The 110,248-nt window shown below is 54.0% G+C and overlaps 1 protein-coding gene across 4 annotated transcripts; it reads left to right on the forward strand.

The window, feature by feature from the left end:
• Positions 1-38,383: 38,383 nt before the first annotated feature.
• FOXP4 (forkhead box P4) lies at positions 38,384-89,361 on the forward strand. Of its 4 annotated transcripts, none has more exons than XR_009542948.1 (17): positions 38,384-38,853; positions 57,023-57,257; positions 68,860-68,955; positions 74,936-75,058; positions 75,557-75,643; positions 77,198-77,315; positions 77,443-77,641; positions 77,917-78,021; positions 78,779-78,866; positions 79,901-79,984; positions 80,087-80,294; positions 80,375-80,451; positions 81,233-81,334; positions 84,781-84,902; positions 86,314-86,495; positions 86,776-86,945; positions 87,403-87,539. XR_009542948.1 is itself a non-coding variant. In XM_060162847.1 (17 exons), exons 2-17 carry the CDS (start codon positions 57,039-57,041, stop codon positions 87,548-87,550), a joined length of 2,013 nt encoding a protein of 670 aa, XP_060018830.1. In that variant the 5' UTR covers positions 38,391-38,853; positions 57,023-57,038; the 3' UTR covers positions 87,551-89,361. The 4 variants fall into 4 exon arrangements, 3 of the variants coding, with proteins under 3 accessions (XP_060018830.1, XP_060018831.1, XP_060018832.1); XM_060162847.1 differs by having other exon boundaries at positions 38,391-38,853; positions 86,314-86,380; positions 87,403-89,361; XM_060162848.1 differs by having other exon boundaries at positions 38,393-38,853; positions 80,123-80,294; positions 86,314-86,380; positions 87,403-89,361.
• Positions 89,362-110,248: the final 20,887 nt, after the last annotated feature.

A 110,248-nucleotide genomic window follows, 5' to 3' on the forward strand; every position in this document is an offset into this window, starting at 1 on the left:
CATTGTCAGAGTTCCTTCCCATCCTTAAGAACGTGCTTTGCTACTTCCATTCATTCATTTAACAAATATCTGTTGCACGCTGTGTGCCAGGCTTGGGGAATACAACTGTAAACAAGACAGGCATGTCCTTATGCTGCGGAGTTTACATTTGAGTGGAGAAGACGTGGGGGAGACAGAGACAGAGACTTAGTAGTGAACAAAGAAACTATGCAAAGTTGCTAACTGTCAAAGAACAGGAACAAAATAGCAAATGTTTATTGAGCACTTATTAAGTGCCAGTCACGGTTACAGGTATTTTCATTTACATTTTCATTTACACTGACTCATCAAATCCTCATAATGTCCCCATCAGATAGATGTGTGTCTCCACTTTGCAGATGGACAATCTGAGACCCAAAGAGGCTGAGTGATTTGTCCAAGGTAACACTCATTCACAGGAGATGGAACTGGGGTGCAGATTCAGGTTTGACTCTGAAACCAGGGCTCTTGCTCTGACATCAGGCTGCAAGGGCCTGCAGGAGAATTTCAGAGTTGTCCAGAATTGGGTCATTCAGGTGGTATACAATTTCCTCCCAGCAGCAAAACAGGTGCTCACGAGACCTCTGCTGTGAGAATTGTTACTAGTGTTTGTGTACAGCTTGCCTTTTTGTAAGCCGTTTCCACTCTCTTGGTCTCTTTTACTCTTTACCACAACTTAGAGAGGAAGGACTATCATTTCCATTTCCACCTCTGGAAACTGAGGCCCGCCAATATACCCAAGCTTCTCAGTAATAGGGGGCTCCTTTTCTTTCCATTTTTGGTTGGTTTTCTCTTGTTCTGTTTTCCATGGAAACAGACCTCAGCACCCACCCTCATCGCCAGGGAATAGTGATGACATCATGCCTTTGAGTTGTGTCCCCAGGCTCAAGGAGAGACTGCGCTATGCCATGGGCTCTAGCACAGCCTCCCGGGAAGCCAGGCCCGCATTTCTGGTTGTGCAGACCTAACCGATCCACACAGCCCCATGGGGTTAGGGACCTTGGGCTTCTTCGGCTCCCCATGTGTCACCTGGCAGTTCACGTCCCCTGTCTTGGCCTCAGTGTCTTCCCCCTTTGACATGGGAGATCTGGGGTAGAGCAAATCTCCTCTCCTTGGGTCAGACTCCTTTGAGAAGTTACTGGAAGTTCCAGATCACCGACGTAGAGCAGTTCATGTGCGCACATATACTCACACACTCCATTTTACAAGTGTTTTCAAGAGATTTAGCAACTCCTAAAACTTATCCATGGGCGTCTTAGGGATTCCAAGACCCCCCAAGTGAAGAACTTCTGCCCTAAATGGTTTCTACATTCACCAGCCATTGGTAAACCCACCTGGTGACCTAGAAATGAGGAACCACAGAGCATCCCTTTGGACCCCCTTGGCTCCCTTTGGGGGTTTTCTGTTTTTTTGTTTTCTGATTTTTTTGCAGTACGCGGGCCTCTCACTGTTGTGGCCTCTCCCGTTGCAGAGCGCAGGCTCTGGACGTGCAGGCTCAGCGGCCATGGCTCACGGGCCCAGCCGCTCCGCGGCACGTGGGATCCTCCCAGACCGGGGCACGAACCTGTGTCCCCTGCATCGGCAGGCGGACTCTCAACCACTGCGCCACCAGGGAAGCCCCTTTGGGTTGTTTTTTTTTTTTTTTTTCCCACAGAGGAGTCATGAATTCAAAGCCCTTTGGTCTTTTCTTTCTTGATCCTTTATATCTGGAGTTGTCACAGGCTAGGAAGAGACAGGAGGCATCCCAGTAGGGCCAGGGGAACACACCTGTGTGTTTTGACCATAGAGTATGTGTGAATAACATGCCACTGGACACCTCTGACTTGGATTGGGGAACCTCCCCTTTCCCACATCATCATCATCGTCATCATCATCATCATAAGAATCATAAGCCACACCTTTCCTGCTCTGAGCAGCCCCCAGAGACCATTCCAACTCATCACAGCAGGAGTGTAGGATAAGTGGAGAATGTGGCCACGTCACAGAAGGAGCAGATTGGGGCCCAGAGTGGTCCTGTGCCTTGCTCAGCATCACACACTGAGTAAAAAACTGAAAAGTGGGGCGATTCCAGGTTCTCCCATCCCTTAGCCCAAACCTCCTTTTGGTCCATAAATAATTATGTTGTGCCTACTGTGTGCAAAATACTGTGCTGGAGGCTGTAGGGATAGAAAAGTGGAGAGTTCAGCAGAGGATGCCTTTGGTACCTCACCCCGTATCCCCTAGGCCTGCCTCTTAGTTCATCTGAAGCTGTGGTGGCAAGGGGACAGTGAGCCTGGAATTGTCCAACCCAGGGAAGCTTTCTGCTTCTCACCTGCACAGTTTCTGCTTTGCAGGGCCCACTCGAGGTTTACTCAGCCCACAGGACAGCTGGGAAATGCCAGGGACAACTTTCACTAATGAGGGGCACGAGTAGATGGAAAAATACCCCAGCTGCCCCGACCTCTGTAGGACAATTCTGTGAGGTATCGTCACCGTGCTTTAGCAAGCCCCCACTCTTCCTTAACCACCCTGCCCTTCATTGGCTCTTCCCCCTCCCCAGCCTGTCTCACCTCCCCTTTCTCCACCTCCAGCCTCCAGGGACCACCTTCCAAATCAACCACCTGCACTCAAGTTTTTGTCTCAGAGTCTGTTTTCAGGGGACCCAAACTAAGACAGACATACACACACAAACACACATGCCTACACGCACATGCACATATGCACATCTCTGTGAAAAGACAGGGCACAGGGAAGTGTGCTGTCCAGTGTGGGTGGCACCAGTAATAAACGCTGACACGGAGCTCTTGGACTGTGCCCCTCATGCCCCTCACTTTATAAGCACATACTATACTCACTTCACTTACTCCTTACAACTGTGCCATAATTATACCTATTTTACAGAGTAAGAAACTGAGGCTGGCACATTAACCTGCCCCAGGTCCCTCTGCTCAGCGGTAAAGCCCAGCTGTACTGTACACCCAGACCTGTCCACCTCCGGTAATGACCGCGCTGGGCAGCTCCCGGTGGGCAAGGCTGTAGGAATGAGCCCGGAGAGGTCCAGGAGGACTAGGGCTGGGGAGACTTCCTGGAGGAGGTGGGGCTTGGCTTGGGCTTGAAAGATAGGGTAGGCTTCAAACTGACCGGATGGAAAGGAAGGAAAGTTCTGGGCAGGGGGTGAAGAACTTTGGAAACAACAGAGAGGAGCTGGGTCTGGTTGCCCCGGGATGTGTGTCTGGGGATTGGAGCAGGTTGAGGCCGGGCTGTGAAGGCAGCCTCTTCCTCCCCACTCCCCACAGCTGGCCTGTGTCAAAGGGAGCTCACCCCGAGCTCTCTCCAGGAGCAGGGGCAGAGGAGGTAGGGGACTGGCCAGAGGAGGCCTGCTCAGGTGTGGGGCACAGAGGGTTCCCACCTGGCCCAGCCCTGTTTCGTGGCCAAGCACTCCTGGACTCAGGCATCCCCCCGCCCCGTTTCCAAGTAGTAAATAGATGTAAGAGCAACCATTTCCATTTAAAGCTCTAAAGACGGTGGGGAGGAGGGCCTGCAGGCCATCTGGGCCCTTGTTTGGCAATGTTTGTGCTCACAACAAACCTGATGGACAGAGATTTATCACCGTTTTCATTAGCTGGGGGTGGTTTGGTTTGCTGCCTTTCCACCACGGCCCCCACCCCACCCCATACACGCACCCTCCAGAGTTACAGATTTATGGTGAGTGACGGGCCAGGGGCTCCAGGAGAGGGGAGGGAAGAGGCTGGGAGCGAGGTGTGGGCTTGGGGCAAGGGTGGGAAGGAAATCGGGGGCACTGGAGGGTGGGATGGCCAGGAGCAAACCAGCAACAGAGAAAGGAATGAGGAAGGGAACGTGTGTGCGTGTGTGTCAGGGAGTGGCCAGACACCTGCGGCTACACACCCTACCCTACGCGTGCACACGTGCGTGCGCACACATGTCGCAGAAACACCATCATGGGCGAGCACTGAAGCTGGAGAAATTCTAAGCCATCACTACTCTAAGCCATCACTACCAATGCTAGGTCAGAGGCCAGAAAAGATGCACAACTTTGGCGACCTCAGGGTCCTCCCCGGTCTGACCATATTTAACAAAGGCTTACGCAACATTCCCCACATGCCAGACACAGCTCCGTACACTAACTCATTTCACCCTCTGAACGACGCTCTGAAGTAGATACCATTGTTATTACTACTTCCTGGATGCTGGTTCTTACCCTTCCCCTGGCAGCAGGGTATACCCCACCCTTCCGTAGGAAGGAACCTGGACGTGTGTTCCCAGTTGTGGAGGAAATCATCTTTACCCCTTGATGCACCTGTGAAGTTCCCATGGCTGCCACCTGGGAACCTCTTTCTTAGGCGGCGCTTTTCACCTCCTTTCATGTATATCTCCTCCATTCCAGCCAGGCTGGTCGCACCTGTGTCAACCTTGCCCTTCCCTGTCTCTGCATCTTTTCTCACATCCTGCCTCCTGCCTGGTGTGCCCTTCGCACACCTCCACCCATCAGAATCCTTCTAGCCTTCAAGTCCACCTGACTTCCTTCATGAGGCTGTTCCTGAGGTTTCTCAATGTGGTTCAGGCCTTACCATCAGAGACACTTAGAGCTGCCCTGGAAAAGAAGAGCAAGAAGATAGAGTGTGGGTTCTCTACCTCTCAGAAGCAGAGGAGCTCTGCTGTTCGCACCAGAGTCCAGTGCTGAATGGCATTAGAACTCCAGGTCCCATGGTTAAAAGGAAAAAAAAGGTTTCACCCAGTGATCAATACTAACTTTCTCATTTTATGGATGAGAAACCAAGATCAGAGAGGGCAAGTGACTTGCCCAAGGTCACACAGTAGGCTCACATCAGGGCCAGATGGCAGGCCTCAGCTGGTGCTCTTTCCATGTGAAGCTCCCGCAGTGTGTGTATCCATCGTCCTATGAGATTGTAAGCTCTTGAGGGCAGGGGCCAGAATCAAATGTCTCTGTCTCCACTTGACAAGCAAGTGATGGCTGAGTATCTCTTCATGGGCTTTTGCTCCCCAAATTGGGCAACTTTCCAAGGAGCCCAAGTCACCAGGGTTGCAGAGGAGAAGGAGCAGCTCCTTGTCCCTGTAGAATCCCCTCCAACTAGAAACCGTACTGCCCCAAAAAACCTCTGTCTCAGAATTTCCAAAACACAAAGTACCTTCCTTTCCAGACCCACCCATAGCCCTTGTCCCTTGAAAAGAGAGGGTTATTTTGTTTGCTTGTTTTTTGCCTGGAAGGTCCTCAACTATAATCTGAAGGAAAACAAAAGAACTTCCTCTCCCTGACAAATCAGATCTTCAGCCCGCCATCAGCCTGCTAAGTGCCTGCAATCCTCCCATCTTCAAAGTGTCTCTATTGGGACAGGGCCTTGTCTCCAGAGGGTCTAAACTCTATTCCGCAGGAGTATCACAGGAGCTCCAAATAAGGCTGGATTCCTCCTGGGAAAGAGTGGACTCCAGCCGCTCGTTCTTAGTTGCTGGTCCTGGCTCTGTAACTTATTTGCTGAGAAATCCTGACCCAGTTACTTAACCTCTCTCTGCCCCAGTCTCCCCATGTACAAAATAGGGATCCTAACATCTGGAACAGAGTTTCTAGGATTATCTAAAAGGATTAAATGAGATGGTGAGTTTAGGGCACTCAGCACAGTGCTGGGCCCATTCTCACCCACTGACATCTTCCTGTGAACTACAGCCTCAAGGATTTGCAAGTGCGGTGTTCCCTGGTGGCCTAATGGTTAGGATTCCGGGGTTCCACTGAGATCCCGCAAGATGTGTGCAAGTGAATTTCTTGGCCAGGCTTCCAGGGAATGGGAGGATGGAGAAGGTGGCTTGAAGAAATAGCAGATAGCTTTTGTGGGGGGTCGCTAGAGGGGGTTAGGGGGAGGCACAGCCCGATCACTGAGTGACTCCGCATGGGGAACTTCGAAAGTGGGAAGAAAAAGATCGGGCACGAAAACCAACTTTGACTCCTTCCTTGATGTGCCAGGAGCTGCCCCTTAGCTTGGCTTAAAAGTTCCCTCAAAGGGACCATTTAATGTGATAGTAATAACAAATGTTTGACAGCACTAACTACACGCCAGATGCTCACTGCATCTTCCCCGAATACCCTGTGAGGTGGGGGTAATTAGGGATCATCTTCATTATCCTGTCCTACACAAACCACGCAATCCTAAAGAGCAGAGGTGGGCTGTGAACGGGGCCATCTGTGCCTGGAGTCCCTTCTCCTAACCCCTGGGCCCCAGTCCGTGTCCTCCCCAATCCCTGCCCAGGCCACACCATCCAAAGGCCTCTGCAGTTGCCTGACCAACCTTTCCCCCCTGGGGCCACAGCAAGCCCACATATCTCACTATCAGGCCGGGATCTGATTCTCTTTCCAGTTGGATGGAAATTACCAAGGCCCAGGGGCCCGGGGACGGGGGACGGAGGAGGAAGGGTGAACAAGGCAAATAAGACATAATCCTGGCCCTGGGGAGTTTTCCACTCACCCCTCCTGGACCAGGCAAAAGTACAAGTAGAGGCCCACATTCCATATGTCTAAATATTTAAAAGTTATAAATCAAGTTAACAAACTGTTAAATAAAATATGTTCTATTCTCCCAGGCTGACACATATACTTTCTAAAGATCTGGAAGGCCAGGTTGAAATTTAGAGTTCCCAGGCTTCTTGGAGTTCTGTTCAGGACAGTGCAGGGAGATTGGGCTTCTGTGCTCCCCCAGCCCCCGCCCCCAGCCAGCCTCCCCTCCCTTCCCATCCTCAGCTTCACCTTCAGCTGGGAAGGGCTTTGGGAGCACCACTCGGCCACCCCAGTCTGCAGGTCCAAGCTCTGCGTAATCCCCCATGCAGCCTGCAGCCCCGGCACCTTCACCCTGGAGGGTGGACCTGGGGAGGCAGCCTGCACAGACCCTGCACGTGAGAATTTAGGGGGCCTGGGTATCTGGAGAGTGATCTGGAAGGAGGGCGGTCCCGGTGGGCTCTATAGACTTCTTGCCCTGTGAGGAGGGCCCTAAGTGAGGGGGCCCTCATCCCAGTCTAAGGGCACGGGAGCTGATCAAGGATCACTCTTTGTTCTTCGTTTTCTATGCCTTTTTATCCAATCAGCCATCGCCTGAACATCCTGGCAACTTTCCATCCGGGCTCCTGTGGTCCAGGCCACTCCCATCCGTCACCAGGTCAGCCTCCTAACTGGCCTCCCAGCCCCCAGTCCTGCCCCTCCCCGCCCTCCATATTCAGAATGACCTTTGTCCAGCACAAATTGGATGGGGAAGCGGTCAGGCTTGACACACTTGGTGGCTTCCTGCCGCCCGCTGAAGGAAACCCAAACTTTTCAACTAGGCTCTCACCCTTGGTATCCAGCTCTTCATCCTCTCCAGCTCTCCAGCCCCAGGCTACACCACTCCCTGACTCTAAATGATGCTCTGGCCTGTCTACCTGCTCCCAGCTCCTCACAACGTGTGAAGCTAGCACCTCAGCACTTCCTGTCCCCTCTAGCCTATCTCCCATCTCTTGTCTGGACCAATTCCTCCTCATTTAAGATTCAGCTCTGTGATCAAACCTCTAGCGATCCTTGACTTGTGCTCTCATAACAGAGTGTCTACACTGTATTATAATGATCTCTAATCTGACTACTTCCCAGTACCCCAACCATCACCAGCTCTTGCTGGACTATTGCAGTAGCCTCCTAACTAGTCTCCCTACTTCTCCTACTGCCTCCACTCCAGGCTGCTCTCCATCAGCAGCCAAAGTGAGCCTTTTAAAACATATATTTGGGCTTCCCTGGTGGCGCAGTGGTTGAGAGTCCGCCTGCCGATGCAGGGGACGCGGGTTCGTGCCCCGGTCCGGGAAGATCCCACATGCCGCGGAGTGGCTGGGCCCGTGAGCCATGGCTGCTGAGCCCGCACGTCCGGAGCCTGCGCTCTGCAACGGGAGAGGCCACAACAGTGAGAGGCCCGCGTACCGCAAAAAACAAAAAAAAAACATATTTGTTCATATTACTCCCCGCTCAATATCCCCAATGGTCCCATCTCATTCTAGAATCCAAAGTCCTTGCTGAATCTACAGCCCCTGTCATGATCCGGCCCCTGTTCCCTCTGATTCATCTCATCTCTTTCCCTCACTCATTCTTTTTTTTTTTTTTAATTTTTATTGGAGTATAGTTGATTTACAATGTTGTGTTCATTTCAGGTATACAGCAAAGTGAATCAGTTACACATATACATACACCCACTCTGTTTTTACATTCTTTCCCATTTAGGCTATTACAGAGTATTGAGTAGAGTTCCCTGTGCTATACAGTAGGGCCTTATTTGCTATCTATTTTATATATGGTATTGTGTGTATGTCAATCCCAATCTCCCAGTTTATCTCTCCCTGCCATCCCTCACTCATTCTTCTCCAGTTACACTGGCCTCTTGCTCCTCCTTGAACACACGGACAGCAGCCCTGCCTCAGGAACTTTGCACAAGCTGCTCCCTCCCTCCACTCAGGTCTCTGCTCAAATGGCCCCACCTCCAAGATCCTTCTCTTCCCCCTGTTTTGTTTCCCTTCACTCAGGAATCTCCATCCCGCAGTTTACATATCTCTCTGCTTACACGTTGCTGCTGTTTCTTCTTCCACCGTATAAGGTCTGTGAGAATGGGAACTTTATCTGTTTTGTTTGTGTCCCTAGAGCCTAGGGCAGCATCTGGCACATAGTAGGACCTCAACAAATTTTTGGCAAAGAAATTCATCTGTTCGTATTTCTATGTTCTACCTAGAATGTGTCATCCTGAAAGCGGGGCCCATGACTTACTCGTCCCAGCGTCCCCACTGCTGAGCCTGATGATGGGCACGTAAATAGATGTCTCCGTTGGATGGCGGAGGAGTGCAGGGCAAGAGCACAGCATGTGAAAAGGCACAGGGGTGGGATGGCATTAAGGTGATGTGGGCCAAATTATGCGGGCGCAAAGGCTGCAGGGAATATTTGACCCTATCTGATATGGAGCATTGTGGGATCTTGAGCCAGAGAGAAGAATTTTGTATAAAAACCAGAATCTGGGGGAAGAGTAATCAGAAAAGCGTGGAGAAGTGGAACTGACTTAGAGGTTGCAAAAGCCCCTCGTGCCCCTATAGCAGAAGATCCCAGAGGAACAGCATCAGCTTTGAGTCAGATACCCCCAGAGTTGTTGTCTGACCCTTCTGGGCCTCCTTACCTTGGGTTAGTCTGAACTCTGAAAATTGGTCATAAACACACCTGCCCTGCTGGGATTTGCATGAGAAGGTGTGTGAGAGAAGGATTAGATGTGAGGAGTTCCCTGGAGGCAAGGGCTGGGGAAAGGACAGGGAAATTTCAGTTGCTCTGCTACCTGGGGACAATCGAAGGTCCCTTTTCGGCCTCACCCCTGCTGCAGACCTTGGTCGCCAAGAAAGGCCTGGGAAGCAAGGCGACAGAGTGTCTCGGGTCTCCCCTCCCCCCTGCCCACTCCTCAGGCTTTACTCTGGGTCAGTTGGAGCCTGAAGTGGCTTTTAAGCAATTAGACTGAGTGCTGGGCACTTGCAAATCTAATTGTTTCAAAAGCCCTTGAAGGGTTTGAGTCTGAGCTCTTAAAATGCCAGAGAAGAGGGAAACCAGTGATGGCGGGAGGTGTAGGGGCCCTGGCTTCTCTTCCCCTACCCGGTTTTCTGCTCCCCATCTTCTGGGGGGTGGGGAAGGGTCCAGTTCAGGACAGTAAGGACCCTCCCCACAAGCTCTAAAGGCTGTCCCTCCCCCACCCTAATTCAGTTCTCCATGTAACCGTCTAATCAAACTCAAGGCCTTCCCCAGCTGAGTTGATGAGAACTAGGGCTGTCCAGTAGGCAGACCCTCCCACAACCATGGGCAAAGCATCTCACCTTCACCCCAGAAAACATGTCAACAGCTTCAGTGTGACTGCACACCTACTCACGGGCTGGATGCTTGAAATGAAAAAGACGCCCTGACCTCAGAGAGCTCAACGGTCTGGTGAAGGAGAAAAGACCTGCTTCATGAGCAGAAATGCAAGGGAAGTTGACCCTAAGAGAGGTACAAAAGCAGCCAGCTCTGGGAACACCGACGGGGTTGGGCGTGGAGCCAGAACTGCAGGAGAGAATTGGGGACTGCCCCGTGAGGAGGTGGCCTTTGAGCTGAGGCTGACGGCAGGTAGGATTTTGCAGGCCAAGTTGGAAAGGAAAACACATCATGATTTAGGGAATGAACGTGAACCCAAAGCAGACCATGGAGGTGGAGGACCCTCATTAGGGGCCACCATCTTCTCCGTCATGCTCTGACTCAGTTTACTTGTCTGTAACATGGATCACTGAACTAGCTCAGTGGATTCTATTGGGTTGGCCAAAAAGTTCAGATGAGTTTTTCCATAACATCTTATGGAAAAACGCCGAATGAATTTTTGGCCAACACAATATATGTGTACTTCAAGCTTTGAGATTCCACGGGGGAGCTTTGGACCACTGAAAAGGTAATTGGGGAAACAGAGTATGTAGGATCCAGCTTCCCACTTCAACTAGAGCTACAACTCCTAGTTGTTTTATATTTGGGGTTTCAGCGTAAATTAAGTTTATTAAAAGGCTGTACTACTTTTAAGCCACTCTAGCTTCTATAAACTAGACTAGAGGATTCTTTGGGTCCCTTCCAGCTCTGAGCTCAGAGTCTTCTCCTAATAGCTCACAGTCAACTCTTTCTCTCCTGAGGACAGAGAGAGAAAAACGAATCCAGAGCCCTGATCGACAGTGGCCCCCTTTGGAAATTCCATCCAGGGTCTGATGTCCTGGATGGGCTCCTGCCCAACTGCCCTAAGAAACTCAGCGCAACGACCAAACTAAATAGACTGATTGGTTGATACCTGGAAATGTCCTATTAAAGCACCATCCTTTTTCTTTTTAATTGAAGAATAGTTGATTTACAATGTTTTGTTAGTTTCAGGTATACAGCAAAGTGATTCATTTATATAGATAGACAGATAGATAGATAGATAGATAGATAGAGATAGAGATATATGTTCTTTTTCAGACTCTTTTCCCTTACAGGTTATTACAAAATATTGAGTATAATTCCCTGTGCTATATGTCCTTGTTGGTTATCTATTTTTTATACGGTAATGTGTATATGTTAATTCCAAACCCCTAATTTACCCCTCCCCCTCTTTCCTGTTTGGTAACTATAAGTTTGTTTTCTATGTCTATGAGTCTATTTCTATTTTGTAAATAAGTTCATTTGCATCTTTTTTTTTAGTTTCCACATACAAGCAATATCATATGATATTTCTCTGTCTGGCTTACTTCACTTAGTATGATAATCTCTAGTTCCATCCACGTTACTGCAAATGGCATTATTTCATTCCTTTTTATGGCTGAGTAATATTCCATTTTATATATATATATATATATATATATATATATATATATATCACATCTTCTTTATCTATTCATCTGTCAATGGACATTAACTTTGCTTCCATGTCTTGGCTATTGTAAATAGTGCTGCAATGAACGTTGGGGTAAAGCACCACCTTGTTTATTTAAAGCAAAGTCCCCCAAACTTTTTTCCGTGAGAGTGAATTACCTTTACTTTCACTGTATTGTGAAAAAGAGAGCTTGGGTTTCTGCCAATATACCTAGATGTTGTATAAGAGGGTAGGGGTGTCATTACTGGCAAAGCCCAAACTTGGACAGTAGCCCACCAAACAGCTCAGAGATGGCCCAGATAAGGCTTTCAGATGGGATGGAGGGTCCCCAGGAATGTCCAAGGAAATTGTTGAGTAAATCAGAGAATGAATGGACAAAGAAGCCGTTGCCCAAATGCACTTCTCTCTCGAAAGGGTGGCTTTGGAAGTTGCTCTCGATCACGTTTACCTTGTTGTGAATGACGTATCTTAAGAGCAAGAATTGCTAGGTGGGGAGGGAAGGTTTTAGAGACTGGGTGTCCCAATATAAAAAAATAATACAAAAAGAAAGGTGATGAGTGCAAGACAATCACATAACTTTGTCCTAGCTTGGACCACCCCCTACCTCCTCATCTTACCTCACCCCACCTCTAACCTCCCCATCACATTCTCCCCCTTTCTTCCCTGGAAGCCCAGGCCAGGACAAGGCTCAGGTGCTGAAAAGTACTTTCAGGGTGCTGGGAAAGGCTTTTGGCTCAGAGCAGGCGGATGAGGGAAGGGGTGTCAGTGTGTGCCATCCTGAGGGGTGTGGCCTGCCAAGTGTAAACACGGAGGAGGGGCAGTGGCTTCCGGCCTGAGCGCAGGCCCGGGAAGGAGTGGAAATTCCTACCTGCGTTCCCGTCCCCACCTGCCGCAATAGCCCCTTCACTTCACAAACAAAGCACAGACGGAAGTCAGCCGAGTCTTTGCAATGACATCCGCCCCTGCCCAGGGCCTCTGCCCTGGCCCACTTCCCTGGCCCCATTCTCCTCTTAGGAGCAGCTTCTATCTACAAAAGCCCAGGTAGGTTTAAAAACAAAAACAAAAACAAGAAAACCTCCCATGGGTCTTTCACATTTACAGGCTGAGAAGTCAGGTGTGTAACTTACAAGGCCACTCAGTCTTTCTTCTTCAGTGGACAAAATAAATGTGAAGACAGCTTGAAAAGTATAAAGCACCCTTCAAGGGTCAGGAATAAATATTAGGTCATTTAATTGTGGATTCAAATCCACAGTTTGAATTTGGTCTTAGGCAAGTTAGTAAATTCCTGGTGCCTCTGTTTTCTCATCAGAGGTGCTCACAAGATGTGTCTCAAAGCTTTGGGAAGTAGAGTAATGAGAAAATGTATGCAACCCAACCAGCCCGTGCCCACAGGTGGTAGAGATTCATTCTCTATTTCTATACTTTCTCAAACCTAAGATTGTAAGATGCACCATTACTTTATGTTCCACTAAAAAATATTGCTGTCAGTGGATTGTGAGACATATCTCAGACATCAAAGATGTGTGTACCTTAGAATTGATGAAATGCTATGCTACTGGGAAGACGAGGAGGGGCAAGGAGTACGTCCATCTCTATAACAGTAGCTCTCTGCTCGGGATATATTTTAGAATATGTTGCCCCGACTGCACCCCTATTAAACCAAAACCTCTGGGGTGTGGCTCAGTAATCTCTCTGTGCCTTGGTTTCCCCATCTGCAAAACTAGGATAATTACAGGATCTACTTCTAGGCCTGCTGTAGTTAATGAGTTAATTCAGCTAAGCAATTTAGAACAGCGCCAGGCCGACAGAAATGCTGAGGTAGAGGTTAACGATTACTCAGCTCTGTAAGCCCAGGTCCCAGCACACACTAGGTGCTTCCTAAATGTTGGTCGAATACAAGATTAAATATTGTCATGTGACTGCTGCCCTGCGTCCCTGCCCTCACCTCCTCCAACTAGGGGAGGCCCTGTCCTCTGTCCGGGGCTGGGGGCCCCAGAAGAGGCTCACCTGCCCAAGGGCCTTCCGTCCAAAGTTCAAGGGAGCCCCACCCTGCCAGGCGCCGCACCCCGCCCCCTCGGGCTGCAGTGTGATGGGTGCTGCGGTACTAGATCTGCCACGGCCTCCTGGAGTCAAAGACAAGGACCAAACTTCTCCCTCAGTCTCCACCCCTCCCCTTTCCTGCTTTTCCTATTTTCTTTTCCATAAAGATTAGTCTGTGTTGCTCGTCTATCAAGGCCTGGAGGATAAACACGTGGTCCGGAGGATATACCACGTGCCTCCACCCCAGTAGCATAAACCCAGAGCTTTTAAGCAAGGAATGGTTTTCAGTAAATCTCTCCTATCAGCAGAAACCTCTGAAAGAGTTTGTTTAAAGGCCGGGGAGATAAACAGCAAGGAGAAGTGTTTGTTTAAGATGTATGTTCTGTGTGGCCACTCTGGGGCCCGGATTCACATCCCAGGGAGAGGAGCCACTCAGAGACCAGAATGGGGGCCTCCCAGGGGCGCCCAGGGGCGCCCAGGGCCCCTGGGTGTGGACTCCAGGCCAGGCAGGGACCAGTCCTCAGGGGAGGGAATCCAGTCAGACTGCACCTGCAAACCCCTCCCCGGCTGGGGCTTGGGAGAGGTGCTGAAAGGAGCCGCAGGAAGAGGAAGGAGGGAAGGGGGACCCAGAAGGACCCGCTGGTGGGCGTGCAGGCAGAAATCCCCCAGGAAACCAGCTGCTCTCCCCCCTGCCCACCAGGCCCGACTTAGAGTCCCATACTCAGCAGTCCCAAATGAATGAGGGCTTGGATCTAGGTACCACCAGCTCTGTGACCTTGGACAAGCCACGTAACCCATAATTAGAGCCCTAGTTCCTCTTTGTTGTAAAACTAACATGCCTGGGTTTTAAGTATTCCTCCCACCCATTTGACAAATACGCATCAGTCACCTGCTTTTTACCAGGCAGGGTTCTAATGCTTGGGACACAACAGTAAACAAAATAAACAAAGTTGCTGCCCTTTGGGAGGTGAAAGTGGAGGAAAATAGGCAACGAGCCTAATGATGAACAAATTATATACTATGTTAAAAGGTGATAGGAACTGTGGGAAGAGACGGAGCCGGGTACAAGGAACTGGGAAAGGATGGTTAGGGCTGGCATCACTGAGAAGGTGGTCTTGAAGGAGACACAGATCTCAGAGGGGAGAGGGGTCCAGGTAGAACCCTCAGTCACGGAGAATGCCTGGGGAATTGAATGAAGTGCCCTCCTTTAGAACATTACAAGCTCTGGAGCGTGGTCCTGCGGTCGTAAATAATTGCTGGTGCTGTCATTAAAGCAGCTACTGAGGGCAGGGGAGCTTTCAGGGAGGAAGCAGGACTCGAGATGGATTTCCCCTGGAATTCCTTCTCCCTGCCAAGGAGAGAGGAGAGAAGGCATCCCTGGAGCAAAGCATCTTGGAGGTGGGGAGACAGGCAGAGCAATGACAGAGTTCAGGGTGCTTGCTGGGCCTGGGGGCAAAGGCAGCTGGATGCTCAAAGAAAGCCTCACCAGGATCAGGAGTTTGGGTTCCCATCGTGGCTCTGCCCCTCTGCCACTGGGTTCCCATCGTGGCTCTGCCCCTCTGCCACTGGGTCATCTGGGGCGAGTGACTTGCAGCTTCCTGGGTCTTTTTTTTCTTCTACAGTAAAATGGGAATAACATATCCACTCCTCACTAGACAGGATGAAAGGAAGTGCGGTGGGTGTTTGTGCCTGGAAAGTAGTGGATGCTCAGTAAACGCTGGACTAGTGTTTCAGGTCTTCCTTCGTCCTTTGAGATTCCTTTTCGGCTCTTCCATGGGAGGGTGAGCTGGATGGTGATGGGCCCACTGGGTCCCAGAAGTGAAGGAGAAGATGTTGGACATTGTGTCCATGTAGCTAAAGGCTGTCCCACTGGAGAAAGTTTAGATTCGTCCCTCCGCTCCAAAGGGAAGATAGGAAACAGATTTTCACTCTACTCAGGAGGAATTTTCCAGGAGTCGGTGGTGTTTAGTGCAGAATGGACCTCTTTAGAGTTGGAGAGAAGTGGAGCAGAGGGGACCCCTGCACTGAGAGGAGTTTGGATCTGCTGGTTTGGGGGTCCCTCCCAGCTAGGAGATTTGGGGATCTATTTCCATTCCTTCCCTGGCTTTACAGTCTATAGCGATCTGCCCACAAAGCGGACTTTCTCTATTATCTTGTGAAAACTTGCCTGACCTGCGTCCTTAGGGTTTAGGGTTCTACCATGTGACAGGCCAGCATGTGTGACAAATAAATCCATGCTAAATTTGGAGTGGTCACAGATTAGCATGTTAGTCCTGCCAAGTAAATAACCCAGGGGCAGTTTAACAGGATCTAGGATGTATTAACTCAAAGATAGGAGGAATAGTGGAAATTCAGGCCCCAGGAGAGAGACCAAGGGACAGATAGATGTGTTTGGGGAAACATGTGTGGGTGGTTTAGTGAATAAATTCTAGTATCCTCTAAACCCTAACCTACAATAAGATTAACTTTAGCGAAGATCACAGACCACGCACGGCTCAGAGATTTAAAGGGCCGAAATGTCCACTCTAACACCCCCTCAGGACCAGCGGAAGTAAAGGGGGAATCTCTGGACATCTCTCCCTGCCCCACAATGCCTTGCCTAGGAGAACCCGCTCTCCTGGCAGCTGGAAGCCAGCACTTTTCTTTTCAAAGCCTCTGTATCTCCTTCCCCTCCTCCTCCTTCCTTCCCGCCTCCGCCCCCCAAAAAAGAGGATGCCCCTTCTGTTGAGTACACAGCCTGTAATTTTACTGTCAGATCTCAGCCAGGAGGTCAGTGTTGTGACTGACTGTGTAAGGATCGCTCCCTTAAGGGTAATTACACTCAATTCCCCTCTGAAGGACAGCTCTCTCTGGATAGAATACAAGAAAACCCCGCATCCCCCATTCACAGAAATTCATGATTTCTGTTGCTGTCACTGGCACCCTGGCAGCGAGGCACTTCCAGGCACTGTAGCTACTTAGAGCTGAGTCTGCAAGGAGGCAGGACCCAGGCGAGGGGAGGGCATGGTAATGGATGGCCCAGCAGCAAGGGGAGGGGCATCCAGAGGGGCCCCACTGGGACCTGGGGCCCTGAGTGGCCAGTGGGAACTGGACCAGAGCCAGGAGCATCTCCACACTGAGCTGGGAAATTCACAGCCTGAACTGGGGAAGCAGGAAGGGCCCCCGCTGACATCTACCCCAGGAAAGGAGACCCCTCGACCTTCACTTTGTTTTCACAGGCTGGCTTTGAGCACACATCACCTGCCCTGCGCCGCACTAGGCACTGAAAGGGGATGCCAAGATGGGCAGCAGCCCCCTCCGGAAAGAGCTAGAGGGCCCTCGGGCAAACCAAATCACTCACACGTGGGAGGCAAATCACTATCCAAGTTCCCCACCCGAGACCCAGATCCCACCAGAGGGGTGATGCCCTGAGCCTTGCCCCCATCCACCCCAAGGGAGGATGGCAGAAATGACCAAGACCTTCAGATCCAGCATCCGTACCTCGGTAGCCCCTGCGCTGGAACTTCTCCGCACCCCAGGGAGACCCTGAGAGAGTTGGGGAGTCACTCACCCACGACAAACAGTTAAAAGGAAGAAAGCGGGTCTGGCGATATCAATGCACTTTGATAACAATAAACTCTGCTTTTAATTTATGCTAATGTGTAGGGCTGTGGTGACAGTAAGAACTAAATTACAGAGTGGCTTTCGAGCTGGTAATTATCCCTCCATTTTTCGCTGCTCTGGAAGATGGACACACAATTATGCTCTCTTGCTGTATATTAATACAGATTCTTGACATCTTCAGCAGACCTGGAGCTGTCATCGAGCTTTTTGTCTCCTTTAATTGAAAATTAATGGTTACTGGGTTGCCACGGAAACAGAGGCCACAGACGCCAATGGCGCTCACGTCTCACCAAGGGACTGGCGGCGTCAGGAGTCCGGAATGACCTTGAAAGTTAAAAGAAAAAAAAACTTAAAAAAGAAGGGGAGAGGAGGGGAAATGAGGACAGGAGGGTGGGAGAGAGTGTCGGAGCTGAAAGAGAGAAGAGAGAAACGGGGAAGAGGGAGAAAAAGAAGAGGGAGGGAAAGAGAAAATAAAAAAGAGAAAACTGCAGGAGGTTGGGGGCATGGATGCTTGAGGGGGGAAATTAAATTAGTAAGTTTTATCTCTCCATTTTTGTCTCTTACCTCTCATTCATTTTAAAGACCCATTGAGAAATGGGGAGCTGGGTGTCAGCTCCAAAATCCATAATTCTACAAATCTGTACTAGGAAGAATGATAGCATCTGCCCAGAGCCAGCGGGGTGGAAGAGACAAAGGCTCTTTGGTGCCTCGGGAGGTGGCGGGCAGAGCAGGGAGCAGGGCTGAGGTGTGCCCTGTGGGCACTTCCCAGGGGCCAAGGGGCTGTGCTGTGAGAAATGGGGGCCAGAGAGGGGGCTGCTTCATGGGGAGCCCAGCAAGTTACCACAACATTACTCCAGCAGTAATGAGCAGGTGAAAGGGCTCTGTCGGCTAGGCCTTCAGCTTGAAGACACAACAAAAGGACTCAAATGAGTCAGATGTAGGGGGGTGTGCAGGGGGAGGCAAGTTAGGTTTGCCCAGGAAGATAAAGGGAGGCAGTTCAGCGAGGCTCCGGGATGGACAGTGGCTCTGGGCTCAGAAATGATTTTTTTCCTAGAAGTTGGCGGACCCAACATAGGGCGCTGGGGAGCCCTGAGTGTTCTAGCAGGGAAGGTGGGCTCCCTCTTGATCAGCCCACCATCCCAGTCCCTCAGTCCAGAGCACAAGCTCCAGAAATGCAATGCAATTCAACAATTACTGGATGTCTACGAGGAACCAGGAGTGAGGTTTGCGAATAGGATGCAGAGCCGGCCCTGGAAAGTCTCACACTCTGGCCTGCGGGGAGACAGACCGATAAACAATTGCAGAGTTAGCCACCCCCTCAAGAATTTCTCTACAATGATGTTTGTTGCAGTGTTGCTTATAATAGCAAACATCTAGAAACATTCTGGATGACCAAAATTTGAGGATGGATGGAAGTATATGCCTTACAACACACTCAGGAGATGGAGCACTGTGCGGTCATTTTATTTTTTAAATAAATTTATTTATTTTATTTATTTGTTTTTTGGCTGTGTTGGGTCTTCGTTGCTGCGTGCAGGCTTCCTCTAGTTGCGGCGAGAGGGGGCTACTCTTCATTGCCATGTGCAGGCTTCTCATTGCTGTAGCTTCTCTTGTTGCGGAGCACGGGCTCTAGGCTCACAGGCTTCAGTAGTTGCAGCGCATGGGTTCAGTAGTTGTGGCGGGCAGGCTTCACTAGTTGTGGCTCGCGGGATCTTAGAGCGCAGGCTCAGTAGTTGTGGTGCAAGGGCTTAGTGGCTCCAAGGCATGTGGGATCTTCCTGGACCAGGGCTCGAACCCATGTCCCCTGCGTTGGCAGGCAGATACTTAACCTCTGTGCCACCAGGGAAGTCCTGTGCAGTCATTTTATTTATTTTATTTAATTTATTTATTTATTATTTATTTATTTATTTGCAGTACACGGGCCTCTCACTGTTGTGGCCCCTCCCGTTGCGGAGCACAGGCTCCGGACGCGCAGGCTCGGCGGCCACGGCTCACGGGCCCAGCCGCTCCACGGCATGTGGGATCCTCCCAGACCGGGGCACGAACCCGTGTCCCCTGCATCGGCAGGCGGGCTCTCAACCACTGCGCCACCAGGGAAGCCCTATGTGCAGTCATTTTAAAGGATGCTGCAGGAGAATATTCAATGACATGGGGGAAAGTTTCTCAATAATTTATTTAATGAAGAAACCAGTTTTACGAAACTGTATTTCGCAAATGTATTCATGATTCCCCGATGCATTTCTACATTTTTTGAGATATAGGTACATCAAGTGCATTATGCTATAATAAATACACACGTGTGTAAACGTGTGAGTGTGTGAATGCGTGTGTGAGTATACGAGTGTGAATAGATGTGTAAATGTTCATGAGTGTGTGTGATTCTGAGTGTGTGAAAGTGTGTGTGTGTACTTTAAAAAACTAGGAGATACCGGAAAATCTTACCACGGTTATTTCTGAGTGGTGGGATTATGGTTGAACTTTATCTCCTGTTTTATGCTTTTCTGTATTTTCCAAATTTTCTACAATAAATATACATAAATTTTATTGACAGGTTGTTTTTTTTAAAAAAAGAAGTTTTTGAAATTACATTCTCCAGAAACCAGTCCCCTAGAGATAAAATCCCCAACCTGGAGCTCCCCACCCAGCCCTGCAGAGAACAGGCCCCCTGGCCCAGTGCTTTCCCCCAGAGCTCAGACTCAGCAGACCCTTTCCTCAATTACTGGTACCCATCCCAAGCTCTCACTCCTACCCAGACCCTTCTCTACACCCAGCCTGCAGCCAGGGTGCCCAGAGATGGGGAGAGGGGCTGAGGAACCCCAAGAGGAACTGCAGTGTGGGCCAGCGTGGGCCCTGTAGTTGAAGCCCTGGAGGAGGCCAGGAACGAGCCCTCCTCTCTTCCTGTGTGAATCTTTATCCCGTGTCACAGACCAGCCCAGAGAGGCTAATTGACTTGCTCCAAGTCACACAGTTGGTCAGTGGCAGAGCTGGAACCCAACCCACTGGGACCATCTGCCACCAGGTTTGTAGTCTCTGCATGTTTCTCTATTTGTCTTGTCCCTCACCAGGTCCAGAGAACACAGGTACAACTGGAAACTTCTCTGAATGGCTTGGATTTCTGAAATATGCCCCATTCTGGAAAGGTCACGATGATCAACAGCGTCTTTTCATGGTCTTTGCACCCCAGGTTCGCCCTTGGCAGGACTGGGAGAGAGTAGTCATGTTACCCCTAGTTAGAGCAAGAACTTTGGAGAAAGACTGGCCAGGAGTGGGTCTCCCGGAAAACAAACCCTTTCTACCTCTCTCCAGACACATCCTTAAATCCCCGCCCCCCTCAGGCCCCATACTCGCCAGGCAAACAGGGGCTCTGTCCCTCACCCCCAATTCACTCGTCCGTTCACTCCTTGTCAAGCCTCAGCCTCCGAAATCAGATTACACAGTCCCTTCCTCCAGGAAGCTTTTGGGTGATTGACTTTGGATTATCACTATTATTCCTGTCCTCTGCCCCCAAAATAAATGCGACTGCCCTTACCACATCCATCCCCTGTGGCAGGCCCTACCCCAAGCGCTGCTCGTGTGTTCACTCCCTTCATCTTAACAGCCTTAGGAGGGGGCGCTACCATTTTCTGCCACTGAGGCGTAGAGAGTTTAGCTGATGGTCACACAGCAAATCAGTGGCAGAGCCACAATTCAAACCCATGCCATCTGAGACCAGAGGCCACGCTCTTAACCCCGCCAGTGACAAGGCAAGGGTCTGAGGCTTCACTAGAATTCTGTTGCAGTGGCTGATTCGGAACTCAGTAGCCCATTTGTCCAGGCTCTCATGACATTTCAGTGACGAGGCAGGTCGGAGTGAAGGCCTTTCCGTAGAACAGAGAGCTTGCATTTGTAGGCAGGTGAAAACAGGCCTGTCCCCTTTCTGGAGGCTGTATCACATCTGCCATGTTGGCCTGGGAGCCTCTCTCAGAGTAAGAACAATTCTGTCCTCACGGGTCCTGCCACCAACACTCAGGACAGGCTCTGCACACGGGGGAGGGTTAACAGGGCAGCTGCTGGCTGTCCCAGGACCAACTGGGGACAATCGGCAGGGAAGGGTCCCAGGCGAGGACCACCCTGTCTCTGCCCAGCCCTTCACTGAGTCCTGACGACCAGAGAATAGTCGCCTCCTGTCCCCTGCCTACCCGTCTCCACCTCTCCCCTGTCCTCCCCCCCACCTCCCTGCCTCACCCCTGCCCACTTCCCTCTCCACCCACTTTCCCAGAGAACAAGCAAGAAGACAAACCCAGCAGCGGAGGAGGCCGCAGTGGCAGCAGGAAGGGGAGCGGGGAACTTGCCTTCCTTTCCCTGGCTTCCCTGATCCCGACCTTAATCCCCGCTCAGCATCCTGTCAGCCAGGTTGTTCTCAAGCTGACGTTGCTGCAGGCGCCTTCTTGGCAGGCTTTCCTCAGATCTGCCTCCTCCGGGGACTCCTAAAGAGAAGCCCGAGGTTTCTCTGTTACAGCCGGCTTCTCTCGCTGCCCCCAAGCAAAGCCCGGGCTCCCGGGGGGCCGTGGGAAGAGGGGGCTGCAGGGGGGCAGTGCCAGGCCTGACGCTTCCGAGGAAGAGGGGAGGGTGGAGGTGGCCGGAGGCTTCCAGAGTGAGGGTCAGACCTGGGGCAGGGCTGTCGGTCTCCTCAAAGCAGGGGGAGCCTTGCTCAGGATTGTGGACCTGAGAGGCAGAGGGGAAACTGAGTCTGGAACCCAGGGAATTCAGGCTGGTGCTAGTTCTGGCTGTAGCAGAAGCAGAGGGGTCTGCGATTTTCTGAGTTTGCCATGAGGTCACAGCTCAGGGTGGGTTTGGAGAAAGGGGCAGCTGGGGCCTGTGCTGACTGTGTATGAAAGAAAACCCACGTACGCACATGAATGGGTTGACTTCCTGAATGCGAACTGGGTGCCAGGTGCTGGGAGAGAAACAGGAATGGCAGCCCGGCAATAGGGAGGAAGCATCCGAATCCCAGTCCTGCTCTGTCACATACTGGCTGTGTGGCCTCAGGCCAGTCACTTGGCTTTTCTGAGCCCCGTTTTTCTCATGTCTAAGGTTAGGGGGTGGTTATAATAAAAGCTTCCTTGCAGGATCAATGTGAAGTTTAGAGACAAGGTGTGCAGAGCCTGTGGGGTTTAGGTTGATTTTTACTATTTATGTCACTGTCCACAGGGGACGTCAGAGGCCAGAGTTTTGTCTGGGTCTTCATGAAAAGGGGCCCTGAGTGCAGTGGAATCACCTGAGAGCATGTGTGTGTGCAGGTGAATGTTTGTGGGGGGCGGTCTGGGCAGGACCCCTGGGAAACTGCCATGAGTCCCTAAGTTTGAAATCAAGCTTCGCCTGCAGCCTGAACACACGCCCAGGGCAGGGGCTCTGGCCAGCCCTGCCCCTACCCGACACTCCCCCTCTCTAGCTTGTGACACACCCATCCTGCCAGGGGGACAGGGATGCAGCGGGCTCCTGGAAACCTAGGCAGGGGTGCTCCTTGAGCCCCCCTCACATGGCCCCTCTCTCCTGGGACCCCCTCAGAACCTCAAGTGCTCCCAGGACTAAATACCAGAGACCCCGGGGGCCTTAGCTTCCTGTCCTGGGCATTTGCCTGCAGGCAGAAAGCTCTGAGGCTGGGATGCAGGCTGAGTGGGCTTTGTGAGGGTCCATAGGGCCCCAAAGGCAAGGGCCTGCAGGAGTAGCAGAGAGGTCACCTCCCCATTCCTCAGGGGGGAGGGGAGAGGGAGAGGGGGGAGGGAGGGAGTCTTGGAGAGAGGGCTGCAAAGCAGGTTCTGGATTAAGTTACTCTAGCTCCCCAACAGGAGTCCTCCCCGGAGCAGTGAAAAGACCACTAACTCTTCCTATGGCCAGGATTTGCATAGCTGGGTGGCCTTAGATAAGTCTCTGAGCCTTGATGTCCTCCTCAGTAAAATGGGAACATTATTGCCTGTCAGGGCTGTGATGCCGTAAATATCAAACTACCTATATAAAGCATTTAAAACTGCCTGCTATGTAGTGTGTGCTCAAAGGGGTGCAAACTGCTTGGCTGATACAAAAAGTTTTGACTCAGGGTAAGGTGTGTGTTTCTGTGTCAGCATTACCTGGTAATAAGAATAAAATGTTGACAGTGTTTTAGGTTTCAGACATGGGTATAGATGTCAAAAAGTCAAAGCAGACAGATCCAATTGTCATATAACTGTGTTTGGTACCTAACTGGTGTGGGTAAATGCTCATTTCCCTTCTTCCTTCCTTCCTCCCTCCCTCCCTCCCTTCCTCTCTCCCTTTTTCCAACCAAACCAATTTTATCATTCTTCTGACCAGTTTATTCCCACTCTTTGGGGAAAGTCAGATTTCCTCCTGACCATAATGCTTCCTTCTCATTTTGGGGGGCAGGGGGTGCCTCCGGAGCCCACTGAGGGCTCTACTGTCTCCAAGCCTTTGGGAAACCACCCATCTCAGAATCCCCAAGACCTTGTCAGCCATGCCGATTCCTGGATGCTCTCCACCTGTTGAATTAACACCCAAGGGCAAGCCTAGGCATCAGCATTTAATAAGCTCCCTTGTGACCCTGACACCCATTAAATCTGAAAACCACCTCCTTCGTGCTTTTCCTCTTTTTCACTGAGTCTTCACTGTGTCTTTTTTTTTCCACACACACACACACACACACACTGTATTTTATTTTTGCAAGAGATAAACTGACACCAGGCATTGTAAATGGATGACCACGACAAAAGCAGCAATGATTGTAATTACCAAACATGAAACACACTCATACTATGTCATAATATTGACATTCAGTCCAGGAATCCTCCACTGTTCACTGTGTCTTCTTATGCTTGTCAGACAGTGTTCAAAAGTCCTTGTCTTAGGAATGTGTCCGCTTCTCCCACCAGCCAGGAGATCCCTGTGGGACAGTCCCCGAAAGAATCCCTGAGGCCACCAGGCAGGACTGATCCCATGTCACCTGTACACACACACAGGCAGAGTCTGCTGGAGTTGGGGGCTTCCCAGTCCATCCTCCACAGTAGACTCTGCCTTCCTTAGAGGTAGGTGCCTCGGGGGTTTCCTCAGCAGGTGACCTGGGACCCTACTGAGGCTCCGTGTCAAACAAGGCATGGGCTCCCTGCCCCGGCAAAAGACAGGCTCCAAGGGGACAGGTTGTCTTTAAACTTCCCAAGGCCCTCCTTGCACTGGGGGTTGAGAAGCAGGACCACTTCCTGCTGCTTCTTCCCCGCCTGGAGCATCCCTCAAAGGATGGCCACCTTAGTGTTGGGGGAAGGACAGGAGGAGGGCCCTCTCACTTCTCTGACAACTCATATCCCCTGCATTCCGAGTCCCCACACCCTTGTAACTACTCCCACCTGCCTTAGTGTATGTTAAGTTGACCAGAACTCTTCTGAGGGAGGCGCCCTGGGAGAGGAGGGACAGTGGGATGGGTGAGTTTGAAGTCCTGGCTCTTCACAACCAGCTGAGCAGACCAAAGCCAGTCCCCCCTGATCCCTGTTCCTCAATCTCACACCTGGGAAGGAACAGCTGAGACCACGGACGCGAAAGTGCTACGTGGACACAAGGCGTGGATCTATTATTCATATTTTATAGAAGGAATCCCTTTGCTCCCTCCCGCCTTACAGGTGCAGGCTACCTGGGAAGCCCCTTGTTGCACCTACTCCTTTCAGGGAGTCCTGGCCTCGAGCTGTGAGGCTCTTAAAACAAGCCCCTCTGTTTGAGGGGTTTCACAGGCAGCTGGGAGGGGGCCCCAACCACCCCGACTCCTTCCAAATCGGTGGAGTCAGAAAACCCGGTTCTAAGGCAGCCTTGAACTGTGATGTCTGCCCCAGAGCTGTCGCTGTCGGGGGGAGCCAGGGAGGGGAGGCACCAGAGGAAGAGGACTCTGGGAACCAGATCCCGAAACTCCCATGGGCGTGAGATCAGAAACCCAAACCCCGGCCCCCCACCCCGCCTCCCAAGCCACTGTCCGGAAAAAATAAACTGTTTCCTGCAACCAGCTTCGAAACAAAGTCTGTGAGTGAGCTGTGACACATGTTACATAAATAGAAGCCACAGAGGGGAAAAGCCTGTTTTCTCTTTCATTATTTATCACTCTCTAACCATATCCAGCTGGGTGAGTAAACAGGCGCATTGGCCCATAATGAGGAACAGACTGCTGCCGTGGGGCTGCCAGAGGGGCGCGGGGGTGAGCGTGAGAGCGCGTGTGCATGTGTCCATCTGTCTGTCCGCCGCAGGGAAGGAAGAGTGGGAGTCTACGATGGAGAAGGCTTGTGGGAGGAGCCTGATCCCAGCCATCAAGGGGCTCTTCACCTGGTGCCCCGGCTGGGGTGGGGCAGGGTGCCCTCCAGGCTGGCTGCTGCCTCCCTGCCCTGAGGGTAGCTGGATGGAGAAGGAGTCAGAAGGGGAGGGACTGTGGGTGGAGAGGGTGTGAGAGGTACAAGCCAAGTGTGGGCCTCGAGCATGACCCTCACGGGTGGGCTCTGAGCGTGGCAGGGGTGAGGGGGACGATGTGTGGAAGACAGGCTGGGGCACGCGGGCATGTGAAGGAGTCACTGTGACGGGTGCGGTGCCGTGTGTAAGACGGGGAGACTGAAGGAGAGGGAGTGTCTGTGAGTGTACGTGTGGGTGTGGGTGTGTGATCCTGGTGGCATATGTCGGTATGGGCGATTTTGTGACTACAAGAATGTGTGAACATGTGTCTGTGTGACTTTGAGTGTATACATCTGCGTGTCACTGTGGGAGTATGATAGGTACATGTGAGATTTTTATGCCCATAAGGTGTTGTCAAGGGTCAAATGTGTCCCTGCCCAAAAAGATACACTGAAGTCCTAACTCCCAGTACCACAGAATATGACCTTACTTGGACATAGGGTCATTGCACGTGTAATCAGTTCAGATGAGGCTGTACTGGAGTAAGCTGGCCCCTCACGCAATGACTAGTGTCCTGATAAAAAGATGTCCGTATGGAAGACACAGACGTGGAGAATGGACTTGAGGACGTGGGGAGGGGGAAGGGCAAGCTGGGATGAAGTGAGAGAGTGGCATGGACATATATACACCACCAAATGTAAAATAGATAGCTAGTGGGAAGCAGCCACATAGCACAGGGGGATGAGCTCGGTGCTTTGTGACCACCTAGAGGGGTGGGATAGGGAGGGTGGGAGGGAGACGCAAGAGGGAGGAGTTATGGGGATGTATGTATATGTATAGCTGATTCACTTTGTTATACGGCAGAAACTAATACACCATTGTAAAGCAATTATACCCCAATAAAGAGGTTTCAAAAAAAAAGAAAAAAAAAGATGTCCATGTGGAAACACAGAAACACATGTCCACGTGAAGATGGAGGCAGAGATTGGAGCGAGGCAGAGATTGGAGCGAGGCGTCTCCCAGCCAAGGAATGCCTGAGGCTGTCAGAAGTTAGCACGTAGCAAGGAAGGATCCACCCCTACAGGTCTCAGACAGAACCTTGGTTTTGGACCTCTAGACTCCAAAACAGTGAGACAATAACCAAGTTCTGTTGTTTTCAACCATCCAGTGTGTGGTACTTTGTTACAGCAGCCCTAGGAAACTAATACTGGTGTGTATGAACATGGGGTGTGAGCTTGGGTGTGTGTAAATAAGTGTAGGAAACCATTGGAGTGTGTGTGAGATCCTGGTAGTGAAGATAGGCGTAGGTGTGACCATCTGCCTATGGGAGTGTATAAATACGTCTGTGAGACCAGTAAGTGTGTGTGTGTTTGTACCTGCGCTCACACACTTGGTATCCCTATATCATCATCCTGGAAAGGACCCCAGCAACCATCCTTCACCTCTGGCTGCCTCTGCCCACCCCCAGACCCTTCTGTGACCTTGGGCAGCCCTGCCTGAGGCCAGGTCAGCCCTGGAGGAGGGCTGAGACAGTCCTGCTGAGGGCTGCCCACAACCCGCCCCCACCCTGGGGTCATCCCAACATCAAAGTTTAAACTCCACCCTAGGGACTTCCTGGGATGTCCAGTGGTTAAGACTGTGCTTCCAATGCAGGGGGCGCAGGTTCGATCCCTGGTCAGGGAACTAAGATCCCACATCCTCTGTAGTACGGCCAAAACCAAAATCTATAAACCCCACCCTGGCCCGCAGGATGAGAGCGCTCATCAGGGAGTGAGATGAGGCCAGACCTGGAGGCTGGAGGCCATAAGGTGAGGGGTCAAATTCGTTGTTTGTGTCCCGGGCATTCTTACCTGAAGCCTAGCTCAGGGGTACTGAGCTGGTACCACCTGTCCTGCTTGGGAGACAGACCTAAGCCCAGATGTTCTTGAAACAGAGCTGGGTTCTTGAGCACCTGTGTTGACCACGCCCATCCCAGTGGACCACTGGATATCACAGAGCCTGCCGCAGACCTAGCCTCCTAGGACATGTCCAGACCAGCCTTTACTCCTGCTGGCCCAGTCGCTGCCCTCCAACCAGGGGATGCTAAAACTGTTCAATTACTCACTCAGCAAAGCACACGTCCCAAAGCCCATGCCTTAGAATATCCTCAAACATATCCCAGAGAGGCCTTGCTGGGAAACCAGACAAGTCACTTTTCTCTGAGCCTCTTTTCCCCTCTGTAAAAAGGGTACAACCACCCTTGCCCTGCCTATGTTATAGGGATGGTGTCAGGATTAGGAGGCCTAATGGACGTGAATTTGTCTTATAAAGACATGTCTGATAAAATGCCCCCACAGCCTGACTCTGAATGGTGTGTCACAAAGGCAGTTCCACATCCAAGGCCCTCTGGAACTGATATCATCTCCACCATCAGGGTGGTTTGCCTTCTCCTTCTCCAGCTTCCCACAGTCTCTTCCCTTAGCTTGATAATGGTTTGATATAATTCAGGGGAGGAGTCTGCAAACTACGGCCCCCGGACCAAATCCTGCCTGTTATTGTACAGTCTGTGAACTAAGAATAATTTTTAAAAGATATTTATTTATTTATTTTGGCTGTACCAAGACGCAGGATCTTCATTGCGGCATGGGGGTCATTAGTTGCGGCATGCGGACTTCTGAGTTGCAGCATGAGGACTCTCAGTTGGGCTTCTTAATTGCAGCATGCATGAGGGATCTCGTTCCCCGACCAGGGATCAAACCCAGGCCCCCTGCATTGGGAATGCAGAGTCTTAACCACTGGACCACCAGGAAGTGCCAAAAATAATTTTATCTTTTTTAAGAATAATTTTTATAGATGAACATTTGTCATCGATCTGATGGCAAGGAGCATTAACTTTGAACTCCAATTAAGCAAAATGTTATCCCTCCCACCCTTACCAAAAAAATCCCATTCTTCTCATTAGTAGACCTTTTATTACCAAAAAAAAAAAATGTACTCAATTATTATTGTAATTCCATCAATAAAAACTTTGTGGAAATGTGTTTTCTGTCTTGTTATGCATAATATCTCTTGTCGCTACATAATATCCTTGATCTTGCCTCAGCCCACAAAGCCTAAAACATGTACTATCTATCCCTTTACAAAACAAGTTTGCTGGTCTTTTGCCTCCACTACTGAACTCTGCCATTACAGAAATAAGTTGGCCAGAGTTTGCCAACTGCTGAAGTAAAACGTCCTAAGCCCTTGGACATTCTGATTGGTCTGGAGAGGGGCAAGCAAATCCCTAGACAGGTCCCAACAAGCCAGCATTTGCTTGAACAGTTCATTGGACTGAACTGGGCAGAATGTGAGTCTGAAGCTATAGGACTGCCTCCAAGGACTCTGAAGCCCACCCAGGGTAAGGCAGAGTGAGCAATGCAGAGACCGCAACGGCATCATTTTTTTAAGCCCCTAGATCACACATCACCTGTAGCAAGCCCTACCCCTTGATGTTTCAGTTATACAAGTCAATCTATTACTATTGTTATTTAAGTCCATTTGCAGTGAATTTTTTGATGCTTGCACCAATACAAGAGCACAAAAGAAGAGTGCCTAACCCAGCTCGGAGCATTCAAGGAAAACGTCTGAGGAGAGGTGTCATCTAAGCTGGGTCTTCGAGTCAACTGTGAAAGCAAGTGGAAGAACAGGTATTCCAAGCAGAGGACACGGCATGAGAGGAAAGAGCACAGCACACGCCACAAGACGGAAGCGGCAGAGCTGGGAGTGGCCAGGGATGGAATCGAAGGTTCAAGAAAGGATACCTTGTGCTCTGTGTACCAGACCGGCATACTTGAAATTGGCCCTGTGGGAATGGGTCTTGAACAAAGCATGACAAGTTCAAGTTGGCACTGTAGGCGGAACTCTTTGACCACTGTGGAGGATGGACTGGAAGGAGGTACGGGGAGGGGATCAGGTTGGAAATGGGAGTCAGTTAGGAGGCTACTGGAATAACCCGGGTAGAAGATGATGCGGGTCCAGCCAACGGCAGTAGGAATGGGGATGGAGAGGAGGGAATAACTGAGAAATATTTTAGAAACCACATCCAAGGGACTTGGTGACTGATTGGATGTGAAAGAAAGGGCTAGGGAGAGTCAAGGGCGACTTCCAGTAGTTTCTACATGACTGGGTGGATCGTGATGCCACACTGAGGAGAAAGGGCAGAGGTGGGGCACGTCTTTGGATACAGATGACATTGAACGATTTGGGTCTGGGACATGTTGGCTATGCCATCACTGGAGGGTCACAGACATGGGGGTGGGAGCGAGGTCCAAGAAAGTGATGGTACTTGGACCAACTCACAGACGGTAGTTAAACCCATGAGAGTACATGGGATTGTCCAAGAGGACATGTAGCTTGAGGAGAGCCATGGGTCAAGGCTGAAGGCTTGGGAACCCGAAGCGTTTAAGAGGGAGATGACACAAGCTCACGAGGGCACGTGGAAAGGAGAAGTCAAGGAGGACGGCAGAGTGTGGCAGGTGCTGGCGTTCTGCCTATGCCTCTCGGCACTTACCTCCAAACGGAGAAGGCTGCTTACTGCCAACACCTGCCCTTTGCCTGAGGGTTCTTTTTTTTTCCTTTTTTTTTTTTTTTTTCCTCTGGCCATGGAGATGCCCTTGGCTAGACTCAGGACAAGCTGGAAGCGCTGGAGAGTTAATGTGTCTGAAAGCAGCCCTCCACCAATGGCAAAGAGGGAGTTGGTGGATAAATACCCCAGCTTCCTTGCCCCTATCATACGGACAACTTGAGGCATGCCTCAAACGTATTCCGGGGTTCCCCAGCCGGCCTGTGCCCCTCTCACTCACAGTACATGCTAACACTCCCTATGTGGGCCTCCCGACCACCCACACCCCCGCCCAGCCCCCCACTTTCCCACTCCCAACTCATGCTTGAATCCTTGCGTCAGAGTCTGCTTCTGGGAGAACATAAACTAAGTCAAAGATGTCGTGAAAACCAACCAAGTAGAAAATGGCAAGATGTTCTCTCCGTGTAACTTTTGTCTTTGAGGGGGTCAGGTCATCCCCACGCTGTGCCCACCTCCACACTCATAGAAGATGCTGGCCGATTTCTCCCCTGGGCCTGAGGTTCCCAGAAGGGGACTTTCCAGAGCCCAAGTCTGAGCAAACTCCACTATCAAGAAATCCTCTCCTAGCTCTCGCCCTGGCTGCATGCGGGGAAGTCTGATCACAGGCCCTCGTATAACGCAAAGGCTTGGAGAGCTTCCTCAGCCCCGAGTCCATCCCTCCGTGTACCCCTGACTCTGTCCTCTCCTTCTCCAGCACTCCGAGTAGCATTCACTTTTTTCTGTTCATCCTATGTCCAGTCCTGTGGGTGGTCATTGCTTCTCTTTCTGTCTGAGATCCAGGAACTGGCTCTGACTCCTGGCCTGGGACCCACGGGGAGGCGGGGAGAGCTGGGTGACCTGCAAACGCTCCCCACTTCCGGCCAGTGTACGCCCGACCCACCCTGCTCTTCATCTCTCACCTCTCAAGGCAGGAAACCAGGGGCAATGGCCTTGAATAAGACTCTGGGGGCAGAGGGGGAAGGGCCTTCAAGAAGGCGTCCAGGAGAGCGATGAAGTGGACATTCTGCCGTCTAACAAGCCAGGGTGTGAATGCAGGTACTTCGCTTACATAATTGTGGAACTGTGTGTGAGTTTCAATGTCTCGGAGCTTTGGTCTTGTCATCTGTAAAATGAGGATGAGAACGGTACCCACCTGACTTAGGCTGGGTTCCTCCAGAAGCAGGCCCTGAGACAACTATTCCAGTACCCATGGTTGATGTAGGAGGTAAAGGAAACACCAGGAGAGAAGTGGGGAAATAAGATAAGGGAAGGAAGGAAAGTGATCGAGTTGGTTATCAAGGTGGCTCCTGGGGTGGCTCAGTCCTGCTGGGGAAACCCTGTGAGCGCATGGAGAGCACACACCTCAATTATTTACACACCAATGCTCATCAGTCATGGGTGCGGGGCTCTCCTGGATGGTGTTAATTCCCCAGCACTTCTGGTCTCCCAATAGTGACAAAGCAGAGTCCAATGCCCAGAGGAAGCCCCCAGGCAAAGATAGGCAGGTAGGTGATTGGAAGCCTTAGGGGTATAAGTGGTCAGGTTGAGGGCACACAGACAGGGCACTCACAGCATCTGCTATATCATCTCAGAGGGCTGGTGGGAGGTGAAATGATGTCATGAAATGACATCATGAATGAAGAGTGCTTAACACGGGGACGGGCGCACAGTTGGTTCTTCTCTAATCAAGATCCAGCCTCACTCCAGCCTTCAGATGCCTGGTTCCAGGGACTTCCTGCTACCCAGCAACCATGAGAGAGGTCTTTGGGGCTGGAGGGCCAGGGGTCAAGAGCAGAGGGATCTGGAAGAGAGAAGGCCAGAAAGAAGAGAGGGTGCAGGAGAACTGGGAAGGAGGTGGGCGCTGGAGTCCAGGCCCAGCACGGAACGGACTCAAACCAGTGTGAAGGAGCCCAGGAAATGTGTGAGCCCCACTCCACAGGCCTTGCCAGACACCACACACAATCAGAGACACATAAAGACTCTCTCTTCTCTCCCCTTATATCCACCCTACATCGATTGCCTCTGCCATTTCGGGCACTGCCTTCTCTTTAAAAATAAACAAACAAAAGAATCAAACATTAGGACTACTGTGGAGATCAGAGATACATATGAAAAGTGCCTGGTATACAGTAGGTGCTCAATAGGTGGTAGCTATTTCCAGTGTGAGGCCACCTTGGCTTTGATTTTCCTCCTTCACATCCCACCTCACCCTCCAGTGCCACTGGCCGAGACCCCAAAACGCAGGCCTTCCAGGTTCCCTGAGGAAGGAATGCTTCCCTTGCTGAGCGCAGAGCTCTGAAGGTATCCCCCGTGGACAAGCAGAAAACGTGCAGGGAGCAGTCATGAGAAGAATGGGGGGCACAGCCCTCTGGCAGGAGGCGGCAGCCCCGAGGGAGTGAGGGTGCTGCCTTGTCCCATTTTCCATCCAAGTCCCCACCTTGACCCCCAGCTCTTTCCCTCCAATCACTGAAGACACAGTTTTACTGCATAGCTCCTAAAACTCCGCACTCCCTGCCCCCAGCCCCCCTCACTGTTACCTGCAGGGCACCAACTTGCCCTGAGGTGTCAGGCTATTTTTTTTAACTAAGCATCAAATTACAATCAAACCAACTGAACGTGCATTTACTGTGCAAATCACACTGGGCTGCAAGAGGAAATCCCAAAATGACTAAAATCATGGGCCCCGACTTCAGTTTATTATCTAGTTAGAGAGATGAGGCATACGTGGTTAAACAGTGAACAAACAATACAATGTATTAAAAGTGACTTGGCGCTTATGAAATAAAAGTTAGCCAACAACACATTGTAAAATCAACACCAGCCAGCTAAGAAGGAGCCGGAAAGAGGTGGAAGTGGGCTGGAGCATCAGGAGATAATGGTCATGGCTCTGAGCTAGGAGATGCCTGGCCAGTGGAGAACCCTACAGGTGTTACACTCACTCACTCACTGCCTCTGCTGGACCCTTATCTTTCTCCCTCTTCTGCCATTGAAGAAACTGAGATTAAGCCCTCCTGCTTCAGGGTTTCAAGCTAGAAAGCAACAGAACTGGGATTTAAATCCAAGCGTTTTTCTGAGGAAGGATGAGTTCGGGTAGCTCTTGAAGGCTGAACCGCATGAAGGGAGAAGGGGCTCTCCTCTCTGTGCCCCTGCTTGGCCTGTCCTTGTCCCTGGGCACGGCCTCCCCCTGCCCCCTTGGTGAATGGCTGGGTGTGATGCACGGGATGGGGAAAGGGTGCTGAGTCTGCTCTCTTGGCCCATCCCTGCCTGCGTCCTGCTCTCTCCTTGCTCGGAAATCCCTCCACGGAGGGGGTCTCATTTTACCCAAAGACACTGTGTTCTAATTGATGGAAAATTGTTCACTGCTTGTCAGGTTAGTGTTCATTTCCCGATCCTTAATGAATGATTTTCCACCAATCAGCCTGGAGTCCCATGCCCACCACCCCGTGGACAAGGCCTGAGTCTCTGAGGCCCTAAAAGTGAGGTCTGTAAACATCTCCCAGGGCCCAGCCCCTGCCACCAAGAGGGGTAACCAGACCCCACCCCCAGGCCTGGGTGCCCTCCCCTCATCCACAGCCCCCAGGGACAGCTCTCCACACTGCATGGTCCTCTACTCAGGGCAATATGGTAAACTGATAAGCCTCCCCTCAAGAGTAGGAGCCCCCCTTAAAAAGGGGGAGAGTCTGGAGAGTGCCTTAGAGGTTCCTGGCACAGTTCATTAAGATACCAACCCTTAATGAAATATTTCTTTGTTAAAATCGTCATTTATCTTGGAGAACAGGGGCCTTTGTGGCAAAGAAAGAGGCTACCCCCTTCCATCCCTCCCCCACCTCCACCCAGCACAGATCCTCAGTCTTTCTGAGTCAGAAAGGTTGGGAAGCAGGGTGGGGAGGGGCAGCTGGGAGATGAGGAGGAGAGAAGATGCCAGAGTGGAGGAACCACAAAAGGAAAGGGGGTCAGCTTGAGTGGTCAGGAGGCAAAGGAGGAGAGAGAAGCAGAAGGCCCTGGGTGGCTGGGTGGAGAGACGCTGCTCAGAAGGAAGCCCACTGCTGTGTGACCACAATAGCCAAATGTTGGAAACAACCCAACCGTCCATCACTGGAAGGCTGGGTCAAGAAATGGCAGTGAACTGATGTGACAGAATGCAAGCCTTTTCAATGAATGACCTAGAGATGCACATAGCAAACCTGATTAATGTCAGCAACATGAAATTTAGTAAATGACACCACCAATAAATAGTGAAAGCAAGGAGCAGGAGGATAGTTGTTATTTAAAATTTCGAGACACCCGAGCCACACTAAATGTTTAAGAGCGTAAAACTTACTTGGGAAGGCTACCTCCCAGCTTCTGGAAACTGGCTACCTCTGGCAAAGGAAGGATGGAGAAAGGGAGGGAAGGATATGGAAGGTTCTTGACTTTATCAGCAACAATTTGTAGGCTTTTTTTTTGAAAGCACAAAGAAAGGTGCACAGATCGTAAGTGTACGCCAGCTCAATTGTCACAAAGTGAACACACCCACGTAACCAAATCCCCAATTCAAAAACTACAGAACATCCCCAGTCCCCCAGGAACCCCTGCTTACTCGCCTGCCTAGAGTAGCCACTCTCCGGAGTTCTAACACCTCGATTTTGTTCGACCGATTTTTGAATTTCAGGTAGGTGGAATTTCTCTCTCACGACTGGCTTTTATGCTCAACATTCTGTTTGTGAGACTTCTCTCTGTTGCTGTGTGGCAATGGCCTGTTCATTCTCATTACCAAGCACTAGCCCATGCATGAGAATACCAGCATTTATTCACCCATTCCACTGTTGATGGTTATTTGTGGAATGGTCGCTAAGACCATTCTAGTGTCTGTCTTTTGGTGAACACATTATGCATTTCTGTTAGTATATACTTAGGTGTTGAGACACTACATCATGCTGGAAAAGTTTTATTCCTTAATTAACTAAAAAATGGTTTGGTTTTTTTGACTTTTTTTTTTTTTTTGGCCACGCCACGTGGCTTGTGGAATCTTAGTTTCCCGACCAGGGATGGAACCAGGCCCATGGCAGTGAAAGCACTGAGTCTTAACCACTGGACCACCAGGGAATTCCCTTAAAAAATGGTTTTGAAGAGGGAAAAGAAGGAAAATTCAAGCAATCGGATGACTGGAAACATAAAATACCTGGGTCTAGATGTGTTGGGACTGTGGGAATAAAAGGACTGACTAATGTTTCTGGACATACACACACACCCAGTGCCAGGCCTGGTACTAAGAACAAGCTCACCCACTAACCCACTGCATCCCCACAACAGCAGCTGACCCTGGGAAAGGGCAACTCTTCAGAGCAGGAAGACCTGTGAGTTAGTCCTTGCTGTACCATCTTCTAGCTGTGTGACCTGGGGCAAGTTGCCTCACCTCTCTGAGCTTGAGTACCTCACTGTAAAATGAGAAAAGCCTCTATGCCAGGGGCGATGCAGCCAAATAGCACGTGAATCAAGTACCTGACACACCGCAGGCGCTTACTAAGTATCAGCTGCAGATGTATGTATGCTTTGCAGTTTTGTGAAGTCGGTATTCTCATTTTTAGGTGAGGAAACTGGAGCTCACAAAACGGAAAATGAGTGTTTATGGAAAGTATCTGATGAACAGGTCACAGAGCTAGATGCTTTGCCCAGGCTCTTTCATGTCACCCTCCCAACCCCCCAGGAGGCATTCTCCCAATGTCGTGGATGAGGGAACTGGCTCCATCCTGTGACTTGCCCGGATCACACAGTTGGTAAGTGACAGACACTGAAGTTCAACCCTAGGCTGTCTCACTCCAGTCTCTGTGCTCTTAACCATGGCCTCCATAGTAGGACAGGCCATGGGCCCCGGTTCTTGCCACACCACAGCCTAGACCTTTTGAAGGAACAAGGGCAGAAAGAGGACCCTCCTGCCTGTTCCCAGGCACTCTGGTTCAGGAGCCAAGGGCCACTTTTTTGAACCTTTTCCTAGAGGTCCTGCATCAGAAGGAAGGGCTTTGGACTGGCTGCTTTAATTTTGGGGTGTGTGCTCTGTATCTTTCTTTGGTTTTATGCTCAACATTCTGTTTGTGAGACTTCTCCCCGTTGAGGCTTTGCTTCCTCATTAAAATGCCCTTTGGGTGAGGCCCAGACAGGATCCTTTGCCTCCCTTGGGCCCCCCCACTGTGACTCACAGGGTGCTGGGAACTGAACTGGCCTGGAGATGAGGGTAAACTGAAATGAAAGCCAAAGCATTTCCTAGGGAAATCCCTTTGGGCACGTGAATCCACGTGTGAGGTATAGAGGGCTGCCGCAGGAAGGTGATGGTAAAGGATGCGGTGGGCATGACAGCCAGCCAGAGAAGCCCACTGGAGGTCACCTCATTCCTTCTTTTGTATGGAAAGTCCCTAGTTCTCACCTGACCTGAAGCCTCTGTAGGATGGATGGAAAGGAGACCTGAGGGGCATGGCGTGGTCATAATCCAACTGGGCTTACACAAGAACCTGCCAACTCCAGGCCATGCCCAGGCCTGTCCACACACCCTGACTCCCACCAGCGCTGACTCTCCATAGAAAATAAATAGAGTCACACCACCAAAGGCTTCCTTTCTCCCAAACTATACTCCTCAGGTCACCCACAAGCAGGCAGTACTGCTTTAAAGGCCTCACAGAAGTAGCTCTGGTTGAAATCCTGCTTCATCACTTACCAGCCGGGTGAGCCTGGACAGTGACTTAACCTTTTTGTAAAATGGAGGTAATAGTACTATCTACTTATAGGGTTATGGTGAAGATGAAATGAGTCCTATGCCTGGCATGTGGTACGACTCAAAGGTTAGCTGTGGTTATTTTATTCTTATTGCTTCTGCTCTGGCTACACTGGAAAGGACCCTGTGGTATCCACATAAATAGTGCTTAGGGTCCTCCTCCCAACAATTTCACACTAGCTATTTGAAATACTCCAGCAGAAGCTGAATATGCCCGTCACACCTGCCCTGTGTAGGGCAATACATAGAATCTAGACCTGGACAGATAGCACTGACATTACAGCTCCTTCTGGCTATTTGTACCCACAGAAAAGGGATGGAATAAGGGATGGAGAACCCGAGGGGGAGCCTCCTCTCTTTTTCTTCCAAGCCCCATTGGAGAGGCTTCTCCTCCAAGAAATCCTCTCTCCCCAGGCCACAGCCCCGGCATACCCTAAGCTCCAAACCCTAAAGCACCCCCAGCTCACATTCCACAGGATCATCCTGTGTCTGCCCGTCTCCACCTGCCTCGGGTGATTTGGGGCAGGAGAGCCTTTTAGAGCCACGGCCTTCCTGCCCTCCCCCCACAGCTGGGTCCTCCCTTGGTCATGGGCACTCCTTGACAACCCCTGAGGTGTCCCTCACCCCTCCCCACTGCAACAGACCGGAGATGTTTTGGGGGTGGAAGGCGGGGGAAGGATTTATTCAGGTTTCCACGGGTCTCTGAGTGGGGCGCCTGCTACCAGCACAGCCCTCCCCCTTGGATCTGGGGCCTTTCCTCATCCAGACTTCCCCCTCCCAACCCAAATACACACCTTGGCTACCGCCACAATCCCTCCGATTCCTCCCCGCACCCTACCCCGCCCTCAGGCAAAAGACGTTGAGTTTTGTTTACAATCTAATTTGTCCGGATAATTGCTTCTACTTTGCACTCCGCTCTGCCCGCGTGGGTCCAGCTTTGGGCCCTTTCTTCACCGGTTCGCAGAGCACTTTATGGGAAATTCCCCTTCCGGAGAGGGAGGCGACGCGCGCCCGGGGTGACCGTTCACAAAGCCCAGAAGGAGCCTTCCCACCTCCCCCACCCCCCGGTTCAAGAGCCCACCCCCAGCCCCACGCAGTGGGGCGCAGAAGGGAGAGGAGGAAGGACACCGGCTCCGGGCTCTGGGCCCCCCGGCCACTCCCTGCATAGGGCGCAGCCCGCCGGGAACCAATGAACCGTGTGGGAGCAGGGCTTGGCCGTACCTCCAGACTCCAGGGAAAAGCTGGAGTTTGCAAAGCGCGCCAAGGGATTCGCAAGGCCAGTGTGAATCCCTGGGGTCTCTCCACCTCCCCCCCCTTTTTACAGGATCGCAGCCCTACGTCTTCTCCCCAGATCCCCATCTTTTCTTCCCCTAAAGTTTGGTCCACGTGGTCTCCTCTCGCTCACGACTTGGCTGCCGGGCAGGGTGAAAGTTGCTGCACCTGCTTTAGGTGAATTATGGTAGCGCTAGAAGTTGGTCTCCCTCCCTCCGCTGCTCGCTCGCTCGCTCCCTCCTCCTTCGCTCTCCGCGCGCTCCCTCCGTCCCCCTCCTCCCCGCCCCCTCCCGCCCCGCCCGCGCGCCGCCCGCTCGCAGCCACTCGCTGCCCGGGCTCAGTCGCAGCCCCTCGGAGTCCGGAGCCGGCCGCCCCTGCGGACCGGACTGTGCGGCCGGCGGCCGGGACGTAGCCCCCAGCCCGCGAGGAGGGCGCGGCGCAGGCGGCGGCGGCGCAGCGGGGAGGAGCCCGGGCCGGAACCAGGGCTGGGCCGGGGGCGGGGACGCCGGGGTCCTGGAGCCCCGGCGCCCGAGCGAGCGAACAAGCGTCGCGGGAGGATCGGGAAGGAGGAGCACAGCCGGAGCAAGCCGAGCTGCCCCCAAAGTGCGATGCCCCGGCGAGGGTAGGGCGCGCGGCGGCCGGCCGGCGCGGCGCGGAGGGAGGACGCCCGGGAGCTGCGCGGCGCCGAGCGGCGCGGAGGGGCAGTCCCAGCGGGCGGCGGCGGGCCCGGGCGGCGACCGGAGCGAGCCCCATGCCCCGCGCGGGTTGACGGGCCGGAGCCCGCACGGAGCGGCCGGGCCGGACAGGTAGGTGGCTGGCCGAGCTCGGGGACGCGGGTGGGGGCTGGGCCGGCGACCAGACCAACTCCCTCGCTCGCGCACTCTCTCGCCCGCTCACTGGCTCACTTTGTGTTTGCAAACTGCCCGCGGGAGACGCGCCGGGAGGAGCCGGGCCCAGGCCGGCGCACTTTGTTCCAGCCGGGGCCGGCTGCGGCGCCCTGACCCAGCGCAGCCGCGACACCCACCCCGCCCCGGCTCAGGCCCCCGTGGGCCGGAGCTGCCTGGGGAACAGGTGGGGGCTACGGCGCGGCGCCGGGGGGGCGGGCAGAGGAGGTCGGCAGGGGTTGGGGGGACTGGAAAGGCTACTAAGGCCCGCCCTTCCCCCCAAGAATCTAGGACCGGCCTCCTCCTGGCCTGGCCGCGAGGAATGGGGTGTCTGGGGGCGCGACCACCCCCCCGCCCCGAGTCAGACAAAGAGTACTTCCCAGCCCGGACTTTCCTGAGCCGGGGAGGGAAGTGGTGAAGTGGGCTCCCCCAACCCCAGTCTGTCCAGGACTCCCCAAGACGCGCCGGAGGCAGATAGATGGGGGGGGCACCGCGGTCCTATCCAACGCGTCGCCTTAGGTGAGGAGGGGACTTGGTTTGCTGGGGTCGCACCTCGGAGGTTCCGGGGCCAGTCAGCGCCTTTCCGCCATACCTGGGTCGGCTGGGACATAGAGCGGAAAACTTCTTGGGGACTTGAGAGCGTCTGGAAACGGCCCCTTGTGATTTTGTGCGCCGGTGCTGGCGGGTGGGGGGTTGACCCGGCCGATATCTTCATTCACCCCATTTGGGGAGAGCCCCGCCTCACCATGTAGTGGGGAGAGAAGGCGGCAGCAGGGTTCGGAGGCCGCCAGGGACGAGTGCCCCGGGATAACCAAGCCAGACCCCCCTCAGATCCAGGACTGTGGCCTCTCCCCTGGACAGCCTCCTGGCAGACACCTCTCTTTGAGAGGCGGTCATCTCGGCAGCTCTCGAGTCTTGCGCTCCCCATCAACGCCAAACTAACTAACTTGAGCTGAGCCCAGCTACAGCTCGAGGCGCTAGAATGCGGGGCGCCCTGAGCGACCTGGGGTCCCGGCGTCCCCGGCAAAGGACTCTGCGATTTCGCGGGAGGCGGATTCTGAGTCAGAGGCCCTGACGGCTGCGGATTCCTTCTTTCCAACTGGGGCGACCTCGTGAACACATCGGTGTCTCACCCGGACTGTCTAGGTTAGGGGAAGAGGATACGGGAGCGCAGAGACCCTGAGCCCTTAGAACACCCGGCTCGTCCCTTTGCACCGCGGGCCTCTCTTGCCATCCCCCGCCTGACTGATTTCCTCGCTCACTCCGTGCCTGGGGTTTAAGGCGTCTGGAGATCACCGCGTGTCTCGCACCCCAGCGCCGGGTCTCCCTGCTGATTGACCTCGGAGCCTGGAGCAGGGGTTGGAGGTGGGGTACCCGGAGGAGAAAACCCAAGTCTGAAGCTGTCATCCCCGTGGTGGCTGAGAAAGCCCAGGAGCATTTTGGCCAATGCGGGTTTTCACTTGAACTTCAGCATGTTCATCCCGTGTTAAAGCGGACGCCTGGATTGTCCCAGGGCGAACTGTGCTGGGTCTGGGATTGAGGGCCTTGGGAGCGCAGTTTGAGAGGCAGCTAGGGTCGGAGCTGGAGGCTCACCTGGGTGCCCCCTTCTCCCACCCAGAAGGAAGGAGCTGTGGGATCATCTGTACCGCCAGTAGCCATGGGAGGGTCTGACCGGTCCCATTGTGGAGCACAGTGGGTAATGGAGACCTCGACACCAAGAATTTGAACCCAATAGCTCACTTCTGGGACGGAGCGCTGCTGGCGCTGGGCATTTCAAGCCGATGACCCTCCTGGTGAGCTCGCGGGTGGGTGCAGGGGCCGAAGGCCCAACAAGCGGGCCAGGCCCCAGCTGCCCTAAGGAGAGCCCCCCACCTCAGACAGCCCCTGCCCCAGACAACCCCTGCCCAACCGGGCAGAAAAGCGCTGCAGGGGTTGGGAGATCCACAGGCTTATTTTGTTTTTATTTTTGTTTTAACTTCGTCTTGCCTGGGGTCTGGGGCTCTTTGTCACCTGGCAGGAGGGAGGGAGGGCCCTGAGACTGCGCTGTGGGCACCTGGCCGGCTTGCTCAGTCTGGCACCCTTAGATCTGAGGCTCTCAAAAGCAGGGCTGTGTCTCGTGGGGCTCCCCATTTGGCGTCACTCCCCCCTCTCATCAGTGGGGCAACGTGGCAGGGGAGGAGGTGGCTCTAGAGAGTGTTCCCCGCCACCTCAGGACCGCTGTACGATGTGAATCTCTCCTGGATCCCCCCCACTACCTTAGCCCCATCGCAGTCTTGACACTAAACTGGGGGGAACCATGGGAACCTTCTCTCCTGGCACTAAGTGCTGGGCCCCTGTCCTTCTCCCAGTCCTGGGCAGGTTTTGCAGGAGTTATGGAGTTGGTGAACCCGTGAGCCCTGCGGGGAGAAAGGCCTGACACCAGTGCTGGGGGGTGGGGGGAGGGCAGGTTGGGCCTAACTTGAAAAAGGACCTGTCCCTGTCCCTTTCTGTGTAGGTACACTTCTCACACCTAGACATCCCTACCCCAACCTCCTTCCCTGTGCCTTTAGCCAGAAACTTCCTTTCTGGCTGCTGGCAGGTAGATCCCTTCTTGCCAGGAATGTGCATATCCTGCTGGGCCCCTACTCCAAACACACCTCTTCCTTAGGGGCAGGAAAGGAGGGGGGAATCCTTTAATCCATTAATTCCCCAAAGGTTTGCTGAGCCCCTATTCTGTCTGGGCAGGTCCCAGGCTGGGCACTGTTGTGCCCAAGCAGTGAAGGCTGGGGTCTGCACATTGTCAGGGTAGGAGAGGCAGATAAGATATCACATTAGAGAGAGGAGGGTGGAAGCAGCGTGTCTGTTTCAGAGGAAAGGTATGAGGTGCAAGGGGGGAAGGGCCATCTCCCCAAGAAAGCTTCCCTGATCTTCCACACCTGGAGTAGCTGCACCCTCCTTCCCTACATCCTAATCCTTTGCTGCCCCACTGCCTTGGTGGCTTTCCTGTCTCTCCAGCTGAAATGCAGACCCCTCCGTGCCCATCCCAAGCAGGCACAATGTCTTTACTTTTCTAATAACCCAAACTGTGCAAAGTAATAATTTCTTCCATCCAAGGAGCTCCGCACAGTTTCCTTTCAAAATCTCCCAGCTTCCCAGACCAAGGCAGGGCAGGCACTGTTTCTGACAGGATTCTGAGGCTCCGACGGCTGAAATGACTTCCTATGACTTGGTTCCAGAACCCTGGAACCCAGGGCAAGGAACTCAGGCCTCCCCAGGGCAGAACATGGGTCACAGGGGAAAAGCCTTTGGAACTTGCCAGTGGTGGTGGGTCTCTGGAGAACTTAGTTAAGCTATTGGAACCTCAGTTTTCTTATGTGTAAGGTAGGTCAATGATAACCGTTTAGAGCCTGGTTGGGAGCAGGACGGAAGAGCAGACGTAAAGTACCTAGCATAGTGCCTGGCGCAGGGTAGTACTGACCAAGGGGTGGCTTTTATTATTAGATTCCCAGCACCGCCAGGCCACATGCTGGACTGAATACTGGAAATTAATCTCCATTTTAGGGGTTTGGAAAATGAAGCCCAGAGAGCAGAAGCAACTTGTCTGAGGTCACACAGTTAGTTAGTGGTAGGGCTGGGACTAACATGTGGGGCTCCTAGGACTCCCAGTGTAACCGGTAGGGCTTGAGCCTCTGCTGTGGGGAAGGGAGAAAGGAGGGGATGGGAGGGCCTGCCACTCCCCATACCTTCTTCAAAAGCTCAGGCCTGCGTCCCCCTCAGCCCTCCAACGAGAGGGCTGGGTTTCCTCCTCCTGTCTTCCCTTTAAGGAAAGGTCTGGGCTCAGAACTTGACATTTCCCACCTGCACATGACCCTGGAAGGTCCAGTCATCCCCCCTCCCCACAACATCCTAAGGTGCTCATGGAAGCAAAAATGGGAGGGATAGTTCCCTAGAACACAGAGGAGGAAACATGGCCAGCACCACCTTTCTCCAAACAGGGAGACTTTATGGTTTGGAACCCTGGCTTATGCAGCGTAATGGAAGACAAGCTTGGCAGGCAGTCTCAGATCAATCTGGGACCTACTCCTGGATGGATCATCTTAAAGAAGCAAAAAGAAACTTCCCTTGAGTGTGAAGTTTCCGCCTCTTTCAACATTGCCTCCCTGGATTCTCCATGGAAATGCACACCTTCACCCACGGCCAGTTCTGCCCTGCCGGGGTTACAGCAGGAACCCTCTACTCCAAACCCTGAGGCTTGCAGACGCAGTGGTCTTGTGAGACGGCGTTTCGTGGGCCCTGTGCAGAGCCTGGACTCGGGGCATGCCTGCCTGAGCTGGAAATGAAGAGCTCCTAGCACAGAAGGTGCCCAAAGCATCTGGTCCCTCAAAGGAGTGAGCCACTCAAGCCTGGGCCGGGCTGATGCCCTTCCTTCCTTTGTGCCTTGTCCCAGGATGACTCCTCCCAGGATCTTTACCTGGCTATCCCTTGCTCCAGTGCAGCCCGGTGCCTTTCTTCTCCCCAGCCCTGGTCATAGCCGTGCAGCCTGTTCCCCAAATCCCAGCAGCTCTGCCCACCTCCCCAGGCCCCATCCTCTGCCCAGCTGAAGCCTCCCAAGCTGGGGGGACCTGAGGGTGCGTGGAGTCGTTGGTGGTGCAGCGCATGGGGAACGTCCTCTCTCCTACTTGGAGTTTTCTCATGGCACCTGACCTGGGCTACGGTGCAAATGGGAGGGAGGGGAGGGGAGATGGTTTTTCCTCAGACAGTAACAAAGTGAGGTGTGTAGACCAGTGACCCTCTGCATGTGTTCAAGGTAGGCAGGGTCAGCGGGTGGAAATTACCCAGAATTCCCCCCGGCAACGAGGGAGGGACAAATGGTGGTGACAGGAGGGCAGGGTGGATCCGGGCATGGAGACCGGGACTCCTGCTCTCCATTCCACAAACATGGTGGAGCCATCGCTGTGTGCAGTGGCCCGCAGGAGTCTAGGTGAAGAGGTTTAATAAGAGGGGGCTCGATTACAACTTGGAAAATCAGAAATGGAGCAAGTGCCCCAGCGAGGATCTTTCCCACAGGTTCTGGCGACTGGAGGCAGGCTCCGGTCCTCACACTCCACAGCCGGCACAGGATGCAGGTGCTGGCCCCGAGAGCCTTCAGGAGGGCTGAGCTGTGTGAAGGGAAACTGGCTCGTGGGCTGGTGAAGGGGCTTCTGTTCTTGTTTCTTCAACCGGGCGTGCTGGAGGGCGGGCTCCCTGGGATTCATTTTCCCAGCTCTGGAGCTCAGGCTTCCAGGAGACCCAGGCCGAAAGAACTTGGTCCAAAAGAGGGTAGCATATACTTCCTCCTTTCACTCCTTCAGGGGGTTCTTTGGGCAGATGTGTATCACACCCTGAAAGAAAAGGGCGGGCGCAGCTGAGGAGAATTTGGGGGAGAGATGGGAGCTCAGGATTTGCAGGAGACCGAGGGAGCGGCGGCTACTGTAAGTGCTCAGGCGCAGAGCTCTGGAGGCGTCCACATCTCTGGGTTGGAGCCGGAGGCACAGAGGCACTTGTGAAGGTCGGATGCTGAGGGTGCACAGTTGGTCCACTTGGGAGAATCCTTCCTTTAGGAAGCCTCCGGGGTTCTCAGGAGAGCCAGGGCTCCCGGTCCTTGCCCCCCACCTGCGGGCACTCACTCTGGGTTACTAGCCCGGCCAGTGTTACCCTGAGCGTCCACGAGCACATCTTTGCGAGGTGCGGGGAAGCGCACGCGTCGGGTGTCTTCGGCCCTAAGATGCTGGGGTTTGGGGGTCCAGGGAACTCTGGAAGAGGGGGCGGGTGGCCTCTATCTTTTAGCTACAGGGAGGGTCTCCCACGCTGTGTGCTGACCTCCTTGAGCTTGGGGATGACTTCACCCATCTGGGTCGCATGGGTCTGGGACTCACCCTTGAAGGGCACCAGTAAGCGCACTGCTACCTGCTTCCTCATTCCCTCTGTGGCCTTAGGCATGACAGTCTTCTCTCTGGGCTCTGGTTTTCATAACTGTGCAGTTGGTGAGGGAGCACCCACACTCAACTCTCCCTGCCCCCGCCCTTCCCTGCAGCTGTGGGCTGGTGGCGGGGAGGAGGGAGTTGGGCGTTGGGTGAGAGGAGACTGGCCCGCTTTGTTCCACGCATCCGGAGCTCACTGCCTCCGCGTGTCCTGCCCGAAAGGGGCGCTGTGGAGCGTGGGGCAGACGACCAAGCGGCCCAGGCAAGTCTCCTCCCCAATTAGGCAGCGGAGCCTGATTAGAGGGGGCGCTGCCCGCCGCCTCCCACCCGATCCCCATCTACGAGATTTCCCTTCATCAGAATCTCACATCCTCGAGGAATTAATTTGATGCCTCTTGTTATCAATTAATTGAATCTCGTTGGGAGAGAGAGCTCAGCGAGGCGGGCTGCAGCTTGGCCCGCTTGTACCGCCATTCCGCCCTCCCCCTCGCACCAGGACAGCCTCACCCCTTCCCCATTTATCTTTTTCTGCTTTGCTTTAAATTTCACTTGTTTTCTAAAATAAAACCACTGCTATGGGCCCTTTAGACCAATTTGGTTCGGATGGATACCCATGGACTGGGCACTGCCTGAGATTCACCCTTTTGAGCTGGGCACTGGGGGGTGGGGGCGGGGGTTTCCTTTCCCCTGGGCACTGGTTGATCCCTCGGTAAATCAGCAGAACCAAACCCTTTGGAATTTGGCCATGACCCTGACTCTGTGCTGCGGGGGCTGCTGGTGAGAAACTTGGAGAGGAGAACTGGGGGAAGGAGAGCTGTGGACAGAGCCACATACACAGACACACACATATACACACCCTAGTTGGGGGAGGGGGACACTGAAGGACCAGGCTAGGGACCTGTCAGTCATCAAGATTTTGTTCTTGTGAAAGTTCTGTCTTTTTTAGAAGAGGCATTTAAGGTCTGTTGCACCCACCAGGGCTAATCCGTTAAATGTAGGGCAGGGAGCATAGGTGTGTACCTCCTAGCTGCCCAGCTGCCACGTCAGGCATTTGTAGGAACAAGCCCTCAGCATTGCCAAGGACACCTGGAAGCCCAGACTCTGCCTTCTGCATGGAAGATGGAGGAAGAAGGTTCTAGAAGACATCCGAAGTCTGGGAAGGGATTATGGCAGGTACAGAGTAGAACTAGGTGGTCACCAGACCCTGACTGAGGAACTGTGCTTTGCCATTTCACATACCTCCTTGTTCTTGTTTGACAGGTGAGGTCCCCAGGCCCAGAGAGGTGATGTAACTTGTCCAGGGTCACACAGCTGACTGGAACCTGCCTGTCTAGAATGCTGACCATAAGGGCTGAGGTCACAAATGGACTGACTTCACCCCTTATGTGTTTTGTTGGCTCACACAAAGTTTATTACGGTGGTAAATTTCACATAAATATCCCCACTTGGCTGCTTTTGAAAAACCCAAACCCTATCAAACACGGAGCCTGCATTTCTGTGGGGTAAAGATAGACAGGGATTGAGTACCCTCCACTTCCCACTTGGCCCGCTTGGGGACCCGCCTAGCCCCTGAGGGCGTTTCAGTTAGCAACTTTTTTTTTTTTTTTTTTAGCGGTGCAGGCTGTGGCCTCTCCCGCGGCGGAGCACAGGCTCCGGACGCACAGGCTCAGCGGCCATGGCTCACGGGCCCAGTCGCTCCGCGGCATGTGGGATCCTCCCAGACCAGGGCACGAACCCGTGTCCCCTGCATCGGCAGGCGGACCCTCAGCCACTGCGCCACCAGGGAAGCCCTCAGTTGGCAACTTTTTCATGGAGATTTTACCCATCCTCAGTATTCTAGGAAGAGCTGGGGCGGGGGGGGGCAGGTGTCTGAAGGACTTTGCAGGGTCTGTACGAGAGCTCAGAGAAGACCTTTAGGACACCCTGACCCAAATCTAATTCTTGCATAGCTGCTTAAGAACTGATGGTGGTGGGTGATTTCTTTTCCCCTTCCTTCTACCACGGAGGGAATTACAGGGTCTTGTGTTTTGAGGGGTCTGTTCCAAGCTGAAATCAGCCCATCCCTGCCCAGGTGAGCCCCTTTGTGAAAGTCATCACGCTCTTACCTGCCCCCCCCCGAAATGTATGTACTTTTTGTTGGGGATGGGAGACTTTCTTCCGAGAATGGCACCACAGGTAGGGATTAGAGAAGCACTGGGAGCAATCACCTTTCCAGAATTCATCTTGGAACAGGGAGAGGGATGTGGAAGGATGCTGAATCTTGCAATTCGAATATGGGTGTGTTTTTTGGATGCCCCTGAGTTGGTACCCAAGATCCCTGTGAATGCCACCCCTAGATATCATCAGGAGAGACAAAGGAAGGGGCCAGGGCATGTCAGAGGCGGGCTGGGCACAACAGCCAGGGCCCCAGAGAAGGCCAGACTACTGGTCTGTCCCAGCCCAGCTGGAGCCCCCTGGTGCCAAGGGCACTACCAGAACCAGGCTCCAGATGGCCACTTGGGCCCAGGATGAGTACCCCACCTCTTAACCAGCGGGCCCCCCACGAAAGACGGCACTATTTAATTAGCCGTCTCTGATTAACCAAACTTGGCATTCGGCTCCTTTTGCCCTCATCTTTCCCAGCTCCGAATCAATGGCTTTGATATGCTAATTAGGGAGTAATTTAATTTCAAAAGGCCGCAATTAACAAGGGTGTTGTGGACATGCTGTAGTTAAGCGGAGTAATCTAATTTGCATTAGTAACAAGCAGGGACTAATTAGAAGCTTAATTAGACACTTAGATGGCTCTTATGTTTACTTTCTTAATGAGATGGAGTGGGATCTTTGGTTCTCTTTTTTTCTTTTTTTTTTTTTTTTTCTTTTTGTTAGTTCTTCCTTTTGGTCATGGTACTTGGAAGGCGTGTAGAGGGAGGCCACCTTGCAAGGGCCTGCTGGGGGCATTTTGGGGCCAGAGCCAGTGAAAGTGCGCTGGGGTGTGGTGATGGTGGTGGGGAAAGGTTCAGATTCCAGGGAAATTCCAGAGTGACCGCCCTCTGGGCCTAGCCACGTGTGAGGTGGAATTCTGGGGAAGAGCACTGGTTTGGGAGTCAGAAGAGCTATAGGGTTTCAGTTTGGCTCAACCTCCTAGCAGCCAAGTGACCTTGACACATCACTAAACATCTTTGAAGTATGGTTCCTTCATCTGTCAGAGTGCAGGTTGTGTGTGACAGCGTATGGGAAAGAACTTTCAAGGACTCTGAGTGGAATGGTGGTTATTAAAATATATTCACAAATTGTGTGCCCAGGCTTCACTTCCATAAAACTCAGCTCAGAAGTCACCTCCTACAGGAAGCCTTCCTGGAGCACCCCCAATCCCTCTAGGCACCCATAGCTAGCAACCACGCCACCCCCCAGTATCTACTTAACATTTGTAAAGTTGTGTGTGTTTTGTAGGGCAGAGGTTCTCAACCGTGGCTGTACTTGAAGTTTAGAATACTTGGAAGAACTTTTTAAATTATCCATGCCTGGATCCCAGATAATCCAATTAAATTGATCTGGGGTGGAACCTAGGTATGTTTTTTTTTTAATTTTTGGCCCCACTGCATGGCATGTGGGATCTTAGCTCCCTGTCAGGGGATTGAGCCCACGCCCCCTGCAGTGGAAACTCGGAGTCTTAACCACTGAACCGCCAGGGAAGTCCCAGTATGGGTATTTTTAAATGCTTGTGTTTGTCTGTATGTCTTCCTTTCTCCACCAAACTATAACCCACCCCCTCCAAAGCAAGGGCTGTGTTTTATCCCCCTTTGTGTGTCCAAATGCCAGTACCCACTGTGCCCAGTGTCAGTTGCAGGCAGAGGCCCATCACCCAGCTATGTGCCCAGATTTGACAGGGTCGGTAGTGTTGGGTTCTCAATACCATAAGCAGAATCTGAGAATCCTCTGAAGAAGGAGCTGAGGAGAATGGAGGAAGATAGCTTAAAAAAAAAAACCTTGTGAGTCCTCTGGGACAGGGGTGCATTGCTGAAGGTAGGGCAAAGTCAGCACACATTTTATGGACATCAGTTAAGGAATAGATGTATCAAGAGCCTTAAATATATGCAATTCCACCTAAACCTGTATCCTAAGCAACTAGAAATGGAGAATATTCTGTTCACATGAGGGTGTTTATTAGTGTCATAGTGAAAACATAGGCAGCAGCCTGGATGTCCAGCTTTAGGGGATTTGCTAAATAAATTCTGGAACACACAGCCCATTCAAACGACTCTGTGACCACTGAAAACTGTTAATTAAAATAGTTGATGTCATGTGGAAATGGTTATGACCATAAGTGGTGAGTGGGAAAACAGAAAAATTCAAACCATGTACAGATTATGAGCCCAAGCTCACGTTTTACATGTTTATATGCCCAAAGAGGGCGAAAATGGATGAGACTGGAAGGGGTGGATCCCAAAAGGATCTTATAAGGTACTTATAAGTCTCCTTACTTTTTCTTCATACTTTTCTACCAGGACGTCTTACTTTTATGATTAGAAAATAAAGTTATTGAAATTTGGGGGAGAGGACTTCCCTGGTGGCACAGGGGCTAAGAATCCGCCTGCCAACGCAGGGGACAGGGGTTCGATCCCTGGTCCAGGAAGATCCCACATGCCGCAGAGCAACTAAGCCTGTGTGCCACAACTACTGAACCTGTGCTCTAGAGCCCACAAGCCACAACTACTGAAGCCCACGCACCTAGAGCCCTTGCTCCGCAGCAAGAGAAGCCACTGCCATGAGAAACCCGCGCACCGCAACGAAGACCCAACGCAGCCATAAATAAATAAACAAACTTGGGGGCGAACCTGGAACAGACAGCCCAGGATGGTGGGTCCCCTTCCACATCAGAGGTTGCTGCAGCCTTTTAGAGATGTGTCCTCACCCTGCCACATGCACTAGCTCCTTGGGCTTGGAAGTTTTGTGCCAAGAAGAGGCCTTGAATGGTCCCTAAAGTTGGACCAGATAGCTCCTAGTGTGTCATTTAGGGAGACTCTCAGGCTGAAGTGGGAGTCTTAGGGAGAAAACCGAGGGTGCCAGCCTCTGACCCACACAAGGGAGAGTCCCCGAGTACAGGGAGGGCATGGGCCTGGAGAGGGTTTGAGCTTGTTCTGGAACTCTGACAGCCCCATCTGCTTGAGGAGAGACACTGCCGGGCTGATCAGAGAACCAAGTGGTCATGTGACTCACATCACCCTGCTCTGGTGTGGGGACCCATTTTGGAGCTACAGAGACATTCTAACCCTTGGATTCTGTCTCACTTTCCTCAAATGCCAAACCATAAGGCTAGGATGAGGGGATGGGATCTGGACTTGCTGGGTCCCCATAACTGTAGTTAATACCCTTCTCTGACCACCTTCTCTGGCAGTGTATTTTATTTGATGCCACAGCAACCCTGAAAGGAAGGGTTATTGGTATTAGCTTCGTATGGTAAACAGGGAAACCAAGGCTCAGAATGGTGACCTCACTGCTCATGTTCTAATTACAGAGGTAATAAGAGATCAGAGCAGGGTCAGCAGGTAGGATGCCAAATGAGGGGCTGATAAGAAAGGCTGAGGCCCAAAGTGGCTCCTGCCTGAGCCCTCCCTCACCTGGTGGCCTGAAGCCAGTGGGCCTTTGGGGCCTGAGCTGAATGGGGAAGGGGATCCCTGGGTCTTGGGATGACAGATTGGGAAGTATCCCAAGTTACTTGAAATGCCAGTGCTCATTGCTCTGAAAAGCCCTCTGCTTTACGTCCCTTGACACAAGTAAGAGCAGATAGCAGGACAGCTAGAAAGAAAGGAAAAGAAAGAGAAAGAAGGAAATAGAGGGCATCCTCATGCTCTGTTCTGTGTGGTATCCACTTAGGTGTCTTTTTATATAATCTAGAAATGTGTCCATTTCAAAGACGTTTTGCTCCGAAGAAGGTCTGAAGCCAGTGACCTCTCTTGTAAAATAAGGGCGTTTGCATATGCTGGTCCCCTGCATTCAGTGTACACTTTACCTGACCCATACGTGCTCATTCTTTTCTAAGTATAGATGCCATTTTAAAAGGAAGCCTTCCCTGTCCCCGTGTAAATTAGATCCCCCTGTTTATTCCCTGCACTCATATTTGATAGTATTTATTTTATTTGAGCTTATCTGTTTGTGTCCTTATTTATCATCTGCCTCACCTCCTGGGAACATTAGCTCCAGGAGAGCAGGGCCTGTGCCCTGTTCTGTTCAGGTCTGCACACACACAGCCTGGCACATGGGTAAGTGCTTAAATATTCGTTGAACCAATGAATGGATGAAGGGTCATTGCCGGTGAAATATTCTCCTGGCCAGCGTCAGAGAGAAGAATGGCTTTGTTCATGACCATAACTCCACTAGTGGCTACGCTTTCGAAAAGGCAAATGCCAGGTTTACCCAGGAAAAAAAGGGAGGGGGAATAGGACCTCCATTATTACCAGTTGCCCTCAAAGCAGCCAGGACACCTGTACTGGCTTGTTTGTGTTTTGTAAGCCTGTAGGGGTCCAGGACCGAATTTCAGTTTCCTGCAGATAGGTCTTCAGTGCTTAGCTTAATGGGGCACTAAATCCATGTTGAATGAATTAATGGTCTTGCAGGTAGATCATCTCGTTTTGGCCACCAGGAAGCTCATAACCGAAAGCCAGTGCTCATCGTTGAAGCCCTGTTGTATTGGACAGACAGCATCAGCATCACCTGGGAACTTTTTAGAAATGAATTCTCAGGCTCATTCCAGAGACCTAAAATCAGAAGCTCCAGGCCTGGGGCCCAGGAATCTGTATTTTAACAGGCCCTCCAAGGTGATTCTGATGCACTCAAGTGTGAGATCCTCTGGCTTAAGATCTTGGCCTATTTATTCTCCCTTCCTACTACTCCATGATACTCTATTTTAAGTAGCTTTATCTGTCTTTTATTGCAGTCTGCTTCCCAGTCTTTCTTGGAAGTTGATAGGGGTATGCATTATAAATTGGTAGTTACATCTAGTCTAGTTTCCCCCATCATACAGAGAAGAAAAGGGGAGAACTAACTTGGCCCAAGTCACACAGCAAGTTGGTGATAGAGCTGGGGCTAGAAGCCAGTTTCCCAACTTCTAGTCTCAGGCTTTCAGCTGTCTCTCCAACTAGGTTCTAGGTTTCCAAAAGGGCTGTGCCTGCTATTTCAACTCAAATCACCACCATTGCTCTGGGTACAGGTTACCTGTGGTCACGCCCCCACCCGCCGTGCTCCCCTAAGAGCTGGGGGTGCGCCCCATCTCAGGCCGAGCGCATGCACGTGTGCGCCCTGCGGGACGCGCGCCGGGAGAGAGAGCGCGCTGGGGACTGCCCCGCCCCTTCCCTCCTTCCCTTCCTCCCTCCCTCGCGGGTAAACTCCGGGCATCCATCAGTCTGTTAATTGCACTAATTAGAGATCGCGGAGGTGTTAATTGGAAAACCCTGGTATTGTGCCTGTTTGGGGAAGAAAACGTCAATAAAAATTAATTGATGAGTTGGCAGGGCGGGCGGCGCGGGTTCGCAACGAGGCGTAGGGTGTCGTGGCAAATGTTACGGCTCAGATTAAGCGATTGTTAATTAAAAAGCTACGGTAATTAATACTCCGTACACCATATGGGCCCGCGGAAAAGGCACAAAAAGTTTCTACGCGTGTGGGGCTCCCCCGTCCTTTTCCCCTCCCCCGAAAGCACCCTAGCCCTTGGGTCCTCCCTTTGGCCCCAAGGTAGGTGGAACTCGTCACTTCCGGCCAGGGAGGGGACAGAGGCGGACCCGGGCGCGTTCTGAGGCGGCCCTCGTTGCGAGCCCGCGTTCTTCGAAGGGCCAGGAGCCTCGGGAAGTGGGACCCCCACACACACCCTCCCCCCCGGCGGCCCGCAGACTCCCCCGGAGCGGAAGAGGCGGCTGTGGCTTTGACCCTGCTTGCTTGCTTGCTTCCTTTCTTCCTCCCTCCCTCCCTCCCTCCCTCCCTTCCTCCCTCCCTTCCTTCCTTCCTTTCGACGGCGTCGTCTGCGGGAGCGTCGGGGTACTGGCCAAAGGCTCCGAGGTGCCCTGGCTCCCCAAGGGAACCCTGATAGACGGAAGACCAGGACCTACCCAAGGACAGGACCAAGCGCCCCAGACAAAAAATCCTAGAGCACAGGAAATGACTCGGCCTCTGCCCCCAGCGCAGCGTAGGAGAGGGTGCAGGGAAGGCTGGGGTGGGCCTCAATTTTAGCAAATACTAGAAGGGCCTTCTAATTTCCTCTCCTTACTTGCTGGTATGAGCCCAGTGACTTGCCCAAGGTCACACAGCTGGCCCTTGAAACCTGATGGTCTCATTCCCAGAGCACCTCTCCACTTCTGCAGGTAGTCAACAGCTCTTTGCTGAATAAATGGGTGCCTGGGGCGGGAGCGCGGATTGGCAGGATAGGAGTGTGTGGAGAGAGGCGGAAGGGTGGGAGTGAATGGAGGAGGGGGCTCTTGGAGGGTCCCCCTCGGTACCAGAGCAGGCAGCCCCGGTCCCCATTGGGAAATTTGAGGCATACATTTCCCTTTGGGAAAGGGACAGCTGTGATTCAAGTGGAACCTCGGTGGCTCTCACCAGCCGCTAGAACACGGGGGCTTCTTGTGTACATACTGACTAGGGGTTTTTCCTCCTCGAGCTTCCAAGTCAGAAGAGACCTTCAAGACCACTTCTCCATGTAGGGATGGGGAAATGGAGGCCCAGAGAAGGAGGAGGACAGAGAAGTCACAGCTGGTTGTGACTGAGCTCAGGCCCCCTGACACCCAGTCCCCTGCCTTCTCTAGCCAGAGTCCAGGCTCCCACGGACTCTGCCTTTCCCCCCTCCAGCCCGCACCCTTGTGGTGGGTGCAGGGCACGGATATCAAGGCCTGCCTCCAGTACCCCACTCCACCCCACCCCATCCCTACATGGCCGGGCGCCAGGCACGCAGAGCCTGCTCACCCACAGTGCAGGGAGCACCGCGGTGCTGTTGCAACACCTGCAGAGAGACAGGCAAGGAGGCTTGAGGCTGCCGCTGTGCTCCTCCTCAGGAGGACAGGTGTCTCAGGACAGAGGTGAGGAGAGTCCTGGGAGCACCCACCTGCAGGTTTGGATTGGTATTGGTGGACAGGCAGGCGCGAGCCTGGAAGGAGGTGAAGGCCCCGGGAGGGGGCAGAGCAGCGCGCCACGTGGGAATTAATGCCGTTCGTACAGCCTGCGGAAATGACTTTTCAAATGCATATAATCTCAAGCATGCAGATGAGAGGCTGGCTTCACCCTGTTTAATATGAATGATCCGGCCCTTGAATAGCTGTTATTACAGCCACATTGCAGCAATTACGTTGTTCACTGGGTGTCGCTCTGTCGCCCCCCCCCCAATAAAAAGAAAAGAAAAGGGCACCTCTGTTTGCGTCCTCCTTCCTTTTTTCTCCCTTTTCCAAACTTGCTGTCTGAGCAACTTTATGGTGTGTGTGAATGTTGGAAGGGGGCACTCTCCCTTACCCCAAGAAGAAACTGCTGGATTCTCTCTCCTTTCTCCTGTGCACACACACCCCTGAGGCTCTGGTCTTTGTCCCCTGGGGCCCAGGAGTTTTCAGATCTCAGGGAAGTAGACTTGGAATCGGGGCAGGCAGCTGCTCTCCACCCCCAGCAGGGCCAGGGTCAGGCAGAGGGAGAGCAGAGCGGCCCCTGCTGTCTCCCCATCCCCCTCGTGTAGCTGGGGCCCAGGCCTGAGTGAGGGAAGGTGCTCTGTGGGCTGCTGGGAGGGGTCCGGGTGGGCGGTTGTGGGGAGGGGCTGGAGCCCTGTGCTCTGGCGGATGGAGGACGGTGCCCACCCCATCCATCATTTGGTAGCTACTGGCCCTGAGGCTGACACGACCATTAAGGCCAGAGACCAAGTGCTCAGTCTCTTCTGAACCGTTGCCCCCAACCTTGCCCTTGCCCCTAGCCCAGCTCCTCGCAGAACCCAGGATTGGGAACAGCAACTGGCGGGTGGGGGAGCAACAAGCCCTTGGAACACAGAGAAATGCACAAACTCCAGCAGCACAGGGTCACCCAGGAGGCCACACAGGTCCACTGGGACAGACACCTAGAGTCACAAGAGCAGGGCAATATGGCATACACGTGAACTAGTGGCCTCCCCACGGGCCTTTCACAGCGCTCTGTCCCCCCAACCCCCCACGCACACCTAGATACTCTCGCTATCTTCCCCACTCTGCTGACAGCAGGGACAAAAACAGCAAGTGACCCAACAGAGTGAGGAGAAAGAGTTCTTCAAGAGTGAAGGAGAATTGGGGAGCTGCCACCTCGGAGAAGGAACTCGGGAAATAATCCTTCCAGCAGTTTCTCTATTAAGGCCCTCCTGCACCTATTTATTGGGTCAGGGACACCGTGTGGTTGTGGGGTCTGCCAAGGCCGAAAGGTAATCAAGAAGGGAGGAAAGAACGCTGGCTGGCTTCCAGCCCGATCGCTGTGTGATCTGGGCCAAGTCTTTGACCTCTCTGAGCCCAGGGTGTTCACCCTTACAAATAGGGCAGGTGAAGAAGGGACACATCATTATTGGCGCTTACTCTGCCAGGTGGTTTGCATGTGCTATTTTATTTACTCCTCACAGGATCTGAGAGGCTTGGAGTAATTACTTATACAAACAAAGAAACTGAGGTTTAGGGAGTTTAAGACTTCTGTCAAAGCTCCGTGGGGAGTACCAACTGTGTCTTGTTTGGCTGAAACTTTTGTTCCTCTCAGGGGGCTGTGAATCTGACGATAGCTGGAGACCCCAGACTTTGAGAACAGCTCTGCATGCTGAAGTCCCCCATCTGCTTCGTAGTCTGTGTACGAGCCCCTGAGATAGTACAGCCTCCGTGAGTTGTAGAAGGAAACCCAAGCCTCTTCCTCGCTAAGCATAACCATCCCAGTCATACCCTCTCTCTTTCTGAGCATGTTTCAGCCACTCTTGAGAGGCAGTTGGGGGAGATGGGGGAAGATACAGGATTCAGGCCTTGACTCTGCCTTGGGTAAATCCTCTGTCTGGACCCTCAGTTTCCCATCTGTAAAATCAAGATGATAATAACCATCTCCCGGGACTTCCCTGGTGGCGCAGTGGCTAAGAATCCACCTGCCAATGCAGGGGACACAGGTTTGAGCCCTGGTCCAGGAAGATCCCACACGCTGTGGAGCAACTAAGCCTGTGCACCACAACTACTGAGCCCACGTGCCACAACTACTGAAGCCCGCACACTTAGAGCCCGTGCTCCGCAGCAAGAAGCCACTGCAATGAGAAGCCTGCGCACCGCAACAAAGAGTAGCCACAACTCTCCGCAACTAGAGAAAGCCCTTGTGCAGTAACGAAGACCCAACGCAGCCAAAAATAAATAAATACATTTTTTAAAACCCCCAAAAAACTATTCTCCCACAATTCTTGTGAGAAGGGATCTTGCTGCCTGTAGAGACAGTAAATATTGAGTGTCTGCTTTGGGCCAGGTGCTGGTCTGAAGGCCTTAGAATGGAAGGTCAGAGAAGTCGGACCACCAGCTGCCTTCGCTGCACAGCCCCAGGCCCAGCAGAGGGTCTGGCACCCAATAGTTGCTGGGAAAATGGCAGCGGCTTTTGCTGTGTGTGTTGGGGGGGGGGGCGTGCGGGAAGGAGGCCCTGCTCTTGGGGAACTCCCCATCTAGCGGGGGAACTCCCCATCTAGGGGGGGAACAAACACAAAGGCCATCACAGGTGCATGTGGGTGGGGGCGGGTCGGGGAGGGGGGCAATATGGTGGTTCTGGGGACTAGCTCACCTGCTTTCAAGTCCTTGCAGGACCCCCCCCCACCCCCGCTCTGCCCTACACACTAGCCTGGAGGGAGAGGCCTGAACCGGTTTGGGTGTGGGGGGGGTTGGGGGGGTAGCGCCTCCTCGAGGAAATGTGGGGGAGGGGGGCAACGGGGCGGCCTCCAATTCAGTCTGGAGCTGCCCCTGCCTGGGGCGGAGGGTGACCTTAGGAGGGAGGGTCTGCACCGCAACAGGGGTCCCAGGATCAGCCTCCAGGAAGCTGAGAGGGAGAAGCCGCCCCAGGACTTGGTGGGGGTTGTGTCGTTTGGGGATGGGGTGTTGAGGGGCACCGCCTGCTTCCCCGGGTGGAACCCGCCCTGCCTGTCCAGCCTCAGCCCCTCCCCCGTGTCTCTCCTCCCCCTCCAGGTCCCGCTAGAGCGACATGATGGTGGAATCCGCCTCGGAGACAATCAGGTCGGCTCCGTCTGGTCAGAACGGCGTGGGCAGCCTCTCCGGGCAGGCGGATGGCGGCGGCGGAGGCGGCGGCGGCAGTGGTGGCGGGGCCCCCGCCGGAGGCAGCGCAGGCAGGGATGCGGCCGCGGGCCCAGACAGCAACGGCGAGATGAGCCCTGCGGAGCTGCTCCACTTCCAGCAGCAACAGGTAGGCGCTGGTGCCTCTTCCCAGCAACCCAGGAGAGGGGAGAGGGGCGCCAGGCCTCTTCCCACTACACCCTGGCCACCTGGGGGCCACCGCTCCCTGCCACGCAGCCTCACTTTAACATTCTTGAGAAGGTCCAGCCTGCAGGGACCCCCTGTGTGCGCTCCCATTCGAGTGGTCACTAAGGCAGGGGGAGAGCAGCCCTCCCATAAAGAGAAGTGGGGCTGGGCGCCCTGAGATCATGGACCTTAGAACAGCCTCAGAAATGCCCACAAGGGCAGACAGACGACTGGGCAGCAGGCTTGAGGGTGTGCGTCTTGCGTGGGTGGGCGCCTGGGCTCTCCTCCCGCACCCCTGCTAAGTTAACAAACAGGGTTGGGGTAGGGAGACCCTGCTCTAGGTGTGTGCTCTTTGGGGGAGGGGGGCTGTGCACAGTGGTATCTTCATTTTATTTGTATTATGAAATGTTCCCCATCTCCACCTCTGCCTGGGCCCCTGATGCAGGCTAGCTGTGAGATTAAACTTCCAGGCACCAAGGGTCAAGGCAGCTGGGAAAAGGTCCAGAGCAGTAGGCAGAGGCAGGCCTCCATTTTCAGTGCTCAGACTGGAAGCCCTGTCTGCGTCCCCCGCCCTCTTCCCCTTCATCATTCCCACCCTAAACTGCAGAGTTCAGGAGTCCAAGACCAGCCTCTCTGAGGATCCAGAGGCCTTAGGGGGTGGGGAAGCCTAGCTGGCTTATGACAGAGCAGGGGCCCCAGGTCCTGGCCCCACCCCGGGGAAACAGGGAGAATCGTGCTTGACAAGTTCAGGAGAACCGGCCCAGCCAGCCCTGGCCTTGGGATGCTCCTCTTATTTGACTTTGCTCCTTGAATCACTGCTGGTGGCATTGCCCCTTGGGGGCTCTGCTGGGAATGTGGAAAATTCGGGTACTGCATGTTCCTCCCTGCCCGTACCCCACCCCCGCCTCGTGCACACAGGTGTGTGTACCCACATCGCCCTCATGCTCTCTCCCAGGTTTGCCCTGGGGCTCCTTCCCCGACTCCATAGCCCCTAAGGGGCCCTTTACCACCACACTTCTTGAAGCTAGAGGTCAGACTGGAAGCAGCACCGTCAGAAGCCCAGCCCCGCGCTCTGCGCTGGGCTGGTCAGCCAGCACTGATGCAGGAACTGAACAAACCCAGGTTAAGCCCCAGCCTGCCCCTTCCCAGCTGTCAACCTTGGCCAGTCCTGGGCTTCCCTTACCTCTTGGCACCTAAAGTACAGGGGTTGTTAGGATCAGATGCAGTTTGGGTGTAAAATCCCTGGTCAGTACGGATGTGAACAGAATTGAGGACTTTAAAAAATTCCTTCCTCTTGCAAACAGTGGAAACTTGAGCAGTAAGGGCCTGTCTCCTTTCTCTAGGGAGATGGTCTTTGGGAGTTTGCTGGTATCTCCCAAGCCCTCCTAAACAGGTTCTCTGGGGAAGAGACCCACAGAATCTGTACCACCTGCGGGGGACAGAAGGTCAAAGGGCAGAACCCTGCCCTTCATCAAAATAATAACAGAACACACCCCACCAGAAATCTCTAAGGCCACCCATTTTGTATGGGTGAAAACTCTTCCCCTCCTGCACCTCTATGCAGACAGAGCTGTGAAAAATTTTGACTGTCGGGGGAGGGCTGGGAGGAATACTGAAACTGGAAAGTTTCTTGAAAAAAATTATTTAAAGAGAAGACTGAACACAGATATCAGGATAAGTGGGGAGAGGTGTGGGGTGGGGAGGGACAGAACTGTCTGTACCGATCAGGTTTCTCTGTTCTGCGTTGTGCTCAGGCCACGTTCTACCATCTATATTCCACGTTCCAGTTATCCCTGTTTGTTTTGGTGAATATCCCAAAGTCCTGGAAAATCCTATATCTGTTTCACAAATAAACTGGGGTGGAGATTTGGAGGCGGGCGGAGGGAGGGCTGTTTTATCCATTTGGGCTCACTATGGGCGTAGTGCCTGGGGCCAAGGAAAATATTTGAGACTTAAAAAAGGTTTTCTTGGCTCCAAACTATGAAAAGAACCCTGCAAAATTAAAATTACAAAATTTTCAATTAAAAGGAAACAGCCTGTGGGCTGTCCTTCTCCCTCCAATATATGAGCGAGGCTTTGGGGGGAGCTTGAGGGTAACACTTTCTGGTCCCCCCCCAACAAGTGTCTCTGACTGTTTGTGGGGTAGAGTGAATGTAGGAAAGAGGGCCGTGGCCCAGCGAGTGCCCCCTCCTCCTCGATCCCCACCAGGAAGTCCTTTGAGGACAAACAAACACCTTACCTCCGTTTGGTGCTTTGGGTCTTTACTTGCTTCACCATCCTGGGGAGATGGGTGTTATTATTCCCATATCACAATGAGGGGGCAGCCAGAGGTAGCACTGACTTGTCCAGGTGACACGGGAAAGGCTAGATCTCAGGTCTCCCGGTTCCTAGTGCAGGGCTCAGCTCCCACCACACTCACAGTCCCCTGAGGGAAATGGAGGCAGCAAGGCCTGGCGCCTAGTAGGTGCTAAATTAACCACTGCTGGTGAGTGAGTAAGAGCACTCCACTCCCAATCTAAAAGCGCTCTTAAAACAAACCAACAAAAGCAGCGATGGCCCCTGGCTCTAAGTGGCCACTCCAGAGGCAGAGGGTGTGAGTGGGTCTTCGGGCAGCGCCCGGGTCCCCCCTCCTCGTGCCTCCGCGGCTCCTCTTTGTCCGTCTGTCGGTTGGTCTGTTAGTCCCTGCCCCTCTGCTCTGGATAAACAAGCCCTGGAAATGCAGTCTTGGCCTTTGGGAGTAATGAGTTGACAAAGGAGAGAGAGAGATAAACAGGGCGAGTCAGAAGTCAGGCTGGTGACAGGACTTTAGGCTGAAACAAACAGTGCTGAAGAGGGCAGCCACGTCACTTTGGAACAAGAGCAGGCGCCTGTTTCCATGCAACAGCAGGCCGGGAGCTTGTTTAAACAGAGGCGGGGTAGGGGAGACAGGGCTCAGCTGCCAGGCTCTGTCTGACTGGAGAGAGGGTCCCCCTCTGGCTGCCCCATTTCAGCAGTCAAGGCCCCAGCTTCCCACTCCCTCCTCCCAGCCCTCTTTTTGGTGAGTGACAGAGCCACACCGCCTCCACTCTGTCCTTGGGGCTTTCATCTGGTCTCCAGTCTCCTGGAGACTCACCCCTGAGAAGGAGGCGTGGAGAGGAGAGTGCTGTGGGCCCTGGAGCGTGCATTCACTCAGCAAACACGCATCGAACCTTATGTTGCACCTGGCGCCCTGCTGGCCCGCTGGAGTTGGTGATCCCCAGCTGCTGTTAAAGGATGCCTTGAACCGAACAGGCATGCCAGCTGCCCGCCAGCCCCCTCCCTTCCTTCACCAAGACAAAGTCTCCTTCCTCAGTGGCCCCCGGCCGCACATTTCCCCTCTAGGATGGCTTTTTTCTTTGAAGGTCGCCCCTGCATTTTTTCCTGATCTAATTTCACCTGTATGAAAATGTTCCCAGTGTGTAGGGCTTTCCCCATAGACTCCACAAGTATCCCTGACGGGGGGCAGCCAGGGCTGGGAGAAGTGTGTGCCAACTCTGGGGAGGTGAGGGCCTGGGGAGGTTTTGGGGACCAGGCTGGATGCTCGCCGCACTTGGGGCCAGGAGGACTGGGCCAGACAGTGGGGGCGGGCAGGGCTGCCGGCTCTGCGGCTGAGCTGAAAGGCGTCCTGGGCCTCTGGAGCCTGCACTCCTATTGTCTTCTGGTTGCGGGGGTGACAGGTCAGCGGGGGTCACAGGAGGGTTGCCTAGCGTCTGGGAACTCCCACCGCAGTTGCCTTGGCAACTGGGGCCAAATCCCACCCTGTTCACATCCTGTGAGGAGATTCAAAATGGTTTGGGGGCTCTGCACATTCATGGGCTTTTAACTCACCCCCCTCCATAGAGATGGAGCGAGGGGAGTGTCAGGGAGCTGGGGAAAGAAGAATGGAAGAGATTTTTGTTCTCCTCCCCCATCTGGCTCTCCTCTAGGGGGATGGGGTGGAAAGGGGAGGCTTCAGAGGTGAATTAGCCCAGACACCTCACACACGCGTTTCGTCTTCAGGTCTGGGGCCCATTTCTTCAGTCTTTGGGACTCCCACCCTCCTGCCCCCAGATTCTGCTCCTTCATCTCTAGTCCTACACCCTCCAAACTCCCCTCTTCTTTCCGTAGAATGAGCCCCTTCCCAGGAAGTACTGGGGGCCTGGAGGGAGAGCTGGGACCCGAACTCCTCAGAGGCGAGACTTAGAAAGTTCCCGTTGGTGAGGTCCCTGACCCGGGACCGTTGTGGGGTAGTGTTAGAAACGACCGACCTCTCCCTCCTGCTTGGGAACAGAGCAGGTGAGAGGTGGGCCCGGGTAGTAAGGTGACAGGCAGGGTCCTGAGAGGATGCCTCAGGGGAGAGGACCTAACCCCCCTTCTCTCTTTTTTTTTTTTTTTTGTGGTACGCGGGCTTCTCACCGCTGTGGCCTCTCCCCTTGCGGAGCACAGGCTCCGGATGCGCAGGCCCAGCGGCCATGGCCCACGGGCCCAGCCACTCCGCGGCATGTGGGATCCTCCTGGATCGGGGCACGAACCTGCGTCCCCTGCATCGGCAGACGGACTCTCAACCACTGCGCCACGAGGGAAGCCCGTAACCCCCCTTCTCTTACCCTTCCTGGGTTACTAAACCAAAGGCCACCCTGTTTTGTGTGTCTGCCCCCTATTCCAACAAAAAAGGAAGTTTCCCTAAGAGGGGAGAGAAAGGTCAAGGAGAGGGCCTGGGGCCTGGGAAAGGGCTGCTCAGGCCCCTGTTTCCTTGGGACTAGGGAAGAGCAAGTCCACTGTGCTCCCAGGTTTCCCTTCTGCTGTGGAATTCTGACACCCCCTCTTTTTTCCCTCTCTCACCCCCTTTTTACTACCAGAGTTCTTGTACTTACTGATAGGAGTTTGGGGACTGGGGAGAATTGGGGAAAGGGGGTGAGTGTTTCCACAGGTGAGCTAGGTTTTCTCCTACTGGAGCCCCTTCATTCTGAGGAGCCCCTGTGGGAGTCAGTGGGGAGGGAACTGCATGCCCCCACAGTCCGCACTCTAAACCCCACACTTACAGCCCCTGCGGAACGGCTAGCGTGAGGGTGGCGCTGAACCCAGGCCTGGGAATAGAACTCCTTCTGGAGAACTCCAGTTACTGGGACGCATCTGGGAGGAGTCTCTCTGAGGGGAAGCACCACCATCCCGCGACTGCCCCGCACTATTTCAGCTCCTTCCCAGATGCCACTGCTGGACCTTTCTGGTGGAGCCGGTTTGGGCCCAGAGGGGCTGGATGGGCCTGGGGCTGCTCCCCACTGGGGGCCCGAAGGGAGGGAAGGAAGGAGGCTCTGGGGAGGGCCTTGCCCTTTGGGGCACTGTTGGGTTCATTTGTTAATTCTGTTCTGTGGAGAGGAGGCATTCTCAAGACGCTCGCTTGGCGGTGAAGGGGTCCTAAAACCGGTCTGTGCATCTCCCACCCACGTGGGCCTGTCTGTATCTGCGCGTTGCTGGTTTTCATTTTAATGGTTCTAATTTGAGAATGCGCCGATGTCATTTTTACGAGGTTGGTGTAAAAAAAATTTACAGCCTTTTCCAAAAAGCTTTTTTTTTTTTTCCAAGGGAAAAAGGTGTAGAATCACTTCGGGGGTTTTATGGTCTCCTCTCCCCCATCCTCCTTGCCCCCCTTCTCTGTGTAATTTCATTTTTATGTCTCTTTGCTGGAGGATAGAGCCTGGCTGGTGGAGAACCTGGATCTCCCCAGGTCAGCACCCTTAGTGGTGGGGGCCCCTGACCCCTGACCCTTCTCCCTGCACCCCTTCCCTCCACACTCTGGTCCCAGAGGACTTGTATTTCAAGGGGTAGATGGAGAGACATTTCCTGTTTAATTCAAGTCAACAAATACTTATTAGGTACCTACTGTTTACTAGCAGTGGGTTAGGTATCTCCTCTCAGAGATTGTATCCATTCCTGCTTAAAATCCTCCAGCAATTTTTCCTTGAGTGTAGAAGGCAATAAAAAGCCATCGTCCCAGTGATGTGGTCGCTGCTGACCCCTGGGACTTCTTCTCAGGCCACTCAGCTTGGCCACACTGGCCTTTTTGGTTCATAATGCTCCAGCCTTATATGCCCACCTCCGGGCTCTGGCACCAGCTCCTTCCAACCGTGACTACCCTCCCCTGAAAGAGTAGCCCCCTCATCCGAAATGTGTCCTCGGAGAGGCCTTCCCTGGCCACACAACCTAAGTAACCAGCCAGCCGTCCTCCGCGTAACGCTGGCCACCATCTCACAGCTCGCTTCGCTTCGTTGTAGGGTCTGTCTCATCCCATTAGAACGTGAGCGCCATTAAAGCAAATACGCCATGTCCCCAGTGTCTAGGACCGTGTGAGTGCCCTGTGGGGCTTCACAAATACTCGCTGAATTATAGATAAATGAATCAAAAGTCCTGTTCCGGGGGGGGGGTGGGGGGCAGGTGATGGGCCTTCCTGGGAGGACTTTTCAGGTTTGGGGTGGGCCGGCCCACCACACACCCTTCTAGGGCCCCTTCCCCTAAATGGAGCCAGCTCCCAGTTGAAATTATCAAGACAGTTGAGATCCCTGTTTTGCCAAAATTAGCGAGATGCAGACAAAAGAAGTTTGGGTTTTGTTTATTTTGGTTCCTCTTCACCACCATCGGGATTAGACCAGAGTTTGCTGGGGCGGGGGTTCCTCCATCCTGTCTGCCCAGCTCCTGGCTCCTCGTGCCTGTGCAGAGCCCCGTGTCAGGCCCAGGGGGACTCAGGTTCTGCTGCTGCCGTTGTGTGACTTTGGGGCGCTTTACTGCCCCTCTTCAGATCTCCGTTTCCTTATCGATAAAGTGAACTAGATAAGTGTTTCACAAACCTTTTTGCTGGAGATCTGCCGTAAGCAATGCCTTTTATTTGGAGTGGCAGCACACAAGAGTTTCACGAAACAATGCTATGCTTACCTAGTAACCCTGATGTTTTCGTGTGTGTGTGTGTTTGTGTGTGTGTATTTTTTCCTCTTTTTTTGACCTTCTAAATTGATATTGTATGACCCACCATTAGCTCATGACCAGCAATTGGGAAAACACTAGACTAGATACCCTCTAACACTCCAGCTCACCAGGTCTGTGACCTGCATGACTCTGCTTCTCTGTTCTCAAAGTTCAGCCCTTCGTGCTTGTCTCTCCCTGAGCACCACGTCCCCGCCCTCCCAGACGCACAGAGTAAGGCTGGGACCCTGACACAGACCTGGAATCCTCCAGCCTGGAGAAAGAACCAGTAAACAGCCCTGCACCTGGCCTCCACAGAGAGGATGCTGGTCCTCCCCCAAATTCTCCAAGACAGAAATGAGGGTGTAGTCTCATCCTGCAGATGAGAGATGCATCTGCCCCAAGACTTGTTTTTCTTTTCATAGCAGCTCCCTGTTGCCCTCAAAGCACTAGCTTCATTCCCCTCCAACCCTGCCGCCCTCCCTGGATGCCATCCGTTATAAGCCATTTGTCCCTAATTGTGAAGCTCCTGCTAATGACTTCTGAATGGGCGGTTGGGGGAGGAGAGTTCGGCTTCATTAGCGAGACTGAGTTCTTAGGCTTGAGGGGGAATGGGGGTGGGTGTAGATGGAAAAAGGCTTGGTTAACAAGTCCTTCTGGGTGGCACTGGACAAATGATCAGGAGCTGCCTGGGAAGGTGAAAGATCAATAATCACAATCACAAGAGTTAATGTCCATCCAGGACCCACTGCCAGCACTGTGCTGAGTACTCCGTGTACACCGTCACATGTGTTCTTCACAGCAAACCTGTGAGCTGACTACAGAGTTATTCCCATTTTACACAGGAAGAAACTGAGGCTCAGAGCAGTGATGTGACTTACCCAAGGTCACTCAGTATTTGGTGGAGCCAGGATTTGGACCCAGATCCCTTTGACCAGGGTCCAGGCCCCGAATGGACCAGTACTGCTTCCTTTAGAGGAAAACTAGACTTCATTCCCCAAACCACAGAGCTGGGCATTTGGTTTTCAGTCTGAGGGGTGGAGGGAGCAGGAAAATATGGTATAAAAGGCCAAATGGCTCCCAATTTCCCATTCTGCCCTGAGCACCCCCATGCCTTCTCCCCGGTGGGATTCTCAATGCCTCTTCCTACTCAAAGCTGTATCTGGCCCACAAGGAAGAGAAACTGAACCCGGTGTATCAGGCCCCAGCCACGGCAGGCAGTGCAGACACATGCCTGGTATGCCAGAGTGGCGACTGTGACTCGGGGCTTTAGAAAGTCTTAGACCTACCTGATCCCTTGGGTGACCACCCTGGAGGAGGACATCCTAGGCCAGAGGGCCTCCCCCGCCCCTCCTCCCAGAGCACCATCCCTGGCTAGGGGTCCAGATGGGGGTGGGGGATGGCATAGTGTTACAGGGCACTGAGCAGTCAGTGACATGTCCAGGCCATCTGGGCAGGGGAGATTGGGCCCCAAACCCAGGGTCTGCCCATCACCCTCACCCCTGGGCACCTATAGGGTGATCTTTAGGTGGTACCAAGTCCCTAATTGGGTCAAGGCTGGGCTGTAAGCAAAGTCCATGAAATGAGCGTGTGCTGCCCACTGTCACCTCCCCTTCTCCAAGCCAGTATGAGGTGGGTGGCCATGAAAGTGAATGAAGGAATGAGTGAAGGATGAATGAATGAAGTGCCTAGAGGAGCAGACCCCTTGGGCTCCTCCAGCCTCTCTGGCTACCGACCTCCAACACAGCTCAATTTTCTGTCCCTGCAAGTGGTTTCCAGGCCCCCAGACTCACCGGCTATTTCAGTCGTCTGTGGTATGAGGGTCGCTGCGCCTGGAACACCCTGAACCCTTCACCCTTCTTGTCCACTTGGTGAGCCTGCCCTTCCAGCCTCCAGTCAGTGTTGCCACCTCGTCTGGGCCCCGGTGCTGGTGTCCATCTCCATCCACCTCAGTCTGTGACGGGCATCTCATCACAGCACAGGCCCTGAGCCCTGGGGCAGGGCCAAGTTCTGTTTCTCTGTATTCCCAGCACCTAGCACCGTCCCTGGCACGTAGGAAACGGAAGGAAGGAATGTGGGGGGAAGGGTGGGAAGTCAGAGGAGGTGACAACCTGGCCAGGCCTAGAGTCTCACCTGATCCCCTGTCACCTGGCCTAACGGGAGAGGAAAGGCTCAGAGTGATAGGAGGGGTGGGGCCTGTCGCAGGGAGGTCTCACAGGAATGAGATTGCAAGGCCCTGTCATTTTTTTTCCTGTAAATCTTATAATTTCATGCTCCAGGGGACCACCAAGTAAGTGAGTCAGTGGGGAGAGAATCCAGCCCCCCAGGCCACTCCCCCCACCAGGAGACTGCTCGGGACGCCCTCCAACTTCCCCTGGAAAACCCTCCCCTGTGGCTCCCCTCTTCCCACCAGGGATTGGGTGGGGGGGGCTTCCTCCCCCCACCCTGACCAGCATCCCCTCTGGGTCACCTGGGCTGCCAGCCCCTCTGAGCCATCCTCTTCACCCACCTTGCCCCCTGATCTCTGACCCCTCTACCCCATCTCTACCTTTGGAGGACAGAGAGCATCTGTCCAGCCCGTGTCATTAGACCTGGGTGGGGGGGGGGTCCCTAAAAAATGAGGCACATAGAGGCAGGGCCCCTTCCGGATGAGCAGCTGGCCACCTCCTTCCCCTTCTTCACTCTGCACCTCCTCCCACAGCCTCTCAGAGCCCTTGACTCAGGTCAGATTTCTACTTTCTGATGTGAATCTTGAAGAGAAGCAACCCCAGGCCACTCCTCCCAGTGTGAGGTCCCAGGGAGGAGGGGTGTGGAAGAGGCCTAGGATCTGGGGCGCTGGTGAGGGGCATGCCAATCTGGATGCCAGGTCTGCCCTGGGACACGCTCCCATAGATACACCAGGGTGTATTTAGGTACTGTCCTAAGGTAAACTAGGTTTAAGCCTCAGGGATGCTCAGCTATTCAACGAAAGGGCTGCGAAGGGGGTGTGTATATATGCTTGGTGTACAGGGGGCGCCCCCTAAGTGTTTGCTGAGTGGCAGGGTGGGGGGCTATGAGTGCATCCGTGTCCCACCTTATAGGTCTGCCTTGGTGGTGCTCGCGGTGGGTAGGAGAGTGGAAGTCCACGTGAGGACAGACAAGTGTGTGTGGATTGATGTGCGAGGAAGCCGCAGGTGGCCTGTTGCTTTTAATAGGTGCGCTGGGGAGAGGCTGGAGGAGGTGAGAGATTCAGGATACGGGAGGGAAGGAAGCTCCTCGAATGCCGACCAAGTGCCAAGCATTGGTCCTTTAACACCCCACCCCCACCCGCACGTATTTCAGAGTTAGGTAGTGGCCCAGTTTTGCAGAGCAGACTGGAACACAAAGATAGGGGATAACTTGCCCAAGGTCACACTACCGGTAGGCGGCACAACTGGGCTTCAAACCCAGGTCTGCCTGATGCCAGGCCCCCCTGTCAAAGGCCTGGACACAACTGCTCTGGCCCCCAAGGAGATCTTTGAGGAACCTGGGTATATTTTGTGCTCCTGAAATGTGGATTCAGGACAGGTCCCCACATCCCCTGCCTCTGAGCCCCTTACTGACCTGGAGTGGCCGGGGATGGAGGGCTTGCTTGGCTGACCTTACAGAGAACTTCCTGGCCTCTGTCTCCTACCTGACCTCTCCTACTCAACCTCTCACTGCTTGTCCGCCCACCTCCTAGGCCCACTGCCTGGCCGGAGAGGCTCCTCCTGCAGACTCCATGCATCTCCCATTCTCATGATCCCACCAGCTGAGAGTCCAGTCTGAGCCACCGTGGCCTCCAAGCCCCGACCACTACAGTCAGTGTAACTCACTGATAGCTCACACACTCCCTTCAGGACTTGATCCAATTCCCCCAGTGCCACAAGGCCCTGCTCCCAGACCTCCTGCCCTGACTCATAAAGCCACGTAGCGCTCAGACCCTGAGACTCCACCCTCATCCCTCCAACCGTGTGCTCTGACTCCAAGTGAACGCTACTCCCATAGCCCCCAGACCAACCACCTAGTAAGGCAGATGGCCTTGGAGCCAGGCTTCTTGGCCTCAAATCCTGGCTCTGGCGCTTCCTAGCTGTGTGACCTTGGGCGTATTACTTAACTTCCATTTCCTCATCTGCAAAATGGGACTGATAATCCCTACCTCACACCCTCCCAGGAGAGGATTAAATGACATCTTGCCTGTAAAGTGCCTGACACATGTAGATGCTCGACAAACTGGACCTACTATTAATAGGCTGAGTCCACCCCTGTACTTTCTCCTGGGTCCTTGTTTTGACCACTGACCCATTAGCTGACCCCATTGAGTCCCAACAAAACCTCACCAGGTCCCAGAGTGAGTCCCTACAGGTCCTGATCCCCAAAGCCTGGCAGCTTCTCTCAGTGACTCCTACCTCTATCCTTATCCCCTAGCCCAGGTGGACCCTGTGACCCTCTCACTCATCCCCAAGACCTTCTACATGACCCTGACCTCCTCCCCTTTATTCTCTCCAAACGCTCCCTGAATCCAGGATCCTGCACTGACCCTTGCCCTCCCACATCTGCTGGAGCAGCCGGAGCACTGATTCCTCCCTGTCTTGCAGGCTCTCCAAGTGGCCCGGCAGTTCCTGCTGCAGCAGGCCTCGGGCCTGAGCTCCCCAGGGAACAATGACAGCAAGCAGTCGGCCTCTGCCGTGCAGGTGAGGATGCCCTGCTGTACTGGGCTGGGCTGGGGCCAGGTCGGAGGGTGGGCTTGGCACCGAGGGAGGGGAAGGACCGGCTGGAGAATTGCTCTGGCCCCATCCCCAGTGCCAGGGAGGGGGTGGCTCTCCAGAGGGGATTGCAGTCGCTGCAGGGGCAGGTGAAGAAACACCACCTTCTCATCTGCACCTGACCGCCCAGCCCTTCCTCTACCAAGCCTCACGTCTGTCGCTCAGAGTTTGAGTCTGCCTGAGCCCTCTGTCTCTGTACCTGTCTGCCTGCCTCCTCTTCCCTGGCTCTGCGCCCAGGGCCTCTCCCTGGCACTTCCGGGTCACTGGGCCCATCCCTCTCTGCTCCCCTCCAGGCTGTCTCACTTGCTGAGACCACCACGCCCTCCCCCCACCTCCTCGTCTCTCACCCACCAGCTCTCTCTGTCTCCCCACGTTTCCTGTCTCTTGGTGTCTCTGTGTCTCTTTTGTTTTCCTTTGCACAGTCTGCCCTTTTTGTCCCCCTCTCCCTTCCCCGCAGCGTGCCGGCCCATCTGGCTGGCTGGGGGAGGGGAGGGGAGATGGGGTTGGGGGCCTTCTGTTTACCTTTTGTGTCACAAAGAACTTGGGAGAATTGCCGTCTGAGTCGGGGTGGGTCACAGCTCCGCCGGCAGCCCGCTCCCCTCCCCCTAGCTCCCCTCCCTCCCTGGCTCCCCTCCCCCTCCCACCCCCCACAGCCGGGCTTCCTCGCCCTCCCCACCCCTCTTGGGGGGGGGCGGGGGAGAGGGGTGGTGGCTCCAAATTGGGGAGGGGACTAAGCGGGGCTTTGGAAGGAAGTTTATCTAAGGGAGGAAGGGTGAGCACGATCCGATCCGCAAAGCGCTGAAGCCTGAAGGGTGGGGTGCTGAGGGAGTGGGGGGACGAGAGGAGCAGGGCAGGGAGGGGGTACAGGGTGGCCGGAGAAGGACCCGGGACTGGGTTTGTCCTGGGGCAGATTCCAGTGCTCTGTGGCTCCACGGGCACATCTGGGTTTTCTGTGAAACAAGCTTACATTCCGAAGGTACTTTCCAGAAGCTGAAGGTGCTGGACGGGACAGTTGTGGGGCCTGAGCAGTGACCCTCTTTTAAAAGTCTCCAACCTAATGAGACAGCCCTCAGGGGGAGGAGTTGGGCAAAGAGGGGTAGTGGCCTGGGCGGGGAAGGGGAGGACAGTTCGGATAAGCCACTAACGGGAATGAGGTAGTAGGTTCTCATGCCCCCGTAGTGTCAGGACTGGGTCTCTTTGAATTCGGGAGCCCCCCATATACTCCCTGGGTCTGAAGTGGCCCTCGGGCTACTGTTCTGAATCTGTTCTGAATTTTCTACCCTGGGCCCAGCCTAGTACCCGCTTCTAAGAACAGGGAAGGGTAGGCTGGGGAACAGTAGGAATGTTCCCCAGCCCAGAGAGGATCTCCAGACCCAAGTAAGAGGGAGGGAGCTGGATGGTGGTTGGAGGGACTGAGGTCAGACATCAAGAAGGACTTTGCAGCAGGGTAAGAAGGGTAGGATCTGAAATAATTAAGAAAGGAAAGGAGGCTGTGGAATCTTCCTTCGGAGATCACCCCCACCCCCAAAAAACGAGAGGGGTCGCTCAACAAACACTTACTCAGTACTTCCTAAACTGACAACGTTTGCAGAGTGCTTACCATGTATGATGGGCTGGGAGGAGCAGGGATGGTACCTGACACGGAGGAAGCTTATTTCGAGGCTGAGGGTTGGGATGGATACAATTTGGTGCCAGCGTCAAGGACCCAAACTCGACCTCTTAAGTATGGGGATCGCGGTCCCTGGGTGTGTGGGGAGACTAGGCCAGAGCTTAGTTTAGGTTCAACTCCCTTGCAAATGACCAGAAGGTAGTCCTCAGTCCTGGCTGGAGCTGCAGCAAGAAAGATCGTGGTGAGACACCAAGAAGAACTTCTAGAAATGGCAAGGGGGCTGAGAAGATGAGACGAAGACTGGGCACAGCTAAGGGGCCTGCCCTAGCCAACCTTCTGCCCAAACTCCCAGCTACCTGTGCTGCCTTCTGTGACTGAGCTCTCCCTGCCCGGGGCCCAGGCGCCAGGGACAAACCAGGCAGTCTCCAGGCTGGAGCTGGAGACCTAATATGGTTTTAGAAACTCTTCTGAAGCTGGCTCTAAGAGAGGGGTGGTGAACATGGCTGGGAGGTGAGTGGGCAGGCAGTCCTGCCTTGAGTTGGGGACCACTGGGAAAGAGGCTGCCATCGATCTGCATTACCCACTTGATTCAGGCCCCAGATCAACAAAATATGCTCTCCCCTCTCCCACCACCAGCCTTGAGTTCTTAGAAAAGCTATTTCTAGGCCCGGGACCCCATACGGGGTCAGAAGCCCCACTTCCTTGGAGATTATGAACCTGAGGGTGGGGATGAGAGGCAAGGAAGGTATCCAGGGTTGGGGCTCCAGGCTCCTGGAGAAGTTCAGACATGGCCCCAAGAACCCCCATCTCCCCAAGCCCGGAGAACCATCGGGCCAGGGCTCTGTACTGGGGACTGCAGTTCACTACTATGCTAAGCACGCGGCAGCATCACAGTGTATGCAGGAAGGTGTGAGTTCTGGAGCTGGTTGTTTGGGTTAAAATCCTGGCTCTGCCCCTTGTCAGCTGTGTGACTTTGGACAAGTTTCTTAACCTTTCTGGGCCTGAGTTGCCTCATCTGCAAAATGGGGCTAATGACAGCATCTATCCCCTAGGATGGTGAGGATAAAACGAGATGATTTTGTAAATGACCTAGTGTCTGCCCCACGGTGATGATTTACATGGTGGTCGGAGGGCTCCAGGCCTGAGCAGGGTCCCCGAGGGAGGGGCTGGAGGCAGCTGTCGGCATTTTGCCCGGGGCTCACACTGCCAGGGCTTTTGTAAGCATTTAGCTGCCCTGGCCGCCCTCCAGATGGTGACTCACGGGCCTCGCTGGGCTGACTAGCTGACGGTGCCCATCCTGACACATCCCAGCCTGGTGAGGGGTCAGTGGGGACACCAGGGGAGCTCCAGCTCACTCCTCAGAACCCCCAGGGATGTGAGGGGAAGGGATGGGCTCAGCCAGCTCAGGAGATAGCAGGCAGCCGCCACCTCACTGACCTTTCTTGACCCTGCTGGGCCACCTTCAAGACAAGTACACACAAGGTAATCCATCCAGATTACCGCAGCCGCCTCTCCAGCCTGCAGCTCAGCCAACTGGCAGGAGCAGCAGGGGCCGGGGAGGCCTTCCAAGGTCATCTCTTCCATTCCCCTGCCTCCAAGTAGGAAAGCCCCAAGGAAGGAAATACCACATCCTTTCCTGCAGGCCACTCGCGGTGACTCACACCCCTGGTGCCTGGAAAGACCTCCTGGGTGTCTAGGCTCAGTCTCCTCGGCTGGGGGCCCTGTCCATCTCCTCTAGTTCAGTTCTCACAGCCATGAGCATGGGAGGCCCAGAGCTTTTGCCCAAAGTGACCCTTGCCACGTAACGGCCCTGGGGCCGGAACGTTGGGGCCCTGGCGCGCCTAAGGTGCACTCGTGGAGGAGGGGAGGGAAAGAAGGGGAAAGGAAAATCCAGAATGTTTTAAAAAGTAATTTTCTTTACATTTGTGTAGAATTTCATGGCCATACAAATCACTTTCACTTTCTTCTTCCCCCACTGTCCCTCTAGGCCTCGGTTTTCTCACCTCTAAAATGGTGACGATGATGGTACCCTCCTCCCAGGGCTGCTGTGAGGATTCGGGGAGATAATACACATAAAAGGCTTAGCCAGGCACCTGGCACGCCTGGCATGTAGTCAGCCGCCAGCAACATCATCTTGAGTAGTCCTGTGGAGCGGGGAGGGCAGCTGTGCCAAAGCCCAGTTAGCAGATGCAGAAAGTGAGACCTGGCGATTTCAAAGGATAGTCAGTGTCAGGGACGAGAACCTGGGTCATCTGACTCAGAAATCCAGGGCTCTGAGCCCCCGTGTCAAAGGACAGGCAGCTGCCTCGGGGGCACCCAGCAAAGGATACAGGCTGGCTCTGCAAGGGGGGGCTGGATGTGTGCCATGGCCTGCCCCTCCGAGAGTGGGAACCAGAAGAGCCCTGCAGCCTGGCTTTCCCGAGCCTCCCCAGGAGACAGTTGTAAAGAGAGAGGTTGGCCCTTGGGATCTCTAGCCTCATCGAACCCTTGAGCTCCCTGGATGGTTCCATTTCCACACACTCTCCTAACCCTTCTCAAGACCTGCTCTGAGCGGCGGGGGGACAGGCGGTGTGGGATGTGGGAACATAGGGAACTGCAGAGCACACAGACCTGCACGTGAGTCCCAACGCTGCCGCTTAAGGCTCGTCGTTAGAGGCCCCTCAGAGCCTTCATTCACACGGTGTGGCCGTGGCTAAAAAGCTAGGTGCCCCTTCCAGGGATGTTTGCACAGAGATGGCTGCAGTAAAGGAGGGGAGCCCAGGGCTGGGGCTCAGCCACTAGTGAAGGGGGGGCAAGAAGAGGTGGGGGCAGTGAGACTTACCGATGTCCCTGGAGCCACTGCCCTTCCCCCCGTTGCTCCCCTGCCTGGGGATGCCCTCACTGGTGGCTTGAGGCTGAGCCTTGCCCCTGCCAGGGATCCTGAATGGAACCAACTCCTCCTCTTCTGCCCCGCCTGTGGGGCTGGGGGAAGGTGAAAGGGCCCGGGAATCCACTGGGGACATAACCTGTGCTGTCCTGACCAGGACAAGTCTCTGCAAGACACTCCCCCTGGACTGGCCCACGGCACCCCTCCCTCCCTGCCCCAGGGTTGATCTGCCAAGAAGGTAACTCAACTCGGGGGAGCACACACTTGGTGAGTGCCTGCCACGTGCCAGCCCTGCTAGGGCTGGGGGTGAGATGGGAGATTACAGACTTGTGCACACGGAGCTTGAAGTGCGACGGGGGTGGCCGATCGCCCTGTCAGGACACCTGTCCTGCTAAAACAGGGCATCAAGACAGTGCTGCAGCTTGGACCACCCAGGCTATGACTGCACAGGCTAGGGGTTTCAGGGGAGGTGGGAACTGGGAAAAGAATGATGATACTGCTTTTCCCTGAACCTGTTGCCTGTAGCTAGATTCTCTGGGCCTCCTACAGAGACCTCACCCAGGGCAGGGGGCAGACAGCTGCCCTACTATGAGAATCCTGCAAGTTCCTGCTGGAAGGAGGCATCTCTGTTTTATGGTGGAGGAAACTGACACCTCAGAGACAGCCAGTGAATGGCTGGAGGTCACTTGGCAAGTTCATTGCAGAGCGAGGAGGAGCAGCCCGCCTCTCCCCGCGTCTCTGCATGGCGTTCTTTCCACCCCACTGGGACCTAGTTAGGTGATGACACGTACACACTCACACAGGGTGGCCCTCACGGTGCTCCCTGGGCGTCAGCTCCCGGTCACTGTGTGTGCCGTCTAGACAGGTGTGCTGGAGCACGTGACACGCATGTGAGAGGGGCCAAAGTCCAGGTCCTCATGCCATGTGGGCTACAGTTTGAAACCTTCCCATCCATGGCTGCAGGCTGCCCTCCTGGCCAGGCCCACCTTGTGGGTCGTGTTCTCAGAACAGACTGAGCTGGAGTCAGCAGTGGCTACGTGCTGCCCCTCCCCATCACTGGGGGAGAAACCCTGCAAAGCATGGGTTCTACTAACCAGCGTCGCTGGGGTCTAATCTTTGTGCACCAAAGACAGCACATCCTGCAATAATGTCCAACCGCTTGCAGGCTCTGTTCTAAGTACTAACTCATTAGCCCTCGTGATGACCTTAAGAGGCAGGCACTACCGCTACTTCCATTTCAGAGACGAGAAAACCAAGAACAAGGGAGGTGAGTCACTTGTCCAGAGACGCACAGCTAGCAGGTGGCAGAGCCAGAATGTGAGCCCAGGCAGCTCACTGCGGAGCTGCTCTGCCCTGCTGTGGGCAGGGGCTTGGGCGCGGACCCTCCCCGGGGTGGGGGAGAGGTGAGGGGCTGACGCGGCCGAATCTCACAGGTGCCCGTGTCGGTGGCCATGATGTCGCCGCAGATGCTCACCCCCCAGCAGATGCAGCAGATCCTGTCGCCCCCACAGCTGCAGGCCTTGCTCCAGCAGCAGCAGGCCCTCATGCTGCAGCAGGTGAGTCTGGCCCCGGGGCCGCCCAGGAGATAAGGGAGAGGAGGGTGAGGTGTTCCAGGCACTGGCCTCCCCACTCCCACCCTGTTTACTACCAACATCACCAAAGGCCAAAGCAGTGGCAGAAACCAGAGAGACCGCTCCGGCCCGGACTGACCTGCATTCCTCCAGGACAGCTGGGGAGGGGTCAGAGGTCAGGCCTCGCCCACACACCCCCATACGGCCTCACAGCGCCCCACCTGTATCTCCAAACCCCAGGGGAGGACAGAGAACATGCTGGTACTTCATCCTCACCCACCAAGGGAGGGGGAGGCTCCCCTCTCCCCTCTCCGCTCCCTCTCCGTCCAGGCTCTGCTCTGGGAGAGCCTCTCTCGGAGCAGACATCTCCCTGCTGGACCATCTGTTTCACAGCAGCCCAGTCACGAGAGGGTTGGCCGTTGCTTTGGGGTCAGCAGTCCCCCGCCTGTGCTAACCCACTCCCACCCTGCTGTCGACCCCCAGCTGCAGGAATATTACAAGAAGCAGCAAGAGCAGCTCCACTTACAACTCCTCACGCAGCAGCAGGCTGGGAAGCAGCAACCCAAAGAGGTAAGGGGCTCGGGCAGGGCCGGATGTGCCCCTCAAAGGACCCCCGCCCCTCGCCTGCAGCGCCAGCCCTCTCCTAGCCAGGGACTGGGAGTCCCAAAGTGGTCAGGACAGAATGGTCTTGTGGGGATAGTAGAAAAACCAGGAAAGGCTAGGGGACCGGATGGGGGGATGGAGGCCCACATTCCACCACCTCCCCTCAACCCCATTCAGACCTCCTCTCCTCGCTCTGTGTTGTTGGATTAGGAGAGCAGAAGGGCTGAGCCCTGTGTTACCTGAGCACATACGCGTAGACGGGTATGTGAGTGTTGGATGGTCCGCACTCATGACCGGCTGCCTCGTGGTCATGCCCTCTTCCTGCCTGCTTGTCTGTTAGTGACCCAGCACCTCAGCCCTCTAGCCTGGTTCTGAAAATCTTTCAGTCCCTCCCCTCAGCCCTGCCCCAACTTCTGTTGCTTCTTGTAACATCCTGCCCTGCATCTCCAGAGAACTCCCCAGTCTGCACCCCCTGCCCCATCTGGGCCACAGTGCCTTCTGAGCTTCCATACCAGGCCCTGCAGTGCCCCCCACCCCGTGTCCCAGACACGCACTTCCCTCCTGCTGGCCAAACCACAGCCAAGTTCGAGTTGCCTCTTCCCAGGAGGCTGCCCTGCTGACCCCCAGTCATTCCCTCCCGCCCTCAGCCTCCCCCTCAAAGGTCTCCTCTTTGCTTCCTTCTCTGCATTGTCTCTAGGCTGAATAGCCAGCCCACCACCCCACCTCCAGGGCAGGTGGGCTGAGCCATCCCTGCCTCCAGAGCCCGGGACAGGCTCAGCTCCTGGGGCTCAGAAAAGGCTTGCTGACAGACTGACTGTCAGTGCTTGTGTGAAGTACTGAATCTGGGGGTGGGGGGGTGGGGGGAGCAGGGCCAGAGCAGGAGAGAGGGAGCCACTAAGAGCAGAGTGAGCAAGTGTGGGCAGGCGGCAGGCACCTGGGCAGCAGTGATGTGACCGTTCCCTAGCCTGGGTCCTGATGACCTGTCGATGCTGATCTTTGAAAGTCCCGTCAGACGCCTTGTATCTAAGAAGCAAGAGAGGAGAGGAGCTGGAGGGGAGAAGGCCCCCTCCTCAGAGCGGAAGGGGGGCACCCCGGGCATGTGGGAAGGGTGCCCGCCAGGCGGGAGTGGCCCCTGGAGTCTGACAGGCTCATCCATCATTGTGATGAGAGCCCCCCGCGCCCCCCAGGCGAGCACAGCTGTGGTGCGGGAGCCGAAGCAGCGGAAGGAGGGAGGCGGGAGCGGGGAGGGCGTCGTGCTGCGTGTCTGGGTCTGGCCGTGTGTGTCTGCGCGCGTGCGTGCGTGCGTGCGTGCGTGTGTGTGTGCGTGCGTGTTTCCTGCGAGGAGGCATGCAGCCCTATGGAAGCTGGGCCGGGAGCAGGGAGGCTGCAGCTGCGGACACCACAACGACAGCTCCGGGGGCCGACAGGCCCTGGGAGGGGGCGGCCGCAGGGTGGGGGCCAGATGGCACGCCTGAGGCTGATGGTACCCCTCTCTGCCCGCCCCCTCGGGCCCCCCACCAGGCCCTGGGGAACAAGCAGCTGGCCTTCCAGCAGCAGCTCCTGCAAATGCAACAGCTGCAGCAACAGCACCTGCTCAACCTGCAGAGACAGGGGCTGGTCAGCCTGCAGCCCGGCCAAGGTGAGTGCCCGCCCCTCAGCCAGCCCCAGCCCCGCGCCCTCGCTGTCCCCGCTCCCGGGAGTGAGGTGGGGGCCCCGTGCGTTCCTGGGGCCCGGCCAGCCTCCCCTCTCTCTCCCTCCCATCGCAGCCGTGTGCCCGACGGACCTGCCCCAGCTGTGGAAGGGCGAGCAGCCCGCCGAGGACAGCGTTAAGCAGGAGGGGCTGGACCTCACCGGCACGGCCACCACCGCTACCTCGTTCGCCGCCCCCCCCAAAGTCTCACCCCCCCTCTCCCACCACACCCTGCCCAACGGACAGCCCACTGTGCTCACACCTCGGAGAGACAGGTATGGGGCTCCGGCTGGGAGGAGGTGCTGCAGACCTGCCCGGGGACTGGCCTTGACCCTGAGGGCTGGCACCTGTGGTAGAGGCTGGGGTGGGGTTGTGGAGCTCAGGGATGGGCAGGTTTGCCTCTCCCGGGGCACGCACAACTGTGCCTGGCCTCTGGGGAACCTGTATTAGGGACAGAAACATCATCAGTAGGAGAGCTGGGACTGGGCGGGACCCAGGGCTGCCAGGGTCTTCAGGGTCCCTGACCACCATCTCCCTCCTGCCCTCCCAGCTCCTCCCACGAGGAGACGCCCGGCTCCCACCCCCTCTACGGACACGGAGAGTGCAAGTGGCCAGGCTGTGAGACCCTGTGTGAAGACCTGGGCCAGTTTATCAAGTAGGTGTCAGCCCCACTCTCCTTTGCCCCCCAGCCTGCCTCCCCTAACAGGGCCCCTCATCCCCCAGCCTGCCACCCAGCTTGTCATTTCTTGCGCCTTCAGCCACCAGCTGTCCTGCCATCCTCACCCCGGGGGGGGGGGCCTCGTTCCTTCTCTGCCCCCCATCAACTCCCCGGTCACTCCTACCCCGTCTGCGGTCTGTATTTCCTGGGCCAGCAGCCTCCCCACCCCAACCCCAGGCTGCTGAGCCCAGCAGGTTGGGGGTGTGAGGAGAAGGAGAAGACTTCCCCCACTGCCCTCCCCGGCTTCCCCCAGCCCCAGCCCCGGAGAGCGACGGCCTAGTGACGGCCTTCGGGCCTGGCGGACAGGCGGCTGGCAGCAGGCAGCCAGCTGCCGTAGCCGTGCCAGGCTCTGTCACTGACTGATTAACTCCACTGTCTCCCAGACCCTCGCAGCATCAGGGTCAAACAAATTGTTTTCACGCTTCGTCAGAGGTTTACTTAATTAGTTCATTTGCAGTTAGATCTCTCTGTAGCTGGGGTTTTAGCAAAGACATCAAAGGAGGCTGACGAGAAGGCGGCTTCCTCCGATGCCCCGTTTTTGTTTTTGTTTTTTTCCCCATCCCTTTCCCTTCTTTGTATCTCTTGGTCTGTCTGCTTTCCAGGCTGTGGGCGGGATTAGAGGGTGGGTTGGGGTGGGTGGTGACAGCAGAACCAGGGCCAACTTTCTCTTCTCCACCCCCTCCTCCCCCGGAAGACACCTCAACACAGAGCACGCCCTGGACGACCGGAGCACAGCGCAGTGCCGCGTGCAGATGCAGGTGGTGCAGCAGCTGGAGATCCAGGTGTGGCCTCCGGCTGCGGGAGAGGGGCGTGGGGGGCTCGCACCCCTGCCTCACCCACAGCACTGACTTTCCAGGAGGGATTTAGGGGGTCTCATGGAAGGGTCATCGAATGCTTTCTAGGTCCTCGTTTACCATGGTTGTAAGGTGAGGGCAGCCAGATTCTGAGGGGGAAACCAAGGGTTGGGGGCCTCTCTGATGCGAGGTCCTGAAGAGACTCATACTGACACAAACAACAAAAATGGTATGCATAGCTAACATACTGAGCCCTTACCTTGTGCTCTACTAAATACCTATGTGAACAACCTTATATGGTTGGTAGCTACTATTATTATGCCCAATTTACAGATACAGAAAACAGAGGCCTAGAGAGGTGAAGTAACTTGCCTCTGATCACTCAGCCAGTGGGTGGCAGGGCTGGGATTGGAACCAGGGCAGTCTGGCCCCGGAGTCTACGCTCTGCAGCGCGGAATACTCAGGCTGCTCAGGACAGTCCATCAGGCAGCCGATCGATGTTTACCCCTGTCCCTCTGGCACCTCGCAGAGCTCCCTGCGTGAGAGGTGGTTGTAAAAGATCTATTGAATTTATGAACGGGGGTGAATGAATCATTCATCCATTCCTGCCTCTCCGTTCAGTGCGTGAGGGCACCCTCACACACAGGTGCCACTGAACTTGGGCGTTGTTCAGCCACAGCCTCTGCTCTTGATCGGGAGGCAAGGCGTGTGCTGTTGGGAAGAAGGGCCCCCAGAGTGCAGCGGCTGTGCGGGGGTCTAGGCTGGGGACACACAGTCTGGAGAAGCGGGGAGGGCTTCATGGAGCAGGCAGCCCCCAGTCCTGGCTTTGCGGGTGTGAGGGGCCAGAGGGGCAGGGAGAAGCCGAGGTCTTCCAGGAGCAAGGGACGGAGGGAGCTGGGGTACCAAGGGCGGGGGCGCATGGTGGTGACGGGCTTGGTATGTGGAGGAGGAGGGCCCGACTGCCCCCCCGCCCCCTCCCCGCCACCAGGCACAACCCCTGCTCACCTCCCACCTCTCCACAGCTCGCCAAGGAGAGCGAGCGGCTGCAGGCCATGATGGCCCATCTGCACATGCGGCCCTCGGAGCCCAAGCCCTTCAGTCAGCCAGTGAGTGACTCTCCCCTCCCTGCGGCCCTCCAAGAACCCGCCCCACCACGGGACCCCTCATCCTGTCGGCACTGGTCTCAGCATCCTCCCCGTTGCTCACAGCTGAACCCAGTCCCCGGCTCCTCCTCATTCTCCAAGGTGACCGTCTCCGCAGCGGACTCGTTCCCAGATGGTCTCGTACACCCCCCCACCTCGGCCGCTGCCCCTGTCACCCCCCTACGGCCCCCTGGCCTCAGCTCTGCCTCCCTGCACAGTGGGGGACCCGCCCGGCGGAGGACCAGCGACAAGTTCTGCTCCCCCATCTCCTCAGGTAAGGGCCGTGGGGAGGGGTGTCTTTCCCCAAGCTGGACCCCACTTCTGGCTACCTCAGCCTCTGCCTGTCTCCCCCAGAGCTGGCCCAGAATCATGAGTTCTACAAGAACGCCGACGTCCGGCCGCCCTTCACCTACGCCTCCCTCATCCGCCAGGTGAGCGTGGGAAGGTAGACGGAGTCTGGGGGGTGGGGGTGGGAGGCACACAGTCTGCACCCCTCCCTCAGGGTCCCGGGACCAGGGAACGTAACTTTCCATCTCACACTTGTCCTCTCCCACTCACACCTGCGTTTTCCTTCTCAGCCAGACGGCCCCTCACATGGGCTTCAGCTGAGCCATCCTGCTGGTCACTCAGGCCTGTCTGTGGGAGCACACACACTGTTGATGCCACTTACACCCCCTGTGTCATCCATACCCTCATTTCCACGCACACACACTCCCATGATAGACTTACGGTCACTTGTAGTCTGTCTCCTTTTCTCTGTCTCTCTCAGATGCACACACACACACACACACACACACACACACACACATCCACATGCCATCTCATGTTTAGGGTGCCCTTTACAAAAACCAGGATAAATTCCAAACAGTCCCCACCCCCGGACCTCTTTCTCCCAAGAATACTGTTTTCCTTCCCAGTCTAGGGCAGGAGCCCTTGGAGCCATTTTCCCTGCAGCAGAAGTTCACGTGCTCCTCGCACAAGTGCACGGCCCTCGAGGCTCGTGTTCCCTTTGGCCTCTGGCTGGGCTGTAACCAGCCTGCCCCTCTCGGGACCATCAGGCACCCCCAGTCTTGTCCACATGCTTCCGCAGCAGGTCTTCTCTGCTCTCAGATGAGTTAGGGGCCAGGCTGAGGGGAGCTGGGGCAGAGCACACAGGCCTGTGGCCCTTGCAGGCCCAGACTGAGGGTCTCTGTACTTCTTCCTTGTCCACAGGCCATCCTGGAAACCCCCGACAGGCAGCTGACCCTGAATGAGATCTATAACTGGTTCACCAGGATGTTCGCCTATTTCCGGAGAAACACGGCCACCTGGAAGGTGAGGCATGCCCGTTCCTCCTTGCCAGGGCCCCAGGCGGCCTTGGACATCTCCAGATCCCTTTGAGACCAAGGCTGCCTAACAGTCCCCTCGGGGTGGCAGTTCTATAGACGTGGCCCCACCAGGCCCCAGGCTGGGCCCTGGGCCCTGGGCCCTGGGCCCCTCCACCTCCACCTCTCTGGAGCGCGCCCCCCATGGGCCCAAAAACCCCAGCCCCCTGAAGTAGGGCCTGCGGGAGTCGGTAGCGCCTGAGCCTGGTAGGGAGGCCGGGGTTACATTCACAGGAGACCCTCAGGGTTCAGAGTCCTCGGCTAAAGGCGCATGCTCTGAAGCCCAGGATGGGTGGACAGAGGGGGCTCGCAGGCCTGGACACGTGGGTGGACCGAGACCCTGGACTGTAATACACTGGGGCACAAACACAAACGCTCACACTCTCCCCAGCTCTGCCATCAGTAGCAGGAAGATAATTGTCTTCATCCAATTAGTCATTTTAACACCTTCAGCCATAAGAGTTTTCCTGGGGGATCAGAAACAGACAAGGGAGGGAACCTAGGAAAATGGGACACAAGAGTTGTGGGCTGGGACGCTAAGCCATTTTGTTTTTCTAGAGCCAGCATGGGGGGTACGAGTCTGGCTGTCTGATGGGTGAGAATATTAGGTTCTGTGCAGCAGGGTGGGAGGGGGTGAGGGGAAGGAGAAGGGAGTGTGGGTGCCCTGTGGGAAAGGATGGACACCCGGGAAGGAGTCCCCCACATCTCAGGACCTGAGTTGGATCCCTGGCTCTTGAGTCCCTCTGCTGGCCAGTGCAGAAGCTGCAGTTAAACAGCCTACCTCCCCGATCCCACCAGGTTTCAACAAGTGTCACTAGGGCCCCCTCCCTACCAGTGACCAGGACAAGGTGGGGTCTGTACAGGGCCCAGCCTTCTCTGCCTTCTCTGTGCTAAGTGCAGCAGGAGAGACTGCTCCCGTGGCCTTCTGTATCCCCGTGCCCAATTCCCAAAGCTTGGCAAAGAGGCTGCAAGGCTGGGACCGCTGCTGTGATTGGCTGCGAGTGACGTCATTTCCTGCCAACCACAGTCCTGCCCTCTCTCTGAGCCATCAGGGCCTTCTTGGAGCCACCTGGTTCAGTCTCCAACCTGCAGGCCAGTTTGGATACCACGTTTCGTAAATGATAGAGTCCTGTACAAACTTTAGGGATCATTACAATTGTTATGTAATCTTTACTTTAATATTGTATATTAATTCTCTACCTTTAGGGGAGTCAATGTGGAGCCTCACTGCCCTAGACAACCTCCTCCTTGGGGGCAGAGTGCCTCTCATCCACCTACCCTCCTTTCTCGTTCTCTCTTAACTGCATCACCCTCTGCAATCTCTACTTCTCTCCTTTCTTGAGGTCGGGGGGAGCTAGTTTAGGTGACTTTCTTAAACCCCTCGATGACCATCATGAAGCCACCTCTCCTGTAGCCCAGCCCCCTTGGGCCTTCATACCACCTTCGACTGGTGGCCCAGCCTTGGTCATCTCAGCGGCGTGTCTCCCTCCCAGGTCTTCACCTCCATCTCCCCTCCCCTAGTCTAGGTCCCAGCAAGCAGCCAGCTCATTGAGTGACCTTCCCATTTAACTGTGCTCTGCTGCTGCTTCTGTCACTGGGGGCACTGCCTGCGCCCTCCCTGTGGCCCAGCAGAATCCACCTCAGCTTGCGGTCCACTCTGACCTTCAGGATTTTTTGCCGCCAAGCTTCCATTCATGTCACTTGGGAAATGCACCCTGTCTACTCCCAATTCTATTTTCTTTCCACCCCCACTTCCAACCCGTTTATCTGCCCCTTGAGGTCCCTCCTCTTCTCCTCAACTATTTCAGCTTCCTTTCCTTCCTCCTCCTTTACTCTCTTGGGCCCCCACCCTGGGATGCTGTCCACTTCAGACCAGGGCAGAAGGGTTGGGAGCTGGCGTGGGCCAGGCCAGCTGCCGTTCATCCGGGGACAGAGCTGCCATCTGCCAAGCTGATGGTACTCGCCAGCCCTCCCCCCGTGTCTGTCCCCTCCCAGGGCCCATGTTGTGGGCCTGTCCTTTTGTTTACGCAGCCCCTGCCAGACCCCTTAAATTGCCGTTAATGTTTCAGCGTAACGAATTAGTCTCTCATCACGAATCAGGCTTCGAAATGAGGGAAAAAAGCCCCAGTGAGGCCATCCTCGGAAATTGGGGTCATTCTCATTTGCAAAGCAGAGGATCGGAGCCCCGTAATGCGGGCAAATTTATTCCAAGGCAGGAGCCCCGGCGTGATTAGGCCCTTTGTAATTATCGCTCCAAGAGATTCCACTCCAGCCGCCCGCCTCCCTCGTGGATTAGCAAGCGAGTCGGAAAAATACACAGGATTTAATTAGAGGCAAATTAAAATTGGTAATGAAATCGGGCCAGTTGCAAGTGGCAAGAGTTGGAAGGGAGAAAGGGAGAGGGGATCGATCTCCAGGGGCATGGGCTGCCTGCCCAGCCTGCTTTCTTCCCCGTTTAGAAATGTAAAGAGGAGACAAGGATGGAGATGAGGTGCGGGAGGCTGAGGGGGGACAGGTAACAGGGACAGGGACGGCTGGGGCCGTGAAGTTGAGAGAGGAGAGCGTGGGGACAGGAGCGAGGCACATGGTGGGCGGTGGTGGGGTGGATTAGGGCCCTAGCCCAGGTTCCCGGGGTGCGGGGGGAATTGGGCCAAGCACCCCTGCCCCCACCCAAGTGTCCTACAAACCGGATGACCTCAATTCCTGAAGTTATCCTGCTGGGAGGAGGCGGGACCGACAAGGTGACTTGTCCCTCCTCTTCCTGCTGTACAGTCACTAAACCCAGGCTCTCCTTCCTCTCAGCTTCCTTATGTTAACAAGTATGTATTAGGCCTCTGCTGTATACCTCATGCTCTCAGTAAGCCGTCTGTTCTGAGCCACGGCCCCAAAGTCACGGCTTCCCACGCTCCAAGGTCAAGGAAGGTTGCAGTGAGGCTTCCTGAGTTATTCCCAAAACTTTCAAAGGCTTAATGGGAACTCTGTGTGCACCTGAGGTAAGGTGTCCCAGGCTCACTGAGGTGCCAGGACCTGAGTGTGGTCTCGTGCCGCTCAGAAGCCCTAACAGCTACATGCATCGGACTAACGATGTTGAGAAAACAGATTATCGCTAACGAGGTATCATTCACTTGGTAGACAAGAGTTTTCCAACACGTGGCAGGGAGAAGGGAGCAGACAATACAACGGGCTGGCGGTGGTGAGGATGCCGGAGGCCCTGGCTCTAAGGGCCCAGAGGGGTCTTCCCTTGGCTCCAGCGACATCTTCTCCTGCCCAGCCCTCCCCTGGCTTGTTGCTGGGGAAGGTGGGACCAGGTGGGACTTGAGGACCCTCCTGTCTGTGCTCCCCCGAGTGGAGGAGGGGCCACCTCTGAGCGTCTGCTTCTTGTCACTGCGCCCCCAGAATGCAGTGCGACACAACCTCAGCCTGCACAAGTGCTTCGTGCGCGTGGAGAACGTCAAGGGCGCCGTGTGGACTGTGGACGAGCGGGAGTACCAGAAGCGGAGACCACCAAAGATGACGGGGTACGTGGGCCCACCCCCCCAGACCTCTCCAGGGTACCTCTCTGCCCCGGATCCTTCCCACTGTGGGGTCGGGGGTCGGGGGAGGAAAGGGGTGAAGGAGCCCAGGAGAGCCTGGGATCTCAGATGATTAGGAAGAGGGCATTTCTGTTTTTTGCTTCTGACTGAGGGAAGGAGCTGAGGGGAACCTGGCACCAGAGAGAGACAGAAGCCCAAAGTAGCCCCGGCCGGAGCCGAGGCGTGGGCAGGTGGCAGCCAGTGTGGCCGTTGGGGAGGGGGCTGCCATCCCCAGGGCCACTCTCCCCCATCTTATTGCAGGATGAGCCAGTCTGTGAGATCTCCAGGCCCCCCCCCTCTTCATTTTACAGGGAGAGGAGGCCCAGAGAGGACAAGGGGCTGGAGGGTGGTCACACAGCAGATTCCTGGCAGAGCTGGGTCTCTGACCTCTACCATGTAGCACTTCCAGTGGAAACTGAGGAACCTGGGGGAGGTTTCCTCTTTCAGCCTCCCTTCCAGCACCACCACCTCCCCGCACCGAGCACCCCACATGGGCTTGCCTGCGCATCTTGGGCCTCTGAAGCAAGTTAGATGGCTCTCTGTGGGCGCCTGTGCCCCTCAAAGATTCCTTCACCCCAGACAAGAGCCTCTCTACCCTCAGACAGACAGCTGTGGGTGCTGGGGCAGGGCTGGGACCCGAAAAGGAAAGCCATTCCCTTCTGAGTGTCCCCACGTGCCAGGCACAATGGTTGGAATCTTCCCGTCCCCTTATCAGCTTGGAATCAGAAGACCTGGGTTCGAATTACACCTCTGCTTCTCACCAGCTGTGTGACCTCGGGCCAGTTCCTTAACCTCTCTGAGACACCCTCTAAACTGGGGATAGTCACTGTGGAAGGATGGCCTTAAGCCATTGCTTTTCCTGACCCAACTCCTAATCACTTTTTTGTGCAGAAAAGCCTTTGGTGTGGAGCATGTGGGGACAGGCTGAGCACACAGCTTATTGGATGTCCCAAAATTCAGGATGGCAAGAAAGTGGATTTTATAGTAGGGGACTATGGAGGTTATCACTCGGACCTTGCCAGACATCGGGAAATCTAGACTGGAGCGAAAATACTGGGCCACCTGACGTGGAGACAGACACTGGGAGGGGTCTGGGTCCTACTTCTCAGCCCTGAGACCCTGGGCACATTCCAGGGCCCCTAGGAGCCCCCGGCAGCTCACCTGTGAAGGGGGCTTTCAGTCCCAGATGTGCCAGGTCAGTGGGAGGATTGAATAAGATGGGGCACAGCCGACTCTGGCCTCCCAGGATTCATGAATGGGACAGTCCCTGGCATAGAGCACGCCCTCAGTTAGGGTCCAGACCTGAGTGAGGAACAAGCGAATGAATGAAGCAGACGCTGCCTTCTTTCTCCTCCAGGAGCCCCACGCTGGTGAAGAACATGATTTCGGGCCTCAGTTATGGAGCACTTAACGCCAGCTACCAGGTAGTGGACTGGTCCCCGCCCAGTGTCCTCCCACCCCCTCACGTTCCCTCCAGCACACTGGTCTTCAGAAGAGACATTCCCCCACCCTCCCTGGCAGAGACGGGGCACAGAGCGGGTAGGTTGGCATAGCCAGTGGTGATCCCTTCCCTGGCTTACAGATCTGGGGTGGCAGTGGGGGCAGGGGGTGGGGGTCCTCTGTCTCCCAGGAAGGGAAGAAGTCAGGCCCAGGTTCTCAGGAAAGCTGGGAGGCAGCTCAGCTTCGGAGCGCTGGCCTTGGGAGGGGGTGCCAGAGATCTGCCAGCCCGTGGACACACGGGAGGCGCTCTAGGGCTGGGGAAGGGACAGTACTTGACTGGGTGGAGCCCGCTGACAGGCCCCAACTCTGTGCCCTCCAGGCTGCCCTGGCCGAGAGCAGCTTCCCCCTCCTCAACAGCCCTGGCATGCTGAACCCTGGCTCCGCCAGCAGCCTCCTGCCTCTCAGCCATGACGACATGGGCGCCCCCATGGAGCCGCTGCCCAGCAACGGCAGCAGCAGCCCCCCTCGCCTCTCCCCACCCCAGTACAGGTGAGCCCATGGCACGGACCCCAGCCCACAGCCGTGCCCCCCGCAAGCATCAGGAAGGCAGAATCTGCTCCCCCTGCAGCTGGGATCCCCATCTTGTCGCCTTCAGCACAGCTCTCTTCCCAGGGCAGGTGGCCCCTCTCTTCCTTCTCATTGCTTCCCTCCCCGCCCCCCACCCCCCCCATCCCCGTACACTCTTTATTTCCCTCCCTTCTCCATCCTCTGTCATCTCCCTTCCTCCCTCCTTCCCAACCAAAGGCAATCTCTGTTCATCCCAAGACCTCCTTTCCTTTGAAGGGAGACCAGACCTGAAACGTCAGGCCCCAGCGGCTCAGAGATGAGGGGGTCCTGGGGAGGCAAACTCTGGACACATCCCTGCGCCCCCAGATCCTGGATGCATTTTGGGCTGGGCCGGCAGGAGAGGACCTCCAGGGTGTCCACATTATCCCTTCTGTCACAGCCACCAGGTGCAGGTGAAAGAGGAGCCAGCTGAGGCGGAGGAAGACAGGCGGCCGGGACCCCCCCTGGGGCCCCCTAACCCCAGCACCTCGGGGCCTCCAGAAGACAGGGACCTGGAGGAGGAGCTGCCGGGAGAGGAACTGTCCTAAGGGCCTCTAGGGGCAGGCAGGGCAGGGGTGAGACCCCTCCCTCCCCCGGAAGCCAGGCCCCACCTACCCCGACTCCTCGCCCCGCCCAACCTCAAGGCACTTCCAGGACTCAGATGGGGGGCTGGGCCAGCAACTCCCAAGGTGACCTGACCTACGACGACGACGCTCGCTCGGAGTGGGGGGGGCAGGGACCGGCCGCCCCCAAGGGGACACAGAACCCCTGGTCTGGGACTGGCAGAGGACACGGAGGGCCCAGACCCCTCCTCAGACTCCCCCGCCCACATCCGAATCCCGCCTCCCCCGCCGCCCAACCACCAGCAGCAGCAGCAGGGCCCTCCTCCCCCACCAGCTCGCCCCCGCAGGGCCCCTCAGTGCCATGGAGACCCGCAGGCGGGGCTGAGCCACCCTCTCACACCCAGGGCCCCCCCCATCTTGCTCTGGCAGTACTCTCTGGCCAGAGGCCCCCGTTTCCCTAATTTGTGCTCCCTTCCACCTTCTTGTCCTTACTGTGAAGAAGTAGCTCACCCCCGCTCCTACCCCTGCCCTGGCCTGGGTTGGGGGCAGCTAAAGTCTCAGAGCAGCCCCAGAAAAAACCTGCCCCTCAGCTGGGCCCGATCAAGAGGCACAGCTGGCGAGGGGGGACAAGTGGAGTGCCCTGGGGGCTCCGTGGGAGCAGGGCTGCCTGGTTCCAGGTCCCCCCCAGGCCGAGCTGGGCCTCCACTCCCGTTTGCTGGGTGCTGCCCCCCAGGCCAGGGAGCATAGGAAAGTGGCCCGGTGCCCACCTCCTCCACAGAGGCCTGTGCCCGGTGCACTCGTAGAGGTGGACCCGCTGAAGTGGACCCGCTGCCCTTGAGGCTGGAGTTGGGGCCCCAGGTGGCGCCAGGACTGCGGGAAGCACCTGCCTGTGTCCCGGGAAAGGCCAGGCTGAAAGCAGGCTTGAGGGGCGGGTGGGATGAACACGGCGGCTGCTGTGACCCGACAGGACTCCCACCCCAGCCTTCAGGTGCCCTGTCGCAGTCTTCCCTCACCAGCCCTCAGCACCCCTTCCCTGCGCCCCCACCCCCCAGTTACACAGATGACCAAAGACCTTTCTTATGCCGGAAGCAAAAACCAAAACTTTTTGTTGGCTTTTTCCTTTGTCGCCTCCCATACCCCCTGCTCATCCCGCTTCCCATCCCGGCCCCAGGCTGGAAGCCCTCCCCAACTTAAGTTATTGTTTTAAACCAAAGTTTACAGTGTCTGTTGGTGGCCAAGACCCTCTCTCTCCACCCTCCCTCCACCCCACCCTGAGGACCCTGGGACTCAGTAGAGGTTGGCGGCCCTGCTCACCTCCCCTCTGCTCTTGCCCGGCCCGGGGGAAGGAAAGCAGGCAGAGGGGAGGAGGTGGGCAGCCCTCGGCACCCCGCGGGGTTCTCGGCCCCTTGGGCGGTGGGCACGGGAGCCCTCTTCCCAACCCTGGGCTGCTTACTGGGGGCTCTCCAGACCCCTCTCTCCAGGACCAAGTCCCCCATCACACTGGGAGTGTGGATTCCAGCGAAGGAGCTGGAAAAAAAGTGAGACTCTCCACAGACCCCCTATGGGGGACCCCAACTTAAGGCCAAGGCTGGGTGTATTTGATGCTTATGACACCCCAGGCCAGGCCCCTTTGCTGAGAAGACTCCTTGGACTATTTCCCAAGAATCCCCCACATACACCCCTTCACAAGGCACCCTCCCAAGAGGCAGGGGGCCCTCCGCCCCCTCCCCTATGTACTCCCCACCTGTGTTCTGTTTGACCAGCACAGAAATATTAAACGTCCTCTATTCACAGGGCCCTGCGTGTGTCAGCAAGGGGAGGGAGGGCAGGGGCGTGAAAGCACAAGGATGGCTCTGGACAGCTGGGGGCTCCTGAAGGGGCACTTCCTGCAAGTACGGGAGTGGGCTTGGGCCCGGGGCACCGACACCTCCACGTTCATCCCAGCCAGGGCTCTGGCTCCTCTCTGCTCCGCCTGGCCCCCTTTTCCATCCGTCATCTTAGCATTCTCGGACATTTCAAACCAGGTCTCTCCATCTTTCTCCTGTTTTCTCTCAAAGTCACAGCTCCTTGCCCCGGTTCCTTCGTGGGTTTGAAATCCAGGTTCCTGGCCTGGATGTTTTCATCAGGGAGTAGATTTCCTCTGGGGATGGAGAGAGTTCCTGCTGCAGGACCGCATGCCCAGGTGTCCTCTGGGCCCATCACCGGTGTCTCCCTGGGGGCTACCTGGATAGGTGTGTGTGTGCGGCATTGAAATGCTCGCCCACCCCTGTGTGCAGCGTCATACACTGGTGAGCTCAGGTCGAAAAAGGTTATTCTAGACCATGCAGTCTGGACCCCGACAGCTGGGGGAGGAAAAGGGGCAGGCTGTTAAAGGGGTGGGGTGGGGGGCATCACCACACCAGCCCACATTAAGTCCTGGCTCCCCATCTGCTGCCCCACCCCAACAAGGGAGCCCCCTCCGCCTTCCTCAGACCCCAGTGCCGTTACTGGGTTATCGGCCAGTTCCCTACTGCCCGCACTGTGTTCACCTTCCAGACACTCCCTCCTCCAGAGCAGGGCGCAGGAAGGAGTGTGTGTATTTGGCGGAAGTGCGGAGAGAGGGGGGAAGACGTTGAGAAAGCAGCAGAACTGGAATCAGTAACCCCACACATCACCAAACTGCTGGAACTTTCCGAAAGCCAAGCTTGAGGGAAGTAGAGCAGGAAAGAGCCAGCAGGAGCTGGAGATGGAGTCTCCGCTGACTTATGGGTCTCAGGCCTTTCCTACTCCTTTCAGCCATCATCTGTGTCCTGTCTCACTCTCCCCACTTTCTGTCCACCCTGCCTCCTCCCCCTGCTCTAATCCTCTGGACATTGTTGGAGAGCCCAGGGTGAATCCCCTGTCCCTCCTTTCAGAGGGCATCTCAGGAGGGGCCCGGCTGGGTCAGGCCAGGGGAGCTCAGCCTGGGGGCTCAGAATCCCCACCGTCCACCCACCAGCTCGCCCACCAGACGCTATGAGCAAGTGGCACTGATAATATAGTAATCTGCCCCACCTTGCCCTCCGTGGAGGCCTCCAGGGCTCTGTACGGTAGAACTATAATTGGTGTGGACGACGGCATTCTCTACAACGCCATGAAGCAGTCACCCTCAGCTTCACTGCAGCCGCCGCTTCCCCTCCCCCCCTTCCCCTTGGAACCCACCAGCCTTCTAGAAAATCCAGAGGTGTTGGCTGCCAAACTCCCTACTCCACCCACGGAAGAAGATTTGTTTTCTAGGCTGGCCCTGGGAGCATCCTTCCCACATGGGAGACTCTAGAGGGACAAGGATACACCCAGCCTCACTTCCAGGACAGTCCTTCCAGTGATCTAACTCCTGCTTCAAACTTGAGTCCATTGTTTTGATTCCGTCCCACAGGGATCCGGCAAATGTCTGGTCAGTACATTTGGACATGGGGTGAAGATCTAGCCCAGGTGTTGGCAGAGAAGAAGGTCTTACGATCTGAGAAACAGGAGGCTGCTGTGGGCCTCCGTCTTCTGAGTACAGACTCCATAATTATTTCCTTTCTGATCTGACAGATCCCACGCGGGACACTCCTCCCCATCATTAATTACCTCGTTACCTTCTTCTAAATAAGCACCACCTCCCACATCCCGACCCCGATCATGTTTTGCTGTCAGGAAGTTCTGCATGCTGTCTAGCTGCTCTCCTTCCTCCTGTTCTGTGCAGCTGTTGGGGGGCAGGTGGTTAGCTCTGGCTGGCTGCTTGCCCTGGTCTATTTCAGCATTTACCAGGGGAAAGAGAAGCTGTTTTTGGAAACTGTTCTCAGGCTGGTTAAAAAAAAAAAAATACTCCAAGCCAGGCATTTTGAGGGTGAGAAGGTGGCACTGTGGGCTGTGCATCGGACAGAAGTCCCCTTCCCTTCGCATTCAGAAGGCTCTGCTCTCTCCCAACCTTCTATTTAACTCGTTGCCCTTGACCAAGGCCTTCGCCGATGGCCAGCAGAGGGCGCTTCAGACAAAGCCGAGCTTCTGCTCCTCTTTGGGCAAACTTGCCGTCCAGGGGAGGATGGGAGGTGGGGGTGTGGGGAGAGGGCGCTCAACTTCCTGTGACAACCACGGCCCTACCACCCCATGTCCCCGAGAGCAGTCTCTAACCTAGGGCAGAAAAGGGTTCCTCCTGCTGTTTGGGAGCTTCCAGACCCCCTCCAACTTGTGACGTATGAAGCACCCTGAGCAGAAATAGGAGAAGAGAGATGAGCGGGATCTGGAGAGATGACGCCTCTGGAGCCTAGTACACTGCGCACCGCAATGGACTCAGTAAAGATTTTTAATGGTAACAGTAATTACTAACAATGTTCTTATCGCATACCACACACTATTCTAGAAGCCCTATATTCTGTGTAATCCTAACAACAGCTCTGAGTTAGATGTTGTTATTATCCCCATTTGACAGATGAGGAAACTGAGACTCAGGGACTCAGAGGCTAACAGATGAAGCATTATGAGTGAGGAATCTGGTTTGCAGTGGAGGAAGGGAAGACAGCGGCTCCGTGCCTTAGTCTCAGCTTTCTAGCGACGCTGTACACTTTGGCTTGCCTCCCACCCCTTGTTGGAGGCTCCCAAAGGGGAAACTGAGGTACAGAGTGCCTCAGAGCTAGGAATCAGGCCCTGAATTCAGAGTTCCCCAGATGCTGTTCTTCTCTAGGCAGAATGAGGTAAGTTGGGGCTTGGAATGTCACTAAGGGACAGAGGGAACCAGAGAAAGAAGGCTGAAACGCTCTATAAAACTAATCAGGCTGGCAGCGGGGTGCTGGGGGGCCTTCTGCTGGAAAGCGGAGTGAGTCTGAGCAGTGAAGGCAAAGAGGCCCCTGGGCAGGGGTGGGAGTGGGTGCAGAGTCACAAGGTGCGCGCGCGTGCGCGCGCGCGCGCGCGCGTGCGCACACACACACACACACACACACACACACACACACACACGTGCTGCTAATTAGCTAGCTATGTTTACACCAAGAGGTCCCTTCCATCTTGAAAGTCTGCAATTATCCTGTGGCCAGCCAGGGCAGGGACACATACCACACGGTAGTCACAGTGACATCCCATCACACAGGCCCAGGTCCCCTCCACGCCTGCGGTCTGCCTCCACCTCAGGTTCAAAAGTTTAGAAAAACAGCCCCTCCCAAGAAGGGGGTCACGGTGGCAGCCACGGCTGAAAGGCCCTCTGTCCTACCCAAGAGGGGCCGGGGAGGGGGTGTGGGGAGGGGGCACTGGCCACCTTTGGGAGATGGGTCAAATTAGCAAGATGGGTGCAGGGTGGGGCGGGCATCCTGGAGCTCCTGGCCCTGAGTAGAAGGCTTCTACCCCTGCTAGGGGTCAGGGCCCTTCCTGCTCTCAGACCTGGAACTCAGACTGTCTCCACAGGGCACCGTCTGGGCTCAGGAGCAGGCCAAACGCAGGAACACGGGTGGGCAGACACCAGAGGCGCACGGGATTCGGCTCTCAGAGAGCTGGTTCTCTGGCTGGGAAACTGACGGCGATCAGCCAAGTGCCGAGGACTGCAGGGGAGAAAACGCAGGGCCTGCAGGGGTTCAGATCCTGCCTCTGCTACTTACTGACTCTGTGGCCTTGGGAAAACTTCTTGACCTCTCTGGGCTTCAGTTTCCTCGTCTGTAGACTGGGGTGGGGCGATCATCACTGGCTTGTTGAGAAGACTAATTCTACAGCGTATCAAAACATGTCTAGTGCATAGTAGGCCCACAGCACATAACAGCTGTTAACAAAATGTGGTCTTGGATGCCAGTTACCATGGGGGTGAGGGGACCGGTGCGCTCCTGGAGGACTCCCTGGAAGAGAGGCTGCAGCTGGGAGGGGGAAACTTGGGTAGGAAGCAGGGAGAGGAGAAACGTTCTAAGCTTGTAGGTAGACCTAGACGGAGCTTTGGGAAGGTTCACGTGGCAGAAAACAAAGGGCTGAGTGAGGAGAGAAAGGCAGGGGCAGAGAAGCCAGTGGACTGGCAGAAACCCAGCCCACCGCTGTCATTGCCACCCCACACTCACCTCCTCTGGCACCGGGCTAGACCCTGGGCACGTGAACTGTGGTGCAGTGTCCTTATCTATAAAGTGGTCATCAGAATCCCTGACTCCTCAGGAGATCGAGGGGAGAATTAAATGGAATCGTGGATGTGAAGCATGCAGACAGGCCCACGCCTCCTGATACGCCGTCAGCAGCGATGCTGATGAAGATTCAAACTTGTGGCCCATGTCACCGAGGAGTTTACATCAGAGGGGGACAGTCTGGTACTTCAATAAATACATAAGTGAGCTTGGCAGGGGCGAAATCCGTGATTCCATCACGCCATGCTGTGGCCTGCAGAGGTGTTCAGAGGAGGCTTCTCAGAGAGGATACGGCACTGTAGTAGCCTCGAGGGAAAGATAAGGCTCAGCAGGAGAGCCTGGCAAGCGGGGCAACCACCTAGAGAAAGCAGGGGCGGGATGGGTTAGGGCATTTAGGGGAGAGTCAAGAAGGCCAGAGAGGCTGCAGGACTGGGAGATGATACTGGAAAGCCAGTGGGAGGAACTGTTGGAGGGTCCAAAGGCAAGCTGGGAGTCCAGGCTGGGGGCCAGGGGCAGCGCTCAGGAGAGGGTTTAGAGCAGAGGGGAACCGACTGACATCAGGTGCAGGGAGAAAGTAGCTGTGGGGCGAGTGGGCTAAGCTGGGGCTGCGGGGGCCATTAGGTGGCTACTGGGGTTGTCCAGGTGATGGGCGAAGGAGTCCCAAATAGGGAGGTTGCTTTGGAAAATGACATCAGGAAGCTTTTTGAACAACAGAGTAGAAACTGGGACCAGGTGACTGCACGAGAGAAGAGAGGTCCGGAATGACCTCAGCTGAGTGTTATCTGAAATGTCTATTCACAGGATGGGGAGACGTCAAGCGTGGCACATTTTCACAATGGAATATTAGACTGCAGAGAAAAGGGATACACCAGAGCTACTTGTCAGCAGCAGGGTACATTTGAAGGGGAGAAGATGAAAGAAAGATACATAGTGCTGCCATTTACATAATGCTTAAAGCCATGCATATGAAAGCTATATATCATGTAAGGCACATGCACATGTAGCGAACATTTAAAGAATTTGTAGGAATGATAAATAACAAATTCAGGATGGTGGCTGCCTCTTTGGGGAAGGGGAGATGCGATGAGGAGGGGCACTCACGGGGCTTCAAGTATATCGATAATGGTTTATTCCTGAGCCAGCTGCTGGGAACACAGGGGTTCATTCCATCATTCCCTGTACCTTTGTGTGGCTGGAATATTTCATTTAAAAACAAAAGAGGAATGATTCCAAGGTTTGGGTCCTGGGCCAGAGGAAGAAATCGCATGCTTTCAGACCCTCTGGGCTCAAGACAGAGCCAAGGAAGAGGTTTGATGTTCAACTGGGCCTGCAGGGAGGGGCAGGATGGCCAGCTGGCCCTGTGCAGAGGGGCTGGAGAGATGGACCTTGGTGAAGCACATCTGGGCCCACATCTGGTCATGGGGCAAGAGGCGTGGCTGTGAAGGAAGACAGAGATGGTCAGGGGGCAAGGAGGGAGGAGAACTGGTGAGAGGGGGTCCCGAGGCCAAGGCAGGGGCTCTGCAGTGGCAGGGCTGCAGTGCTCACGGAAGGCAAGGCCAGGGACAGCTTCGGTCTCCATGCCACCGACACCAACATGGACTTGGCAACAGGAGGCCCCTGGCACCCCAGGACAGCATAGTTTCCGAGGAGAGGAAGAGCACAGGAGAGCTGCATGAAGGAGTCCCTGTGTGGAGCAGAAACAGAGGCGAGGGGGGAATCTCTCTCTCACTGAGTTTAGCAGCAAAGGGAGAGAGAGAAGAAGGACCCCAGAGGTGGAGGGGAGGAGACACCGCCATGGAATGTCAAGAAAAGGTTTTGCTATCAGTTTTCTCGGCTGTAATGACTTTGTGTTTTCTGATACATATTTAAGCTGGGTGGGGAGAGGGCAGCAGAGGTTCAGGTTGATTCTCCCATGAGTGCCTGTGAGTGGACCCTCCTTGCTCCATCAGTTTAGGTGTTTCTCACATCTCCTTTCTCAGTATCTCCCCCAGGACTCGACCACAGCTGCTCAGGAAGAGGGGTGGGGCCCCCTTTGGGAGGGAGAGTCTGGAACTGGTCATGGGACTCACCAGGGGAGGGAGGGAGGGGAGGGGAGGAGGGAGCAGGGAAGATTCAGCAGCAATGAAGTTGAAGGTGGCTCTGATGCCCACACTACAAAGTGGGGCTACGGAGGCGAACGGGAGGCAGGGGAGTGGGGGGACCGGGGCTGGTCAGCCCCTAGAGTGAAGAAATTGCCCTGAGGCCTTGAGCCTGGAGGCCTTCCCACCCACTTAGCTCCTCCCCCATTGCACTGGCCACCTCCCACCCCACTGCCACCCGTTTCACACACATTCCTCTCCTCCCTCCCTCTCCCTCCTTCCTCATCTCCCTCTTCTCCCTGCTTCCCAAAGAACACTTGGCTGTGATGGGCTGTTCCCAGATGCCTTCTCCCATGGTCCACGCTGGTCCTTGCCATCTCCCTCCTCCCAGGCCTGACCCAGGGCCAGCTGGGCTTCCCGATTTCGCTTCCACATCAGAGAGTCACCCCAGACCGGCCCACTTATCCTCCCCGACCTCAGAGCACACGCGTTCCATCTACAGATCTTCACTGAGCCCCTACTCTCTACCTAGGCTGGTGCTGGGTCCTATGGAAAATGCTGGAAGGAAGAGCTAGGCACAGGCCCTGCCCTCGGGAGGCTTACAGAGCAGCTGGAGAAAGAACACGGAGATGTAAAGAAGTTAAATAATAAATGAAGCTAGGCAACACGCAGAAAGAACATACTCTCTTCCCTTTTGCTGTGAACAATCTTTGGTACAAAGAAGGTCCTTCTAATGACACTTGCAGGGAGTTTAATTATTAAAACGATCTTCCTATCAAAGGGTTATTAATATGGTGATAGTGAAGGCAGCAGCATAGAAAAGAATAGACACAAATAATGCAGTGTAACTATAAAGTCAATCATTCATACATTCAACGTTTATTGAGAACTTAATGTATACCAGGCACCAAGCTAAGCCCTGAATGTACAAGATGGATAAGACACAGTCCCTCCCCTCAGAGAACCCCAAAGACAGACAGATATGTAAGCCGAAAAATGGCAATACAGGACTCCCCTGGTGGTCCAGTGGGTAAGACTCCGTGTTCCCAATGCATGGGGCCCGGGTTCGATCCCTGGTCAGGGAACTAGATCCCACATGCATGCCGTAGCTAAAGGTCCGCATGCCTAATTAAAGATCCCGCATGCCGCAACTAAGACCCGGTGCAGCCAAAATAAATAAATTAATTTAAAAAAAAAAAGAAAGAAAAATGGCACTAGGACATTCGACTTGAGGTTGGGAACACAGAAGAGGGTGTTGGCAACTTCCCCGGGATAACTTGTGAAGCTTTGTGTCAGAGGCAGCATTTAAGCTGAGTCTTGAAAGGTGTGCAGGCAGAGGGAACAGAGTCAGGAAGGGCCAGTGTGTTCAGAGTGGCCGTAACCATGCCCAGCGGTCCTAGCAGGAGTATGATGCCAGGAGAGGCAGATAGGAGTCATATTGTAGAAACTCCCCTACCTAACTCAGAAATTGGCACTTTTTACTCTAGACAAAATATTTTTGAGCCGTGAATGACATGACCATGGCAAGTTTGCTTGAAGACATTTCATAGGTTAAACGTGAAGGGAGGATGCTTGGAGATCAGTAACAGGCCGTTCCTTCAGGCCTGGGTGTGAGACGCTGGATCTGGCCACCTCTGTGAACAGAGGAGGGGAAATGGGAAGGACACCAGAGGGGAGACTAGTTTCATGAACAGGAGGCAAGGGACGCACAGGTGCGGAGAGGACCCTATGGTGTTAAGCCTTAGGTAACAGAGCAGCGGAAGCCACTGGCAGAAATCAGAACCTACTAAGAATCTCCTAAGAGAAGGAGCTTATTTTGCAGGAGAAGATGGGGCGGGTGGGGGAGGGGTGTCTGGGTCAAGTCGAATTGGAGGTGACAACAGAAAATCCAGCTGGAGCAGCTTCTAATTAAAGGTGGCCAGTTGAGCTCATGCGTTTCCCTTCCAGCCATCTGAAGCCCTGCTAAACTACAGCAGAGGGACTTGTTTTAGGGTGTAGACTCGTAGAAACGAATAGAATAAAACAAGGGAGGGAATTCCCTGGCAGTCCAGTGGTGAGGCCTCTGCTTTCACTGCAAGATCCCTGGGTTCGATCCCTGGTTGGGGAACTAAGATCCCCGCAAGATGCACGGCACAGCAAAAAAAAAAAAAAAAAAAAAGAACAAGGGAGAAGACAAGTTTCAAGGGAGAAGACAACAACAAGTTTCAGAAGCTGGAGAGAGGATGGGCAGAGAAAGCTGAGTCCTCAGCCAGTGAAGAGGGCAGCTGAGAGGCAATCTCCCTGCCTCCCCCCGCTCCACACTCAGGGCCCAGAGCTCAGGGCAGGATTGGCATGGGTTACCTTGGTTACCTCTAGAACTAGGGATAAAGGTGAATTTTTTTTTTTTTTTTTTTTTTTTTTTTGCGGTACGTGGGCCTCTCACTGCTGTGGCCTCTCCCGTTGCGGAGCGCAGGCTCAGCGGCCATGGCTCACGGGCTCAGCCGCTCCGCGGCATGTGGGATCTTCCCGGACCGGGGCACGAACCCGTGTCCCCTGCATCTGCAGGCGGACTCTCAACCACTGCGCCACCAGGGAAGCCCTAAAGGTGAATTTTAAAAAGTAAAATGTAGGTGGTTGCCAGGGGCTGGGAAGAGGGAGGGATGCATAGATGGAACACAGGATTTTTAGGGCAGTGAAAATACTCGTTGTGAGACTGTATGGTTGATACTTGTCTTTATACATTGGTCCCAACCCAATGGGACCATGGATTGTTCAACGCCAAGGGTGAACCCTGCACGTAAACTATGGACTTTTGGGGACAATGATATGTCCCTGTAGGTCCATCAGTTGTAACAAATGTCCCCTGGGCTGACGATGTGGATGACGGGGGAGACTGGGTATGTGTGGGGCAGGGGGTATATGGGAACTCTCTATACTTTCTACCCAATTTTGCTGTGAACCTAAAACTTCCCTAAAAAATAAAGTCTATTAAAAAAAAAAAAGCAAACTAGTTGAAAGTCAGTTTAAGGAGCAGTTAGTCCTCCAGGTCCCTCCCCTACTCTGTGCAGGCAGGTCCCTTCCCCTCCCTGTAGCACTGTAGATGATGGGAGATGCATATGCTGGAGTGAGTAAAATGGACGGCCTTTGGGCTGGAGGAAACACTGATGTAGGAGAGGCAGGACCACTACAGGGGATTGGGTGAAGGACTCGGACATCAAGGGTTTCTAAGTTGCAAAGCTTTTAGAGTTCCATGCTTCAGCAGAAACACAGGGACTTCCCTGGTGGCGCAGTGGTTAAGAATCCGCCTGCCAATGCAGGGGACATGGGTTCAAGCCCTGGTCCGGGAAGATCCCACATGCTGTGGAGCAACTAAGCCCGTGCGCCACAACTACTGCTCTCTAGAGCCCGCGAGCCACAACTACTGAAGCCTACAAGCCCTAGGGCCCGTGTGCCGCAACTACTGAGCCTACGTGCTGCAAGTACTGAAGCCCATGTACCTAGAGCCCATGCTCCACAACAAGAGAAGCCACCACACCGCAACAAGGAGTGGCCCCCACTCGCTGCAACTAGAGAAAGCCTGCGTGCGGCAACAAAGACCCAACACAGCCAAAAATAAATAAATAAACTAAAAAAAATCCAGAAACCCAAAGATTCACAGACATATAAGGAAAGCATCTAATGTGAAAAACAGAGGTCAAAACAGATGAAAGCAACTTGGAGGAAATTGTTATGCAGACAGAAAGAAACTTTAAAAAAAATTATTTATTCTCAGAGAAATGTGATATTGCATCCATGAAATAAGAATAAGATGCTATAAAAATGAACGTTCAGAGAACAAAATGAGGTCTCAGAAGTTTAAAACGTAAGAGGAATGAAAATTAAACAGGAAGACTGGCAGTTAAAGATATCCTCCCAGACTGTAGCAAGGAAAGGAAGAAACAAAAACAAAGAAGGAAAACAGAAAAAACAGAGAAGAGAAAATCCCTTAAAAAGTATTTCAAGAACATTTCCCAGAATTGATGAACATGAGTTTCAAACGGAACAGGCCAATGAGCATATAAAAATGTACCCTCACCAAAGCACAGCATCATGGAATTTCAGAACTGGAGACACAGATGCTACAAACTTCTAGAGAGAAAATGAGTCACATGAAAGGATCAGGATTCAAAACACCACTGGTTGTTCAACAGCACAGTCATAGAAGATGATGGAGCATTGCCATAGAAGTTCTAAGAGATTTTTTTCCAACCTAAAATTCCATACCCTGCTAAACTATTAATTTGTAAAATAAAAACATGTTGAGACATGCAAATTCTCCCCAAACTGCAACTCTCATTTACCGTTTCTCACAGCGGGAGGGTGGAGGATGTGTTCCCTCCCCCAAACACAAGAAAAAGAAAGCAGAAAATCAACGTAAGAGAGAGGTTAGGATCCGTGCCAGGAGTGGAGAGCAAGCAGGTCCTCCTGGAGAAGGGAAAGGGCTCTGGGAGAGATTTTTTCAAGAAGATGACATGCACAGAATGCCTAAAATTTGGACATATTGAGATGAGATCCACACTCCCAGGGAAGATTTAGAGATTGAATCACTAATATGTATGAGGAAAAGTAAGCAAATAAAAAAGGGCAGCTCACTCTAGAGAGAAAAAAATGTTGAAATAGTAATAATATACTAACTACATGGTTTAGCTGTAAATAACATTCAGTCATAAAAATGAAGACACTGAGATTGCATTTAACCAAGAGGATGATGTAACCATATGGGGAGACAAGAAGGGGTTCTTGGGGAAGGTTATAATGGCGAGGGTGGATAAAAGGGAATTTAATCTACATCTTATAAAGTGAGAACTTCATTGGCACTTAAAACTGAAAAGTCGGGCTTCCCGGGTGGCGCAGTGGTTGGGAGTCCGCCTGCCGATGCAGGGGACGCGGGTTCGTGCCCCGGTCTGGAAGGATCCCGCGTGCCGCGGAGCGCCTGGGCCCGTGGGCCATGGCCGCTGAGCCTGCGCATAACGGGAGAGGCCACAGCAGTGAGAGGCCCGTGTACCACAAAAAAAAAGAAAACAAAAACTGAAAAGTCAAAAAGTAGCGATGCAAGTCTCTTTTCTACAGGTATGTATGATGCTAAAACTCAAAGGAATCATCTAAAAGAATTGAGAGTGGGGGGACTGGGGGGTGGGGGGCAGGGAGCCAGGACACTGATGTTTTCTTCACAAGACTGGTAGAGCTCTATTCTTTCAACCACGGCACAGCACATAGCCCTCTACGGTTTAATTCCGTGCTTATTCACCTGCCTGTCTTCTAGAAGGTGAGCTCTGCAAAAACCAGGCCCCATTCATCTTGCTGCCCCAGCACCCAGCCCAGTACCTGTCAGACAGCAGACCCTCAATTACGTGTTTGTGGAATGGATCATCGTAGGTTCAAGCTGGGAGGGAACTTTCATTTCAACCCTATCATTTTACAGGTTAGAAAACCAAGGCCCACAAAAGAAAGGGCGTGTTCCCCAGGGCTCAGGTGGTGAGTGACAGCTCCAAGGCTACACTGTCAACCTCTGGATTCTTTGTCCATCCTCCTGCAAGCCCAGGGGCACCTTCGAATGTACAGAATAAGTGACAGTTTGGAAACTGAGCTGCTCTCATGGGGAGAGGATTGAAAGAGGGAGGAGAGGTAATAAGAAGAGAGAAGACAAGCGTCCAGGCAGAGGGAGATGTGGCTCCTACCAGAAAGGTGTGGCCCTGCCCAAGTCAGGAGAACGACATCTCCCAGAAGAGGAGGTGACCACCTGGGACCCACCAGGGACTTCTCCCTCTGAGGTCCCACTGGAGCGCAGAGTTCAAGATCACACCCCATGGCTGCCATCCAGGGATCAGGAAGCTGCTACTGCTTCTGCCAAACCGGCCTCTCAACACCCAGGAAGCTACAGAATGGCCCCTGGGAGGCTGCAGCAGAAAAATGGCCCATTTCCTGCACGTTTCCCGGGAGCCAAAGCAGCCCAAAAGGGCATTCACTGCTGCTTCCAAATACCACCCAGTAAACCTACATTAGGGGGAAACTAATTTGCACCCGGATCCCTATTGCCAGCGAGGTCTGAGAAATGTGGCTTTCAGCTCTCTGACGTCTCCAGAGAAGGGTGGACTGGAGGTTGAGAGCAACACTCCACAGTCCCCTCTGTTGATTTCACGTCACTCCTCTCCTGTCTCGCTCTGTCCCAGGCTATGGCACCAGAAACATCCCTTCTCTTCCCAGGCCTCCAAGGAATGCCCACCTGTCTGTTAGTAAATTCATGCAAACAGATGCCTGGAGGGACCCCTGGGCACCCAGCTCTGAATCACAGTGCGGGCTCTACGGGCCTGAGGAGATACTAGTGTCGTTAATGTCCCGTCTCGGCCATATAAACATCCAGGATCAAGGGGGGGGGAGGGGAATTTCAGGTTTACTCTGTGACACGAAAAGATTATTTGGCAGGATGCCAGCAGACAGGCAGGCGGGACCTCTGTGCCAGGGAAATGCCCACAGTGGGCAGCCCCGTATCCATCACAGCATGGGCACTGGGTAGCAGGAGGCTGGCCACGTGGGTCCCGGGGTTGGCAAGCTGGACAAGCCAGGAGACTGTCTCAGAGATAGTATCCAGTTGGGACCATGTGAAGTCTGGTGGTGTCCCAGGCAGGGTGGGGGGCTGGGATCCGTCTGAGTCAAAGAGTTCCTGGTCACGGAGCCTCTTTCTCCCCACGTTAACCCCCAGTGCAGGACCTGGCCTCCTGTTCCATCTTGCAGTGCCCCCCTCAGCCAGCTGCACTCTGGCCAGGGCACCAGAACGGTCCTGGACGAGAGCAAGTTGGGCGGCACCTCTTTCTCCCTCCTGACATGGTAACACGGGTTCTCCCTTGGTCTCCCAGCCAGCCCCTTGTCCTGCCCATCTTGGAGTTGGACAGACTAGGTCCAGCCTACACTCCAGCACTTTCTAGTTGTGAGACTGCGGGCATGGTGATGTCACCCTTCTGAGCCTGGGTTTTCCCATCCGTAAAATGGAGCGAAAGGTAACATTTCTCCCAGGGATGCTGGAAGGATTAATAACATGTGTAAGGCTGTTGGCGGTGTTTGGCATATGGTCAGTTGCCCACTGTTGTGTAAAAACTGCTCCAAAACATAGTGACTTAAAAGAACAGCTATTTACTTCTCATGATTCTGGGGGCTCAGCTGGGCAGTACCTGTGCTCCTTGTGGCGGTAGTGGGGCACTCATTTGGTTACATTCAGCTGGAAGTTCAACTGTGGTGGCTGGACCTCCAGCAAGGTGGGCTTCTCGCATGGCAGCCCAGGGCCCCAAGGAGTCCAGGCAGAAGCCGTCAGTTAATGCCTGGGCTAGAACTGGCGCACTCCACTTCTGGTGCATTCTGTTGTTCAAGGTGAGTCCCAAGACCAGCTCAGACTCATGGGAGTGGAGATAGCCTCTGTCTCCTGGCAGGAGGAGCGACATGGCACAGAGATGGGAGAGATTGTTGGGGGCGGTCTTTGGAGACAAGGTACCAGCACATAACGTTAGGTCAGTGGTAGATGGGGAAGTCTGGCTTGACCACTCGGCCTTGCACCCTCAGGAGTCTGGCCCAGAGCAATGTTTCCCAGACGATGCGGGCTGTATCACTGGTGTCCCAGAGATGATTTGATGGCAAAAAGTAACTTTTCTTGGGACTTCCCTTGTGGCGCAGTGGTTAAGAATCCGCCTGCCAATGCAAGGGACAAAGGTTCAATCCCTAGTCCAGGAAAATCCCACATGCCGCAGAGCAACTAAGCCTGTGTGCCACAACTACTGAAGCCCGAGCGCCACAACTACTGAAGCCACCACAACAAGAAGCCCACACACCACAACGAAGAGTAGCCCCCTCTCGCTGCAACTAGAGAAAGCCCACACACACAGCCAAAATAAAATAAATAAACATAGCCAAAAATAAATAAATTAATTAAAATATATTTTAAAAAGTAACTTTGCACTTTGAGTCTTTTTTAATCCTTTTGATACCATCAAAGAGAAAGCTGTTGGCTTAGTGCTAGCCTGTGTCTAACACGCTCTACCGCTAGCTATCGCTGGCCCGACATTAGTGGTATCTGGCAGGCAAAGTATTTTGCCAGAACGTAGTATGTAGCTTTGTTTCTCATGCATTTATTTATTTATTTTAATAAATTTATTTATTTATTTATTTTTGGCTGCGTTGGGTCTTCGTTGCTGCGAGCAGGGACTATTCTTCGTTGCAGTGCACAGGCTTCTCATTGCGGTGGCTTCTCTTGTTGCGGAGCATGGACTCTAGGCGTGTGGGCTTCAGTAGTTGTAGCACGTGGGCTCAGTAGTTATGGCTCGCGGCTCTAGAGTGCAGGCTTAGTAGTTATGGCGCATGGGCTTAGTTGCTCCACGGCATGTGGGATCTCCCTGGGCCAGGGCTCGAACCCCTGTCCCCTGCATTGGCAAGCGGATTCTCAACCACTGCGCCACCAGGGAAGGAAGCCTTCATGCATTTATCTTTACAATCATCAAGTGAACTGGCTCTCCACTCCTGAGGGTAATAGAACATTGGCTGAAGTAAGGAGAATCATCTCAACAGAGTGGTCAGAACCCAAGTGCTTCCCAGCTCCAGGCTACAAGCTCTCTCCTGATAACCCTACTTCCAGTGAGTCTGTTGTCCCCAGAAGAAAAGCCCTCAGCATCCCCACCGCCCTTACCTCCTTCACCCATTAAACTTTCCTCCTGTACATTAAATTCCACTCCCACAGACATTCCTTGGCATCTTTACAGGCCTTTTTCAGAAACTCCTCTGTGCTTTATTCTTTCTTCCCCCCTACTGAAATATGGTGGGAATCGATTTATTTATTTATTTTTGAATACAGTATTTTGTTTATTTATTTATTTTAATTTTTTTTTCTTTTGGCCATGCCGCACGGCACGCAGGATCCCAGTTCCCCAGCCAGGGATCGAACCCATGTCCCCTGCAGTGGAAGTGCGGATTCTCAACCACTGGACCACCAGGGAAGTCCCATTATTTTATTTATTTTTTAAATTAATTTTATTGGAGTATAGTTGATTTACAATGTTGTGTTACTTTCTGCTGTACAGCAAAGTGAATCAGTTATACATATACATATATCTACTCTTTTTTAGATTCTTTTCCCACTTGGTCTTTACAGAGTATTGAGTAGAGTTCCCTGTGCTATAGAGTTGTGCTTTACTCTTCCCCAGTACTCTCCCCGTTCTCTACTAGCAGGCAGTATGGTGCAGTGGGGAGCACTTGGGGTCAGACCACTTTGGTGAGGTCTGGGGTCTATCACCTCCTAGACACAGCCCCACATTTCATGTTTGCAGCCCAGGGCAAGAGTGCAGAGGAGACTCCCCAGCTCCATAACTTGAGAGTTAAAAGCTGCAAATAAAGCTAACAAACCATTACATTAAAAAAGTTCCAGCTTCCTAGGTTGACAAATATATCTTCCTTAAAACCAAAAACGCGTAAGCGTGTGTACACAGAGCTATGCTTTTTCTACAATGACAGACAGAAAAATATAAGACACTGAATTTTGTGTAATTTTATAATAAGTCTTGAAATCAGTATAAGTCTTCCTACTTTCTACTTCTTTTCAAATTTGCTTTGACTATTCCAGATCCCAGTTTTTCTAGGTCTGAGAAAGTCTAGGTAGGTTGCCTTCATTTTGAAAGATATTTTTACTAAGTATAGAATTCTAGGTTGATGGTTTCTTTCTTTCTTTCTTTCTTTTTTTTTAGTACTTTAAGGATGTCTCTGCATTGTCCTATGGCTCGCACAGTTTCTCACGAGAAATATGCTGTCACTCTTTTTCTTTGTTCCTCTGTCTGAGATGTGTTCTTTTCCCTCTGGCTGCTTTTACAGTTTTCCCTTTCTCACCGGTTTTCAGCAATCTGATTATGATGTCTTCTTATGTGGTTTTCTTTATGTTTCTTCTGCCTGGGTTCATTGAGCCACTTGGCTCTGTTGTTTTTAGTTTTCATCAAACCTGAAAATTTTTTTATCATTATTTCTCCTTTGGAGAAATATATATTTTTTATTTCCCTGCCCCAATCTGGGTCTCCAATTTCTCATATGTTAGATGACTTGGTAGTATCTCAAATGTCACTGATGTTCTATTTATGTTTTTTCCCCCTCTTCTTTTTGTGTTTTTTATTGCTGTAACTGCATATTCACTGATCATTTCTTCTACAGTGTCTAATCTGTTCTTAATCACATTCAGTGTATTTTTTTGTTTAAGATATTATATATTTCACTTCTGGATATTACAATTGGATTTTTTTTATAACTTCTGTTTCTCTCCTGATCATGTTCCTATGTTTCTCTACCTTCTTGAATACATGAGACATATGAGTGAGGCACAATTATATTATCTCAGTGTCTTCCTCTGCTAATTACTTCATCTCTTCATTTCTAAATCTGTTTCTACTGATTGATTTTTCTCCTGATTGTGGGTCATACCTTTCTACTTGTTAGCATGTCCTTTTGTTGTTGTTGTTTGTTTGTTTCTAGTTGGTTTTTTTTTTTTTTTTTTTTTTTGCCCCTCTGCACATCTTGTGGGATCTTAGTTCCCCAACCAGGGATTGAACCCAGGGCCATGGCAGTGAAAGCATCAAGTCCTAACCACTGGACCACCAGGGAATTCCCTGTTTCTAGATGTTCTTTATCAGACTGAGGAACTTTCCCTTCTATTCCTAGTCTTCTGAAAGTTTTTAACAGGAATGGATGTTGGATTTTGTCAGTTTTTCTACGTCTATTAAAATGACCCTATGGTTTCCCTTTTTTCATTTGTTAATATGGCGAGTTCAATTGATTGGTTTTCAAACATTAAACCAACTTTGCATTCCTGAGATAAACCCCACTTTGTCATGATGTATTACCCTTTTTATATATTGTTGGGTTTCTTCTTTTTTTTTTTTTTTTTTGCGGTGGTACGCGGGCCTCTCACCGTTGTGGCCTCTCCCGTTGCGGAGCACAGGCTCCGGACGCGCAGGCTCAGCGGCCATGGCTCACGGGCTCAGCCGCTCCGCGGCATGTGGGATCTTCCCGGACCGGGGCACGAACCCGTGTCCCCTGCATCGGCAGGCGGACTCTCAACCACTGCGCCACCGGGGAAGCCCCCATATTGTTGGATCTGATTTGCTAAAATTTTGTTTCGAATTTTTGCATCTATGTTCGTGAGGGCCATTGGTCTGAAGTTTGATTAGATGCTGGACCTCGTGAATTTTCCATTGTTTGGTGTAGGAGTTCGTTGCGTTCCTTTAAGCAGGGTTGGACTTTGTTCTGGCACATAGCTAACATACTTGAAGTAAGATGTATACTTCTGAGGCTTGCTTTTAAGAGTTTTAGGACAGATACAGAGTAGCTGTTAGTCGAAGGTTCATTTAGACCTCTGCTAAGGGGATTCGCTTCTGAGGACTGTTCTCAATGCCCCGTGTATTATGAGGTCTTTCCACTCTGCCTGATGGGAACACAAACTAATCCCTGCCCTGTGTGAGCTCCAGGCATTGCTCTGCCTTCAGTGGCTCTTTTCCTAGCCTTTCCTTTCATGTGTGTGCAAATCAGTGCTCAGCCAGACCCAGGGAGACACCTCTGCAGATCTATGGATATATGTTCAGCTCCGCTTCCCTGGGACTCTGGCCTGTGAATTTCTAGCACCTTTCTAAATCTGTCTTCTCAATCAGCAAGACATCCAAGCTCTGTTTGCATTCCCTCCTCCCTGCACTGAAGCCTGGAAACTGCCGGGGGTGGGGAGCTGGGCTAATTACAGGGCTCACCTCATTTGTTTCCCTCTCCCCAGGGACCAGTCCCGTGTTGCCTTTGTCCAAAGTCTGAAAATCATTTTTTCAGCTATTTTGTCTGGAGTCCTAGTTTTTTAAGGCAGGAGAGTAAACCTAGCCCCTGTCACTTCATGATGGCCAGAGGCTGAAGTCTCATTCTGTTAGTAAATTTCTTTTCCCACGTGGCTGTGACATGCAGAGCCTTCGAAACTGCAGATCCCTGGTCGGAGGCCCCTTTGCCTAAGTCTGAGATCACTAGTAACTAGATGTGCTACTTTGGGCCAGTTACTAGTCCTCCTGGTGCCCCCATTCTCATTATGGTCAGATGGAGGGGACAATAATTGTATTGACTCTAAGGACTGTCGTGAGACATGGGTAAGATCTTATATGCTTAGCACCCCAAAAACAGTGCCCGACACATAGTGAATGGGGGTTTGATGAATGTGGATTATTTCAGGGACAATCTAGACCCCCCAGCTAGGGCTCCCTCAATCTCTCAATCTCCTCCCACCGTCTTCACTCAGAGAAAGAGGAATCCTTCCTTTTTTTTTTTTTTTTTTAAGGCCATCATATCCCCTGTCTGATGAGTTAAAAAGATCCTTCCTGGACATATTTTCTCCTGATTTCTCAGCCTGTCTCTCTTTCCACAGACTCTTTTCCTCCGACTAAAACATATTCCTGTCTACTGCCTTCTAAACACCAAGGAACACAAACGTTCCCTCTCGTCTCCCTCCCCCTCACGCTCCCTTCCTCCGGCTTTATTTCCTTTCTCTGCCAAATTTCTTGAAAGAGAGCTCTGTGCTCTCTGCCTCCCATCCCTCACCTCACACTCACCCCACATCTCTGCACACCCCGCCCTACACAGACTCCGCTCTCACCAAGTCCAGGGCCACCTTCTCGGGCAGTGGCCTTTTCTTAATCCTGTTCACTCAACCTCCCTGGAGAATGTGACATCGGAGAAAACCTCTTCTTAGGGCTTTCATAATTGTCTGCAAAGTGACCTTTAGACCCAGACAACCAGAGTCCTTGACAGAATAAGGAGTTCATGAGGCCAAAGAGCATGCCCCCCCCACCCCCGGAGCACGTGACTTGTCTTCTAGGCCACGCTCCAGGTACCCAATATTTGGGCATCTTTGCCCAAACAGCTCAAGGCCCACTTCCAGAGCCTGCAAGGGCTTCCTGCCTTGGTTTGTCCTCTTGAGGGTGAAGCATGACGGGTGCGTGTGCCCAGGCCCTGAGGGGCAATTACGGGCAGCTGTTTGCAGGTGGAGAGCACGGACGGAGCTGGGGTTTATGGTTGGAATGTGCATGCATTCCATTAATAGGAGACCCTCACTCTGCAGGACAAGCTGAAAGTGTGAGAAGAAAGGGGGAGGGGCCGGCTGGGAGCCAGGAGCCATCTGCATTTCCCAGGCCCTGCAAATGTCAGGGGTGGGCTTGATTTTGCCCCCTTGACTCTCCTGCAAGCTCTCTGACCACTTTGCCCTGTCTCCTTCGCTGACTTTGCTCCATCTCCCATCCTCCTGGAAAAGGTTTCCCAGGAGCCGGCCTTTGGCCTCCACACTCCCTCCTCTGCCCATCTCTCAGGGTGCTCACTGTACAGCGAGGGGATTCAGCATCTGCATGTCTGCCTTCTCCTCCTGATGGCAGCTCCTCGAGTCCCCTTGTTTCCCCTAACCCAGAGCTGGCACCCAGTGGGTGCTCCATCCATGTTTGTTGGATGACCAAGGGAATGGATAAATGAAGCTCACTCATTCTCGCCCATGAGCGTCTACACTCACCCTGCTAAGCTTGCATTTCCCCAGCGGACGTGATGAAAAGACCAAAAACAGGAGCTCTGGAGTCAGACTGCCGGGCTGCAAACACCCCTCTCACCACCTGTAAGCTTGGTGTGTTCCAGGGCAAGTCATTTAACTGCTCTCTACCTCAGTTTATTCTTCTGCAAAGTGGGGATAATAATAGTACCTACTCCATGGGCACCCTGTGAGGAGTAAAAGGTCTAACCCACAGCCTCCACTTCTCTTCCTCTATGCCTTTGCTGGTGCTTTTTGTCCTACCTGGAATGCCACTGGCATCATCTCTGCTTAGTGAAGCCTACTTATTCTTCAAGACCCAACTTAAACGTGCCACCTCCTTGCAGCCTTCCTGGATTCCCACATCCTGGTGCCTCCTCCCCAGTTAAACACCTATGACATGCTTCCTGAAGGCCACAGTCCTACTCTGCCCAGGTTACAATTATGCCAGTCCAAGGCCCACTCTCCCTCATCGGGCTGGAGCTTCTAGAGGGCAGGGGATACTTGGTGCTTAATGGATACTTATTGAATGAATGAATGAATGCCTGCAGGATATTCCAGATGCTCTGGCAATGTCTGATACATCTACCAGGACCCTGAACCAAGGCCTGTAAGATAGCAAACACATCTCCTCTAATTGACCCCTTGGATTGAAAGGGACTTTGACTTACTGAAAATCCACTTCCAACTTGTAAAGAGTTAATTATTAGCAGGGAGCTGACCCAGGAATGAAGAAGGGCAGAAGATCCTTGCCTCTGTCTGTTCTGTAAATTTGGAGACAGCATGGTGCGGTGTGAAGATTAAACGACACAGTGTTCTAAAAGCCCCAGCAGAGTGGCTGGGGCGCAGCTGGCCCCCAAGAAATGGCAGCATCAGCACCAATGTTTTTTCGGTGGTTGTTGTTATTGTTCTGGAAGAACTGAGTTCGCAGGGTAAGAGGGCCAGA

The sequence above is a fragment of the Lagenorhynchus albirostris genome, chromosome 10 (genome assembly GCF_949774975.1).
Source record: "Lagenorhynchus albirostris chromosome 10, mLagAlb1.1, whole genome shotgun sequence".
NCBI lineage: Eukaryota > Metazoa > Chordata > Mammalia > Artiodactyla > Delphinidae > Lagenorhynchus > Lagenorhynchus albirostris.

Coding starts and splice junctions, on each gene's coding strand:
- FOXP4 (XM_060162847.1), top strand. CDS start 57,039: ATGATGGTGGAATCCGCCTCGGAGACAATCAGGTCGGCTCCGTCTGGT. Junction 75,644..77,197: donor GGAAGCAGCAACCCAAAGAG/GTAAGGGGCTCG, acceptor GCCCCCCACCAG/GCCCTGGGGAACAAGCAGCT. Junction 86,381..86,775: donor CACTTAACGCCAGCTACCAG/GTAGTGGACTGG, acceptor TGTGCCCTCCAG/GCTGCCCTGGCCGAGAGCAG.